The sequence below is a fragment of the Sciurus carolinensis genome, chromosome 3, assembly GCF_902686445.1.
Source record: "Sciurus carolinensis chromosome 3, mSciCar1.2, whole genome shotgun sequence".
NCBI classification, from domain to species: Eukaryota; Metazoa; Chordata; class Mammalia; order Rodentia; family Sciuridae; genus Sciurus; species Sciurus carolinensis.
In genome coordinates, this window is record NC_062215.1 from 860,554 (window position 1) to 984,598 (window position 124,045).

At 56.0% G+C, this 124,045-nt stretch overlaps 2 protein-coding genes across 10 annotated transcripts; both read left to right on the forward strand.

Moving 5' to 3' along the window:
- Positions 1-5,746: 5,746 nt before the first annotated feature.
- On the forward strand, positions 5,747-94,347 carry Ccdc57 (coiled-coil domain containing 57). 8 transcript variants are annotated; one of them, XM_047546596.1, is made up of 19 exons: positions 5,747-5,865; positions 17,201-17,615; positions 18,918-19,026; positions 21,918-22,019; positions 23,612-23,769; positions 23,897-23,971; positions 27,356-27,577; positions 30,466-30,624; positions 32,526-32,688; positions 33,054-33,194; positions 44,685-44,904; positions 45,493-45,642; positions 46,932-47,035; positions 48,961-49,137; positions 54,273-54,486; positions 60,548-60,669; positions 65,236-65,376; positions 65,804-66,014; positions 92,820-94,347. In XM_047546596.1, exons 2-19 carry the CDS (start codon positions 17,209-17,211, stop codon positions 93,020-93,022), a joined length of 3,078 nt encoding a protein of 1,025 aa, XP_047402552.1. In that variant the 5' UTR covers positions 5,747-5,865; positions 17,201-17,208; the 3' UTR covers positions 93,023-94,347. The 8 variants fall into 8 exon arrangements, 5 of the variants coding, with proteins under 5 accessions (XP_047402552.1, XP_047402555.1, XP_047402553.1 ...); XM_047546599.1 differs by having other exon boundaries at positions 45,517-45,642; XM_047546597.1 differs by having other exon boundaries at positions 33,066-33,194.
- Positions 94,348-95,997: 1,650 nt separating this feature from the next.
- Fasn (fatty acid synthase) lies at positions 95,998-113,579 on the forward strand. 2 transcript variants are annotated; one of them, XM_047544226.1, is made up of 44 exons: positions 95,998-96,349; positions 97,623-97,758; positions 98,247-98,399; positions 99,586-99,759; positions 99,905-100,105; positions 100,297-100,419; positions 100,635-100,750; positions 100,825-100,959; positions 102,012-102,474; positions 102,570-102,757; positions 103,075-103,264; positions 103,600-103,694; positions 103,920-104,054; positions 104,125-104,328; positions 104,436-104,551; positions 104,771-104,943; positions 105,020-105,211; positions 105,279-105,359; positions 105,438-105,614; positions 105,718-105,897; positions 105,973-106,176; positions 106,452-106,747; positions 107,124-107,510; positions 107,593-107,757; positions 107,839-107,957; positions 108,051-108,205; positions 108,303-108,506; positions 108,620-108,770; positions 108,855-109,033; positions 109,107-109,226; positions 109,310-109,432; positions 109,512-109,735; positions 109,813-110,014; positions 110,103-110,254; positions 110,332-110,423; positions 110,503-110,654; positions 110,734-110,979; positions 111,206-111,394; positions 111,511-111,741; positions 111,843-112,057; positions 112,155-112,253; positions 112,335-112,586; positions 112,655-112,771; positions 112,900-113,579. In XM_047544226.1, the coding sequence occupies exons 2-44, from the start codon at positions 97,632-97,634 to the stop codon at positions 112,903-112,905; spliced, it is 7,503 nt and encodes a 2,500-aa protein (XP_047400182.1). In that variant the 5' UTR covers positions 95,998-96,349; positions 97,623-97,631; the 3' UTR covers positions 112,906-113,579. The 2 variants fall into 2 exon arrangements, with proteins under 2 accessions (XP_047400182.1, XP_047400181.1); XM_047544225.1 differs by having other exon boundaries at positions 96,003-96,349; positions 112,655-113,579.
- Positions 113,580-124,045: the final 10,466 nt, after the last annotated feature.

Below are 124,045 nucleotides of genomic sequence, written 5' to 3' on the forward strand. Positions count from 1 at the left end.
TGAACTGGGTTGGGCAGGTGGGCCAGTAGGTGGAGGCTGGATGGGAGTTTCCCTGAGTCTGGGCTCCCCAACCCGCACTTGCTGTGGGTGGCAGCCCCTCTGGCTCCTTAGGTCCAGGACCTGGTGCTGTCCTGCTTGCTGCACTGAGATGGGAATGATGCTCGGGGTGGTCAGGCTTCCTCTGCCCTTCCTTGGAGCCATCTGGGCCGCAGGTCACCCTGGGGTGGGCCAGATGTGGGAGGAGATGAGTCAGGTTGAAACTGTGGTGGCTGGACAGCGAGAGGACCCTTCCCTGCTGGCGGCTTTCCTGGCCTCTGCCATCCATGTCTCCCTCCCCTTTGCTGCTGCCTGCCAGCCTGTCCCTCCTCCACATGCCACTGTTAGGGGTACACACCGGATCTCCTGCACCTCCACCCTCACCTGGGACATGTGAATCATGACAGGCCACTGCAGAGAGCTGCAGGTGATGCTCTGCTGTCCCAGGCCTGGCCTTCGAGATGGCCCAGGAAGCCACGGGGCAGCCTGGGCAGGGCTGAGCAGAGGCCTGGTTCTGGGGCCAGAGGACGAAGCCTCCAGCTGCATGGCCTCTGTTGGCATCGACCTGCACGCCCTGTGGTGGGGACAGCTGCTGAATTCAGTGGTCCATCACTGCAGGGGGCCTCGCTCAGTCCCCCAGCACAGGGGCACCTACTGGTCTAGGCCTCCAGCCCCGGCCCCAGTGCCCCCACTGCCCTGCCTGTTCTCCTCCCCTTCGGCAGCGGTGAGGGCTCCCCACATCTCCTGAGCCCCCACTGGGGGCCTGGTCCGCCACGGTCCTCAAGAGCACTCTCGCCGCGGTGACTGCAGTGCTGGGGCTTCCTCAATCCTCCATGGCCCAAGCGAGACTGTTACCCGCCTGGAGCAACCTTCCGGCTCTCCTGGCTTCCACCCCCTTCCAAGCCAGTGGCTGGCCCTGTGGCTGTGTCCCAGCCAGGCCGCAGGCAGAGAGGGTCTCTGCTGCCCTGGTGTGCTGGGGCCCGACGGTGCAGGTAAGTGCCCCACCTGCAGGAAATGTCCTGTCCCCTAGTTCCCCGCCTGGTCCCTCCCCTGGCCCCTGCAGCCCTTCTCCAGTGGCATCTCTGGTCCTGTTCGCGTCCAGCCTAGTCAGGTCTCTCTCCCTTCTTCCTTGGTCTGGAACTGGCTCAGTGTCCTCTGGTGGGTGTCCACCTGATCTAGCCCTACCGTGAGCTCTCTCCACACCTCAGGGCTCTGGGCGCCTTCTGACCTCTGACCCTAGAACCTGACACTCCTCCTTCCCGATTTCTCCCCCTCCAGTGACCGAGGCCAACTTGGTCCACCCCCAGTGTACCTGGAGCTGTCACACTTGCATTATAGACCCCAGAACTCAGCCCAGGGTGTCCCAGAGCCAAATGACACAGGTCATGACCTTCCTGCCTCTGCCAGGGAAGGTTCTTTTGAAGCGCCACAGCCTCAGCCAGGCCAGAACCAAGGGTGCAAGGACGTTGGTGGCCAGGCCCTGGCCTTGGGGCTGTGAGGCCTGGGGACAGGCTGTGTGCCATCCTCAGCTGGAGGGAGGGGTCAGGCCTTGCTCAACCTTCTGCAACCTGGAACCACAGCTCGCTCCCCGTGACTCAGCACCAAGAGCTCAGAGGAGGCTGCTGGGGAACACAGGCAGGGTGGTGGGCCAGGGGGCTACGGGCTTCTGATAGTAACCCAGCTGTTGGGCTGGGTTCCCAGCTGGGGTGGGGGTCCAAGGTCCAGCCCTGGCTCTGCAAGGGGCCATGTTGAGCCCCCCAGACCAGTTTCCTCATTTTTACCTGAAGAAGGTGGACTTCACAGTCCCCAGCAATTTGGTTACATGTGAGAATGCCACGTGTCCTTCAGGATGCCCCTCACCTTAAGTCACCTGCTGCTGAGGCTGCTCTTTGTGTGGTGGACAGGACAGCAGAGGAAGGTGAATGCCAGCACCACAGTCGTCCTCTTTCTAAAGCAAGATGGCCATCTTGTCAGAGGACATTGCTGTCCTGCCCATCTGCACTGGGCACCCTGGCTCTACCTCCAGGTCCTGACTTCTGGGAAGTAGCTCACCGCCCATGGCTCCTGTTGAGCTCCCCAGTGCCCTCTGCATGAGACCAGTCATCCTTGTCCCTTTCTGGGGGGGATGTCCTTTCCGGAGCCTCTTCCTGAGGCCTCAGCATCCAGGCAACAGGACCCATGCTGGTGGCCCTGTTCACGGGCAGCCCCAGCTCTTAGGATGCAAGGGACCATTTGGCTGGCCCTCTGGAGCCTGGCACTTGTTGAGGGTACATGGTAGACATCTTCCCCGACCCCTCACCTAATCTACATCTTCATCCCCATCTGTGAAGTCCAGGTGACACTATGTACCAGAATGAGATTATGGCCCTTCCATCTAAGTCCCCTCTTGCCCTGGGACTCAGCAGGGAATTTGCCCAAGTGTCTGTGCCCACTCCTTGCTCCCACTGTATGGCCTCAGATGCAGAGGCCCCAGGGAACGGGTGACAGCCTGACCACTCTTCCCCTCTCCTTTCTCAGCTCACCTCTGCCCCCAGGCCCTGGGAGGCCAACAGATGGAGCATTTGCCCAGCATGCCTGACTCGACTCAGGTGTTTCCCAAATGCTTGCAGGTCAGTGCCCAGGAAGGGCCCCCCCCCCTGCAAACTTCTGACCAGATCGCTATGCTTTTTGGACCTCAGGCGAGGTCTGGAGGCTTGCAGCTAACAACCTTAGGGGGAGGCCAGCCCTATAGCCAAAATCAGAGGAAGGGTGCTTAGTCCTGTTGGTTAGGATCAGGCCTCCTGGGCAACCCGTGGTACAGTCGTACCTTTGGTGTTCTCCTGGGAGGTGTCCACCTACTAGGCTGGGCTGCAGTGGCCAGTAAGCAGCTTGTATGCTGGGATCTGAGCACCACGGCCCATGCCTGGCTCCTGGGCCTGCCTCTTGCCCTCCTTTGTTTATGCCACCCTGCAACTGAGGCCTGGCACTCATGTGCTGCCTCTGTGCTGGGCTGGACGAGGCCCTGGAGCCAGGGATGTTGCCAGGAGCAGGAGAGCCGCCTCTCTGGGCCCCACCCCACACACTGTGCACAGGGGCACAAGGAGGGGCAGGACCAGCCGTGCCGCTCCCTGGGCAGGCAACATGCCTCAGTTCCAACCACTCTGCTTTCGCTTCTGTGATGAGGGCAGCACAGGGTGGCCTGCAGCCCAGCATCAGCTCAGTGGAAGCAATGGCAAGTCAGGCTCAAGTCCTCGAATGTGGCCTTGCTTGGAAATAGTGTTATTGTAGATGCAATTAGTTAAGATGGGGTCATCCTGACGTAGGGCAGAACCCGATCCAGTGTAACTGGGGTCATGAGCAGAGCAGCATGTGAACAGGGACATGGGAGGCCACAAAGTGGCCATGGCAGAGGTCAGAGTGATGCGGCTGCAGCCAAGGACACAAGGATAGCCATGACCCAGGAGCTGGAGGAGGCAGAGGACCCTCTCCTGAACCCCTTGGAGGGAGCCTGGCCTGCCAGCATCTTGATGTCTGCAAAAAAAAATTCCTGTTAAAAATGCTTCAAGGGACTTTGTTATGGCGGCCCCAGGACCCTGATGCATGCCCCATCTTTCATCAGGCTGTGGGCACCACAGCTTCAGGACCTGACCAGCATCCTGTGCTCCCTGCTCCTGACCCTGGAAGAACTGTGATCACAATGATGATGGGGTTGCCCATCACACAGTTCCACGAATGGTTGCCCATGATGTATTGTCTCGACTGGGGCTGCCATAGCTACATGCTGCAGGGTGACAGACACTTCTCTGGCCTGCAACTGGACCTCTGAGAGGAGGGTGTGGGCAGTGCTGCTTTCTCCTGAGGCCTCTCTGCTCTGCTTGCAGATGGCACCTTCTCCCTGTGCTCACCTGGCCTCCCGTGTGCACTCCTGTGGTCTCTTCCTCTTGTAAGGACGCCCGTTCGATCCTCCTGGGGTCAGGTCCCTCCCTGTGACCTCACTGAGCTGTGAGCACCTCCTGAAAGGCCCCCTGGGGTGAGGGCTTCAACATGTAACTTTTTAAAAAATTTTACTTGTAGAAGGACACAATTCCTGTATTTTATTTATTTATTTTTATATGGTGCTGAGGATTGAACCCAGGGCCTCACACATGCTAGGCAAGTGCTCAACCACTGAGTTACAATCCCAGCCCCTTCAACATATAACTTTTGGGGGGACACAATTTGGTTCATGACAATTTGGTCCATGGATTCTTGTGAATCCCCACTTTACAGGAGAGGAAACCAAGACATGCAGACTCCTGGGTGGTGCAGCCCCACCTCAGGCAGGCTCTCCTTAACCTTTCCTGGCCACTTTCATGGACATGGAGGCCCAAACTTGACCTGCCCACCCTCAGTGGAAGCACCAAGGAGCAGGACTGAGGCAGTGGGTGTGGGCATCTTTGTGGATTCATCTAGTCCTGGAGCTGACCCCTGAGCCACACAACCCCTGTAGGGCCCTGCCTCCTAATAGAACGTGCTCTAGCCCAGCCAGAGTCAGACACTGGGAGAAGCAGAGAATAAGGGCTGGACTGGAGGAGCTGGGGAGGGGTCCTGGTTAGGGCCTGGTGTATAAGCCCAGGGAGTGGGGACAGCGAGTGAGGGAAAGCACCTAGCAGAGATTGGGGGAAGGACTACCGGATGCAGGCACAATGTGGTGATGACCCCCACACTGACCTATGCAGAAGTGCTGGCTTCTGTCCCAGGGCCGCGACTCAGTTTACCCATCTGTAGATGGGATAAGAACAGGTGCCTCTTTTGAGGATTCGGATGATTGGGGAAGATGAAAACATGGAGTGACAGGATTCACATATGATAGGCAGGAGCCTGCCATTAATCCTGGGCCCAGGCTCTTCCCATTAATCCAACCCCCACCCCATCCCCCAGTTCTCTAATCCAGTCCACAAGCACCAAGAACCTGGGGGACATTCTCCCAATACCTGGGGCATCTGGCTGAGCCCATGGCATTGAGGGAACCCATGGCAGCTCTTAGGGGAGGACTTCATGTGGCTCCTCCTCCCAGCGGCAGCCCGGATGAACACTGCCCTAACCTGCCCTCTTTCTGCAGGTTCCCAAGTGCAGCCCAGGGCTCCCCACCGCTCTCCCACACGCAGCCTTCCACACCCCTCCAGGTGCAGCCCGGGGCTCCGGACTGCTCTCTCCTGTGCTGCCCCCACTGGCCCTCCACGGGAAGCCCAAGGCTCCCTACCCCACTACGTGCAGCCCGGGGCTCCCCGCCCCCGCCATCCCCCGGGTCGTGCAACCCCGGCTGTACAGCCCGAGGCTCCCCACCTTGCGTCCACACACAGCGCCCCCTGTGCAGCTCGCGGCTCCCTGCCGCCACGCCACGTGCAACCCCGGCCGCCCGAGCTCCCCATCACCCTGTGGGAGCCACCCGAGCAGCGAAAATCAATGCTGCGGGACCCTGGACCCAGCTGGTGTCGGGAGGGGCGGCCCGCGCGGTCCTCAGACGCCTCCACTGATGGGTGAGAACCCGGGACTACGCCTGGGGGCTCCGGCGCACTCATCCCGCCACCGGGTCGGGTCCGCGGTCGCCCCCTTGGCTCCGCTCCTCTCAGCACCTGCGCGCAGGGCCAGGCGAGCGGAGACTGGAACCCGGCGCCGCGGCTCCCGTTTCCGGTCGGCGCGACTCGAGCGCCGCACCCAGCGCGCCCGGACCGTGGCTGACGGACTCGGGTCGCCATGGCGACGCAGCCCGCCCGGAAGCCGCCGAGAGGGAGATCAAGAGCGCGGGGCTGTGGGTGCGGCGGAGCGAGGCGGCCTGGACGAGGCGCGGCAAGGGCCGTGGTGGCCGGCGTAAGTTCCGGCGGGCCGGGAGGAGAGCGGCGCGGGGCCCGCTGGCGTTTTCTGCTTGTGCAGGCGGACCGCGAGCTCGGGCGGGAGAACCCCGGAGGTGGGGCGTCCCCACAGGGGTGGTGCCACACCTTGGGGGTGGTAGGGTCCCCGGGGGTGGTTGCGCCCCGCAGGGTTGGGAGGTCACCCCAGGGACGGTGCGTCCCGCAGGGTTGGGAGGTCACCCCAGGGGTGGTTGCGCCCCGCAGGGTTGGGAGGTCACCCCAGGGGTGGTTGCGCCCCGCAGGGTTGGGAGGTCACCCCCAGGGCTGGTGCGCCCCGCAGGGTTGGGAGGTCACCCCAGGGGTGGTTGTGCCCCGCAGGATTGGGAGTTCACCCCCAGGGCTGGTGCGCCCCGCAGGGTTGGGAGGTCACCCCAGGGCTGGTGCGCCCCACAGGGTTGGGAGTTCACCCCCAGGGCTGGTGCGCCCCGCAGAGTTGGGAGGTCACACCCAGGGGCGGTGCGCCCCGCAGGGTTGGGAGGTCACCCCCAGGGGCGGTGCGCCCCGCAGGGTTGGGAGGTAACCCCAGGGACGGTGCACCCCGCAGGGTTGGGAGGTTACCCCAGGGACGGTGCACCCCGCCCCCGTGCCCGCTGGGCACTCCACGCCCGTGGTCAGTGTGCGCTGCCAGGGTTAGCCACGTGCTGTGGGGGCTGCCCTGGTTCTTCCTGCAGTGGCTTCCCCTCTTGTAATGAGTGCGCCAGTGCTTCCTGTGGAGGTGCCGAGCTGTGGGTGTCTTGCCTCTTACTGTATCACTGGTTTTCATCCTGAGTGTTTCCTGAAGTAACTTTTTCATTTACTGTCACTTTTCGTCTTGTTACATTGGGCAGGGAAAGCAGCAAATCAGGAGTTACAGAATCATAATTGCTCTGTTGTCTTTTCGGGCTGAATTGGGAGACAGGTGCCAGTTGTCTTTATTTAGGATCTGGATCAGAATGAGAAGAGTTGATCACTGCTGCCAGTGTTGGGGCACCTGGACTTGCCTCATGCTCCTCCAGAGTTCGTGTGGGTACTTGAGGGTCCTCTGTAGGTCCTCCAAGGGACTTCAGTGGCAGGCCTGGGACTGGTCCTGCGGAGGTGGGAGGTCAGAGGCATCTGCACAGGAAGGACCTGAATTCATCCTTTCATCTGTATCCCAGGATCTTGGGGTGCTTGATCCCTGGCCCCCTGATGGCTTTTTGAGCAGTCCAGTGTACATCCTGCAGATTTGTCAGCCTCATGGAACTTTTTGGCCACTCTTCTTATGTGCCTTGGTTTGAGATGCTGGGACTGTATGAATCATCTTTTTTACCCTGAGGTACACTTCACATCCAGGGAATTTCTCTTCTATTCCTCAGGAAACTCTGGATTTCCTGGTCATTCCATGGCTTAATTAACCAACCTGGTGACTTGGTGGATTTCTTTTACACTCCTGAGCGTGTCTGGTAATTTTGGTCTGAAGAGCCACCTTTTCCATTGTTATTCCAGAGTTTTCTCTTGGGATTGTTTTCACTACAGCCACAGGAGGCCTGTTCCAAGAGGGCAGAGAACTAGCTCCTGCACTCGTTGCCCTCAGGGGGCCCTGGAGAGTCAGGAGCTGCCTGAGTGTAGAAATGTGTTTGCTCCCCTGCTCTTGCAGCCTCACACCTGAAATAATAATTATTATTATTACTTTATGGTATATTTTTTAGTTGATGAATCTTTATTTTTTATTCATTTCTTTATATCTGGTGCTGAGAATTGAACTCAATGCCTCACACATGTAAGGCAAGTGCTCTACCATTGGGCCACAACCCCAGCCCTGAAATAATTATTAATGTGGCGTTTGACAAATAATTTTATTTCCATTGCTTCTACACTTATCAGTTGAAATTCTATAAGAAAGAACCTTCCATTTTTGTATTTTTTCTGTTTATTCAATTATTTTTGATGTTGGGATGGTTGTTGTTGTTCTCATTTTGTTTTTGTTTCATGGATTATAATCTATTGCTGGCATGTATTCTAGATTGAGGCCTTAGAAATCCCTTCTATGGCTTCTGTTTCCTTAGAACGTGTCCTCAAATCTTGGAGCACTTCCTTACTTTCCGGCATCACGGGATATCTCAGGTCACCCTGTGTCCTTGAGTTGGCTCAGAGTCCATGATTTCTGTGAGGACCCTGGCCCATGTGGGTCTGTGTGCACGAAGAACTAAGCTGACCCCAGTGCTGGTCCTGTGAGGACCCTGGCTCCATGTAGTGTACACGTGGGTCTGTGTGTACAAAGAACCCAATGACCCCAGTGCTGGTCCTGTGAGGACCCTGGCTCCATGTAGTGTACACGTGGGTCTGTGTGCACGAAGAACCGAGCTGACCCCAGTGCTGGTCCTGTGAGGACCCTGGCTCCATGTAGTGTACACATGGGTCTGTGTGCACGAAGAACCCAGCTGACCCCAGTGCTGGTCCTGTGAGGACCCTGGCTCCATGTAGTGTACACGTGGGTCTGTGTGCATGAAGAACCGAGCTGACCCCAGTGCTGGTCCTGTGAGGACCCTGGCTCCATGTAGTGTACACGTGGGTCTGTGTGTAAAGAACCCAGCTGATCCCGGTGCTGGTCCTGTGAGGACCCTGGCTCCATGTAGTGTACATGTGGGTCTGTGTGTACAAAGAACCCAGCTGACCCCAGTGCTGGTCCTGTGAGGACCTGGCTCCATGTAGTGTACACGTGGGTCTGTGTGCACGAAGAACCCAGCTGACCCCAGTGCTGGTCCTGTGAGGACCCTGGCTCCTTGTAGTGTACATGTGGGTCTGTGTGCACGAAGAACTGATCTGACCCCAGTGCTGGTCCTGTGAGGACCCTGGCTCCATGTAGTGTACACATGGGTCTGTGTGCACGAAGAACCAAGCTGACCCCGGTGCTGGTCCTGTGAGGACCCTGGCTCCATGTAGTGTACACGTGGGTCTGTGCACACGAAGAACCGAGCTGACCCCAGTGCTGGTCCTGTGAGGACCCTGGCTCCATGTAGTGTACACCTGGGTCTGTGTGCACGAAGAACTGAGCTGACCCCAGTGCTGGTCCTGTGAGGACCCTGGCTCCATGTAGTGTACACGTGGGTCTGTGTGTACAAAGAACCCAGCTGACCCCAGTGCTGGGCCTGTGAGGACCCTGGCTCCATGTAGTGTACACGTGGGTCTGTGCACACGAAGAACCGAGCTGACCCCAGTGCTGGTCCTGTGAGGACCCTGGCTCCATGTAGTGTACACATGGGTCTGTGTGTACAAAGAACCCAGCTGACCCCAGTGCTGGTCCTGTGAGGACCCTGGCTCCATGTAGTGTACACATGGGTCTGTGTGCATGAAGAACCGAGCTGACCCCAGTGCTGGTCCTGTGAGGACCCTGGCTCCATGTAGTGTACACGTGGGTCTGTGTGTACAAAGAACCGAGCTGACCCCAGTGCTGGTCCTGTGAGGACCCTGGCTCCATGTAGTGTACACGTGGGTCTGTGTGTACAAAGAACCCAGCTGACCCCAGTGCTGGTCTGCACCGTAGAGTTCATTCTGCTTCTCCCTGACCTCTTCCAGTTTTGTTCCCATTTTCTTTCTTTCTTTATATATATATTTAGATGTTGATTTGTTTATTTTGATGTTTATTTGTTTATTTTATGTGGTGCCGAGAATCAAACCCAGTGCCTCACACATGCTAGGCAAGTGCTCTACCACTGAGCCACAACCCCAGCCCTTGGGTCCCATTTTCTTAATACACTTACTGATTTACTCAATCCTGGAATATACATAAAGTAGTTTCAAAATTGATAATCCATATTCCTGTAAAACCAGAGCTACTTACTGTAGAGTATAACATTTGTGTGCAGTTTTCAATTTTATGAAATGTATAATCAAAATATAGAATATATAACAAAATATTGTTTTCCAAAGTTGTTTTAGTGTTTGTGTTATTTATTTTTAATAATGTTAGATTTACTTGTTTCTATTTCATTTTAAATCTATACAGATTTTAAGTTTTATAGGTTTTTTGTTACGTGAAGTATTTATGTGGTTCTAAAAATAGTCTAAGCACTTAACTCCAAGATTTCAACTTCTTTTTTTTTTTTTACAGCATTCCTTTATTTTGTTTATTTATTTTTATGTGGTGCTAAGGATTGAACTCAGTGCCTCACATGTGCTTGGAAAGCACTTTGCCATTGAGCTACAGCCCCAGCCCCTTCAACTTCCTTTTCATTTCATTTCTCATTTACTCTTTCTTTTTGGCAAATACACATTCAAAGAAAACAGTGCAGCATGCCCCTCAGTGGTGGTACCCCCTCGTGCAGCAGGTGTGATGATTGAATGAAGATTCATTTACTGCTAGTCCCTTATTTCAAGTTTTTAAAAGGGTGGAGGCTACACATTGGCAAAAAAGGTTGGGGGTTACAGGTTCATGATTTTTATTCTGCATACCCAGTTAAACAGTAGCTGCACTGAGCTAGCTCATGCAGCCCATGTTGGATTCCTAGTGCCAGTCTTGAGTCCCCTGTCCCCAGCAGAGAGAGCAAGCCACACCTCACTGCCTTCAAGTCCCATAAGATGTTTATTAATAAAGGTCATTGGGTGTATTTGTAGGACAACAAGTCAACAACATTCCTTACTTGAAGTAAATTTGGGTCCTCCTGCATTGGAGGTGGGCAGCTTTTCTTGTCGATGTCTGGGTGGAGAGCCAAGTGTGTCTGGTCTGCAGTTCTTCAGAGGCAGGATGCAGAAGGAGACCACTGCTCTGGGTTGCTGACCCAGTCGTCTTATTCATAAGCATCTAGTGACTCACTTTAACCTTGCAAATTATCCTCTTGTCTAAATTTTAGAATCTCCAACTGCATGTGTTTTGTTGGGGTCATTCAATGCTTTTTTCATTGAAGCACTGATCAGAATGTTTATCCTAAGAAAGTTGCTACATATTCTCAGCCAGCTGAATAGAAGGTGAATGTGCAGTTCAGGCAGTCCAGGGCATCTCTGAATGATGGTCTGCGAAAGGACTAGAGAATTGGAGGTTCCTCCCTCGAACCAGGTGCTGTAGCTGCAGTGAGTTTGCTGGAGAATAGGGACAGCACTGGGCAAGGCAGGTCCTGCCAAGCACATTGTACTGGGAATGGTCTTTGTCTCCTAGGTAGCTCCTTTTTCAGATAACCCTGGGACTCACTTTTTGTCTTGAACCCTTTCCTCTCAAGAATCGTGTTAGCTTTCCATCATTGTGACAGAATACCTGAGAGAAATCAACTTAAAGGGTGAAATGTTAGCATTGGCTCATGGTGTCAGAGTGCTGGCTGACTGGCTCCATTGTGAGACAGAACCCCATGGAAGGGAGCATGTGGTGGAGCAGAGCTGCTCACCTGGTTTCTGGAAAGCAGAGAGGGACAGGAAGGGGCTGGGAACCAAGTATACTCCTGAAGGGCACATCCCCAGCCGTGGGGACCTACTTCCTCCAGCTGGACTCCACTTCTCCACCAGTCAGCCCGTCCAGCTATGACTTCATCAATGGACTAATCCTCTGGTCAGAGCCTTGTGGTCCAGTCGCCTCCTAACGCCCTGCCTCTGAACACTTGTACTGGGGACCAAGCCACAGCATAGCAGCCTTTGGGGTATTCCAGGTCCCACCATAATGACTACGGTGCCAACTGTCAAGAAGAACTTGGTAGCCGGTGTCTTGTCCACACCTACAATCCCAGCAGCTTGGGGGGCAGAGGCAGGAGGAGCATGAGTTCAAGGCCAGCCTTGGTAACTTAGCAACATCTTATCTCCAAATAAAGTTCTAAGAAAGGCTGGGGATGTAGCTTATTGGTAGAGCAAATGTAATGCCCTGAATTCCATCTCTAGTGCTGCAAAAATAAACGGAAGAGATGCTTGGCCCTGGGTCCCCTTCCCAGGCCCTGTGATCACTTATGCGGTGATGTCCAGTAGTGGAGGTGCTGACCACCAAGCCTCTTCCTGTGCTGTGTTGGCTCCCCTTGCCTCTCATGGAGGTCTCCAGGCTCAGGGACAGCCACCCAGCCCTGTGCTGGCCTCACTGGGCTTAGAGTTCTGGGGCTGTCGCACGTGCCGCTCCACTATCAGTAGCGTCATCTCAGCACTAGGGTGTGTGTCAGCCGTATGGATGACTGGACTGAGGTTTTCTTTGCTGTATTTGTTAAGGAGGCTTATCTTGCTGGGCATGGTGGCACATGCCTGTGATTCCAGTGGCTTGGGAGGCTGAGGCAGGATCAAGAGTTCAAAGCCAGCTTCAGCAAAAGTGAGGTGCTAAGCAATTCAGTGAGACCCTGTCTCTAAATAAACTACAAAATAGGGCTGGGGAGGTGGCTCAGTCTCAGTGGTTGAGTGTGGTTAGTTCAATCTCTAGTACCAAAAAAAAAAAAAAAAAGAGGCTTTTATTTCATACGGGGCCTCTGCCATCTAGACATCCTTTTGGGGCCTGCAGATTTTCCATATGTGCAAAGTCATGATTTTCTTTCTTTATATATATGTGTGTGTGTATAATTTTTGAAATAATAATAAAATGATTTTTAATATATATATTTTTAGTTGTAGATGGACACAATATCTTTTATTTTTTTTTTTATGTGGTGCTGAGTATTGAACCCAGTGCCTCACAGTTTCAAGGCAAGCACTCTACCACTGAGCTACAACCCCAGCCCTGAGAAGTCATGGTTTTCACAAAGAATTATTTCCATCTTCTGGGTTCTTTCAACCCAGAAATTTCCAAGTGCCTTTCAGACTCAACAGGAATACTTAATGACATTCCCATTAGATTTAGAAGGGTTCAGAAACTCATTGTTTTAGACTGGCACTATGGTGCGCTGCATAATCCCAGTGACTCAGGAGACTGAGGCAGGAGAATCACAAGTTCCAGGCCATCCTCAGCAACTTAGTGAGGCCCTGTCTCAAAGTGTAATAACATTTAAAAAGGACTGGGGATATAGCTCAGTGGTAGAGCACACTGGGTTCAATCTCAGTATAAAAAGAAAAAGACTTAGTGTTTTAAAAATGAGAAAATTAAAGTGATGAGAAGCAGGTGCTGTGTGTCTGCCCTGACCCCACTGGTTCTGAAGACCATGTGCACCACTGGTAAAGCCCAGTTGACAATGGGTCCCCCTGCCTCTGGACGTTTCTTCTTTAGCTCCCCAGAAACTTTGTGTGGTCCCTATTGAAACCAAGTACTTTCTGGGGACATCTGCTGGTTGATTGACAGATTGGGTCCAGACTGAATGGGTGATGTTTAAAAGCCAATTAATCTCAGCGTCTGGGCTGGGGACTCATCCTTTGGTGAGGTCTGCACGGAAACAGGGCAGGCTGGTAGGTCAGGAGGGAAGAAGCACACTGGCTCCTAGCACTTGGGCCTGAGCTCAGGGGGTCGGGGCAGCTGCCTAGGTGATGAGGCTGTTGGACCTGGCTTCTCACAGTTTCTTGCTCTCTGCTATGGCCTGCACACAGCCAGTGTTGAGACAGTGCCGCTGGCAATACTTAATCAAGCTGCTCCTCTGTGTGGGTCACAGACCTGGAGACAACACAGGGCAGAGGGAAGGACAGGAGCCCGTGCTGCCTGCTTGGCCTGGCTGCAGTGAGTCCAGGAGACCTTGTGGGAAGGAGTCTCCCCAGTAAGAGGACCCAGGGCCTTTTAGGCAGAGCAGCCTGTATACAGGATAAAAATGTAAGACCCGGGCTTGCTAGAAGCAGGGCTGACCAGGCAGGCCTGCACTACAGGCCTGTGTGTGTTGTCTGGAGATTGGACTTGGTTAGAAAATAACCAGGAGCCGTGGGCTGATGCCCAATAGAACCGTATCACATGACCTAGTTTCCATATTGGAGGAGTGGCTCCCATGGGTGGTCACTTGCTGTTGAATCGAGGAGCCCGACAAGGAGTCTGGCCTGACACAGGGTTCCGCAGGCGGTCCTCAGGAGGTGAGTGAGGCCTCAGCGAGTTGCCGGAGATTGCGGTGCTGTGGCCTCCTGTTGTCTATGCTGCTGGGACTCCCATGCTCTCCCTGTGCACATGCTGGGCAGAACCTGTCACCAGGCAGAGTTGGGCGGACTGACCAGCTAGGGCCTCTGCGCTACACTGGTTTGGGGTGGAAGGCCAAGATTCCAGTGACCGGGGGCAACTGTAGCTCAGATGCAGTGGGGGCTTTCCTGACTTTTCCCAGGCTTCGAGGGAGTGTGATAGTGAAGGCAGAGCCTCGGTGTGGGCGGGAAACCCTGAGCAGGTGAGTTTTTAAAAGGTCCCTTTGGCGGCTACAAAAGGGTGAATGACCCCTTCAGGTCTGTGCAGGAAGAGAGGTGGCTGGAGTGTGGGTGTGGCCAGTTCAGCAGGATGACAGATGGAGCCCCTGGACAGGCCAGGGAACTGGGAAGCAGAGGAAGGCGCAGGGTAGGTGGTGCTCAGGCAGTTGGTAGGGACCCAGGAGCTACAGTGAAGGGTGCTTGTCTGGCAGCTGGGAGTCCAGGGGGCTGCTGTGGGGCCACAGCCGTGGGCTGTGCCTCCTAGTGGGAGCTGCCCCACTCCACAGCCTGGTTGAAGAAGTGCCTCTCCAGACTCTCGAGGAGCTCTGGTACTGCTAGTGATTGTGGCCTGCTGACCAGTGCCTTCTGGTGGGGCCTGTGGATCTCTGCAGCACCCTCCACCCTCCTGCTTTGGTTCATCTTTGCCAGCACTCAGCCTTGCTGTGCCCTGTGTCCTTTCCCTCTGCACAGCTGGCTCTCTATCCTGCAGAAGCACCCCAGATGGGCTGGGCCCTCATTCTGCTCCCACAGCAGCACCCTGTCCATGTCCCACCAGGCCAGAAGTGCCCATGCCTATCCTCCTATTGGACTGGAAGCTCTTGGAGGCCCTTGTTTGCACACCAGAGAAGAGTGCAGCTAGGTGTTTGTGTCCAGACAGAGTTATGCTTGGGACCCCCAAAGGTTTGGGGGCCACCTAGAGCCAGTCATAAGAAACTCTGTCCTGTCTGTCACATGGGTGCCAGTGAGCCTCCTTCCAGGACAGTGAGGATGCTGTTCAGCCCTGCATGTCTCTGTCCACTCCACCGCTTCCACCCAGGGTTGAGCTGTTGCAGCAGGGACTCTGGGCTCAAAGCCCTAAATAGTCACTTACGGGCCCTCTACAGGGAACTCTGCCAAGTCCTGCCCTCTGTGGTCCATGCTTACCAGGGAGACCTCCACAAGAAAGGCTCTCAGGTCTGAACTCTGCCTGAAGAATTGCCATTCTTTTTCCTCATGACAATACGGGTGTGACTTCTTCTTGTGTCTCTGTGTGGCTCCCAGCAGCCTCAGAGGTGTGTTGTTCAGCAGTTCATATCATGTGACCTTCTTAGTTCCTGGGGTCTTCCATGTGGTGCTCCCTTTCTGACTTACTGTTCTAAACTCTGTTGTGCTAAGCTTGGAGAAGCCCAGGTGTCCCCCCTGCCCACGGGGGCACCCACATTTTCTCCTGTAAAGTGCACTCTTGTTTTATCAGTCCTGATGATGAGGGTTTGGGGTTCTCCAAACACTGGACCAGACCATTTATAGTTTCTTTTTATTTTTTCTCATTTTGTCACCAAGACTTTGTAGTAATATTTTTGACTATGTAGCTGATTTTTGTTGTTTGTTCTTGTTATCTGTAGTTTCAGGAGTGAAATTAACTTCATGTCCCTAAAAAGTAGATCAGAAATTTGCTGATTTCCAGGTCACGTCTGGCCTAAGAGTTGGAGTCCATGTGTACACACACAGCCCCTGAGGTTCTCTGGTTGCTGTTTTGGGTTTGTGTCTGCATGTTAGCTCTGTGGCCTGGCAGAGGGAGGCTGTGGCTGGGTTAGCTGGGCTCTCACTCTGCTTCCCTGGAGCACTGAGAAGGCCTCCTGTAAATGTGTACTGAGCTGCTGAGTCAAGGTGCCCAGAGGCAGTATTTTTAAGAAGTCTGCTCATAAAAGAATCAAACGTGCCCCATTCTTTGAGGTGACCTGACACACAAGTGCCACTGCCAGCCGTCTTCCTCAGGTCTCGGCTGGACTTGGAGTGAGAGGCCCGTCATGGGAAAGGGCTTTGTCCAGGCACCACCAGCTCCATGTGAACCAATAGCTCTGTACCCGGCCTTCACACCCTGGCCGAGGCACCTGGCTGGTGTGCTGAGGACTGGTAGCCTGTGTCCTTTACTATGAGTGGCCTCAGGCCAGCTCTGTGAGTCAAGCCAGGAAGTCCCAAGCTAAGCGGGTTTGTGTGTCAGGAGCCACTCCTTTCTGCTGGGTGCTGGCAAGTCTCCAGTGTGTCCTGCCAAGGAGTAGGCCCTTGGGGTACATGTGGTGGCAAGTCCTTGGCAGGTACAGAGAGGGTTTTAGAGACTTGGTGACAGTTTGGCAAAATAGTTTTATGTAGTTATGTTGTTGAATCTAATATTTTAAAAATTAGACTTTAACCAGACATGGTGGCCAGCCTAGGTAACCTAGCAAGACCTCGTCTCAAAAGCAAAATGAACTTCTGTATCATGTATCTTTTTTTTTGGTATCAGGGATTGAACCTAGGGGTACTAAACTACTGAGCCACATCCCCAACCCTTTTTAATTTTTTTACTTAGAAATAGGGTCTCACTACACTTGACTATCATGTATACCTAAAAAGAACAAAAGAAATATGACAAAATGATATACTCTGCATATATGTAAAAGAAAAAACAAGTAGAGCCTCGCTGAGTTGCTGAGGCTGACTTGGAACTTGTGCTCCTCCAGCTTCAGCCTCTGGAGCCACTGGGATCACAGGTGCGTGCCACCACACCTGGCTCCTTTTTTCCAGCACTTTATTTCTATTGTTTTACCAAAATATCAGGCCATGGTGGATTGGGAGTAAAAAACAGAGATTCACTACCACATAGCTCAGGCTTCCAGCAGCAAGTCCTGCTCCACCAGCAGAGCACAGATCGGGCAGGGAGCTGGTGCTGAGTCGCTGCAGCCCGTTTTCTCCACAGCCGAATGAAGTACATGCTTCACGAAGCTCCTGAAGAACCTAGCTCTCGGGAGTGTGCAAACCATGATTCCTGACTTTCCTGGCTCTGCCTGCTCTGGGCTTACTGCCTCCTCCCTGCTGTAGGAGGGGAGGGTAGAAGCCCAGGCTGCAGGACACAGCAGCCCTTGAGGTCTGGGCCCAGTGCTGATTCATGACCCTGGGACTCACTCGCTCCAGAACCTGTGCGTGACTGGACAGCTGGTCCCTGGCCCAGAGCTGCATCCTGTGATTGTGCCACCATGGCGAGGGGAACTAAGTCAGCCCTGGGAAAAGGAAGGCTAGAGTCCCTAATGGTGTACCCCCTTGCTGCCTTCCCTTTGCTGCAGCTGCCGCCATGCTGCCCCAGTGCTCAGAGCAGACCCTGAGCGAGCTGCTGACCCGCAAGGAGGAAGAATGGCGAGTGCTGCAGGCCCATCACACCCAGATGCAGGAGGCAGCTCTGCAGGATGCACAGAGGCGGCTGGAAGAGGCTCAGGAGAAGCTGCGGCACCTGCAGGAGGACTTCCTCTACAACTTGCGGGTGCTGGAGGAGCGGGACATGGAACTAGAGCGTTATGATGCTGCATTTGCCCAGGCCAGGGGGCAGGAGGAGGCCAGGCAGGCGGAGGTGAGCGAGCTGAAGATAGAGGTGGCCAAGCTGAAGCAGGCGCTTGCCAGAGAGGCCAGGCGCATGGAGGAGCTGCAGCAGCAGCAGCAGCGGCGGGTGCAGGAGCACCGCCAGGAGCTGGAGCGTGTCCACAGGTGAGCCCTGCAGATGCTCCCCACCCCCACCCCACCCCAGGCTCCTGGTGAGCCGCCTGGCACCGCCCACTCACGGTGCCCTCATCCTGAGCTGCAGACTCCAGGCCTCAGGGCTGGGCGGTCTTGGTGGCCAGTGCGTGATGGGTGAATGCAGGTAGGGCAGGGCCTCTTTCTGGGTTTCTACATGGCTCTGAAGTTATACAGGATTTGGTTTTAATATTTAGAATTTGTTTCACTAATTATAAATCAATATTATTTTAATAAAACATCTTTTTAGTTTATATTCAATTTAAAATATGTATTAATTTCAATACTAAATGAGCTGCTGGGAATGATGGCACATGCCTGTAATCCTGGCGACTTGGGAGGCTGAGGCAGGAGGATCACAAGTTGAAGCCAGGTTGGGCAGCTTAGTGAGACCCTGTCTTAGAATAAAAGTAGAAAACAGAGCTGGGGTGCTGGGTCAGTGGTGAGTCCTTGCCTGGCGTGTGAGGCTCCGGGCTCCATCTCAGCACCATACATAAATAAGTGAACAAAATCAAAGGTATCGTGTCCATCTCCAACTAAAAAAAGACTTTTTAAAAAGAACTAGGGCTGTAGCTCAGTGGTAAAGTGCCCCTGGTTCAATCCTCAGCATCAAAAATAAATCAAATCAATAAATAGAAGTGCTTCATGTGGTTTTGTGACATGTCCCCTCAAGGGTTCTGCCCATCTTCACTCCAGATCTGGGACTCACAGCCACGTGCAGATGCTCTCCAGTCCCACCCTTCCCTTCCCATGCTGGTACCCTGCCAGCAAGGGTGCTGGGTCTTCTGTTATTGCCCTACAGGTCCCTGGGGCCCTATTTGTTTTGCTTTTTTAAGTTTTCTCTCCTTTGTTTAGATCTGTATCAAGTTCACTGATTCTGTCCTCTGTCTTGTTCATTCTGCTGTTGAACTCATCCAGTAAATCTCTTATTTTGGTTATTGTACTTTTTGGTTCTCAGATTTCCACTCAGTTGTTTTGTTGTATCTGTTTCTTTGCTGAGATTTTTCTGTTTTTGAAATTGCTTGTTCACATCCCTGTCATCTTGGTGTTGGCTGCTGCTGATGCAGAGCTTTGCCTGAATCCTGGTAGTCAGATGGCTTGGGTTTCTGTGTTGTGTTTCCTCTCTTGCTGGCGGTCACCTGTCCAGGTGGAGCAGAGGTCCTGCTACCTGCACCAACTGTCGCCCCCTGCAAGTGTGAAGCACCAGCTCCACGTGCAGGGACACGGTGAGCATTTGCAGTGTGGCTTCCTCAGTGCTGTGTCTGGTTACCACAGTGACAAGGATGGTGAGATCGGCCGCCAGCGGGAGCAGTATGAGAACCTGAAGTGGAAGCTGGAGAGGAAGCTGCAGGAACTGGATGGCGAGCTTGCTCTGCAGAAACAGGTAGCACCGACCATTCCCGATGCCCCTGCGAGACTGGGTCATGGGCATTCCTGTTCTGCCCACTGGAGGTTCCCTTCAGGGACATTCCAGAGAGACCCTTGTGCTGTAGCTGTCCACTCAGGCCATGCAGACCATCTGCTGACCAGGACCTAGTCATCTCTTCCTTAGGTGCTGATAGATATGCCCCCAAGCCATAGGTGCAGGCTGGGAGGGAGAAGCAAGGTCTCAGAGGTGACAACCGTGGCCATTTGGGCCACTCCTTCACATAGCTGTCCTGTGTCTTCAGGACCTGCTGAGGCCTGACCATATAGATGCCATTTCTGTTGGATGATGGTATGCCATGCATATGGCTCAGCTGGTCAGTGACACCCAACCCAGTTCACATGCTCAGTTCTCTAAGGCCCAGTAGCAAGCCAAGAGCTGTCTCTCAAAAGGAGAGCAGTTGTTTGTGAATGGCAGCAAGGCCTTACCCCAGCCCTCAAGGCCTGTGTGGTGACTGTCCTGCAGAGGCCTTTCAAAGCTCCAGGCAGCATCCTTGCCTGCTGCTTACACCTCAGGTACCGCGGATGGGCTTGACACTATGACCCGAGTGGCAGAGACATCTCCTTTCTGGGTCTCACTTAAAATGGTGACTTCAGGTTGCTCAGTGAGTGGGCCAGAGTAACACTGGAGTAGGTAGCCTTAAAGTCTGAGGAGGTGCCCGGGTGTTCTGCCTCTTCCTTGCATGTGGGAGAAGCCAGATGCAGTGGCACACCCTGTGTCGCTGTGAGAGGTCATCTCAGCATGCCCACACCACCGGGCCCCCACCAGTTCAGAGGTAGAAGGCCCTGGAACTTAGGTCAGATCTGTTTCCCAGCCTCTGCCATGTAAATGCCTTACCATTGAGTCTAAAGCAGCTGCTGCCTCTCACTGAGTCTCACCTGCCTCTCACATGATGCCCTCAGGGTGATTGGCCAGCATGTGTCTTCACAGAGGGGAAAGTGACCGAGAGCTCTGGACAGCCCACATGCCTGGTAGGAGGCCTGGAACATGTGGTCAGGAGAAGACCCATTGTGATTTGCAAGTCACAAGGTCTCCTCAGTGGTGCCATGGTTTCCTCCAAAGAAGGTGTCTCAGCCAAACTCTGGCCAAGGGGTGGTTCCCACCCAACTGACAAGTAGGCCAGTGGGCAGGTAGGCACTGCTCCTTGGCACATGGCTTCCCAGGGTGTCCCCAAGCAGAATCAATGCATAGGCCTAGCAGGGCACATTCTGGTGGCCTTTCGCCTTGAGATGGCAGCCCTGTCCCTGGAAGCAGGAAAAGGTGGCATGCAGACAGTCCTGCTTTGGCTGCTGCCAGAAACTTGGGTAGCATCAGCACAGTATTGGTTCTGGACAGCCTGTGGCTGGCCTCAGGCTGCTCCCCCATCAGTCTCCACTATCAAGTGAGGGTCTCATATGCTAGCCGGCCTTGTGGTGCCGTCTCTGACTTCAGAACATCTTGGTGTGGTTATCAGTGTGTCAGGATAAAATCCATCCAGTTAGGATAACGCGTTGTTCTTCTCTTGAACTCTGAGTTGATGGCAGCTGGGGAAGTCTGTGTTAGCTTGATCACACACGCAAGCTGTGTAGTCTGTGGAGGAAGGAAATCTTTTCCCTGTTGGCCAGTCACAGGCGAGGAGCCATTGGAGGAGGCACCCAATGATTACTGATTTATTCATTCATTTAACAAGTTTTTTTTAAAACACAAGCTACATGCCAGGAGGTCTCCCAGGTTCTGGATTTGTGTGTAAACACCTGGACGTGTCTGGACACGTCTGTTTCCACAGAGTAGGCCAACACTGAGGGTGCAGGTGATCACTTGAGCCTCTGCAAAGTCTGTGGCCCTTGACCTGGCCCACCGGTGTGTGGGCACTTGGATACGCACTGTTACGGGATTTCGCAGCGTGAGAACAAGTGGGTCCGAGATTTTCATGTTCTGATTTTATTAAGCGTTGCTCTTGTAACGCCTCACACTGCATTTTGCCTTTCAGAGGATTAAAAAAAGTAAAAAGTAATTTTGAATTGTCCTTCTTACCGTTTCCCAGGCTCCTGCCCGGTGTTCAGCACCCAGGGTGTACAGCTGCTGGTGCCTGCCAGGGCAGAGGGTACTTAGCAGGGTGGGAGCAGATGGGCCAGCTTTCTTCAGAGCCCTCCCTCCAGGTCACTGTTGGTAGGAGTGGGTGGTCCTGGGGAGGGGCTCAGGTGGACAGGGTCTTGAGGGTCACCCTGCCCTCATTCTAAGTCCTTGAGCAGCTAGTTCTCCAACTACACCAAGGTCCTTCCCTCTGCGCTCAGCAAAGTCCAACAGAAGGGAAAGCAACCAAGTCATGGTGTCTTACTCTCTGTTCTGATGCTCTAATAGGACACCTGGTGCTGGGTACTGTATGAAGAAATAAGGTTCATTTGTTTCATAATTCTGGTGGCTAGAGAGTCCACTTCCTGGCACTGGTATCTGGAGGAGACCCCCTGGCTGATCACAGCATGTCAGAGAAATGAAAATGGGACATGTGCAGCAGGGGTATGTGGGTGAACCTGGAAGCAGGAGGCCAGGGCAGGCCAGGCTTGTCCTACACGAAGGACCTGCAGGAGCAAGCCCAAGCCTGCCAGAGATGTGGCAGCCTCCTGAGGACGCCCGCCCGCGCTGATCGTTCAGAGGCCTGCCCCCAGTGCTGCTGCAGCAGGCACACGGACGAGCAGGGGCAGACACGTCAGGCCAGACCCTCCTGGTGCTGGGGCAGGCGGTCAGAGACCACGCAGGTGCTGCCTCACGGGCCCTGGCTGCCCAGTGGCACGTGACCACTCTGACCACCCACCTGTACCTAGATGTTTTGGACCCCGCTCTGCTTTCACTGTGATCCCTTTTTGTTCCAGGAACTGCTTCAAGAATTTGAATCTGAAATGCAGAAGAGGGAGCATGAGTTCCGACTGCATGCCGATGGCATGAGTAGCGTGGTCTTGTCCCATGAGCTCAAGGTACTGCACCTCTGCAGGGCAAGCTGTCCTCCTCAGCAGGGAGCACCTCTTCTTGAGGGGCAGGCCACTTCCGCACTGCAAGTCACTCAAAGACTGCTCTGGGTGCTCGCCTTGGCCAGTCTCTCCATCTGGGTCAGGCTGCCTGAGGCCTTGAGAGGGTGCCTGCCCTCCACTATAAACTCTTGGCCTTTGCAGCCTGCCTCTGCTATTGGCCCTCTCAAAATGGGCTGGTGGGTGTCTCCCTACTTTGCAGCAGAGGAGGCCAAGACTCAGGGGCTCAGGGCCTGCCTGGAGCTAGCAAATGATGCATGGTAGAGCTGGAACCATAGTCTTGCTTATGGGCAGGGTGCTTATTGTTGCTGCATACACTCAGACCAAGCACCCAGACAGGGCCAGGACACAAGAGGTGTGTACACAACTCATCTTGAGTGTTTTTTAATTTTTTTTTTCTTTTTTTTGCGGTGCTGGGGATCAAACCCAGGGTCTTGTGCTTGTGAGGCGAGCACTCTACCAACTGAGCTATCTCCCCAGCCCCATCTTGAGTGTTTTAAACAAGGCCAGCCTTGAGTGGGTTGAACTATCCCTGCCTGGGGGAGGAGCAGGTGACTCTGGTCCCTGCTGCTCCCTGCTAGGCCTGTATCCTCCATGGCACAGCGCCTATCCCCAAGTCTCTTAGCACCCTGCCCCCGCCAGTGCCCCAGAATTGAGTGCTAGGTTTTCAGCCAGAGCCCAGAACTGTCTGGGGCTCAAGGCCAGGGCTGCCCCACTGGGGCCCTCACAAGACTCCTTGGAATCTTCAAGCCCCAAAGCGGGAGAGAATAGGTAGGCTGTGTGGATGCCCTGTGTGCCATGGTGGGGCGGCACTCCTGGCAAAGGTGGGGACCCCTGAGGTGTCTGCCTGCTGTCAGCTCTGTCTGCTGCATAGGGCCTCAAGCACCTGCTGCACAAGAGTTTGTTACTAAAGGTAAGAGCCATGCTTTGCCGCCTGCCCTGTGTGGGTGCTCCCTGGACACTCTGCTCTGGCCCAGCAGCTGCCCTCAGAGGAGACCAGGGCTCATCTGAGCTGCATCCAGCAGGGCTCAGAGGGTGACTGTGAGCTGCACTGACTTCTCCTTGCTCTGTGTGTTCAATTTCTGTATTTGAATAATAATCAAGTTTTGTGTTGAGAAATGAGTGGCTTTAGTTGATCAGTTGGAAGTGGGCAGGGTCCTGGGTTAGCTGTGTTCTCACTAGAACGGCATGAGGACTTTCTCCCTGTTTACTGCTTGAAAGCTAATTTGTCTTCTTCCTCCCAGTCTTGATGAAGTAGCAGTTTACCTCTGGGGTCTTGGTTTATTCCGGTTGTGTCCTCTTTTTGAGTGTTCTAAAGGTTTAACTGACACATGGTGCAGCATGACCTTTCAGTATATGTGCAGTGTGTGGTGTTGAGGCGGGGAGATTGGCATGTCACCAGTTGGGCGTCTGATGCCTCCCAATGCCGGGGACCTTCACTGCTCTGAAATACTAGTTAGTAGTTATCAGCACAGTTATGCTGCACTGGAGGACATGGAAGTGCTTCCTCCTGTCCTCTGAACTTTTCAATTCTTTCTCAGGTTAAACTTCTGAGCAAAGAGCTGGAGGCTCTGAAAGAAGCTGGAGCCCAGGCAGCAGAGTGTCTGCAGAGAGCAGAGACAGCAAACGCCGAGCTGGAAAAGAGACTGCAGGGCCGTGCCTGGGAGCTTCGGAACCTGGAAGCCCTGAAGGACGCCCGGTGTGTGGTCCTCTTCCTCCCAGGCAGCACTTGCTGCTCGGCACTGGGTGGGTCTGCCTTTGCAGCTGTTTGCAGGCCAGGCTTTGTTTAGTCCCTTATCTGTTCTTCTGATATTACCTCTGTTTAGGATAAAGGACTTGGAGGATAAGCTTCACTCTGTGCAACTGACCAGGAAAAGAGAAGAGGAGACATTTAAGAGAAAGTGAGCCTTTCTGCCCATGTCTGGCACCCCAGGAGTGGGGGCGCAGCTGGAGCCCAGCTCCATCCTGGTGCGAGGCCCACAGGGACACATTGCCTCCTCAGTGGCGCGGGCTGCCAGGGGCCTGGCACTTAACACTCTCAGGTGTGTGCAGCTGTGGGGACCACCACTCACCGTAAGAGTAGTAACTGCTAAGTGGGATGCACAGCGCCCTGGGCCACCCTCCCGAGGCGTGCGCGCCTGGCTGAGGCCTTGTCCCGTGGGAGCAGCAGAGCTGGGTAGGTTCCGCCTCCTTCCTTTTTATTTACGTATGAGTGTGTTGGAGGTCCAGAACTTGATCCCCAGCACCAAGAATACTGCAAAGCTTTGAAAGCCTGAGTTAACTTTTGAAACTTGGAAACTTTATTAATCAGTTTATCAGTTTTAGTTTGCAGCTACAAATGAACTTTTTCAAAAGAATTTTTTTTAAGTTGTTGATGGACCTTTAACTTATTAATTATTTATATATGGTGCTGAGAATTGAACCCAGTGCCTCACACATACCAGGCAGGTGCTCCACCACTGAGCCATAACCTCAGCCCCTGCAAATGAGCTTTTACTTACCTTTTATGTTTTGTTTTTTACATTTCACTTTTTATTTATTTGTTTTCTGTACTTGGATTGAACCCAGGGGCGCTTTACCCCTAGCCCTTTTTATTTTTTATTTGTGGCAGGGTCTCACTAAGTTGCTAAGGCTGATCTAGAACTCTCCATCCTCCTGCCTCTGCTGCTGAGTACTAGGATTGCAGGTGTGTACTACCATGCCCAGCTTGCTTTTATTTTTTAAGTTATTTCTGCAAAATAGCAAAATAGTTTTGTTCTCATGGGTCTAAAGCTCTGAAGAGCTTCTTGACATGGTGTCAGTGGGGGACATGTGACCTGGCAGGCAGTAGCAGGTCCCTGGTGTGCCTGGTGTTGCCAGGTGCTGGGACACTCAGGAAGTAGATGGCACGGTGACCCAAGTCAGTGGCCCTCCTGGCGCAGTTGGAGGATCTTCCCCACAGGCTGAGACAGGAGGGCAGGAGGGATGGAGCAGAGGAGACCTTCCAATCAGGGAGAGGAGGTGGGGTGAGCTGAAGCTGCAGGGTAGGCAGGTGAGCAGGGTCCACTGGAGAGCCCAAAGGGGTCATTCAGCTGCCCCCACAGAGGTCCTTTCCTGTTTCTTCTTGGAGATCCACTGCAGTGACTAAATGAACAATGTGGGATTCCTTTGAAGACTGCTCAGGAGGGAGCTGGGAGTGACCACAGCTGGCGTCTCGTCTTCTCTTGCGGTTTTGCTGCCGTGGCGTCTGTACATGCTGAGAGCTGTGAGGAGGTCACTTGCTGCTTCACCTGCAGTGGAGCTGCAGTTGGAAACCGCTCTGGCCTTCCACGCAGGCCCTTCCCCTCCCCCATGAGGGTGCAGAGGCAGGGGGCTCAGCCGGGCACAGCAGAGCCAGCAGTGCTGGAGCCAATTGCACAGCCTCGGTGTAAGGCCAGGAGGAGGCTGGGAAACAGTTTCTTCCTTGTGTGTTTGAAGTCTAATCTAGAGCCTGCAAATTATAAATTGAAATCCTTAAAACATTACAGAGTAAACTGCTGGGTGTGGTTGCATACCCCTTTAATCCTAGCTACTCAGGAGGCTGAGGCAGGATCACAGGTTCAAGGCCAGCCTGAACAACTTAATGATACCATTTATTGATTTATATTTATTTATTATTTATATTTGTGGTACTGGGGATTGAACCTGGGGTTTCATGCATGCTAGGCAGGTACTCTACCACAGAGCTATATCCCCAGCCCCAAAATAAAAATTTTTTTTTAAAAGGACTGGGGTGTAGCTCAGTGGTAGAGCACTTGCCTAGCATGGGTGAGGTCCTGGTTTCAGTCCCCAGTACCACAAAAAAAGAAAAATAGCACTGTCAGGTACTCTTCTAAATGCATCGAGTACCATCTAAATACACAGCGACTTAACACCTGCTCTGATTCAGAAGGTACCCACAGCTTTGCCCTTGACTCTGCATCAGGCCCTGTGTCCTTGATCCCCCGCTTTTCCTCAGAGGGGTTCCTTGAATATATATATATTTTCCTTTTCAAATATTTTTTAGTTGTCCATGGACCTTTATTTTTTATTTATGTATTTATTTATATACGATGCTGAGAATCAAACCCAGTGCCTCACACATGCTAGGCAAACACTATACTACTGAGCCACAACCCCAGCCCTTGAATATATTTTTTATTCTTGTAAAAATTTGGAATCGATCACCTGTAACAGCAATATTCATATAAACTTTAACTGAAATTGCTGGGGTCACAAGCTGCTAAGTGTTAGGAAGGATTTCTAAATTAAGATACAATTATCAGTGTGCAGTCTACAAGACCACCACTCACCGTAAGATTAGTAACTGCTAAGCGGGATGCACAGCGCCCTGGGCCACCCTCCCGAGGCATGCACGCCTGGCTGAGGCCTTGTCCCGTGGGAGAAGCAGAGCTGGGTAGGTTCCGCCTCCTTCCAGCTCGGGCACCGGACACCTAGTGACCTCCAGAGCGAGAACGGTGCAGGTGACCTGTCTGCCAATGAGCTGAGGGGCTCCTCACCTTGGTGACACAGAGAGCAGCTGAGGACTGGCTCACCAAGTGGTCAGCAGGGCTCTTCACTGACCAGTTAGGAGGGTTGCAAGAAGCCCCAGGCAGACTGTGCCCGCTGCTGCTCTGCTGGGAGCCACCTGGAGCGCGCAGGTGCTGGGAGGGTGTGAGGGCACCAGCCGAGTACTGTGAGGAGGGAGTGCCTTTGCCTCGTCAGGAGCTGTACAGCCCCCAACTGAGACTGGCAGACTGGGTCTCCACATAGGGAAACTGTCCCCGATCGCCAAACTGGCAAAGCACATCTTGCTGGGAAAACTGGATCCCTCAGACCTGCACTGCACATCGCCCTTCACCGGCGCCTTCGCAGCCTCCTGGGGATTGCCGAGGAGGCAGTCACGGGGGTACCTTGCAACCTGAGTTGTGAAAGCAGAGCAGACGAGCATTCAGTACTGAGTGCTCAGTGTCCACTCAACCTCGCAGGCACTGCTGCCCTGGCAGCTAGCACTGCGCTCTTCCTTCAGGGATCCCCTCCCCGGGAGCCAGGGTGGTGGAGCCAAGTCTGTGCCTTATGCACCTGCTTTTGGCCTCTGTCCTGTGGGCAGTCAGGAATTTGAGTGTCCACACCATGTGGGAGGAGTGGTAGGTGAATGTCCCCACAAAGGAGAGGGCAGTGCTGCCTGCAGCAGCAGTCACCACCTCGGGGACAAACTTGCAGCTGTGACTGGTCTGAAGAAGGGGACTGAATGTGCTGACGTTCCTGGCGCTCTGGGTGACCTGCAGAGGCCCCACCCTGTGTTTCAGGCATGAAGAACTTGACCATCTGGCCAGGGAGAGGGACGCGATGCTGGTGGCTGTGAAGGGCGCCCATGCAGAGCAGCTGCGGGCTCTGGAGGCCAGGGTGCTGGACCTGCAGGCCCACAGTGAAGCCCTGCAGGTGCAGCTGCGCAGGGCCGAGTGGACGCAGGCCGACGCTGCCAGGGAGAAGGACGCCCTCATCAACAAGTGAGCCTGCAGCCCATTGCTGCCTCCACCCGCAGGGATCTGTGGCCCTGGGGTCTGTGCTCCCAGGTGGCTGGTGCCCCCTGGTCCCAAGGGAAGTGGGAGTGCAGGGGTGGGTGGCTCCTGCAGCTGCCTGGTCATTTTCCTTAATGTTTGTTCTGTCATTTTCCTTTTGTTTTTTATTTGATTGATTGATTGATTGTAATACTGGGGATTGAACCCAGGAAAGTGCTACTGCAGAGCTCCAGCCCAGCACCCCCTTGTTCTTAGTGGTAGATGGACACAATACCTTTATTTTATTTATTTATTTTTATGTGGTGCTGAGAATTGAACCCAGTGCCTCACATGTGCTAGGTAAGCACTCTCCCACAACCCAGCCCCATCCCATCCCTTTTTTATTTAGAGACAGGGCCTCACTGAGTTGTTTAGGGCTCTTCCAAGTTGCTGAGACTGTCCTTGGACTTGCAATCCTCCTGCCTCAGCCTCCTGTGCTGCTGGCATGTGACAGGCATGTGCCACTCTGTGGGGCTTATTTTTTTCCTGTGTTAGTTTGTGTGTGCACATGTATTTATTTATTATTTGTGGTAAAGTATGCACAATAAATTTACCATTTTTTAAAAATGTACTATTTTAAGCCAGGTGCGGCAGTGCATGCCTATAATCCCAGCTACTCAGAAGGCTGAGGAGAGAAGGAGGATCAAGTGTTCGAGATTAGCCTGGGCAACTTAGTGAGACCCTGACTCAAAATATAAAGGGCTGGAATGTGGCTCAGTGGTCATGTGTTCCTGGGTTCAATCCCTGGCACCAAAATAAAAATAATAATAATAATAATTTAAAAACTAAAAAATAAAAAGGGCTGGGGATATGGCTCAGTGGTAGAGCCCCCCTGGGTTCAATCCCCAGTGCCAAAAAGAAGAAAAAGACACAACATAAACCGTCCTGATCATTTAGACGTGCAGCTCAGTGGTCAGTGAGCCAGACTCCTTCCCTATTGCAGACCATATTTCGTTCATCTGTTGATCAGCATGTGGGTCCGTCCTTTCCACCTTTGCTCTTGTCAGCACGTTGCTGTGCAGGATGTGGCCTGCCTTCAGCCCTGTGGGTGCCCAGGTGTGGCTGCCAGCTCCTGTGAGTGCACTCACCTTCGGTCCTCCACACTGGTTCTTCCCAGCAGCATACACGTTTTTCCACTGAGCCTGGTTCCTTTCTGATGCGCAAGCCAAGCCGTGGCAGGTTAGCAGCTCTGTGCAGTTGTGCCCAGTGTCCAGGGAAAGGTGTCTTCAAGGAAGCCCTTGTAGTGCCCCTTGGAGCACCATGTTCACAGAGGCATCGGGACAGATGAAGTCTTTGCTGGTGCTCAGAACCCCTTTGGGACTTGCTCTGTCTGTTTTGCAGAGCACCCTCTGCTTAGTTATTTCTGGTTGAGAGGAAAATGACTGTGGAACACAGGGGTGGAGGCTTGTTCAGGAGAGCCCTCCTGGACTTGGTGTGCACGATCGTTGGTCTTCAGTGAAGTTCGGGCAGCAGTCCTGGGGACACCTGGCACTGACCGCAACCTGGGACTGTGCTCTGTGCTCCCAGACACAGGCTGGCTGGTTGCTGCAGGCCCTTCCAGCAGTGCAGAGTGTCAGCCTCCCCGAGAGGCCTCAGAAGGGTTTTTGTCTCTTAGCTTGTTATCGAGGGTCACTGCTACAGATGGGTTCTGGCAGAGTCACAAGTGCTGAACTTGTATCTTCCCCTTTTTCTCTTGGGAGTTCAGTTCTCACTTCAGACTCATTTTCATGAGTGTAAGTTAGCATCAAGCAGTGACTTGGTTCTTAGGAGTTTCCCTATTTCAGCAGTTTCTGCTGGTTTGAATTTAGATTACAGCATGCTGGGATTAAGGTGGACGCACATGATTTGGTGGTGAGCTCTTTGCTTCATGGTGCCTGTTGGGGTCCTCCTGTGACTCCTGCTGCCTGAGCTGGAGGCAGGTGGGCATGCTCAGGGGAGTCCCCTGGCAGACACAGTTCCCTGGCCCAGATGTTCCTGTGCTAATGCTGGAAACAAGCCATCGCCTAGAGGTGGAGCATGGTTCCAGCACAGAGTGGTCAGCACCCAGGTGCCTGAGTCAGGCCACATCACCCATCACCCTAGTGGCCAGAGACGTCGATGCCTTCAGTTTTCCTCTTCCCAGTATTCCTAAAATCTGTGTCCCAAGTTGTCCTGGGGGCTGTTTTTGTCCTATACAAGAGCAAGTTTGAAACATACCTCCCGTGCCAGGTTTTAGCTACCCCTGGTGACCAGCGGTGGCTTCTGTGCTTGTAACTGCAGCAGTGAGCAGCTCCTCAGCGCAGGCATCCCAGAGGTCTGCTCCAGGGGGAGGTGATTGCCACTGTGCAACTCAGTGGCTCATGAGGCAGTCTGACAGGAGGGGCTACAACCAAGCAAGGGACAGTGTTGTCTTGCTAGGGTCAGTACCATGGCTACCCAGTTAGTATCTCCAGGTGTCTTCTCTTAGTGTTTTTATTGGGAAATTTATCCAAATTTGGTGCTTCCTGCAGAAGCATCCTGCTGTTATGCTCATTCAAGGTTTTCTGCAGAGCCTCATTTTGATTTCAGTTTGAAATTGTGTGTTGCATGTGCTCGTGTGTGAGGTGCCGTGCTGGGCACAGCACAGTTAGGGCTGCAGAGGTTCAGTGGTTTGACAGGGTCCCCTCCAGCAGGAGGCCCTGCAGGACACCCCTGTCTGCCTGTGTTCAGCAATACCTGGTGGCTGGGCTGTCTGGGCACTCCTGGGTAGAACCTTCGCCTGGATCCAAGTGGGGATGTGGGCTCTCTGATGTGCAGGAGTGCATGGGGCAGGGTGGGGGCGTGAGTCAAGCACACTGATCCCCCGACCTTCCGTCCAGGCTCCGGGAAGATGCAACTGCTCTCAAAGCCAGCTGGGACGCCCAGGTCACTCAGATGTCCAAGGAGGCCATCGCCAGAGACCTTCAGGTTCAGACACTGCAGGAGGAGGAAGTGAAGCTCAAAGCACAGTTGGCCAGACGCCAGCAGGATGTGGCCAGGTAATGTCCCCAGGGCAGCCATTTTTGTTGAGCGCCTGCTGCAGGCAGGAACCATTCCAGGTCCCCAGGAGCCCAACTGCACAGACTAGTCCTGGTATCACCTTCTTTAAGAAAGAAGAAAACAGCATGGTGGTGAGGAGGGCAGCAGGGTATGCCAGGAGTCCATGCAGGGGTCTGTCTCCTCTGCAGCAGAGCCGGGCAGGGCTGGAGCCCCAGGGTCCCGCTGGGCACCCTTCATGTCCTTGGTGTGGTGTTCAGTGTCCTGGTGGCCTCCCTCCAGTGTCACTGTCTCTGTAGCGTGTTAAGGTCAGCTTCGCTGAGAATACTTAGATGCGGTAAAAGTGCCCATTCTAACTGCACAGCTGCGTGGCCTGTCACCAACACAGCACCCAGGCCCCTCAGCCCCGTAGCTGTCTGCGGCCCCTGTGGTCAGCTTTCTGTCTGCACAGGAACAGCTCTGTTGGCATTCCGGGTCCTGGAGTCCACAGCACTGGGTTTGCATCTGACTTCTTTGGCTTAGCATCCTCTCCTGAGATAAGAGGGTGTTGCAGACGTAGCGATGGCTCTGCCAGCTTGGGAGGTGTCAGGCCCAGGGGTGCTCTGCCAGCGTGGGAGGTGTCTGTTGAGCGTGCAGCTGCTCACCTCACCTTCCTCCTGTGTTTCCCGTCCCTGGCAACTTGTGTCTGCCTGCTCCGTCCAGGCCAGGACTACTCACTGTAGCCCTTGTCATGCTTCTGATACTCAGGAGGGTGAGCGTCGGTCCTGCTCCTCTGGACACGGAGGCTTCCATTTTCTCTTGATCAGCCTGGCTTGAGGGTTGTTGGTTTTATCCATCTTTGCTTTGGGGTTTTCATGTTCTCACTAGTTTTCTGTTTCCAGATTCATGACGTTTGCTCTCTGTGTTTTCTTGTGTTTACTGGGCTTTGCTGTGTTCTCTATGGATGCTAAGGGAGCAGTCCCTGCTGCAGGTTCCTCTGGAGCACAGCCGGCTGCACCCGCAGGTTCTGTTCTGTCCCTGTGGTTGGGGAACGTGTTGCCTCTATTTCCATGACTGGATTTCCAAGCGCCATTTTTTTCCTTCTTCTGGTTTGATTTTGGTGCGGATGAAGAACGTGCCCCGTGATTTACTTCCTCTATGCTCTGCCTTGTGGCTTTGGAACACGTTCTGTCCCAGCAGCTGGCCTCTTGGAGAATGCCCTGTCCTTGTAGGCTCAGGCTGAGAACTGCACAGAGGCCACGTGGGGTCGGCGTTCTGGTCTTCATGTCCTTGTGGCCTCTGCTGGCCAGTGCTGAGAGAGGCTTGGAAATCTTCAGCTGTGACTGGATCCCCTTTCAGCTATGGCCTCAGCCATTTTCTTGAAGTTCTTGGTCAAGTGCGTGCACTTAGCGTCGTCCTGGCTTCTCGACAGCTGGCCTTTCGCTGCTAGAACCAACCTGTGCATCCTAGTGGTGGTCTCTGCCCATCGCACTCTGCCTGGCACCCAGGCTGTGAGTCTGCTGCAGCGTCGCAGGGGCGGCAGGGCTCTGCCATGCTGCTCCTTCTCCTGCCTGCTCTCCCAGGACCTGGGCAACTGAGTTTTGGGGTCTGTTGGAGTCACCCTTCTCTTCCTGTATGTGGTGCTTGTTTCCTGAGCGTGACCACCCCTCAGTGTTGACTTTTCTCAGTGTCAGGTGATCTTCGACATCTGTTCATCATGTCGGCAGTCCACCAATGCCGTTTCTCCTGCCTCTCCTGATGCTCCCCTGTGCCTGCAGGCCTGTGCCTGCCCCATCAGTGCATGCTGCCTGGAGACAGGAAGCACGGGCAGGGTGCCGCAGAGCCCCTCCCGCAGCACCCGCCTTTGCTCTTCATGTGGAAGGGGCCTCGGGAAATGTCAGTGTGGACACTGGATGTGCCACAGGTACAAGCAGGAACTGTCCCTGGCAGTGGAGAGGGAGAGGAGCCTGGAGCGTGAACAGGTGCAGCTGGACCTGGACTGGCAGCGCCGCTGCGACAGCATCGAGAGGGACCAGATCCAGAAGTCAGAGGCCTTGATCCAGGGTTTGACCGATGCCCGAGGCCAGGTATGTGTGGGTGCTGCGCAGCACAGGCCTTCTCAGCAGGGTGGCTTCTCAGGATCACACACGTTGCTTGCAGGACGGGTTTGGCTCTTTAAATTAAAAAACCTCACTGAGCAGTAATGAAACGTGGTCTGTGCTGCCAGCAGCCCCCTGAGCGTGCTGCTGTGTGCACTGGCCCAGCGTGGGTCTGGTGGTACAGGGGTGGTCCTGCCTCCTGTGCAGCCTGCCTGGCAGGAAGTCTGCTGCCCACTTCTGCAGATGTGCGCTGGCCCTCAGGGCTTTTCTCACCTGCACCTGCTGTCTGCCTCTTAAGTGGAAGAGGGAGGCCGGTCTCAGGAACTTGGGCCAGCACTGCCCAACATCCACAGATGTCTTCCCAGGTTGCTGCCAGACTCCAGGAGACGGAGCGGGCCCTGCGTGAGCAGGAGGCAGTGCTGAAGGCTGTAACCCTGGAGCGGGACCAGGCTGTGGAGGCGCTGCGGACACACGGGCTCCCCGCTGCACAGGAGGTGCGGTGAGCACACTTCCTCCCTGAGCCTCCTGCTCAACAGATAGGGCGGAACGGCTCCCAGTGGCCCAGAACCACCTTAGGCCTTTCAGTCCTATCCCTTCAGTGACCAGCTGCGCAAAATCAACTGAGTCTGGAACCTTGGAGAGCTAAAGTGGAGCCCGCATGTGGCAGAGGTGGGTGGGTCACAAGCTGCTCTGCAATTCAGCCAGACCCTGTCTCAGAGTACAGTACAGCATTTGCTGGTATGTACGAGCTGCTAGACCAATTCCCAGCGCTGAAAAAAGGACTTAAAATAGATAATACAATATTCAGACTCTTCTTTGTATCTTTAGCTTTTTTTTTTCGGTGCTGGGATTGGACCCAGGGGTACTCTACCACCGAGTGACACCCCCAGCCCCCTTTTTCTTTTAATTTTAAGACAGAGTCTTGCCAAGTTGCTGAGGTTGGTCTTAAACTTGCCATTCTCCTGCCTCAGCCCCCTGGTCACTGGGATCACAGGTGTGGCCAGCTCTGTATCTTTAGCATTTGAAAGCACTAAAAGCCCCAAATGCAAATGCAACTTGAGGCTGGAGATAAAACTCAGTAATAGATCACAGACTTAGCATGAGGAAAACCCTGGGTTCCATCCCCAGTGCTGAACAAGAACAAAATCACAAATATGACTTGACATGGATGTTGATGGAGAATTATTATTATTATGGTCTTTTCCTCAAAAACCATATAGTGGTTCATTTCATGACGTGTTGTCCTTGAAGCTTCTGGTTTTGATGGACGGTGATGATAGTGATCAGTAGCTGTTAAGTACTGAGCCTGTGCCACTGTGGTCAGCCTTCTGTGTGCCATCTGCTTCATCCTGCTCGGCAGGTGGCCTGAGGAACCTGCCTGAGCTGCCACAGCTCTTTGGCAAGCTGGGTCCTGTGGCTGTGAGCGAGGGGCTGCAAGTGAGGAGTGGCCAGTGGCCTGCAGAATGGCTGCGATGGCTCCCCACTGTCTTTGTCAGTGTGGTGTGTTCGCAGGTGACGAAATAGTAGGGAGCCTGCCAGGCGAGTACCCTTCCCCCTCCACTTAGCAAGACGTAGAGCATCGCCATCAGCCAGAGCCCCCTGCCCTTCTGCAACCCCTCCACATCCCCTGGAGCTTGCCTTCACCCTCAGGCTCTTGCCCCCGCACCCTGAGCAGCCCGTAGAGCAGGGCTGCTTCCTGCCTGAGTGCTGGAGCCCCGTGCAGGAGGCCGGAATGCCTGCTGGGACCCGCCCCCTCTTGCGTGGGAGTTGTCTGGACACAGGAGAGTGACCTTTGTGTGGATGCTTGACTAGGAGCTGCCATAGGGATGAGCACCTGGCCGGGGGAGCCCAAGGCCCCAGAGGGGATGGCCGCCAGGGCCCATAGGACCGGGGGTGCCAGGCCCCCCACCACACCAGCACTGGCCCCGGACCCCTCTGAACCCATCTTTAAGATCTGCAGTGACGCGCCCTGTCCAGCTGGTTCCAGTGGCTCATGCTTCTGATCTTGGAACGTGCAGTGTGTGGTCCTCTGAGTACAACCTGAGCCAAGAGAACAGCGTTTTCTCTTGCAGGGACCTCCTTGGTAGTCTGCAGCCACCTGCAGCCCAAAGCTAATCCTGGGCTGCCTGCTAGCAAAGCTGTGTCTCCCAAAACACAGGTCCAGTCTCCACCCAGAACCCAGTACAGCCTCATCGAAGAGCTGGTGCTGTAGATGCACTTAGATAAGATGAGGGCGGGCCTGAGCCAGCACCTGCCATCCACATAAGAAGAGAGGATACAGATGCAGTGGCCAGAGATTAGATGCCCTCTGCACAAGGTCCAGCCTGGGCCTGCTCTCATGGTGGGAACTGGTTTGGGAACAAGGCTCAGCAGCCATCTTAACCTGTGTCCACTAGAGGGCGAGGCTGCGCTTAGCCTGACCCTTCTCAGAATATGTTGAGGCACTAATGTCCCTTGAGGGACAGCTGCCTAGGGTAACAGAGGCACTGAAGCCTTTGGAGGACTTTGCTGGGTGGGGCCTAGGCCTACCTCCTGGGCCTGCCCACTGCTGCCCACTGTCAGCCAGGGAAAGCCGAGTGCAGGCAGGAGCCCTGCACTGGTCCTCCGGCAAGGCAACCCTGTGGGCCCTGGCCTCCTGCCTCTCGGCTGGTGCTTGCCTGGGCTGGCAAGGTGGTGGCCACAGTTTTACCAGGTGAGGTAGGGCCAGACTGGCCTCTTTCCTCCCTGCGAGCAGATGCAGTCCCCCGACTCGGCCCGTCAGGTTCCCAGGAGAGCGTGTGGAACACATGCCTGGGCTCCTGGGACCTCCTGGGCAGGAGCCGGGGTGAGCTCGCCAGACCTGACGGCACAGTCAGGCTCAGCCCAGGCGCAGATGTGGGGGACGCCTGGCCAGTATCGCCCAAGGTCCTCTCACCCCACGGGCCTGGGGGCTGGTGGCAGCAGCTTGCGCCTCGCTGCCGTGGGGAGGCTTTAGTTTTTGTGTGTTCTCCGTTCCAGGCTGACAGACAAAGGAACTGGTGCCCTAGTGCTAGCTGGGCTGGTCGGGAAACCTGTCCATGGCTGGGTTTTAGTTGAATGAGCTGAGACCTGGAAGTGGACTGGGATTCAGAAACAGTCCACACCGTCCACCTGTGAAGTGCACCCTCATCCTCGGACCAAGGGCCCAGCTGAGGTCCCACAGCTGCACTGTGTAGGCTCCTGCTGAGCCTGAGCTGCCTTGGGGCACCATGATCCCCGGAAGCCCTCTGCAGACCTGTCCAGCCTTTGAGGGAGACCCTGGCTTCAGGGCCAGGACTCAGTGGGGAGAAGCCGAGGCAACTTCTAGCTGAGAGCGTGAAGTTCTAAGCGTGAAGTTCTGAGTTGAGCTCTGCAGGTGACGCAGAGGGCGGGCAGGTGTGCCTCACCTGGTAAAACTGCACGGCAGGGGCAGTGGCTGCTGCCAGCTGCTGAGGAGCTCGGTCCTCCTGCAGAACCCACCCTGAGCAGCAGGGCGCTGCCCCAAGCTGCGGTCAGGAGAGTGGAGAGGTGGGTGGCTGGGCAGCCATGAACTTCTGCCCTGTCTGACACTGGCTTGCAACACAGAGTTTGGGGATGAGGTGCACTGTCCACCTTTACTTACCATCCAGGGCAGGCTTCTGGTTCAGAGGCATCACCAAGGGCTCCTAGGAGGGAGGGGATGTCACCAGCCTGAGACCAGAGTAGGTTTCCAGTTACTGGAGTCATGGCCACAGTTGGGGACCTGGGAGGTCCCAACAGATGAGGCCCAGCCACTGGCCACAAAGGAACCAAGCAGAAAGCTGGGGGCGGAGGACGGAGTCTGTTCTGTGTGGCCGCACGGGGAGGACAGGTCTGAGTCTGTCCTCTGGCTGCCAGCTTGGCTTCAGGGCTCTACAGGGAAGGCACCGGAGAGAGTCGGGGGCATGACAGGCAGTCTTGGTCGAGGACCTGGCTGGTGGTCACCTGGGGCTGGCCATGCAGAGTCATGGTGCGAGGACATTGCTGCTGCTGCTTCTGAGGGGGGGGGTGTGTGTGCTGATTTCCATGGCAAGACCTGTGGTCCTGGAATTCAGGAGGAACTCAGCAGGTCAGTGAGGCAAGGGGCTTGGAAGGGCAGCGAGGGTCCTGCTACACTCCCAGCTGACTTGACATGGATCCTCATAAGTTCCCAGGCTGGTCTTGATCCTCCCGCCTCAGCTTCCAAGCTGCTGGGAGTTTAGGGCGCACCATCATTCCTGGTTATTCCCCACCCCTTGTTAAATTTTTACTTTAAGACAGGATCTTGCTAAGTTGCTGAGGCCAGCCTCAAACGCGTTATCCTGCTGCCTCAGCCTCCCAAGCAGCCATGATCACAGGCCACTGTGCCGCTTCACTTGGCAGGTTTGGAACAGTTTTGACCCTTTTGTGAGACATTTGTTCTGGTCTCCCTTGTATTTTGGGCCTCTGGCCTCAGGCTGCTTCATGTCACCCACAGGCCTCTGGAAGCTCTGCTTCCTCTTTGCTTTTGTGCTTTCTTCCCCTTTGACTTGACTTTGGATGCCTTCTCCTGCTATGCATTCATGATAATTTCTCCCCTGTGCTTTCAAATCTGCTCTTCACTCCACATCATCCAGAGAATTGTTTATTGTGCTGAAGTGTACAGAAAACCCACGTTTTCGCCATTCCTCAGAGCACGGCTCTGTGGCACAGAGCACAGGCACAGAGTGGTGCAGCTGCCGCAGGGCCATCCCAGGACTGGCGTTCCGGTCCTTGGGACACTGACTCGGCCCCTCAGCCCTCCGCACCCACCCTCTACTGCCCTCTCTGTGATCCGACTGCCTGAGGGACCCAACCATTGCATAGATTCTCAACTTAGGGAGGGTCCTTGAAGCCTAGAGGAGAGGTGGGGGGCCCATAGGGAGCGGAGAACCATGGTCTCTCCCTCTCTCCCTTCCAGCCCTTCTCTCTACTGGGGACCCAACCCAGGACCTTGTGCAGGCTAGGCCAGCGCTTCACCACAGAGCCACACCCCGTACTGGGGTTCAACCAGGACACTTGCCTCTGAGCTGTGTCCCCAACCCTCCTTGGTGGTTATTTACCGCTATCTCATCATTTTAATGTTCTGTCGGTGCATTGCCGTCATGCATACGCAGGGTTCGTGTTGGCTCACTCAGACTTTGCCCCTTTCAGGCCCCGGGGCTTCTGCTTCCCCTCTGGCTCTCTACCCTGCGAACCTCCCTTCTGTTTTCATGAGACCCCTTTTTAAATTTCCTTATCTCTCTCTAGCTTCCCCATATGAGAGAAAACATTCAACCTATGCCATTCTGAGTCTGCTTATTTCCTTTAGCTCTCCAGTTCCATCCACTTACCAACAAATGCCACTGTCACCCTCTCTATGACTGAGCAGACTCCGGTGTGTGTACACACCATACTTCTTTATCCATTCTTCTGTTGGTGAGCACTGGGGCTGGTCCATAACTTGGCTGTTGTGGATGGTGCTGCCCTTGACATTGTGCTGGACACTATAGCATGCTGATTTTGGTTCTTTTGGATGATATCAAGGAGTGGGATAGCTGGTGGTTCCGCTCCTAGTATTTTGAGGATTTTCCGCAATACTTTCCAAAGGTATACAAATTTGGAGTCCCACCAACAACGTAAGACTGTACCTTTTCCCCCACATCCTTGCCAGCATTTTTATTTTTATTTATTTATTGGTACCAGGGATTGAACTCAGGAGTGCTTCACCACTGAGATATATCCCCAGCCCTTATTAAATTATTTTTTAAAAAACCTTCTTAGTTGTAGTTGGACACAATACCTGTATTTCTGTGTGGTGCTGAGGATTGAACTCTCTGCCTTATCCATATGAGGCAAGTGCTACACCCACTGAGCTACAACCCCAGCCCTAAATTTATTTTTTTATTTTGAGACAGTGTCTCACTAAGTTGCTTAGGGCCTCACAAAGTTGCTGAGGCTGGACTTGAACTTGCAATCCTCCTGCCTCAGCCTCCCAATTCACTGGGATTACAGGAGTGCCCTACCGCCAAGCCAACATTTATTATTATTTGTATTCTTGATGGCTGCCATTCTAATTGGGATGAGTTGAAATCTCAGTGTAGTTTCAATTTGCATCACTGTTTGCTAGGGATGTTAAATATTTTTTAATGTATTTGTTGGCCAATTGTATTTCTTCTTTTGAGGAATGTCTCTTTAGTTCTTTTGTCCATTTATTGATTGGTTTTTGTTGTTGTTAAGTTTTTTGAGTTCTTTATGTATTCTGGATATGAATCCTCTGTCAGAGTAGATTCCCATTCTATAGTCCCTCTCTTCACAGTCTTAATTATTTCTTTTGCTGTGTAGGGGCTCTTTAACTTGATGTCATCCCACCTATTGATTCTTGGTTTTGTGTCTTGAGTTTGGGGTCTTCTTGTAAGGAAGTCAGTGCCTGTGCCAAGATGTTGGCATGTTGACCCTATATTTTCTTCTAACTGTTGCAAAGTTTTTGATTTAATTCCTAGGCCTTTGATCCACTTCGAATTGATGTTTGTGCAGCGTGAAAAATAGGCCTCTAGTTTCATTCTTCTACATATGTATATCCACTTTTCCAAGCACCATTTGTTAGAAAAGACTATCTTTTTTCTCCAATAAGTTTTTTTAAATATTGTTTTAGTTGTCAATGAATCTTTTACTTTATTTATTTATATGTGGTGCTGAGTGTGGAACGGAGGTCCTCATACCTGCCAGGCAAGTGCTCTACCCCTGAGCCCTGGCTCCAGCCCCTCTCCAACATTTTTTTTTTTTTTTAATACTGGGTATTGAACCCAGGGGCACTTAACCACTGAGCCACCTCCCCAGCCTTTTTTGTATTTTATTTAGAGACAGGATCTCACTGAGTTGCTCAGGGCCTAAATTGCTACGGCTGGCTTTGAACTCGTGATCCTCCTGCCTCAGCCTCCCAGGCCTCTGGGATTACAGGCATGCGCCATTGCACCTGACTCTCCAACATGTTTTCGGCAACCTTTTCAAGTATCAGATGACTGTACACATGTGGATCCATCTCTGTGTCTCCTGTTCCTCTGGTCTTCCTGTCTGTTTTTTTTTTTTTTGCCAGTACCAAGCTGTTTTTGCTACTGAAGCTCCGTGTGTAATTGGAGATTGGGTGTTGTGATGCCTCCAGCATTGCTCTTCTTGCTCACTGTTGCTTCGGCTGTTCTCAGTCTGTTGTCTTCCATGTGAATTGTAGGACTATTGTTTCACGTTCTATGAAGAGCGTCTTTGGTGTTTTGGTGGGGACTGCATTGAATCTGTGTAACATTTTTGGTAGTGTGGCCATTTTAACAACAGTAATTCTGCCTGTCCGGGAACATGGGAGATCTTTCCATCTTCTAGAATCTTCTTCAATTACTTTCTTCAGTGTTCTATAGTTTTCATTGTAAAGATCTTTTACCTCCTTAGTGAGATTTATTCCCAAATATTTTATTTTATTTTTATTTTATTTGAGGTTATAGTGAACAGGATAGTTTTTTTTTAAATTTCTTTCTCAGCAGATTCATTATTGGAGTATAGAAAATGGATTGATTTATGAGTGTTGATCTTATGTCCTGCTACTTTGCTAAATTTGTTCATCAGCTCTAGAAGTCTTCTGGTAGAGTTTTTTGGACCTTCTAGATATAGGATCATGTCATCAGCAAACAGATAATTTAACTTCTTTTCCTATTTGTATCCCTTTAATTTCCTTCTCTTGCCTGATTGCTCTGGCTAGAGTTTCAAGAACTATATTGAGTAGGAGTGGTGAGAGTGGTTGTCCTCGTCTTGTTTTAGAGAAAACACTTCTAGTTTCTCCCCATTCACTAGGATGTTGGTTTGGGGTTTGTCAGATGTAGCCTTTATAATGTGAGGTGAGTTCTTTCTGTCCCTAGTTTCTCCAGGGTGTTTTTGTTTGTTTGTTTGTTTATTTTTGCGTTGCTGGGGATTAAACCCAGGGCCTCATACTTGTAAGGCAAGCACTCTACCATCTGAGCTAGATCCACAACCCCTTCTCCAGTGTTTTTTAATGTGAACGTGTGCTACATTTTGTTGAATGCGTTGTCTGCATCTATTGAGATAATCATGGTTCTTATTCTTAATTCTATTTGTGTGGTGAATTACACTTATTGATAGGCATATGTTGAACCAACCTTGCATCCCTGGGATGAAACCTACTTGATTATGGTGTACTATCTTCTTACTGTGTTTTTGAATGCAGTTTACTAATATTTTATTAAGGATTTTTGTATCTGTGTTTATCAGGAATGGTCATCTGAAGTTTTCTGTCCTTGATGTGTCTTTGTCTGGTTTTGGTATCGGGGTGATGATACTGGCTTCATGGAATGTATTTGGGAGTATTCCCTCTCTTTCTATTTCATGGAATAATCTGAGGTTAGCTCCTCTTTAAATATCTGGCAGAATTCCGCAGAGAATCCGTCTGTCTTAGGCTTTTCGATGTTGGAAGGCTTTTGATACTGTTTCACTCTCATTGCTTGATACTGTTCTCTTCAGGTTTTCTGTAGCTTTCTGGTTCAGTCTGGGCAGATAATGTGTCCAGAAATCTGCAGTGTCTTCTGGCTTTTCCTGTTTGTTGAAGTATGAGTTTTCAGAATGATTTCTACGGTCCTCTGTATTTCAGAAGTATCTGTGGTGATGTAGCATTTTTCATCTCTAGTTTTGTTGATTTGTGTCTTCTTTGTCTTTCTTTTATTCAGTTTGGTTAAAGGTTTATAGATCTTATGTATCTTTTCAAAGAACCAACTCTTTGTTGCATCAATCCTTTGTGGTTTTTTTTATTCCTAGTTTCATTCATTTCAGCTCTGATCTTAATTGTTTTCTGTCTTCTACAGATTTTGGGGTCAGTTTGTTCTTGCTTTCTGGAGGCTTTGAGGGATAACGTTAGATTATTTCTTTTTTTATGTAGGCACTCAATACTATAAATTTTCCTCTTATAACCGCCTTCATACTATCTCAGATTTTGATATGTTGTTTCTCTGTTCTCATTTGTTTCTAAGAAATTTTTTATTTCTCCCCCTATGACCCATTTCTCATTCGAAAGCATATTATTCAGTTTCCACATTAAAGTGGTTTCTGATTTTATCTTATTATTGATTTCTGACTTCATCCCATTATGACCTGAGAGGTCATAAGAAATTATCTCTATTTTTTTTATATTTGCTTATACTTGCTTTGTGTCCTAAAATATGGTTTATTTTTGAGAAAGTTCCATGTGCAGCTGCGAAGAAAGTGAATTTGATTGTTGATGGATGAACTATTCCATACATGTCTCTTAGGTACATTTGATTAATAGTATTTTTTATTTCTGAAGAACCTTTACTTAGTTTGTGTCTGGATCACCTATCTGTTGGTAAAAGAGTTGTGTTCAATCACCCAGTATTGTTCTGTTATGGTCTATTTGATTCTTTATATTGAGTAGAGTTTGTGGTATATACATAGATTCACCGATGATTGTGGAATAAAGATTTACAGTCATTATATCTTGTTGTTGAATGATTTCCATAACAGCATGAGTGACCTTTGTCTCTTCTGATTAACTTTGGCTTGAAGTCTACTTTCTGATATAAGAGTAGCTACCCTGGTCTCCATTTGCATGCTATATATCTTTTTCCATCCTTCCACATTTGGCTTGTGGATATCTTTGCCTGTAAGGTGAGTCTCTTATTAACAACATGTGATTGGGTCTTGTTTTTTAATCCAGTGTGCCAATATATGTCTTTTAGTTGGAGAGTTTAGACCTTTTAAATTCTGTGTTACTATAGAGAGATGATTTTTATTTCCTGTCATTTCAATTTATTTCTAATGCTTAATTCAGAGAGCATTCTCCTTTAATTGATTATTATTCTAGCTGGATTCATTCATTCATTGACTCTGGTATTTATTTTTCATTTCTTCTGTGTGAAATACTTTATTGAACATGTTTTATAGTGCGGGTTTAGTAGTTATGAATTCTTAATTTCTGTTTATCACGGAAGATTTTTATTTCAACTTCAGCTCTGAAGGGTAGCTTTGATGGATATTGCAATCTTGGTTGGCACCTGTTATTTTTCAGGGCTTGGTATACTTTATTCTAAACCCTCCTGGATTTTACAGTCTGGACTGAGAAAACAAGTAGCAAGTCTAATTGGCTCACCTATAAACGTGACCTTTCATTTCTCTTGCAGCATTTAGAATTCTATCCTTGTTCTGTATATTAGGTACTTTCATTATAATGTGTGTTGGAGAGGATCATTTTTGATCTTGTCTAGTTGAGGTTCTGAATGCCTCCTATTTTTAGATTTCTTTTCTTTTTTTTTTTTCTTTTTTTTTTTTTTTTGCAGTGCTGGGGATTGAACTCAGGGCCTTAGTGCTTGTGAGGCGAGCACTCTACCAACTGAGCTATCTCCCCAGCCCTGATTTTTAGATTTCTATCTCGTTCCTAAGGTTGGAAATTTTTCTGATATTATTTCATTGAAAAGGTTTCAGTTTCTTCTTCTACATCAATGAGTCTTAGATTTGACCTCTTAATGTTATTCCAGATTTCTTGAATATTCTGGTCATGGTCTCTTAACATCTTATCTTTATTGTTGACTTTATTATCAAGTTTATATACTTTGTCTTTGAGGCCTGAGAATCTGTTTTCTTTTCTTTTTTTTTTTAAGTTACTCTTTTTTTAAAAGATTTTTTAGTTGTCAGTGAAACTTTTATTTATTTATATGCAGTGCTGAGATGAACCTAGTGCCTCACACATGCTGGGCAAGTGCTCTACCACTGAGCTACAACCCCAGCCCTGAGAATCTGTTTTCAAAGTGGTCTAATCTCTGGGTGACGCTTTCAGCTGAATTTTAAATTTGATTTATTGAGCCTTTCATTTCCAGGATTTCTCTGTTCTTTTCCAGAATCTTGGTCTCTTTATTGAAGTGGTCTTCCGTTTCCTGTATTTCTCTCCAATTTCACGTCTCACGTCTTCGTTTAGCTCATGGACATTCTGGCTGTGCACTTTCTGACCTCTCTGACGGCTCCTTCACGTGGTGGCCATGGAGGCCGCAGTGGAAGTGTCATGGGCAGTTTGGGGGGTTGGTGCCCTTGTTTCATCATATTGTTTGTGTGCCTCCCATCTGTGGGGATGATCACCTCTTCTGAGGCAAGGGAATATCTAGGGAGTCTCTTTCTACTAACCCGAGGCTGGGTGAACTCGAAGTCTTAACACTTCCCCGAGCACGTGCCGTCTGTTACACCCCATTCAGCACCACTGTGGGAGAAGATGCTGACCCCTGTCAACTGCAGCCATTTCGGAGCAGAGCCACGTACCAGTTAACCTTAGGGGAAAGAGTTGCCGAAAATGTTCCCCTCAGTTCCTCCAGTCCAAGAATAAAATTATGTTTTTGAATAGGTTGAGAAGGTAGTTATTAAAGAGAATAAAAATACTATTTAACTACATAGGAGTTCAAAGATGGAAAAGAGAAAAATAGACAAAGAAAAAAATAATACAAACTAAGTAGAAAAGAAGAAAACTGGGGGGTGATTTAAGACAGGAGCAGGTAATGCAAGAAGGAAAAGCGATCAAACCTGCTCTGGGAAAGCAGAGAGGTGGAATGATTCCAGTTACTAGTTTCTATTTTGAGACAAGGGCTTGCTAAGCTGCCCAAGCTGACCTTGAACTTGCGGCCCTCCTGCCTCAGCCTCCTGAGTCACTGGGATCACAGGCGTGCACCACTGCACCCAGCTATTCCCAGACCTTTTTGAATTTCTATTTTGATTTTTTTCCTCTGTTTTTGTTTGTTCTGTGATACTGAGGGTTCAGCCCAGGGTGCTCCACCACAGAGCTGCACACCAGCCCTTTTTATTCCTTATTCTGAGGTAGGGTCTTGCCAGGGTTCCCAGTCTGGCCTTGAACCTGTGCTCCTCCTGCTTCGGCCTCCTGAGCCTCTGGATCATAGGTGTGGCCAGCATGGCCCCATCACTGTCCTTGGTCTGTTTGACAGAATCTCCCAAGGCAGCGCGAAGGAGAAACCGGGAAAGCTTTTCCATCCAGTGAGATCCAGCGGCTGCAAGAGCAGAACGCGAGCTTGCGGAACGCTGTCGCCCAGATGAGGAGGGAGATGGAGGCACTGAGTGGGGAGACACTTCCTTCTGCACCGGCTGGAGAGACCACAGGCACACACCAGCCCGAGGCAGAGGCTGCCGGGGACACCGCCCCTCCTCGTGAGTGGAGGTGGGGAGGGTCAGACACCTTTCATGGGTTCGCTTCCCAGTCGCAGTTGAGTGTGCCTGCCCTTGAGCAGGTGGCGCCCCAGCATGGCGTGCTGTGGGGTTCTGTATTCAAGTCTCTTTCCCATGAAGAGGAGGGAAATGTGCAGGTGCAAGCCTGATGGCTTGGAGCCCAGCAGGCGGGCAGGGCGGGTGCTGTGCTGTCCCAGACGCTGCAGAGCAGCCTCCAGCCAGGCGAGCACCCTGTGCTGACTGAGATGACAGCCCAGGAGCCGCTGGCACCTGCTGCAGGCACTGGTCACACAGCTGAGTGGGGGGCCAGGGACAGCCATGCGACCAGTGCCTGAGGTGGAAGTTGTTCCTGTTTGCACAGAGCTATGGGAGAAGGCAGGTGGAAGTCTGTCCCATCTCTGGTCCTTCCTCAGAGGACATGGAGCTGGGCTGGTCTCAGTGAGCACTCTGGGGAAGGCGGGCAGAGAAGACTGAGGACAGGGACGGGGAGGCAGGAGAACGGAGAGTGCTCCTCCTGGGCGTGGGAGTGTCGGTGTGGGTGGCTGTGCTATTTGCTGGTGTTTCTGACAGATTACATTCTGGTCCTGGAAGCAGAAGTGCAGAACCTGAAGCATAAGTTCAGAGCCCTGGAAGGAGAGCTTGTGGGCATGCCGGAGCCCCCAAAGACATCCTGGGGCGACGCGGAGCCGCACCCCAGGGCCCCCGCCTCCACAGAGACAGGTAAGGTCCTGTGCTCCCCCACAGCGACAGGAACAGAGCCCCACGGGAAGTCCTCCAGACGCAGGTGCTTTCAGCAGGTCCAGATCCAGGAGCCTCGTCCTGTCAGCTGCCGTGCTGACCCCTCACCCTTCCAGATATGGAGCTGCTTGGTGCACCTGCTCCTGCAGGGCTGCTTTTGGCTTCACCATGTAGTTGACACAACCAGGTTGCTTCCCAGGACCTTCCCTCCAGGAGAGCCCACCAGCTCGCAGGCTGTTGCTGTGAAGAGGCCACAGCTGACCCTAACAGACGTTGCTGCCAGCATGGGCCTCGAGGGGCTGCCCCAGTCCCATCAGTGCCCCCTGGGTGGGGGACGTGGAGGGTTGCTGTCTTGGCTCTAGCCGGCCTTCTTCATGGATACCCATACTTGCTCCTGGTACAGAGCAGGAGGTGGCCGACTGGGAGGAGTGGCAGAGGCCAGGGGCTCCGCTGGACCTATGGCTCTGGGAGCAGGCCTCCCTGGAGCCTGCTTTTCCTTGATCATAGCTCACTGGTGCTTCTTGGGGGGGCTCCCGACACCTGAGCCAGGAGCACAGGGAGACGAGGACAGGAGCTCAGGAGAGTCCCCCTGGGAGGTAGTTCTTTCCCCCCATGTCCTCCCCCTCCCCGTGGCTCTCGTGTCCTGGCCCAGCTGTCAGCTGGGCTCGGGTGGAGCACGCTGCTCCTCCTCACACCAGCCTGCACCCGCACAGCCCTGGAGTAGCCCAGGTGCTCCGTGCAGTCCTTCCTTGCGTGGGTTGCTGGCCTGGGTTTGCCGATGTGCTGTCCAGGGGTGTTCTGCCATTGGGGTACATCCCCAGTCCTTTATTTTTTATTCTTTGTTTTGAGTCAGGGTCTCACCAAGTTGCCCAGGCTGGCCTCAAACTTGCAGTCCTCCTACCTCAGCCTCCTGAGTAACATAGTTGCAGGCTGCACCACCATGCCCAGCGTCATATCTTCTTCGACCGTGTGTCACGTGGACATCTTTTTGCTTAATTTCCGAACTGTGATATCTGTGTGTAGAGGCTGGAGTCACTGGTTTCTCTCAGAGGCTGCATGGAAGGTTGTCTTGTCCTGCAGAGGCTCCTGCGCTCTGCATAAGGACAGTCCTTCACGTACAGCGCACCTTAGGTCCTTGTAGGAACCCAGACCCCTGACTCCAGTGAAGGGCCTTCTCTCCTAAGTCCTACCAGCAGCCTCCTGGCCTCTGTTGGAGGTGGTGTTCTCCGTTTTCCAGATCTGAGCCTGACAGAGGTTGCTACTCTCTGCAGGAGAACCTGCCGCAGCTGGTCAGGCATCCACTGGATTGGCACTCAGGAAGCTCAGAGACAGAGTGCATCTCTTGAACTTGCTGGTGATACAGCTCAGAAAGAAGGTGAGCTGGGATTTCAAATGCAAGGCTGTGCGGGTCTGCCTACCAGAGAGCCCTTCTGGGGGAGCAGGCCTGCAGCCTGAGCAGTGCTGGTGCAGTGCTGCTGACCCTGGAGGGTAGGTGTACCCTCTCTGTGCCTGTCTCCTTCTCAGCAAAGGGCTGTTGTGAACAGTAGCTGGCTTGTCTCATGTATGGCCGTAGAAGGTGCACAGGGAAGCCGGGCATGGTGGCTTCCATGCTACTTGGGAGCCTGAGGCAGGAGGATTGCAAGTTCCAGGCCAGCCTCAGTCACCTGGTGACACCCTGTCTCAAAAAAAAAAGGGCTGAGGACCCAGTTCAGTTGTAAAGCAGCCCTGGGCTCCATCCCTGTACCAAAGAAAAGGAAGAGGATGGAGAAGGGAGGGGAGAAGAGATCTCGGCAGTGTCGGGCCCAGGGGACACACAGACCCTAGGGGTGAGGGCACTCTGGGTCCCCCTTTGGGCACTCGGCACAGGGTCCTTGAGGCCACCTGCCCTGAGACAGGGCCAGGGCCTCCTTCCTTCCCCCGGCTGAGCCTGCTCCGTGGTGTGGCGCACCACGTCCTGTCCGCCTCCTCCCCTGCGTGGCCTGAATGGTCCTGCCGTGCACGTTCCTGCATGGGTGTCTCTGGGGACAGCGTTTTTGGTTGGAAGCATGTGCCTGAGTGGAACTGCCGAGGCCTGAGTTGCTCTGTTCAGCTCTTGGAGGAGCAGCCAGACTTTCCCACACAGTGGCGCACTGTCCACCCTCCAGCAGGCTGCAGCTCCTGACTCCGGCACGTCCAGCGTGGCTGCTCTCTTTTCATCCCTGACATCCTGGTGGGTGTGAAGTGGCATCTCGTGTGTGGGTTTTTTTTTTTTTTTTTTCTTTTGTGGTGCTGGGATTGAACCCAGGGCCTTGTGCATGTGAGGCAAGCACCCTACCAACTGAGCTGTATCCCCAGCCCTTTGTGTGGTTTTAACTCACATTTTCCTGGTGACAGATAATGCTGACCACCTGTTCATCTGGTTCCTAGCAATTTGTGCACCTTCTGTGGAGAAATGTCAGTTTAGACCTTTGGCCATTTTAACTGGGTTGTTCTTCATCTTCACTGTTGAGTGGCCAGAGTCCCTCACAGATGCAGCTCTCTCCCATGTGTCTCTTCACCTCCCAATGGTGTCCAAAGCAGCAGTGACTTTGTTTTGACCAAGTCCAGGAGACCAGCCTGTGCTACCTGCAGCTCATGCTGTGGCCTGTGACTTACACTTGAACCTTCCGCCCACCTCTGCAGCTTTGACTGATGGGTGGGGCAGCCCACTCCTCTCTGCTGCTTGCTGTTTTCTAGAGGTGTGTGTTTCTCCCTGGGGTCCAGGGCTCAGGAGGAACATTCTAATACATGACCATGCACGGACTCTCCCTGGCCAACACTGGGGTCCAGTGCAGGGGTAGGTTTGCTGGTGATCGTGTCCATCAGAGAGAAACTGGCCACTCCTCTCTGCTCCCAGATGCGTTTTTAAAAAATTTTTTATTTGTTCTTTTTAGTAGTTCATGACAGTAGAGTACATTTTGACTATCCTTCGCACACGGAGTATAACTTCCCATCCTTGTGGTTGTACGTGATGTGGAGTTACACTGGTCATGAGTCCGTGGGAAGGTGATGTCCATTCATTCCACTGTCTCCCATTCCCATCTCCTCCCTCCCCTTCCTTCCCCTTTGTCTGTCCTCTGTCCACTGTTCCCACTTCCTCATTGAGAGTCAGCGTCTGCATGCCAGAGAGAACCTCCGGCCTTTGGAGTTTGGGGAGGGCTTATTTCACTTACATAAGGTCCCCAGTTTTTTCAGGTGCCTCCAAGTGCCACTCTTCCTGTCCTCCAGCCCTGGCCACCCCCTGCCTCGCTCCTGACACTACCCTGTGGAACTGCCTTCTAGGTGCAGCAGAGGCCCCTGGAGCTGGACCCCATCCAGCGAGAGCTTCCCCGTGAGGTGGACCAGGTGCACCTGGAGGTGCTAGAGCTGCAGAAGCAGGTGGCTGAGCTGGAGGAACATTTTGGGACAGCCCAGCAGGAAGGACAGCAGCTGGAAGCCAGGAAGCAGCTCAGGAAAGAGGTGGGTCCCTTGCACCAGCTGTCCCCCGCTTCTGCACTACCTGTTGGGCCTGCCCAGGGAGCCCTTCCCTGCTGGTGCTCGGCCCACCTTGCTGCTCTGCCTGGCCTACAGTGCTGGCCACCCTGTCCTTCCTCCTCTCCCTCCTCCTCCTTCCTCTCAGGCCTGGGCTGTTTGCTAAGAGGGCGTGTGTTGGGCACTGGCCTGACCCTGCCACAGGAAGGGAACTGTGTGGCACTTACCGTAGCATCCAGGGCCTTGGTGGCAGTCAGCCTCTGCTCAAAGTGCCTGCCACACCTGTGACGGGGCAGCCTTAGAGAGGACCTTGGTCCCCGACTCTGGCTTACCAGTGGTGGCAGGCCCTTTCTTCCTACCTAAAGCCGTGAGGGACCAGTGGGAAAGGCCCTGCCAGTGGCCTGCAGTGCAGCCCCACAGTGGCCTGCAGAGACTTATGACCTTCAGTGACCAGGCACATCAACACACACCTGTGATCCCAACTACTTGGGAGGCTGAGGCAGAAGGATTGAGTTTGAGGCCACCCTGGGCAAGACCCTGTCTCAAAATTTAAAAAAAAATTTTAAAGGACTGGGGATGTGACTCAATGGTAGAGCACCTCTGAGTTCAGTCCGCAATACTGCCCCTCAAAAATCCGGTCAGTTACCTGCGGTGACTGTTGTGGTGACTTGTGGTCACCTTCTGTGATCTGGATGGCCTGTGGTCATCAGGGTGATTGTCAGTCAACAGAAGGTCTCAGGGACATGAGTGTTGTCTGGAAGGCACTCGGAGTCCTCTGGTAGGAGCAGCGGGGGTGAGGACAGTGGAGGTGCCCCTTGGCACCAGGGCCCCGAGGGGACGAGCAGCCCAGGGCCGAGGAACAGCCTGGAGAAGCAGCAGCAGGGTGTGGGCACGAGCACCTGGGCCCCAGCCTTGCTCCAGGCAGCACCACAGCTCCTTCCAGGACAGCACCTGCGGCCAGGCGTAAGCAGCCTTCCTACTGCTCCTCCCCTCCACATGCTCCCGCAGAGGGGCAGGGAATGCGTGGAGGCTGAACTGGAAGCCAAGGCACTAATCCACGGCAGGATTAGTAGGCCCATTGGTAATGGAGGCCCTGCTCCCTTCTCCCATTGCAGGCAGCGGGCAGCCCAGGCCTCAGTGTTATGCTTGTAGCCACAGTGGGCAGACTCTGTGTGACAAGCAGAAGGCTCAGGAAGCACAGTGGCCAGCAGCCCCCGGGGCAGCCGCTTGCTGCCTCAGCACGTCTGAGAGCCAGACTCCCGTCTCCAGGAGAGGGGAGGCAGGAAGGCAGCTCCCGGTGCCCCACGGGACCGGAGCCATCCCCAGTGCACAGAGGAGCAGCTGGAGGGCTTGCGCTCCCAGCACAGACAATGCTAGGAGGCTGCAGGTGCCCACTGGAAGGCGAGAGGGTCCAGCCCACTGACCTAGCAGCAGATCACAGGGCCACACTAGGGCAGGCGAACAGGTACATAAAGGAAAGAGGAAGTGACTTCTCGTATCACCAGCAAACATAAAGGACGATGCTCAGGCAGTCAGGAGTGAACTGGCTAGAGGCAAGAGCTGGCTGGGAACAAGGAACTCCTTGTCTCCATCCCTGCACATCTCCTGGCCAGAGGCAGGACACGTCTCCAGTGAGAAGCCTCTGGGGCCCAGCTTGACAGAGCCCCCCTGGGTCAGCACACCAACACCTCCCACCTCCGGCTAGAATGCCCTGGGACTCATTGCCAGGGCTTCTGCCAAGAACACAGCCAGAGCCTAAGCACAGGGTGTCCTGGGCAGACTCAGGGAGGGAGGGACATGCCACAGAGCCGCTGGCCTGCAACTCAGGTGTCAGCGTCACCAGAGACCAGCATTCAGCACTGCGTATGTCCTGGGTCCCGGAGAGGAAAATCAGGCTAGGAAGGGCCTGGTCGGGACACCAGGTGGAGTCAGGTGTCCCAGTCGGGCGGAGGGGCTGAAGGCCTAGGCATGATGAGGCCCAAGGGCCGTGTGCTCTCAAGATCTCCAGGAGGAGGGTTACGCGGGGGGTGGGCAGCATGTAGCAGGCCACCTGTCCCCAGGGTGAGGTGTCTTTGCAGCTCCTCTGTCCAAGGCTGGTTTCCTCCGACCAGGGCATGAGGGGTCTCAAGCTGGCCACACTTTCCCACCCCTAGAGCCTGAGACCCCGCTTTCCACCATGGCCCCTGCACAGAGACTGAGGTGTGGGTGGGTTTCTGCTCTCCAGCCAGCACTAGGACTCACACTGGCTTTCTTCCTGCCGCAGGCTGCCCTGCCCCATTCCCAGCTTCCAGGGCAGCTCCAGGGGCTTTCCGAGGGTCTGCTGTGGGGTAGTGGCCTGCGGGACTTCCCTAGTCCGGGAGGGTCCCCGGCTCTGACTACAACCTCCGAGGACGGCTTTGGTTGGTGGCATTAAGTCATCTCAGTGGGCCAGATTCTCCTGTTTCCTCCCAAGATGCTGATATTGGCACCCAGGCAGGGCAGTACCCCACCCTGGAGTGAGTGCTGGTGGGGCTGCCACTATACTTGCTGAGGGTGCATTTGTTAAAAAGACACCCCTGAATGTGTCTCAGGTTGTGCAATCTTTATTTGGGAAAAAGACTTCAGAGAATCGTCAAAGTACACTTTTCTTTTTGGTACCAGGAATTGAACCCAGGGGTGCTTAACCATGGAGCCACATCCCCAGCCCTTTTTATTTATATATTTATTTAGAAACAGGGTCTTGATAAGTTGCTTAGGGCCTCACTAAATTGCTGAGGTTGGCCTTGAACTTGTAATCATCTTGCCTCAGCCTCCCAAGCCACTGGGATTCAGGTGTGTGCCACCACGCCTGGCCAAAATAAACACATCAGATAAAATTTTACCAGAAACTGACCCAGGGAGGTTCACTCCACATCCCCCATGTCAGCGATGGGTCTGGAACAGGGACTCAGGCTGGGGCCGTTCCTCCCCACTGGGCTCTTATTACAAGGGAAGGGCCAGGGCACCACCAGGCTACTGGGTCAGGTGGGAGCCACCTCTGGTCAGGGGCCTAGGTTTGGAGAGCAGATCTTCCCTCATACTACGGATGTCTGAAGCCAGGCACATTGGGGCACATCTATATTCCAGCACTTCAGGAGGCTGAGGCAGGAAGAGCCCAGTGAGCTCAAGTTCAAGGTCAATTTAGTGAGCTCCTGTCTCAAAAATAAAAATGAAAAGGACTGGGGTGAGCTCAGTGGCAGAGTGCTTACCTAGCGTGTGCAAGGCCCGGAGTTCAGTCCCGGCCACCCTCTGGGTATCTGAGGTCTGCTAAGGCTCTGCTTCAGGGCTCTTCCTTCCTCATGAGAGCAGCTGGAGAACAGCCAAGCCTTTAAGCAGCCCAAGTGAATTCCCACTTGCCCAGCTGGGGGCGTATGGAGCCCCAGGCCTGCCTTCTTCCAGGGCCACCCACCTCTCCCAGCCTGAGAGCCTCAAGTCCTTTGTCCTTGGAAGGCCATACCTGCAGAGGGGACAGCAGCCCCAGTCACACACACTGGAGAAGATGCATGGGGTCTGGGATGTTCATGCCTGCAGCAAGGCCTCCCTGACACTGCCCTCACCTGGCCTGGCCTCAGGCCTGTGGAACCATAGACCTCTCCTAGCCCAAGAAAGGGGCAGACATTGCTCTTCACTGTGTCCTTCCATGACCCCCTAGGTCCCTTGTGGCCTGCAGCACATGCAGGAGGTACTGGTGCACCTGGGGAACAGCAGTACCTAGAGGGCATGGGTACCTTCCAATCCTGGGAAACTGGCCAGGACAGGCCCTCAGGTCTGTTCCAGGGACTCGGGACTCCTGTGGCCAGGATAAGGGAGTGACTGGCTTCTCTTGCAGGTGTTGGGAGCGGCTAGGCTGTGCCAGGTCCAGGTGTCCCTGCGCCCTGCTCAGCCCTTGATGCCCTCCTGTGCTGCATCTGCACTTGTACATGGCTGTGCTTGCTGTGGGCCCCTAGTCCAGGCCTGGCCCAGACTCCAGCTCCCTGTGGCAGCCTCCTCCCCTCAGACACCTTAGCTTTCTCCTCCCACCTTCTCCAGCTCAGCAGGGAACCACAGCTGGTCTGCCGTGTCCAGGCAGGTGGAGGAAGGTGAACCCAGGGGAAGGAGAGGCAGCTGCCAGCCAGCTGTTCACAGGAGGCAGCTATCGCAGGCCTAGGGCAAGGACTGGGGTGAGACAGGAGGGTGAGGAGCAGCCTGATACTAGAGCCGTAGGCCAGAGGCCAACTCTGGGGCCACTTGTCCCAGAACCAAAGGGAGGAAGAGGTGGTAAGAAGCAGGAGAGGCACTCCAGTGGGTGCAACTGCCCTGGAAAGGCCAGGGACCAGCCTCCACCCTGTCTCCTGGTGCTGACCGAGCTGCCCTGCTGTGTCGACAGCAGCCAGGCTTGTGCGTCATCAGACTGTCCTGGTCAGCTGTGGTCTGGTGATCATTATCTCAAGGTCTGTCAGGTGGGGCCTTGTCCATCAGAAACTTGCTGTTGTCTCAGATAGTCAAGCTCATCACAGGGTGTCTGTGAATCTGAGGTGACTCAGCAAGGGAGGCAGATAAAAGGGAGGTTTTTAGTTGCCCATTGGACATTTGCAGGCCCAAGCGAGGAGTCTGAAGTCCTTGTTACAGATGCAGAAGCAGCACCCACACAGGGTGCAGTCCTCTTGGGTCTGGGGGCATGCTGGAGCTGGGGGTGGGTAGGCCATCTCCGTTCCCAGGAGCAGGACCCGGTGCATGCCCTGGGGCACTGTGCCAGTTGGGTGCCTGAGTTCTCCTTGTCTCCTCTTGATAGACACAGGCCAACACACCCAGCAGGGCTGTGGGGAGGAACACTCAGAGGTTTTGAGTTGGGGGTTGCCAGGGCCTGTGGCCAGCAGGAAAAGGGCTGAGGACCTGAGGTCAGGCTGCAGCCTGGAGAACAGGGCCTAGGATGACCCAATTTGTAGAGGAGCCCCTGGGAGCATTCGCACTCTCCTGGACCCAGGCCAAGGCACAGGGCAGGCAGCAGTGCCCATTCTGGGAGGGCAGGCTCGGGGTGGGAGCACTACCTGCTGGGCCCTCCACCACGCAGGCCTCCACCAGGCCCGTGGTCTCACAGGGCGTTGCTGTATGGGTTTTGTTTACAGGGCCTTGCAGATGAGAGACCTGTGGGGACGAAGGACCCAGGGGAGCTCCCCAGGCACCCACAGCTGGGGCCACAGCCTCCACAGTCTGTATCCGTCCCCCACCTGCAGAGGAAACTTAAGGAAGCCGCCAAAAAAATCCTGCGTCTCCGCCTGGAGAAGGAGCAGCTCATGGAGATGGGGAACCGGCTTCGAGCAGAGCAGGGACACCCCAAGGGTGAGTCCCTGGGAACAGGACTGCCGCGTGAGAACTGGGGCAGCAGGGAGCGAGGGGCGCACCACAGGACTGCCAGGACCACTTCCCTACCCGCCTGCGAGGAGCCTGGGCCAGCAGGGGCCCTGGCCTGGACTTCTCAGGAAGGTGAGGGGACGCTCCTCAGCATGGAGCAGCCGGATGCCGCTGGCACGGCAGGACCTCCTCCTAGTGCTGGTGCTCCCTGCCAGCTTCGCAGGAGTAGTACAGCAGCAGCATCCCCGGGGGAGGTGGAGGCAGGGAGGCTAGAACTACAAGACTGAAAAATGACACAGGTTTGTGGCATGCAAGGCAGTCTGCACCCAGAGGGGCCAGAGGGGCGTGAAGAAGCAGAGCTCCAGCCCAGGGTCTCCCAGGAAGCCCAGAGCTCCAGACACATGCACACAGCCTGAGTGGGTGTCTGGCCCAGTGCAGGCCTCACTGCGGTCTCAGTGGGGCTGGCCGACAGCAGGTGCAGCCGGTGCTCACTGCAGCTGCTCCTCACTCACCTGCCTTCTGCCTTTGTTCGCCTTTCAGCAAGATGTCAGTTACCAAACTTTAAGTTTCTGTGATGGCCCCAAAGGCTAGCTCTGGGGAGTCTGCCGTCTGGCTGTGCCTTCCTGTCCTTTGCCTAAACACTATGAGCAGACGGGGACCTGGGACTAGGTTCATAGCAAACATGCTGCAGGCATGAAGCTCCAGTCTGTGTGCCCCTAAGAGCTGGGAGCAGCTGGGCATGGTGGCCACATCTGTCATTGTAGCGACTCAGAAGACTGAGGCAGAAGGATCCTAAGTTCTAGGCCAGTCTCAGCAATTTAGTGAGGCACTGTCTCAGAATAATAAAAAGGGCTGGGTACGTGGCTCAGTGGTTAAGTGCCCCTGGATTCAGTCCCTAGTACCAAAAAAAGAAAACAAAAGAACCCAAAACCTGGGAGCCAAGAGCACTGGAAGGGCCAGCAGGAGTAGCACTTCGTCTGCCCCAACCATGAGAGCTCTTGAGAAGGCCGCCATCAGGGGCTGGGATGTAGCCGAGAGGTAGAGAACTTCCCTAGTGTCCACGCCCTGGGTTCAGTCTCCAACCCCACGATGGAGGGAAGGTAGGCAGGCAGGTAGGTCACCATCAAAGGGAAGAGGGAGGTCAGGGTGCCGTGCCTCCTCCCCAGGCTCCACCTGGGGCTGACCGCAGGGGTGACCGCTGTGGCTTTAGCATGTCCTTCGGTGACTTCTGAAGAAACCTGGCAGAGGGGAAGGAGAAGCAGCCTCAGGCGCTGGGCAGCAGAGCTCCAGGGAGCACTGGTCCCCATGAAGAGGTGACGCTGGGGGAGGTCTGAGCAGGAGCAGAGGGGCTGTCCACACCGCCACGCTAGAGCACTGTGTGAGAGCCGAGAGCTGGAGGCCAGCCAGGCCTTACTGCGAAGTCACCAGCGGAAGGCCAGCCTTTTCACTTGGTGTGTGGAAAGAGACTGTCTTAGTGGCGTTGTCCTGAGAACCCAGCCCCTGAAAGAGGAGCAGTAAACAGCTCTTTGGCAGGTGTTTGTAGGTGTTGGTGTGAGAACTGGTGGACATGGACCATTGTCCAGCCCCATTGCCCCCTCGGGGCACCCACGAGTGCAGGGAGTGTGGGCAGAAGCTGCTCTCCCTGACACCTGTCCACTTCACAGCTCAAGGGGGAAGAGGTGCTTTCTGCAAGTTCATACAGGACCTTGCTTCTGTTTTGCCCTGCTGGGAGTGGGGCAGTGGGGCCCGGACCTCACCCAGGCCAGACAAGCACTCTACTCCTGAGGCACATCCCAGCCCTTTTACTTTATCTTGAGAGAGGGTTTTGCTAAGTTTCCAGCCTGGCCTCAAACTTGCCATCCTGCCTCAGCCTCCTGAGCCACTGGGACTGCAGGGCTGCACCATGCCTAGCTCAGAACCTTGCTGCTGCGACTGCTGCTGCTTAGACACTGAGCCACAGCCACAGACTTTTTAATGTTTTATTTTAAGGCAGTCTCACTAAGTTGCTGAGGCCGGTCTTGAACTTGAGATCCTCCTGTCTCAGCCTTCTGAGCTGCTGAGATTGCAGGCATGGGTACCACCCTGGCTGTTCCTGTCTGTTACTGTTGGCAAGCAGTGGTTTTAGCAGTTTGAGCTCTATTCCCTCTCTCTCAATTCGATTCTATGTCATCACTTTCTAAACTGACAGTGCCCTCCCCTCTGAGCCATGACACCCCTCTCCTTGGCCTCTGTGCCATGCTCTGCCACCTCAGCCATGTTGTCTTTGATGATAGGCACGCCCCCTTCCTCTTGTGACTTTCTACAGCCAGCTGAGCCTGTGTTTGAGCAGGTGCCCGTCCTACCCTCCGTCCGTCCACCCACCCTGTCCACACCCCCATGGCAAAGGCCCCGTGTGGTGCCACAGTCTGTGTTACAGGCCATGGGCTTGCCCACTGCAGAGCCACGGGTACCAGCGCCTACCCTTGCAGTCTCCTCCAAAGGCTGGTGGCTTCTGCCCCTCCTTAGTTCAGTGTTGGCCATTTGCACATGGCAGGAAGACCACCCTCACCCCAGCACTTGGAGAACTGTGCAGGCAGAGCCCACAGCCCCGTGCTCCTTCCCTTTCTTTGGGCTGTGACTTCCTCCCTCATCATGAGACTCTCCCAGAGTGAGACTCTGGGCGTGCCTCTTCTGGTGTCTAATTAGCTGGGATTTACTTCAGTGTGTGCTGTGAGGGCACTGGGCTCAAACTCTGCTTCCCCCATGGACCGTGAGCACGTTAACTGGTTTCTTTGCAGCGAGAGAAGCTCCTCATTAACGCTTGAGAACTAACATGGTGTGGGGAAGCCAGTGGTCCCTCAGGCCAGGTGCCACTTCATCTGAGTCTCTGAGGAAAAGGCATCCAAGGGCTGGGGAGATAGCTCAGTGGGTAGAGTGCTTGCCTTGCAAGCACAAGGCCCTGGGTTCAATCCCCAGCACCGCAAAAAAAAAAAAAAAAGAAAAGAAAAGGCATCCAAGATAAAGATAAAGATCCCAGACGGGGCACATTCGCACACCTGACCTGAAAAGACCCCATGCCTGCTGGGGCCACTGGAGGCCTGGCCGAGGGCCAGGAGGGGCTGAGAAGTCCACAGGTCTGAGGAGGAGCCACTCTGCTGCGGGAGTCCAGGAGTGCCAGTTAGGCCACCGCTTTGGCAGTTCCTTCTCAGAGCAGAGTGGAGGGCTGGCATGCGAGGCCTGGGTCCATCCCCAGCACCGCACAGCCTCCCCTGGGCTTGGAGAAAGGCGGGCATGGGAGGGATCCAACTGCAGAGGCCTTTCCAGAGGACAGCTTACAACCCCGGCAGGCTCCTGTCTGAGCCCATGATTCTTCTGGAGTGCTACTTAGAAGGCCTCAGGCCAGGGTGGGCACAGAGCATTTGCCTGGCATGTGCCAGGCCCGAGCTCCCTCCTGACACTGCAGAGTAGGGGAGGGAGGGGGCCGCACGTTCACAGGAACCCCTGCCTCAGGTGTCGTGCATGCCCTGCGAGGCCCCTTCCTGTGAGGCCCAGGCTGCTGCGGGCTGATGCTTTTGCTAGACATACAGGTGTCATGGTGGTTCCAAGTGGCGATGCCCCCAAGGCTCCTCCTCGTCTCCTGGCTGGTGTCCCATGGCAGCAAGTGCCTCTGCACAGACTGACCTGGCGTGTCCGAACCACGGGACAGACTGTTGGGGTCCACGGCATGGCTGGACAGGAGCAGAGGAAGACAGTGGGCAGAGGACAGGGGACACTTGTCTCTGCCCGTCCCACGCACCCTTGCTGACTGACAGAGGCCCCACAGCCTAGCGCCCGGTCCTGGCAGCAAGAGTGGGTGAGGCTGGTCTCTGTATCTCCACTGGTTCCTATGCCATGTGACCACAGCCATTAAATAGTAGAGTGACCAACTGTGACAAACACTGGGTCATCGTTCATAGCATTCAGAACGAGACCTTCCAGCCCAGGGCTGGACACACCTGCTATTGGCAGCTGTCCACAGGCACCCCAGCCACCTCCACGCAGCCACTGTGTGTGTCCTGGAGCCGCTGCCTCGGAGCGTGTCCCCACCTGTCTGCCCCTCAGGAGTGGGCCGACCACCTCCTCCTGGCCAGCAGTACACCTCAATCTTAGAGCACCGCCTGCCCAGTGCACCCCCTGTCAGGCCGTGGAGCCCATTCCAGCTCTAGGCAATGACCCCTCTGCTCTGAGACAAGTAGCACCCCTCCTGCTGCAAGCTCATACCAAGAAGGAGGAGAAGCACGTGCAGCACAGAGGGTCCTGCCAGAGTAACACCCTGGCTCACCTGCCTCCTTCCCTGCCTTCCCTCCCGCCACGCCTGCCTCTCCCAGAGACCAGAGTCCCAGGGACAGACCTCCACCTCAGAAAGCTGGAATTCCATGAACTGTCGTTTGGCAGTCTTACTGATACTAGCATTTTTCAAAAGACTTTAGTTTTCTCATCAAAAAAGTTTGCTCATTGTAAAAACAGTGCTGCTGGGTATGATGGTGCACACTTATGATCCCAGTGACTCAGGAGGCCAAGGCAGGAGAATCACAAATTTAAGCCCAGCCTGGGCAACAACTTAGCAAGACTCTGTCTCAAAATAAAAAGGGCTAGGGCTGTGGCTCAGTGGTGGAGAGCTAACCTTGCATGTGTGGGACACTGGACTGGACCCTCAGCACCACATGAATAAATAAAATAAAGATACTGTGTCCATCTACAACTAAAAATTTTTTAAAAATAAAAAGGACTAGGGGTGTGGCTCAGTGGTAGAGCACTGCAGGTTTAATCCCCAGTACCACAGAAATATTTCTTTAAACAGTGCTGAAAAGTACACAGGAAAACAAAAATGCTAACTCGAGCTAGTTCACACTTTTGTGAAAATGCCAGCACTTCTCTGTCCTTTGTTCACTAGCGTGCAAGCCCCGGCCCCTGTGCCCTGTGGGTACGAGCCCACCCACACTCACACCCCACAGCTGCACACAGCCTCCCTCTCAGGCCTGGCTGTCAGAGGTGGGTGCCATGCACCTGGGAGCCCTGCTGGGCCTGCAGGCACGGTCCCTGGGGGCCCCAGTCCTCGCGGCACCCGTGCCAAGTGTCCAGAGATGCTCATAGCAGTATATAAAATGCCTCTGATCGCAGCCGCACAGTAACTAAATGTTCATGGAAAAGGTTATTTTTGCCCAATCAAAACAAGTACAAAGCCTGGACACAGTAGTGCCCACACTTGTAATCCCAGGGAGGCTGAGGCAGTTGGATCTCATGTTCCAGGTCAGGCTTAGCAACTTAGCTCAGTGGTGGAACATCCCTGGTTTGATCCCCAGTATTGTAAAAAATTTTTAAAAATCATTCTGCTTCAGTTTCTAATATGATAAATAGCTCTAGTCATAACCCTCCCCCCAAAAAACAAGAACAAGAACTTCTTGGGTCCTGAATTGATTCCTTACTCTGGAAATACTATTTCAGTAGTAATTATGCAGTATGTCAGCTTAAAGAAAACTCGAAGATATGCAGGTAACTTAACACAAATTAGTCCATGAAAGGATGGTCATTTGATGCCAAGATCATTTCCAAGTAAGGTGGAATGCTCACGTGTTTATCACAGCTGTAGTTTTTAAGCATGTAGTTTAAACTTTTGCTTCTTCCCTTTTATTTTTTTTTTTCCGGATGAAGTTGTGCTGTGTTGCCCAAACTGGCCATCAACTCGGGGGCTCAACTAGCCTCTGGCCTCAGCCTCCTGAGCGGCTGGAACCCCAGGCGCACAGTGGGCCACTGCTGCACTCTGTGCATGCTGCGGAGCAGGTCCGTCTTTGGTCCTGTGAGTAGGCACAGTCCGCTCTGCCTGTAGGAAGCCCTGTGGGGGTGGGAGGCTGCCCCCTGGGTGCTGGTGTGTGGCTCCTTCACACCTGGCCCCTGCCCAGGTTCTGTGGTGTAGAAGTGACTTTGGCTTTGGAAAGGAACATGCTGTTCTCGAGTGTTTGTGTTCAGCAGGAGAGAAACCCAGGAGTGACTGAAGCACAAAGAACAGACCCTTTCCTGGTCTCGTTTCCAGGGAGACTGCCCTGTCCTCCCCTGCCTCCCACCCCCGGGGCCCAGGACCAGGGTGAGGTGCCCGAGGCTCTTTGGGACCACAGCCTACCTTTGGGACAGGTGAAGACCCACACCACAGCTCAGGTAACTCTTCTAGCTCTGCTGTCTTCTTGAGTATTAAATAGAATATGAAAAGCCTCTGATGCTCAGATCCAAACATGGCTACCAATAACATTTCAATGTGTTTTCTGCTGCTTTTTTAAAAATTACTATTTATATTGTATATATGTTTTCCTATAACTTTGCCCACCTGGGTGTTATCTTTAAAATCTTTATCAAAATGATAGGTTGAAAAACATTTATCTCTTTAATCAAAATGTTCTTATGTCTTCAGTGGCATTAAATGTCTTACATTTACTGGCCTTTCAGTTTCCTCTTTCTGGGTTATTTATGCATGTTCTAATTTTTCTACTGGTGTGTTTGTACTTGTTGGTTTGTAAGACTTCTTTACATATTAAGGCAATTGCTGCTTGTCTGTTACAGCTCTTTCCAAATTTGTCATTTACTTTTTAATTTCCTTTTTTAAAAAGTCTTCAGATAAGCCGGCCACTGTGGTGCATGCCTGTAATCCCAGTGACTTTGGCAGCTGAGGCAAGAGAATCAAAAGTTCAAGACCAGGCTGGGGTCATGACTGTGTGGTAGAGCGCTCGCGTAGCATGCATGAGGCCCTGGGTTTGATCCTCAGCATCACATAAAAATAAAATAAAGGTATTGTGTCATGTACAACTAAAACAAAATATTTTTTTTTAAAAAAGAAGTTCAAGACCAGCCTGGGCCACTCAGCAAAACCCTGTCTCAAAACTGAAAAGTAGAAAAGACTGGGGTGTAGCTCAGTGTAAAGCACCCTGGGTTCAGTTCCCAGTTAGAACCTAAACCCTTAGATAACCTGAAGACTTTTAATCTGATGAATTCACAGGCTAATGTTGTACGTAACTGTTTTTCAACTTGGAAGGTCTGTTTCTATTTGGTTGAGGCAGCAGGCACTGTTGCTTCCAGGCATTTATTTCATTAGCGATCCTCCTGCCCTGTAAGCAGTTACCCTCCTTTTTGTCTTTTTGCAGAACCGTGGACTGAGCGCAGGTGCTCCACTGCTGAGTCACATCCTCAGTCCTTCATTATTTTCTATTCTGAGATAGGCTCTTGCTGAGTGGCCCAGGCTGGCCTTGAACTTGGGATCCTCCTGCCTCAGCCTCCCAAGCCACTGGGATTGCAGGTGTGGCCACCGCGCCCGGCTCATTTTTCGTCTTCCTTAGGCAATGCCAAATGACAGTCTGGAGCTGCTGTGCCAGCTTACACCCCCGTGTAGCACAGGGGACCCTTCAGTGTGTTACATACAGGTCATCTTGAAGGTCAACAGAATAACATCTGTATTTCCTGCTATTTAAAATATTATTATTTAAATACTAAATGTTTTAAAGAATTGATAGACTGTTTCTCAGCGCTGTTTCAGACTTACAGAGAAACTGCCCTGGCCCTCCTTTTCCTGGTGGGCTTGCTTTGGCCTGGGTGCCTGTCTGAGCCCAGGAGCATGGTGTCTTTTTTTTTTTTTTTTGGTACCAGGGATTGAGCTCAGGGACACTCCAACACTAAGCCCCCTCCCCAGCCCTATTTTGTGTTTTATTTAGAGACAGGGTCTCACTGAGTTGCTTAGTGCCTCACCATTGCTGAGGCTGGCTTTGAACTTGTGATCCTCCTGCCTCAGCCTCCCAGCTGCTGGAATCACAGGCGTGGCCACGGCACCTGGCTGGAGTGGTATCTTCTGTGGGTTTGGGCAAGTGTGTGGTGACAGTGCTGCCTCTGCAGTGTCCTCCCTCCTCCCTTCCCTGGCCGTGCTAGCCCTCCCATCTCCCTGCTGTTGCCTTCCCACCAGGGTAGCTGGAGCCGCACAGCCTGCAGCCTTTTCACAGGGCTTCTGCGGCTCAGGTGTCTGGACGTCTGTCCGTGGTGACGCTCCTTGCCTTTTAGTGTTGAATAATATTCCATTTGATGGACGCAACACAGCCTGTTCGTCTTTTTTTCAGTGTATTTTTAGTTGTGGATGGACACAATACCTTTATCTTATTTATTTTTATGTGGTGCTGAGTCTCGAACCCAGTGCCGCACATGTGTCAGACAAGGGCTCTACCACTGAGCCATGACCCCAGCAGCCTGTTCATCGTGAAGATCTTTTCAAAGTTACATTACGTCTGGCCACTTCTGCTGAGTTCATTTGGTGAGGAGGTCTGTGGCAGTCTCTGGTTCCTTTGGGGGCCTGACGCCGTGGTGGGGCGGTGCCTCCTCATCTCCTGCCTGCCACTCTTCCTCTTGCCCTGCAGTCCTGACCCAGACCCTCAGTTCATCACCAAGGGGGCGACTGGTGTCCACACCTTCCACAGGTTAGAGACAGTGTGCCTCTCATCGAGTTATTGCGCAGAGTGGGGCAGGTACCATCTATATCAAACCATACAGAGTTGCCATTTCTATTGTTTAAAATGGTCGATGAGCCAACCATGGGGTGCACACCTGCAATTCCAGCCACTCAGGAGCCTGAGGCGGGAGGGTCACGAGTTCAAAGCCAACCTCAGCCAGCTAGTGAGACCTTGTCTCAAAAGAAAAGGTCTAGGGGTCAGCTCAGTGGTAGAGCCCCTGGGTTCAATTCCCAGCACCACGTGTCGGTGACTAGGTGTGGCTCGGTGGTAGAGCCCCTGTGTAGCTTGGATGAAGCCACAGGAAAGGCCTAGTAGCAGTTACATCATCCGCCCTAACTCAGGCCTCGCCTGGCTTCTAGGCCTTCCTTCTGGCAGGGCTCTTACCAGGGTGGTGGAATTCTGCCCTGCCTCGCGGCCTCCGGGGTCCTTCCCCTCTGGAGTTGCAGCTGTGGCTTTGGGGCCTGCAGGGCAGCGCTGCTTGCTCAGACCTCAGGTGGAGGCTGTGCAGCTGGGTCGCCGTGAGCGTGGCCCATGCGCTCCTGCCCCGGGCAGCCTTCTCCCGCCTCGGTGTGCACTGAGACAGGACCAGCAGTTTCCACCTCGATGGCTGATGAGACAGTCCACACGGCACCTCGGAGTTGTGTGTGTGTGTTAAACTGCTCAAAACCAGGTCCTGGGGATGTAGCTCAGTGGACAGCACTTGCCTACCACATGTGAGGCCCTGCGTTCTATCCCCAGCATTGCTAAATGATCACACTGCTAACAGTAAGCTTCTTTAAAGAATATCCTTGAGGCTGCGCATGGTGGCCACACCCGTGATCCCAGCAACTCAGGAGCAGAGGCAAGAGGATCATGAGTTCCAGCCCAGCCCGGGCAGCTTAGTGAGACCCTGTCTTAAAATAAAAATAAAAAGGACTGGGTGTGCAGCTCAGTTTTAGAGCACCCCTGGGTTCAATCCTAATTTCTGCAGAAGAGAGAGAAAGACCAAAAAAAAAAAAAAAAATCAGAATTTTATACAGTCTTGATACAGATCCATGATCCTTGTTTGCTGGACGTGCTGTAAATATATTCTCCCAGAGCATATTTGCCTTTTCAATTTATTTAAAGTAAGAGAGCTCGGTAGAGACGGACAAGTTTTTCTGCCCTGAGGTGACGTCCCCTGAGTTTGCCCCAGCCAGGAGGAAGCAAGGGCTCTGGCCTGGGTATCTGAGAGCTTGTTGGTGGCCCGCAGAGCCTGCAGGGGATGGGGGTGGGGAAACTGGAGGGCAGAGACAGGGGCTCTGGAATATGAGAGGAGGACATCCAGGCTGCAGCCCAGGCAGCTGGAGAGCAGGAGGGGACCTGTGGGCAGTCCATCCAAGGTGTTCCTTCTGCATCTGTGGTCAGCGTCCAGCCCAAGGCCACACACGCGACACAGTCCAGGGGCAACCTGAGTTTCAGTAAAGGGCAGGGATCTGGACTGAGGGATGGTGCAGGCTCACCCAGGAAGCTTGCCCCTGGGAAGAAACAGGGGGGTCAGCACGAAAGAAAGCCCTTGGCCATTGGGACCCAGGGAGTTATGAATTAGTGATAGGTGAATAGACGTGGCCAACGAGGCCACAGAGCTCCTGCGCTTCTGTGCACTGGTGTCCTGCCACTGTGCCTGGGAGAGAGTGGGGGTCCAGGTCCCTGCGGCTGGTCACTGCCCTCAGCTCCATGCGGCTACCTCTGCTTGCGAGGCTTCCTCCTGAGTGCGAGGAACCTGCTTTCCAGGTTCTCGGGTATTTCCCATCATGCTTCCTGGGCTGCTCTTCCTGACTCTCCTCTGCCTGCTTTTCTGCAGCCTCCCCCAGCAGCAGGGTGTAATCAAGCCCTCAGACAGGAGTGGGCAAAGCGGCCTGGTTGGCAACCTGCCCAAGAGGTCCTGGGGCTGCTTTTGTCCATTGCCAAGGCCAGCACCTTTGGGGGGTCCCACTCCACCCCAGGCCAAGGCCAGTGCCTGCTGGCTGCCTTGCCCTTGCAGAAGAGGCTTCTGCTTGGTGTCCAGGGCACAGCACTTGCCATCCCTTCCCCAGAAGATAGGTGGGCACAGAACTGGATTGAGCAGCCCTCTGCCTCGTGACGTGGAGCAAGCACACCCCACTCTCTGAACCTGTCACCACGTGGAGAGAGCCCCGCGTACCAGAGCTCTGGGGATGGGTGTCGGCAGTGCCATTGAAGAGCTTGTGGGCATGATCTGAACCCTCTTTATCCTTTGCCACAGTGGGACCCTCAGCACACCAAGGAAGAACATCATTCTGAATGTGCAGGGAACGGCCAGCCCTGCTTGGCACACCCAGTGGGCAGAAGCCATGTCCGGCGAGCCTGGAGGGCAGGCGCAGCAGGGCCCACTCAGGAGCAGCAGGTGGGGGTGAACAGGCAGAGGGTACCCCACACACTGGGCCCACCTGCACCTCTGCAGGGCTGTGGGGACCCACCCTCGGGCCCTTGCTGTGAGCAAGTGCTACTGGGATCCCAGGCGCCTCATTCAGAGTGGAGCCTGTGGCCGGGAGGGCATGGGAGCTGGTGGGAGGACACAGGCACCCGGAGTGGCCTGCGGCCTCCCACTGTGCTGGAGGGCCACCTTCTCCCTTCTGGAGGATTGCTTTTACCTGCGAGTGCTCAGCAGCCTGGCGTCAGTACTGCCAGTGCTGGTGTAGCAGAGCACTCTCCTCCCTCCTGCACATCGTCCTCGTCCCCAGCTGCCTCTCCCGTCTCAGAGCCATGGCTGAGGGGATCAGGACAGAGGAAGAGGGCGTTCAAGACAACTCTGTCTTTCCCAACTTCTACAGAAGCAACTCGAAACCCCCTGGGTGACTTGCAGACCACCTCAGAAAGAAAACGGGCCCAGGAGGCCTCTGCAGGCTGCAGTCCCTGAGGAAAAGGGCCGTCACACCCACGAGTCGTCCTCACTGGCCAGCAACTCCCTCCAGGACACCTGGCGGTTACTAGACCTGGGATCCAGCCCTTCAGGCCACCCCTCCCAGGACGACTCAGCTCCAGGTAGGAGAGAGACGCCTGCCCCGCTGCTGCCCTGCAGGGCGGGCTGTGGCTCGGGACAGCGTGGCCTCCACTCCCTGAGGCCGACGTGGAGTGGGCACTGCCTTCCTCATGTCTGAACCTCCTGAGCTCTGGTTGAGTGATCCACAGACGCCACAGGCCCTCACCCCTGCCCTGCAGCCCATTTCCCACATCATGCTGTGCAGGACCCTGTAGGACAGGAGCCACCACCAGCACAGCCTCCCTCGGGTGCTCGGTATCGCTCAGTCTCCTGCCGAGGAGGTCACAGAGACCATGGCCTTGTGAGCCATGGCCTCCCAGCCCGGGGTTCCTGCCTGTCCCTCTACTCCTGGACACTCCACGGGCTACAGCTCTGGAGCACACTTCTGGGCATTATGAAGTTTTCAGGAAAATCTATTTGAAGGGTTCGCTTTTGGGGACTGTAGGAGACAGCTCGTAGCAGGAAGGGTGGAGGGAGGAAGATCCTGTTCAGAGCAGCAGGAGGGAGCTGGACGCCCCCTTCTGGTATCACAGCTGAGCACATGGCGCCCACCTGTCAGCCCAGTCACTTGGGAGGCTGAGGCAAGAGAATGGCAAGTTCCAGGGCAGCCTCAGCAATTTAGCGAGACCTTGTTTCAGAATAAAAAATAAAAAGGGCTTGGGATATGGCTCAGGTAGAATGCTTCTGGGTTCCATCCCCAGGCCAAGGGGGAAAAGGGCATTGCTGGGGGTGTACCTCAGTGTGGAGCCCCTGCCCAGCACGCTCAGCCCTGGATTTCACAAGCAAAAGGTACTGTGTCTCTGATCGGCGGGTGGCGTCAGATTGTCCTCCACCCACGCATGCCAGGCCACACTGCCAGTGTCCAGGCTGGCTTCCTGCACACTGTCACCTGCTTTTGACCTTTTTTTTTTTTTTTTTTTTTTTTTGGTACTAGGGATTGAACCCAGGGGCACTCTATCCCTGAGCCATATCCCCAGTCCTTTTTATTCTTTTTTAGTGTGGGATAGGGTCTTGCTAAGGTGCCCAAGCTGGCCTTGAACTTGGGATCCTCCTACCTCAGCTTCCTGAGTCCCAGGAGTGGCCACCATGCCCAGCTTTTCATTCTTCTTGTGGTGCTTTTTCTTATGCACATATTTTTCACTTCTGTGTAGCTGATGTCCTTGTTTTTTATACTTTGGGCTTTTGGTACCCACGTAGGCCACTCCGGCCTCATTGTCCCATGTTTTCAGAAAAGCTCTTTGTTGCCTTAGTGTGACTCCATGGCCCACTGTCACATACTGTGGTGTGTGTTGTGAGGTGGGCTTCTTTTACCCCGAGGGCTGCTGAGGTGTGCTGGTGGCAGGGGCTGTTCCCGATTGGCGAGGCCCTTCCCTGGCACGCTGTTCCTGGACCCCTGCCCTGGTCCCGCCTGCTTGCAGGCAGTGCAGTGGTGTTGCAAGGGCCTGTCCGGGTCTTCCCTTTGCACTGCTCCCTGGGAGTCTTCCTGGCTGTTCCTGTTCATGCTCCGTGCGGCCTTCAGGCTCGTTTCTGAGGATTCATTAAATTTAGGCTCTTCAGTTTAAAGATCTCGACTGGCTTTATTTCCAGTCCTGGAAGGGGGCCGTGCTTTTTCAATAAAATAGAGTGTCCACAGGCTGAGTAAGGGTGGGCTTCACAGAAAGAGAAGGATTGGGGACAGCAGGACAGAAGATCCAAAATGACTGGCTTCGAGGCTGCGGCCCTGCACGGAGGAGCTTCGGGCTCTGGGGCACTCCTGTGGACGAGTCAGCGAGGGAGCGCCAGGCGCTTCACATCGGGCCGTGTGGGTGTGGCTGTTCCCTCCCACGCTGGGTCCTGGAAGGTGGGGTCGGCAGCTGAGCTCCAGGCTGGAGGGGAGAGCGTGGCCTGGTCCACTGGGCCCAGTGGCCTGCAGCAGAATTGCTGCCTGCTACCTGCAGAGGCAGCACCTCCCTGGTGCTCCCGGTCACCACGTCCGGCTATGTCCTTCTGCCCCTGACCCAGGATGCGGCCCTGCTCCTGCTCCAGCCCTCTGCCCCCTCCCCAGCACATGTTCCTGGGGTGCCGTATCTGCAGAACTCGCATCTGCCACCCTGGGAGTTCTTGGGTGAACTTGTTTGGTTTGCGCCTTTCTTTGGAGACAGGGTGGCTGAGTTGCCCAGGCTGGCCTTGATCTTGGGATCTTCCTGCCTTGAGCTCTGGAGTTGCCGGGTGACAGGTCCGGCCACTGTGCCAGCTCTGCACTTAGTCTTCTGCTTGCCGCTCTCTTGCTGGGGAGTGACTCACAGAGGGACAGGAGAAATGTAGCTTTGCAGGGGCTTCTTTAAGTCAGAAGCGTGTCTGACACACGTGGCCAAGGACTTGTGCTGCCCACCCTCGTGGCCCCGCCAGGGCCGCACAGAGGCTGCCTTGTCATTCCCTGTGGCGCTATTTTGAACTCACGTTTGCTTTTCCACTTAGATGGAATTGTTTCCCTGGGGCTGGGGACTGAACCCAGAGGTGCTCTACCACTGAGCTGCACCACTAGCCCTTTTTATTTTTATTTTGTAACAGGGCCTCACTAAGTTGCTTGGGCTCCGACTTGTGATCCTCCTGCCTCAGCCCCTAGGTCTCTGGGATCACAGGTGTAAATAAATATATAAAGTAAATATGATCAAGTTCTTTGTTATTTATCCTTTTTTACTTTCTGAATCTTTCATGATAACCTCTTGGATAGGTTTTTTCTTCTTCCTGTCAAATGTCAACAGAAATTGATGGGAAACCTTTTGAGGCCTCAGTCGCCTGACATCTAAGTGCACGTAGGTAGAAGTCCACTCTGGTCTTCAGCTTCTGGTACTGTCAGCCCGAGTGCTCAGACGGGTGGTTCCACTGAATGCAGCTCCCACGGGAGTGGGATGCCAGGAGCCAGGGGCCCACCTGAGCAGAGGACTAAAGCTGGCTGCAACCGCCTCCTCTGTCAAACTGGGCAAACTTGAAATTTGGTGTCCCAGAGTTCGGACAGCAGGTGAGGAACGCCAGGGCCCAGCAGGGTGGGAGCCCGATGTGACTCCCTCCCCGTAAGGCTGGAGCTCCAGAGCACTGCAGCCCCAGCTACAAAGGCCACCCAGAAACGGCCCCACTGCCAGCCCTCAGAGCCCCAGCTTCCCGGCCCTGTCCAGGGCTGCGAGGACACTTGAACTGCTGCCCCCTGGGCACTGACTAGAGGAGACTATCCTCAACATTGTCACCCAAGTCCGTCCTTGCACAGATTCACACCAGCTGGGGCCCCACAGGTTAGAGCAACTGTGAACTAGGCGAGAGCTAATGCAAGTCGTCTCCACAGCCAGAGCCCCAAGGGACCCCCTGCACCACAGGAGTGAGGCAGCAGGCTGAGAGGCTGGGAGCAACACCGTTGACTGTGTGACCCAGCAGCCGGGAGGCCACGGCAGGAGGAGCGCACGCTCAGGCCAGACCCTGCCTCAAAGCGTGCAGAGGGCCCAGCTCAGTGTGCACCCGCCCAGTGTGTGCCAGGCCCTGGTCCAAAGCCTTACACCACAAAAAAATGAATTATTTGCTTAAAGAAAGAAAATAGCAGCAAGAAAGTATATCCAGAAACAAGGAGCCATGAGGAAAGCCCAGGCGGGCTGGAGGAAGAACCCAGTAGGCCTGCACAGTGCGGTTCAGTGGTAGAGCAGTGCTCAGTGTGCCTCCAGGACCAAAAGCAAAGGAAGCGGGGCAGCGGGAAGGGGACAGTTGAAGACACGGGGCCGAGGATATCCTAGAGATGTCAGTTAATCCAGGAAGCCTAACAAGTCCCAAACAGAACAGAACTCTTAAAAAGAAATCCAGGCCAGATGCGGTGATGCACACCTGTAATGCCAGCTACCTAGGAGGCTAAGGCAGGAGGATCACAAGTTTGAGGCCATCCCAGGCAACTGAGCCAGACCCTGCCTCAATAAATAAATAAAAAGGGCTGGGTTTTAGCTCAGGGGTAGATTGCTTGCCTAGCATGCCTGAGGTCATGGGTTCAGTCCCCAACACCAAAAAATAAAACTCACAGCCGGATAAGGTATAACAAAGCTCAGGCCACCAAAGGTGAGATGATGGTTCCAAAAGCTGTCTGAGAGAACGTGGCAGTGAGGCTGAACTCGTCAGCACAGAAAAGGGAGACCATGCAGTGAGACCACCACCTGCTGAGAGCCAGTGGTGTCCACTGAGCGGCTTCCAGAGGGGCAAGCCACAGCCACTGTGGCTGAGTCCTCTCAGAGCGGTCGGCAGACTTCTGTGGAGGCCAGAGAGAGGCTTGGACTTGGCGGCCGCCCGGTCTCCTCTGCCATTGCTAGTCTCTGCATCACGGCACAGCAGCGACTCAGGCAGAATGCAAAGGCACAGGCACAGCTGGGACCTATAAACTTGACTCAGCCGGCGTGCTGGCACCCACCTGTAACCCCAGGGACTCGGGAAGCCACGGCAGAAGGAGCCCAACTTAGAGTCCAGCTTGAGCAGCTTAGGGAGACCCTGTCTCAAAAGCAGGACTGGGGGTGTAGCTGAGAGGTCGTGTACCCCTGGGTTCAACTCCCAGTCCCCAAAACAATGAACCACGCATGTGTTGCATGTTTGATGTGGTATGGGTATATTTTATAATAAAAACTTCAGAGCCAGGGAGTGGTCAACTGTGGAATGCTGCAGGGAGATCAGTAAGGTCAGGATAAAGTGAGACCCCTGGCTTCTCAAGGTGAAGGACACTGGTGGGCTAAGGGTGATCTCAGTGAGCTTGTCTCTCCAGCATCCCTGGCTGAGTGACTTGAGCAGACAGTGGGGGGACAGTGTGCTCAGGAAACTTTGCTTGAAAAAACAGCAGCAGGAGACAGTACTTGAGGGAGCCCTGAGCAGAGGAGGAAGCTGGAGGAAGTGGGAATCCCATCGTATGCAGCTGGCATAGATTGGGCAGCAGAGGAGGGGCCAGCATCCTACGGGCAATAGTCAGTCTCTGGTGCAGAAGCAGGTGGCAGACTCCTGGGTCAGAGATGCAGGATGTGTTGCAGGAGCCCTGCAGGCAAGGCCACGTCACGAGCCCTGGGAGCCTCAGGAGGAGCACACAGGAACCTGTGTCTCACTGGCTTTCACGTGTGTGTACATGTGCACCCAGTGCAGGCACTGAGCCCAGGTGCTCTGCCACTGAGTGACAGCCCGGCCCTTATTTTTTTTTTTTAATTTTTGAGATATCTTCCTAAATGGCTCAGGCTGGCCTCACACGTCTGACCCTCCTGCCCTGGCCTCCTGAGTTGCTGGGGGCCAGGTGTGCCACCTGCCTGGCACTTCTTCAGTAGTCCCTGTCCTTAGACGTGGCTGCCACGTCAACTGTCCACATCTGTGTGACATGTGAGTGCACTGCTCACAAGACTCCAGGCGTGAGGGCAGCGGGGGAGACCCGGTGTCGGGGCGCAGCGGGGGAGACCCGGTGTCGGGGGCACAGCGGGGGAGACCCGGTGTCAGGGCGCAGCGGGGGAGACCCGGTGTCGGGGCGCAGCGGGGGAGACCCGGTGTCGGGGGCACAGCGGGGGAGACCCGGTGTCGGGGCGCAGCGGGGGAGACCCGGTGTCGGGGCACAGCGGGGGAGACCCGGTGTCGGGGGCACAGCGGGGGAGACCCGGTGTCGGGGGCACAGCGGGGGAGACCCGGTGTCGGGGGCACAGCGGGGGAGACCCGGTGTGGGGGACGCAGCGGGGGAGAACCGGTGTCGGGGGCCGCAGGGGAGGAGACCCGGTGTCGGCGGCCGCAGCCGGGGAGACCCGGTGTCGGCGGCCGCAGGGGAGGAGACCCGGTGTTGGGGGCACAGCCGGGGAGACCTGGTGTCGGGGGCCGCAGGGGAGGAGACCCGGTGTCGGGGCACAGGGGAGGAGACCCGGTGTTGGGGGCGCAGCGGGGGAGACCCGGTGTTGGGGGCGCAGGGGAGGAGACCCGGTGTTGGGGCACAGCGGGGGAGACCCGGTGTTGGGGGCGCAGGGGAGGAGACCCGGTGTTGGGGCCGCAGCGGGGGAGACCCGGTGTTGGGGGCGCAGGGGAGGAGACCCGGTGTCGGGGGCCGCAGCGGGGGAGACCCTTTGTCGGGGCGCAGGGGAGGAGACCCGGTGTCGGGGGCGCAGCGGGGGAGACCCGGTGTTGGGGGCGCAGGGGAGGAGACCCGGTGTCGGGGCGCAGGGGAGGAGACCCGGTGTCGGGGCGCAGGGGAGGAGACCCGGTGTCGGGGCGCAGGGGAGGAGACCCGGTGTCGGGGGCGCAGGGGGGGGGACCCGGTGTCAGGGGCGCAGGGGAGGGGACCCAGTGTTAGGGCACAGGGGAGGAGACCCGGTGTCGGGGGCGCAGGGGAGGAGACCCGGTGTCGGGGCGCAAGGGAGGAGACCCGGTGTTGGGGGCACAGCGGGGGAGACCCGGCGTCAGGGGCCACAGGGGAGGAGACCCGGTGTTGGGGCGCAGCGGGGAGACCCGGTGTCGGGGGCACAGCGGGGGAGACCCGGTGTCGGGGGCGCAGGGGAGGAGACCCCGTGTCGGGCCGCAGAGTGCTCAGTGGTGTGTGGCAGGCATTGATGAAGAAGGCCGCGCCCAGCCAGGGTTCTCAGGCTGCCTGCTGGACAGCTTCGCTCCTCCTGCCACTGAGTTGGAACCAAAACCACTGTCGGGGCCTGCTCACGCGCTTTCTCTGCAAGCCTGTCCCAGCCTGTCTGATGCAGGGAGGGCCGCACAGCCTCCTGAGGTCGGGATCCAGCACCCGGATGCAGCTGCCCTGGGGGACAACCCGTGGGTCGCCACTGCCCCCTCTGCCCTCCAGGACCGCCTCTGGCCAGGCATCTTCTTTCAGCTTCCTTCCTGCACAGCCCCCATGGGTCTCTGCATGGCAACCAGAGGTGGAGGCTGCTGGCCCAGCACCTGACCAACCTCCCTCGCCTGCCTGGGGCACTGCCTCCCCAGCACCTGCCTTCCTCCGGGGAGCTCCCCCTGGCCTGTCCAGCAGTCCGCCCCACCCCACTTTCTTCTTCTTAGCCCTAGCCCCCAGGCCTCCTTGTTTTTTAGTTTTTCTTAGTTACCTTGTTTCCTTCTGTCTGCTTCAAGAATGTCCCTGTGGGTGGGGACCTCTGACAGGCTTTGTCCTAAATCCCTGACCTCTCTGCCAGAAGCAGTCAATCTGTGTAGAGATAAGGTGAGAATGGGAATCTGCATCCTGGGGGATCTAAACAGACTCAAGAAAAGTGTGCATCTGATTAGAGATACTACTAAGCATTGTTTTAAAAATGTGAGCTTGAAAAGGAGGCATGTCTCAGATAAAGTATCAAATACGAGAAACTGAAAACACCAACCTTGATTCTAATCAAAATATAGACAGAATTTCTCTGGGAGCCGAGCAGGTGGATTTTCAAGTTCTGCAGCAATAAAATGCATGAAAAGAAGTAATCAACAAGCTCCAGATACCTCACACACCATCACAAGATGCGAGTGCCAGGCGCATACTGTGGCCCCAGCCTGGGGCTCAGGGCCAACCTAGTGAGGCCCCGGCTCCAGATAAAAAATAAAAGGGCTGGGGAGGTAGCTCTCCTAGGTTAGATCCCCAGCACCAACAAAAAAAAATGTAATGCTGACACAAGCACACCGATGAAAAGGTCGGGAAGAACGGAGCCCCACCCGCGCCTGGTGGAGCCTGTCAGGTAAGACGTTCTCCAAGAGCCTGGGAGAGAACGATTCAGCAACCTCTCACTCAGCCACAGGCCCAGCTGACGGCTCAGCCCAGCCGCAAAGATGCACAGAGTCTGGGGAGTCTGGAGGTGCGCCTTGGGCGTGAGGAAGGATGCGCCAGTTTCTAAGACGCTCGTTGCAGATGAAGAGCAAGCGGGGCCGGAGGAGCTCAGCATCAGCGCCCTTGCTGGCCTGCGGCAGGCCAGGGCTCACCGGAGGGGTGTTCTTCTGCATCACAGGAAGGCCAGCCAGAGGCACCTGAGGACCAGAGTCCTCCACCCCTTGTGGGGTGCAGCTCAGGACCCAGGAGTGGGAAATGAGCACCCCGAGAGTCTGTCGCAGTGCGGCAGACAGCAGGACCTTGGGAGCAAGGGGCTCCATTCCACGCCGCAGCTGGTGGCCCTCTCCTCCCCATTCGGGTGCTGCACCAGCCTGGCTGGAGGCACCTCTTGGCACTGGGCGGGTCTCCCACGCCTGGGCCTCTCCTCTCAGCTGCTGGGGGGTGGGTAGGCTTTCTGCTTTTGTTCCCCGGGCTTTTCCTCACTGGCACACTTGGGTGAGGGGGTGCTGCCCGTCCATAAGCAGGGTGGCTCATTTGGTAGGGCGCATGTGGATTGTCATCTTTAGCTTTTTTTTTTTCCTTCATGGGACTGGGGAGGAAACCCAGGACCTTCCGCATGGAAACGCACCACCACCCACCACATCCCAGCCCTTGTTTTTAGCGCCAGGCAGGTGCGAGGCGAGCACCCTGTGGATGTGCCGTGGCACCCTGGGAAGCCCCTAGAAGGGATGTGGCTCAGAGACTGCCAGACGGTCTGCTGCCGGCTCTGCCGGCTCCCCTCACTCCTCCACTGGCAGATTTCACAAATGGTTTTGGATTTTGTTTTGTTTTTTTTCCAATGCTGATATTTCAGCAATGGTTTTGATTCACAGTTCTTAAGTTTCAAAAGCGGCTGGCCCCTGTCCCTAGCCATTCCAGGTCTGGCTCTGTGCATCACAGGGACCAGGAAGGCTGAGCACACTGGGTGGTCGGTGCTCTGCAAAGGCAGCTCTCCCCAGGGGACGGAAGCCTGCCCAGGAGGGCTGCAGGCGCCCACTACTCCCAGAGCCCTGCAGGTGGGGAACTCCCAAGGGCACTGAGTGACCTCCCAGGCTCCCAGGCCCCACCCGCAGGCCGCTGCCTGCCCTTCCAGCAGAAGGGTGGAGGAGAGGGTGTAGCCCGAGGGCAAAGGTCTCCCTGGGAAATGTGGCTCCTGGCGAGCGGCAGGCAGGAGGGCCAGGGCCTCTCCCCCCAGGCACCCCACGCTCTGACCCAGTGCTGCCCAGTGGCCTGGGTCAGAGGTGGAGGCTTCCACTCTCCAGCCCACCCTCCAGCAGAGGCCAGGCTGGGAAGAAATGCTGATGTCGGTTTTGTTTTTGTTTTTTTCTTTAAAGTTTTGTTCTTTTGAAAATTACATTAACTGAGCAGCAGGGGCACATGCCTGCTATCCCAGTGTTTAGAGAGGCTGAAGCAAAAGAATCGAAAATTCAAGACCAGCCTTGGCAATTTAGTGAGACCCTGTCTTGTCTCAAACATAAAAAGCGCTGGGGTGTAGCTAAGTGGTGGAGCACCCCAGGTCCAGTCTCCAGTACAAAAGAAAGAGGAGAAAAGCATTAGCTTTTCCCTGAACAAAATTCTTCAAAACGGTTGCACAAGCTGGGTGTGGAAAACAGGCCTAAAATCCCAGCAATTTGGGAAGAAGACACAGGAGGACAGCAGGCTTCAAGGCCAGCCCTCTCTGGGGATGTGGCTCAGTGGTGGAGCACCCTGGGGTCAGGCTCAGTACTGAGAGAAAGCGAGAGGAGTAAAGACAGACTGCCGTCCAGGAGAGCAGTGTGTGACTGTGAACTCACCCAGGGCGTGGTGCCGTGCCGGCCTGGTCCTCCCACTTGTGTGCTGACCAGAGGACTCCCTCGGCTCAGAGCCAGCAAGGCCCTCCCCAGCCGTCCTCACTGCCCTGCCCCTCAGCATCACCTCCACCTCTTCTCTGCCCCACAGCTGAAGGCGAGAGGGCCAGTCATGCTGTGACCTCCAGAGCTGTGTGCACAGCTGACCGCAGCCGAAGACATGCAAGAGCCAGCGTGGTGGTCAGGGTCCTGCTGGGGTGGGCAAGCCTGTCTGCCAGTGCCATGCTGACTCGGCATCTTTCCTCTTTGCCGCTGGGGCTGAACCAGGCCTTGCACGTGCCAGGCCAGAGCTCTGCCACTGAGCAGAACCTCAGTCCTTTTAATTTTCTATTTTCTTTTTCAGTTTATTTTTATTGTAAACAAATGGGATGCATGTTGTTTCTTGTTGTACATGGAGTAACAGCATACCATTTGTGTAATCATAAATTTACATAGGTAATGATGTTTGATTCATTCTGTTATATTTTCCTTCCCCACCACCCCTCCCACCCCTCTTTTCCCTCTATTCAGTCCCTCCTTCCTCCATTCTTGCCCCCCTCCCACCCCCCATTATGTGTCATCATCCGCTTATCAGTGAGATCATTTGCCTTTTGGATTTTTGAGATTGGCTTATCTCACTTAGCATGATATTCTCCATTTTCATCCATTTGCCTGCAAATGCCATAATTTTATTATTCTTTATAGCTGAGTAATATTCCATTATATATATACATCACAGTTTCTCTGTCCATTCATCAATTGAAGGACATCTAGGTTGGTTCCACATTCTGACTATTGTGAATTGAGCAGCTATGAACATTGTTGTGGCAGTATCTCTGTAGTATGCTGATTTTAAGTCCTTTGGGTATAGGCCGAGGAGTGGGATAGCTGGGTCAAATAGTGGGTCCATTCCAAGTTTTCTAAGGAATCTCCACACTGCTTTCCAGAGTGGCTGCACTAATTTGCAGCCCCACCAGCAATGTATGAGTGTACCTTTCTCCCCACATCCTCTCCAACACCTATTGTTGCTTGTATTCTTGATAATCGCCATTCTAATTGGGGTGAGATGGAACCTTAGTGTAGTTTTGATTTGCATTTCTCTTATTACTAAAGATGGTGAACATTTTTTCATATGTTTGTTGATTGCTTGTAGATCTTCTTCTGTGAAGCATCTGTTCATATCCTTAGCCCATTTGTTGATTGGGTTATTTGTATTCTTGGTGTAGAGTTTTTTGAGTTCTTTATATATTCTGGAAATTAGTGCTCTATCTGAAGTATGAGTGGCAAAGATTGTCTCCCACTTTGTAGGCTCTCTCTTCGCATTGCTGATAGTTTCCTTTGCTGAGAGAAAGCTATTTAGTTTGACTCTATCCCAGTTGTTGATTCTTGCTTTTATTTCTTGTGCTATGGGAGTCATGTTAAGGAAGTCTGATCCTAAGCCGACAAGGTGAAGATTTGGACCTACTTTTTCTTCTATAAGATGCAGGGTCTCTGGTCCGATTTCAAGGTCCTTGATCCATTGTGAGTTGATTTTTGTGTAGGGTGAGAGATAGGGGTTTATTTTCATTCTGTTGCATATGGATTTCCAGTTTTCCCAGCACCATTTGTTGAAGAGGCTATCTTTTCTCCATTGCATATTTTTGGCACCTTTGTCTAGTATGAGAAAATTGTATTTATTTGAGTTTGTGTCCGTGTCCTCTATTCTGTACCATTGATCTACCTGTCTATTTTGGTGCCAATACCATGCCGTTTTTGTTACTATTGCTTTGTAGTAGAGTTGAAGATCTGGTATTGCAATACCCCCTGCTTCACTCTTCCTGCTGAGGATTGCTTTAGCTATTCTGGGTTTCTTATTCTTCCAGATGAATTTCACGATTGCTTGCTCTATTTCTGTGAGGTACGTCATTGGGATTTTAATTGGAATTGCATTGAATCTGTATAGCACTTTAGGTAGTATGGCCATTTTGACAATATTAATTCTGCCTATCCAAGAACATGGGAGATCTTTCCATCTTCTAAGGTCTTCCTCAATTTCTTTCTTCAGTGTTTTGTAGTTTTCATTGTAGAGATCTTTTACCCTTTGGTTAGATTGATTCCCAAGTATTTTTTTTTTTTTGAGGCTTTTGCAAATGGAGTTGCTTTCCTCATTTCCCTTTCAGCTGTTTCGTCGCTCACGTATAAAAATGCTTTAGACTTATGCGTGTTGATTTTATAACCTGCCATTTTGCTGAATTCATTGATGAGGTCTAGAAGTTTTCTGGAGGAGGTTTTTGGATCCTCTAAATATAGAATCATGTCATCAGCAAATATTAATTTTCTATTTTGAGACAGGGTCTTGCCAAGTTGCTGAGTCTGGCCTCAAACTCAGGATGCTCCTGCCTCAGCTCCCTGAGTCGCTGGGTACAGGTGTGGCCACCGAGTTGGTCTGAGTCTTCTTAACAAGTGCAGAGGACCCTTTAAGCTTTGAGAAACCCATGCCCAAGTAGGTCTTTTGAAATTGTTACTTCCACTCAGGAAAGTAAGTAACCAACATTGAAGTCACTTTTAAAGCAAAGTAAATACGTGAAGAAATAATCCGGCCGGCCTGCTCTTTAGTGGTATTTGTTCTGGGTACACAGACAGGCTGGCATGCACTTCTCTTCTGCAAGACTGTAGTTATGAAGACCAGTCTTTAAGGTTCCCCCATAAGCAACTAAAGAACTGGACACAGGTAGCACAGGCCTGTGGGCCTCTGGAGGAGGAGAGGCAGGGTGGACTGCAGGATGTCTGGTCTTCCCCTGGGAGGCCCATTCTGGGCTGCAGAAACAGCGAGGGGAGCAGGTGCCCACCAGCATCCGAATCCCAGAAGATGCGAAGGGGCAGGAAGTGCAGTCTTGAAAGGCAAGAGATGATAGGACTAGTGATAGAAACTTAGAAAGAACTACATATTCATGTATTTAAAGAAAAATGTACATAATGAGAAGAGCAGTTGAAAATGTTTTCAAAGAACCAATTGAGGTCAGCATGGTGGTGCACTCCTATATATTCCAGCAGATTGGGAGTCTGAGGCAGGAGGATCACAAGTTTGAGGCCAGCCTCAACAACTTAGTGAGACCCTGTCTCAAAAAAAAAAAAAGACTGAGGATGCAGCTCAGCAGCAGAGCACCCTATAAGCAGCACCCAGTACCGCCAGAACACACACACACACACACACACACACACACACACACACACACATTCTAGAGATTTAAAAAAATGCAATATTTGATAAGAAAAACTCATTGGGTGGGATTAACAAAAGAAAAGTACAGAATTAAAAACAGAAAACTTAGGCGGTGAGGAGGGGGAGCCCAAGACAGGGCCTAGTGGGGTGGTGCTGGTGTGTGGTGAGCTCTCATGTCTTCGCAGGAGAGGGTCCAGGCTCCATGGGAGACCCAGAGTCCCTCAGAAGGGACGGAAGGGAGCCCCTCAGAAGGAGGACCAAGCTTCGTGTGAGGGGAGCCTGTCAGGAGGCCCCGACAGTGTCACCTCCAGGCTGGGGCTGGAGGACTGTCCACGGCAGCTGACCACCTGAGGGCAGCTGGTGGCATCTTGGCTGGCAGCAGGTCCTCTCTGGAACTGCCTCTACGGCAGGTTTATGGTGGTGGGCTCTGGCCTCAGTCCTCCTGCCTCCAGGTCTGGGGGTCTCTGATCTGGCTGGTTGTGCGGGGTCTTGAGTGAGACAGCATGGCATCGGGCCCTCCTGAGCAACACGTTCTCGGCCTCCCTCGAATGCATCTGTCTTCTTCCTGCTCTGAGAGGAGCCATCTACGGGCCGAGAACAGGCAGGCAGGGTCCCAGAGTCGCTGTCTTGTCAGCTGCTTCTGTGGGCGCCACTGAGGCGGGCTGCTCTTCACTGATGAGCCTGGACTGCGTGTTTTCTTGAACCCATGCCTAACTGCCACCTGGTGTTTAGGACAGCAGAAGGACCTGGTCAGTGGTCCTGCAGATACAGCTCAGAGCAGAGTGCCTTCATGTCATCCCCGCAGCTTGCACGACTGAGGCAGGGGGATCCTAAGTCCAGCCTGGGCAATTTACCAGACCGTCTCAGAAGAAAAAACAGCTGGCCAGGCGCAGCGGTGCTCACCCGTGATCCCAGCACTCGAAGGCGGAGGCAGCCTCCGCAGCTTAGGGAGGCCCTGTCTGAAAATAAAAAAATAAGGAGGACTGGGGGTGTGGCTCAGTGGTCATGTGTTCCTGGGTCAATCCCTGGTACCAAAACAAAAATAATAATAATAATTAACTTAAAACTAAAAAATAGAAAGGACTGGGGGTGTGGCTCAGTGGTGGAGCACCCTGGGTTCAATCCCCAGTGCTCTAGGTAAATAAGTAAATAAATGAGTCCATTAAGCTGAATGACCCAAACACTGCACTAGCAGACGGGAAGAAAAGGGTCAGACTCACCGTGCCTCGTCCTAGGAGCCCTCTTGGTGGAGCCAGAGGTGGAGCTGGCCCAGCACGCACTGAGCCCTGGCTCCGTCCACAGCACTGTGCCCAGCAGCCCCTGCAGGGATGAGGAGGACTTGTGGCACATGCCTTGTTCAGGGCCGGAGGCTGAGGCAGGAGGGAGGCCCGCACCCAGGAGCTGGAGGCCAGGGCAGCACAGCCAGTCCTGAGCGTGCACGTTCCTGAGGTGCCAGAAGCAGACACTCGGGAGGAAGGAGGTGGAAATTCGGGTCCCATCCATCAGCAAGTGACAAGCAGGCAAGATCTGCGGAGACTTGGGCACAGCTGGGCAGTGCGTTCTGCACTGGGCCCACTAGAACAGGCCAGGCATCAAAATGGAGTCGCTTGTGCTGAAGTTCCAAGTCCAACCTGAACCTAAGCAAGAGGCTGGCCTGACGTTCACACAGAACCACAGTTAGCGCCATAACGGCCCAGTTTCCCACACCGGCAGCTTGGATTGACATGATCCTTTCACATACGTCAACTCAAAGTAACCTGATGTTGATAATCAGTTATCTTCTTTTTCTTTTTTTGCGGGGCACAAGCGTGGTACCGGGGATTGAGCTCAGGGGCACTCGACCACTGAGCCACATCCCCCAGTTTGGTATTTTATTTAGAGACAGGCTCTCACTGAGTTGCTTAGCACCTTGCCATTGCTGAGGCTGGCCTTGAACTTGCAGTCCTCCTGCCTCTGCCTCCCAAGCCGCTGGGATTACAGGCATCCACCACTGGGCCCCACCAACCATCAGTTACTTTCTGTTGTGGAGGCTCCTCGTTCAACCTCACAAAGAAAGTAACTGTGAAACGCTCTTTGTCTCCACTTTCCTTGACCCTTTCCTGGCTGCAGAACCAACCTCTGCTGTGTTCCGTGAAACACTTACCATATTTTATGGAGTGACGCATGGCCTGAAAGTAAACCTGATTGGAATCTTAAAATGGATAAGCTCAGTGATTTTGTCCCTGACACTTTCAGCCACCTCCTGACTGATGAGCACTGAACCGCTTGTCAAGCAACAGCACACAGCACACGTTCTTCCCAAGTGCAGATAGGGTGTTGGGCCACAAAACCGCCCTCAAAGAATTCAAAAGAACTGAAATTGCAGTGTTCCCCGACCACAGAGGCATGTAACTGGAAAACAATAACTAACGAAGATACCGAGAAAAACCTCCAAATAGTTTGAAAGTAGACAAAACACTTCTAAATAACCTGTGGGTCAAAGAATCTCACAGCCTCATCGAGTAATGTATACCATTAAACCCAGGGCAGTTCCAGGTCAGCCTGGGCCACTTAGCAAGACTGCATCTCAACTTAAAAGAAAGGCTGGGCGTGAAGCTCAGTGGTAGGTGCCACTGGGTTCAGCCCCAACCAGAGCTCTTGAGTGGAAGAGGCCGTGAACCTGAGGAGCAAAGGGCGGTCGCCACAGGTCCTGTGTGTGGAAGCCATGAAAGGCGCGGACAGGCTGGCTCCCACAGCCTGACAACATGACCTGAACCCCAAACCACCAAGCCTGGCTCGCGAAGAACCCTGGCTGTGAAGGCAGTGGTGTTGAAGTTTGAGCACTAGAGAAGCACACCGCGGCACGCGTACTAAGCAGGTTTTATTTAAAGGTGACAGTTCAGACTTCTCCAGGGAGGGAGAAGGGAAGGGAGGGAGAAGGGGGCCTGTGGCTGATGTTCTAAAGTCCCAAGAAGTGAGCGCACCCTACATCTTTATAGCTGAGGTCTCTCTTGTTCCCCAGTTCTCTCCCCCTTATCTCTCTGTCCTGCCTATGTGACTAGGCCTCCTTTTGCAGGTGAGAAGTGGATGGGGCAGGGGGAGGGCCAAAGAGATTTAGCCAGGCAAGGGCCCAGGGGGCATTAATTAGCAGCTCCTTGCTTGCAGTCCTTGATAAAGGCAGGTAAATTTGGTAATCAATGGGCTCCGGAGATCCTTGACATTCCATTCTCCCAGGGGCAGTCTCCAACTTCCAAAGGCAGATGGCGTTTATGGCCTCCATTTCCTCGATTCAACCCCGATCCCTATTTCTACACTAACTGCCTGTCCCCAATTCTGGCTTCACAACTTGTAACTTAAAGCCTTTCCCCAAAGAAGGCTCCTGCCCCGTGAGTCTGTGAAAACATTGAGAGAGAGATGGGCCAAGCACAGTAGCACACACCTGTGATCCCAGAGGCTCCAGAGGCTGAGGCAGGAGGATTGCAAGTTCAAGGCCAGCCTCAGCAACTTAGCGAGGCCCTGTCTCTAAATTAAAAATAAATGAATGAATGAAAAAGAGCTGGGGATGTGGCTCAGTGGCAGAGCAGCACCCTGGGGGTTCAGTCCTGGTCCCCCACCAAAAAAATAATGAGATGACATTAATCCCCCAGAGATTCGTTTTCAAAAAACTGCAGGGTGGCAAGATTTTTTAACTCATTTAATGAGTCTGTCATGACCCTGACCAGGACCAAACACAACATCACAAGAAAATTATAGACCAGCATCCCTGGTGAGAGGACCGTAGGCCGGTGTCCCTGGTGAGAGGACCGTAGGCCGGTGTCCCTGGTGAGAGGACCGTAGGCCGGTGTCCCTGGTGAGAGGACCGTAGGCCGGTGTCCCTGGTGAGAGGACCGTAGGCCGGTATCCCTGGTGAGCACAGACAGAAAAAAGAAAAGAAGATTCCATAAAGCGCTGGATCTAATGGCTGGGTGTGCTGGTGGCAGACTTGCCTCACAGGTACTCGGCCTGGGGCTCACCCCAGCACCACGGAAGCACCAGTGGGCGGGCCAGCGCGCCTGGCCTACCTGCGCCCACACGGCCGCGCGGGGAGCCTTGCCCTCGGCTTCAGCAACCACACTTCCCCCTCCTTCTTCTAAGTGTGTGGGGTTCGTTTTGGCTTTTTTGGTGCTAGGGATGGAACCCCGGCCTCAGACATGCCAGGCAAGCGCTGCACCCTGAGCTGCCCCCCGGGCCACCTGAGGGCACTTCCCACCCCAAGCAGTCCTTGAATTCTCTAAGGACACAGCCACGTGTCCCACAGTTCAACTTCATCTGGACTCCAGCTTCCTGTAGAAGGCGCCAGGCCCCATAGGCTGAGGGTCCTTACCAAGTCCCAGCCACTGGCCACAAAGGAACCAAGCAGAAAGCTGGGGACGGAGGACGGAGTCTGTTCTGTGTGGCCGCACGGGGAGGACAGGTCTGAGGCTGTCCTCTGGCTGCCAGCTTGGCTTCAGGGCTCTACAGGGAAGGCACCGGAGAGAGTCGGGGGCATGACAGGCAGTCTTGGTCGAGGACCTGGCTGGTGGTCACCTGGGGCTGGCCATGCAGAGTCATGGTGCGAGGACATTGCTGCTGCTGCTTCTGGAGGGTGGTGCTGATTTCCATGGCAAGACCTGTGGTCCTGGAATTCAGGAGGAACTCGGAGCAGGACAGAGAGGCAAGGGGCTTGGAAGGACAGCGAGGGTCCTGCTGCAGACTGTCCAGAGATGCCCACTCAGATGCCATTTCCAGTTTAGCTCCACTCTGACACTAGGTCAGAGAGTGTCAGGCCCCACAGGCCGAGGGCTCAGTCCACCTCAGACACCATCCCAAGTCCAGGTGGTCACTGTGCTGCTGACCACCTGCCCTGACTCAACAGAGGCTCCCAGGACCCCCTTCCGAGTTCAGTCATTGCTCGATTGGCTCACAGAACCCAGGAAAAGCCCTTACCTTACTTACTGCCAGTTTATCACAGAAGGACACAACTCAGGAGCACCAGGGGGAAGGAGGCCCAGGTCCAGGTGTGAGGGTCTGGCAGATTCCCTGCCCCCAGCCCACTGGAGTTCAGGCCCCTTCTTTCCTCCTGGGTTGCCTTGGAGGCTCCATTAGGGCCATTGTTGACCAGGGCCACCCCCAGGGCTTTGCAACATCTGACATGCGCAGGTGTGGTTAAAAAGGGGCTCCTTCCCGTCCATGGCACTCAGGAAATCCCCCCCACCCTTTCCTGAGTTCTGAATTAGCCACCTGGGGATTAGAAATGTATTCCTGATGGCATCTGTGTACTGGATGTGTAGGGACGTTCCCCCCCAGCAGTGCCACAGAACTACCTATGGACACAGCACTCACATTGTATGGGCACTGTACCAACCCAGAAGGATTCACGGTCTGCAGAGAGGATCTTGCAAATCATGTGCAACTCTGCACTATTTTATGTAAGGACTTGCAGCTCGTTTGGCCTGAGGAAGCAGGGGTGTCCTGAAACTGACCCCTGTGGACACTGAGGGACAGCTGCAAGGGCCTAAGCAATTATATGCCAGGAAATAGGGACAAAAACCAAAATATATATTTATCATATATCACAAGCATTCATGATTAAGAAAAGCTCCCAGAAAATTAGGATTCGAAGGGAGCTTTTTAAAAAATATATATATATACTTAAATATTTACACATTTATATTTCATATAGACATACATATATGTTTTTACATGGTGCTGAGGATTGAGCCCAGTGCCTCACAAATGCTGGGCACATGCTTTGGCACTGAGCCACAACCCCAGCCCTAGAAGGGAGCTTTCACCTGGCAAAGGGCACCCATGGGACCTGCAGCCGGCGTCCTGGTGGTGAAGGCTGGTGGCTCCTGCACAGCTTCCAGCCCACCTTCTCCATCCCACTTCCACAAAGCAAGGCCAAAAAGGGAGCCGGTGGGTGGCCACGCCTGTTACCCCAGCTGGGGGGGCGCAAGGGGCCGCAGGTTCAGGCCAGCGGCAGCAACTCAGGGAGGGCTGGGGGTGTGGCTGGGGGTGTGGCCTAGTGACCACGCCCCTGGTTCAAAAGTCAAAAGTGCCACTGTGGAGGAGATGGGAAGACCACCGTCTGAGTGGAAGTATCCGAATACATGTCAGGGACCTGTATCCAGACATAAGAAGAAACCTATAGCTCAAAAGTGGAGACACACCCAGGAAAAGTGGCCAAAAATCTGAATGGGCACTCTCCAGAACCAGGCGAAGGGACCACCAGCAAGCCGGCGAGGACGGTTTCTGTGCCCAGGGAAGGCGCGGCTCTGTGCTGCCTCTGAAGGAGCCGGTGCTTGGTGGCACCCAGACACTTGCCAAGCAGCACGCTCCACGCGAGGCTCCACCCCAGTGGCCCCAGGCTCACCCACTCGAGTTCCTGGTGAGAGGTCTGGGTCCACCTCAGATGAGGAGCCAGCACAGGAAAGGCTGCAGGCAGGTCTCCTCCCTGGGAAGCTCCTAGTTCCCTTCAGGTCCCCAAAGGCCTCTTAATGACTCTGCCCTGCGGCCCTGAGGGAAGCCTAAGGGAAGTCATTACTGTAGAGGGCTTCTCTCCAGGGCCCAGGAGTACTTGTGCGGCCCCAGGGACAGGTGCGGGACGCAGTGCCACCTCCCAGACTCACAGGTTCTGAAAGAAGAAATAGGAGCAGATCTAGTGGCCCACACCTGCAATCCCGGTGACTCTGCAGGCCAAGGCAGGAGAGTCCCAGGTTCAAGGCCAACCTAGGCAACTCGGCACTTGCCTAGCACGTGAGAAGCCCTGAGTTCATCCTCCTGCACCAGGTAGGAAAAGAGACAAAGAGAGAAATAGTACATCAGATTTTTAAATCAGTGTGTGGGACAAGCCCACTTCCTTTTCCTCCTGAGAGGCTGCTGGTCTCTGGAGGCCTACTGCCCAAGGAAGCATGGCCCACAAATGTCTGGTGGCTGAGCCTCCCTTGAAACCAGGTGTCTCCGTCCAGGCCCAGGCACCACAGTACCCAGGGGGTGGCTTTCGTCCCACACTGGGCTGGTGTGGAGTTTTCCTGCTGTTTCTGGTGTTTTGGGTGTTTGCTAGAGACGCTCTGGAGTCAGTGGACTGACAGCCCACCCTGCTGAGCTCCTGTACCCCTGTTTCCAGTCTGTCCTTGTGTCTTTCTCAGCTTGAGTAGGTGGTTGTTATCTGCCATGTGTCTCTTCTTCCAGGCCTTACGCTCATTTCTTCTTCTTTCCTTTTGGAGTGACCTGGACCCTAGAACCGTAGTGACAGGAGTGGTCACACTGGCCATCGACAAGGCTGAAATCTCTTCACTAAATGTGATGAGCCTGTGTGCTTTCCCAGTGGCAGCGGGCATTTGTCCAGGGGCTGGGGCTCGGGGGTGTGCTTGTGCTTAGCATGCACAAGGCCCTCGGTGAAAACAAAAATTCTTTTATATCCCTGAATTACCAAGAAGTTTCATTATAGATATGTGTTAGACCTTCTCTAGTATTTTTCTACATTGAAACAATAATATGATTTTTTTTCTTCTTGTTTATTGACATGGTGAATCCTGGTGACAGATCTTGTTGAACCAACTTTGCATTATTGAGATCAAGTTTACTTGCTAATGGTATATTTTTAAAATACCATTTTGATTTGATTTGCTAATGCTTTATACACGATTTCAGCAGCTATATCTGTAAGTTAGGTAGGCCTGTAATTCTCTCGTCTTGGGTCCTTGTCTGGTTTGGGAAGCAAGATTGTTTCATGAAGCCAACTAACCAGCTTTCATTCTACCTTCCTGGATAACAGGAACAGAGAGGAATGGACAGTCCGTGAAAACTCCTGTACTAGCCTCAGGACTTCCTGCCTAGTATTCCTGGAGTGGCCCTGAAACCCAACCAGAGTTTCCATCCTGGTTTAAGAAACTGTGCCCAATGCCTGCAGGTACCAGGAGGCCCACGTTCAACAAGCTCAGTGTGAAGGTGTAGACAGGTTGTGTTGAGACCACTGTCCACCCTGAGGGAGGCGAGTGCCAACGGGTGTGGACATACCTACTTCACCCACCCCTGGCACCCCTGCTGTTCAGGGTGGAGCCTCCCAGCCCTCTGTCTCTGCAGTCAGGAAGCAGGAGCCCCCGACTCAGGGCTGCTCCTGGACACGCTGCAGCAGTTCTTCAGTGAGAGCCATCCTCTTTTGGTTATAGGATTGGGAAATTTCAACTGTCCCAACTGAGTTTCAGAGCTAGTTGGTCCTGTGGGCTCTCATTGCGTTCGCAGAGTTGTGGCCCCTGTCAGAACTGACACTGGGGCTGAAGCGACAGGCGTGTTTCTGGAACCTGGAAGGACGTGGGAAAGATATTTCTGGACCTGTGTTTGGCCCTGTGGATAGAAGGTTCTACCCATGCAGGTCGGGACGCTGTCAACTCTGGTCTAAACAGAAAGTCAGCAACGATCTGAGGTTCCGTATTAACACAAATGGGCGATCTCACGTCCTGGGATTCGCACTACTGCCCTAAGCTCCCTGCTGTAACCTGCAGAGTCCGTGCTCCATCCTGGACCAGGGCTGAACCTCCTCACTGAGCAGCAGAGACCTTCAGAAGAGGAAGAACCGCCCAACAGCCCACTGTAGGATGCCCGTGTTGGTGGGTGGGGCCAGGTCAGAAGGCTGGCAGATGTGGTCCTTCAGCCGTGCCCCAGGGACTGACCAAGAGGCCCTTACCACCTGCCAAAGGGGCTGCAGCTGTTCCTCTTTGTCCCGCACTCCTAATGTCCCCAAATCAAGGAATTTAGCTAGGAAAGCTCTGACTCAGAACATGGAAATGGCCCCCAGCAGTCCCATCCTGTGCCCCAAACCAATAAAGACAGAAGCCAGGACGCTCGTGGAGGAGGGTGAGAGGTGGGACCCAGCCTTCCCCAGGAACAGCTGGACTCCCCAGGGGATGCAGATGCTTTTTCTGATGTGACCCTTCATCCATGAAATGCAGGCACAAACCCTTCCCAGATCTTCAGAAGCCTGTGTGTCCCTGCAGTGACTCAGGCCCCACAGCCAGCTCCTGCTCTGTAGGACAGCCTTGGGAAGCACCCGTCCTGAGCACCGCCTGGTGTAGCAGGAGATCCGAGGGCCAACCTCCAGCCCAGGCCTGGCTCCAGACAGACATGCGTGCTGACATAAAACCCAAGAGTTGGTTCCCGTGTCTTCTCCAAGCCACGGGAGGGTGGTATCAAACGACGTCCGCCTCCACTGAGAACTTGGCCTCCCAGCAGGGCCCATTTGCTTTGGAACTTGCAGAACAATTCCATCCACCCCTTCCTATGGGCTGCACTGCATGCTAAGCACCAGGCTGAGTCAGTGCCGGCTTTCCAGCCACATCTGCACATCCACCCTACTCGCCCTCACTTGTGTTCGTGGGGGTCTCTGCCCTCACAGCAAGCCTGTGTGCTAAGGCTGCAGAGAGCCGGGTGTCCGGTGTGCAGCCCTTGGTGCTGGCTGCAGGTCTGGCCTTGCCGTCACCCCGCACGTGCCTCCAGTGTGCCACCCTGACCTCCCCTTCCAGAGAGTCAGAAGCAGCCTGTTGGGTCCAAAGGGCCCTCAGCCACATCCCCAGAGCACTCCAGGGGAGGCCTTGGCCCGGTCATGGCCCACAGTGTCTTGAGCAACTGGGCAGCCTCTGCAAGCATGGCCAGTGAGCAGCTCCCCCACAGTGGCCACACGCTGGTGGAGGACTGCTGACCCCAGCCAGGAGAGCAGACCTACTCCCCCACGATGCCACAGCAGGGGAGAGGGGCAGGCAGCAGGGACTGGCTCTTCCTGTGCAGCTATCACTGAGGCCCTTGGCCCCTGGCCAGCCAACCTGCTGGTCTGTGGCCCAGGATGTCAGGGAGCTTGGCCGGAGCTGTGAGCTGGCAGGTAGACCCTGTGGAAATTCCTCTTCTGTGAGTTTAACCTAGACGCACCACCCACACCAGTTGGCTCACCAGGGTACAGGGAGCCATGTGCCATCTGAACAGAGCCCAGCACCCAGGGCCCCTGGTTCAGAGTCCTGAGTGAAGCAAGAATCACTCTAGGATCCTGAAACCAGTTCACAGGCCTCTGGAAGCAGTGTGCAGCAGTTCCACTTGCCTTGACCCGGTCCTGGCCTCTGCACCTCGCTCCCCTCCAGGACCACAGGCCTCCTTCCCTCCCGGCACCTGTGCCCTCTGTCCAGCTCTCAGGCCACCTCTTGGAGCCACTCCTCTAGGGCCAACTGTCACCATCTGCTTCCGTCCTATGGAACCCTGCCACTCCTGGGCTGAGTTAGAGCGGGGCCAGGCCGGGCTGCCCAGATCCCTGTGCCAAGGGCACAGCACAGGCTAGGGAAGTGCCACAGCACCTCCCGTGAGCTGCCTGCTCTGCTGCCTCCAGCCCGAGGTTGGAGACGTGGCCACCGCAGGTGAGGGGCAAAGCAGCCAGACAGGACAGGCCCAGGGTCCGTGCCCGGCAGAGCAGTCCCTTCTGGGGGAAGGTGGGGTCCAGCACCAGGCAGGAGCCAGCCAAGCTCCTCACTGTCCTGCGGCAGCAATGCCCAGGGGCATCTGGTGTCCAGCAGCCCAGGAGTGCAGCCCAGACCGTGGGCCACTTGAGGGCTACTGGGTGCAGAGCTCCCTAGGACTGGGGATGCCCCAGGAAGAGAGGGAGGGTAGAGTGGTGTTGAGCAGGAGCAGGGATGCCGGGCTTTGCTGCTGTGACCACCACAGCGTGGGGTGCTGTGTGCTTTCAGCTTCTGGAGACAGGGCCAGGGGTGGAGGAGCAAGGGCATGACCACCATCCACTTCCCCCATTCGGCCCACGCAGAGGCCTTGCAAGGCTTCAAGGCAGGGGTGCTGTATAACCTGACTTAGAAGAAGCACTAATGGAAAAGTGGAGACTGGGTTCAAGCTCGATGTCAGTGTTCGGCTGTGTATGTGGGCGCCCGTGGGAGCAGGAGAGTTCTCAGCATACAGACTAGCAGCTAAGCCCAGAGAGACAGGACTGGTTGGACCAGCTGAGGCTGCAGTGAGCTGGAAAGCCTGCTGTCACCTGTGCCTAGGGCCACAGCTTGGTCTGACTCTTGAGTTAGGGCCCTGCCCCAGCCCAGAGGCCAGCTCTGGAGAGCCAGACAGGAGGCACCATCCAGCCCTTCTCAGAGCCCCACAGCCAAGGAGCTTATGCCTAGACCAGGCAGGCTCGGACACAGGCTCAGTGCAGGGAAACCCACCAGGGCGAGGAGCCTGGGTGGGTGCTGCACCGGGGTGCTCAGAGTCCCCTGGTGTCCCAAGGCAACAGGAGGCAGGCCCCACATCCACTCCAGATGTGACCAACTCTCCTCCACAGGTCCCCATAGGCTCCAACCTCAAAAGCACACCCCAGAGACAAGGTCCCTCTCACTGCAGCCTCACCCTGCATGCATGAGACCCTAGAGGAGGTCAAGCCTAGGAGGCTCCAATCTCCTTTTCAGTTAAGAGCTGCAAGGCTCATGGGACTCTCCAGAAGCTGTGTGCAGGGCCCTGGGCTCAACACGGTATGCGTCCAGTTATTTCCCCAAGACCTACTTGGAGCCAGTGCAGAAAGAACCCCCAGTGTGCTGGGCAGGGTAAGGAGCAGACCAGATCAGCATCGGGGGAGGTCAGACTGAGGGTCACAGGGCACAGGCCTTAGGAAGACAGGCTTGTGCCATCTGGACGAGGAGTATCCAGGTTGGGGCTGTCCCTGCCCTGGAGCCCTGGGGGCTCTGCTCCCTGCCTTGCTCCCATAGAGTGCTTTGCAGGAAGAGGCCCAGCACAGAACCCGAGACCACGAGGAGGGCTCTTGCTGTGGGTCAGAGCCACCTGCCTGACATTGGGCTTGACTGGTGACCAGCTCCTGCTGCTGCCACTGGTTACACTCGTCCTGTCCCCTCCCTGGCACTTGCCCCTGCCTGTCCCACATGGGCAGCAAGAGTCCTCGGCAGGCAGGACAAGCTCTCTTGCTCTTCAGCATCAGTTGGGCCCCAGCAGAGGGGCTGTGGAGCAGGCTGGCGGGTCTCAAAACTCCCCCAGACGTTGTCTCACGAGGATTAACCAGGTAGAGCCCACAGAGTCCCTGGAGGACCAGTCCCTGCATCACAGGGAAGGTCAACCAAGGCCCTTGAATATGAGAAGACCCCCAGGGTCACAGTGGTGACATCAGGACCTGGTCAAAGAGGACCCCTGTGTCCAGGGTAACACTCTTCTGTGGACACCCTGCCCCTCACTGCAGGCCACTGCTTCTAGGAGACTCAACGGAGGGCAGGACAAGGCCAGAGGACAACTGGTCTGCTGCAGGACACGTAGGGATGGCAGTGTTCTGTGTGAAGAAGAGGGACCGTCCTGGGCTTGGGGGGCCACAGGTGGGCAGTAGTGTTCCAATGAGAGGCAGCAGGGGCAGTGGGAGGGTCAGCAGGTGGGCAGTGGTGTTCCGATGAGAGGCAGCAGGGGCAGTGGGAGGGTCAGCAGGTGGGCAGTGGTGTTCCGATGAGAGGCAGCAGGGGCAGTGGGAGGGTCAGCAGGTGGGCAGTGGTGTTCTGATGAGAGGCAGCAGGGGCAGTGGGAGGGTCAGCAGGTGGGCAGTGGTGTTCTGATGAGAGGCAGCAGGGACAGTGGGAGGGTCAGGCCCCCGGGGCTCCACCGGCTTCTGCGAGTGGCCAGCTGGCACACCCCCGTGAGCTGCACTGCTGAGGAGAACGGACCCTGCAGGATGCAGAGCAGACCAAGCCCAGGATAGGAAGAGGCTGGGCAGGGCAGGACAGCTCCCGTGCCTCAGCTCTGGTGGGACCGGGCTTCACATCAGTCTGCACAGGCTGGGGCTCCCGCTGCTGCTGCTCTCACCCAGTGCCCACTGGTGCCTCCCCCAGCAAGTGCCAGGTCTTCCAGACAGGGGAGTGGACTCACAGTAGACAGACCCTGTAAGTCACCCCCAAACCACTACACATGCTGAAGTGACTGAGTGGAAGCTGGTGGGCAGTAGTGACCACAGACTGCATGGTTCTGCTTTAAAATGCAGCTGTGCAGCCGGGTGAGCCGGCAGCCCCCACTTCTGGTCAGCCCTCCAAGGAGGGGAGCCCATCCTGCACTCACACCTGACCATGGGCTTTAAATAACATTGTGGTTGATGATTTACAAAAGAAAAAAGGTTTTGGTACTGGGGATTGAACCCAGGGAACTTTACCACATCTCTGGCCCTGTTTTAATTTTTTTTATTTTGAGACAGAGTCTCCCTAAGTTGCCCAGGCTAGCCTGGAACTGGGAATCCTCCTGCATCAGCCTCCCAAGTACCTGGGTTTATAGGCGACCACCACCATGCCTGCTAAAAAAATGTATTTCAATTCAAAAACTAAGAAAATACAGAAAAACTGCAAAGATAAAGATGGCCTGTAAGGGCTGGGTGGTATGTAGCTTGCCCAGTGTCACAGGGCCTGCCCCTGTCTTCACACTCACCGCAGAAGACCTCAGGAAGGGCTGCTCTGATCCTGGCCAAGGCCTGTGTGCCCGGCGAGGCTCCCAGACCTTGCCCTTTGTCTGGCCTTGTGTGTTGGGGCTGCTGGGTGGTCAAAGGTGCCCACTGAGCAGAGCCTCTCTGCAGGCCTTCCAGGGAGGCACAGGCAGGGCACGTGCCTCAGAGGGTGGTGGGGCTGAGAACCAGCATCAAACCCCAACACTTCCCATCAGGAGCCAGTCGCTATATAGGACTGACGTTTGTCAGAGCTGGACGTCCTGGTGCCCAGTGGAGCTCATGTCCACACAGACCTAAGCTTGCACCCAGCCAGGGCCCCAGGACCCTGCTACCACTTAGCACTCGGGAGGGCCACCTGGCCTGCATGGGCTCCTTTGAAGAAAGCCAGGGTGAGGGGTGGCATGTTCCTGCTGACCAGTGCAACAAGCCCTCTGCGCTCGGGAGGCCGGCCCAGAGCCTGCGCCTCCGCCCCTTGCCACATCCCTAACCTGTGCCCATCTTGCTCCCTTTACCTACCCACAGAACTGCCTGCATCACCAGTGCCCCACAGTCTCCGGGAAGCTGACGGGAGCCCCATCAAGATGCATGTGGCCTTTGCAATCAAAGGGAGGAAGATGGCAGCTCGGTCAAAGGCCAAGCCCACCAGACCCTCCAAGTTTCATCCTGCAAGACCTAAAAGTTGCCAGCAGCCCCCCAGGATCCGCAACTACAACTGGAAAGACTGACTTCCTCGGCCTCCTACAAATCGGCCCTCACAGCAGCCTCCCTGGGGCCTGCGCTTCCGCCTCCATGTGGCATGTAGCATGTGGCGGAAGGGCTGTGAGCTACAGGGCAGGCTCCCAAGGGCCAGAGTCGGCCTCTGAGCCATTAAAGCCAGGTGCCTCCCTCCACACTGCACGGCTGGCAGAGTCGTCTGTCTGTCCTGCTTGAGAAATGTGGTACTGGTGTCACAGAGTGAGCCTGGCCTGGCCTCGGTCACCTGCCTGTGCCACCACCATGCTGCCCATTGGCAGGCCGTGTGGACTTCCCCAAAGCCCAGTGGAGTGCAGAACAGAACACTCACCAGAAAAGCCAGCGTCCCTGAGGGGGCCATGCAAGGGTGCTCCCAGGAGGACCCCTCCAAAGGGGTGTGGAGAACACAGCTCCAAGCAGGCCCAAACCTGGACCCAGATGGCACCCTTTCATTCATGTTGGGGTGCTCACTGGTGCTGGTGGGTGGCGGGGGTCACCAAGCAGTGGGTCCCCCTCATCATCAGCAGCAAAGCCTCTGCAGTGGGATGTTCAGATCAGGCCTGTGCCCGGGACGAGACACGCATGTCCACTCTGTTATTCCAAGTGCCACAGGAACACACACTCCACCAAAAACCCTGTCCCAGTGTCACCCCGGTGTGACCTCAGCCTGCTGCCACGCAGACTCATCCTGTGGCCAGGCCACGGCCACAGCCATGCAGAGCACTCCCCCAGGCTCCTGGGCCTTTTCCCCAACACCCGTGCCTGGCCTTGCCCTACCCGGAGCAGAGGTGCCCTTGAGCTGCCCCTTCTGAACCAGGCAGAATGATACTATGGGAGGTCCATGGGCAAGGCTGCCCCAGCCCTCACTTGCTGTGTGACCTCGACAAGCCATGTGATCTGCGGCTTCAGTCTACACCCATGTTAAAACATGGATGGTGAGTTCTCCCTGCCTGGCACACAGTGTTTGGCCTGGACAAGGAGCTTGGGAAGCCCACAATGGCGGTGTGGCCCGAGATGCAGGCTGAGATCACAGACGAGGTCAGAATGGCAGATAACTGCCAGTCCACCCTGTGGCTCACTGTTGGCATCACTCCTTCAGGTGTACACAGCAAGGGTCCCCCTGCACACACCGGTTCCTGGGGTCACGGCAGTGCAGGCCGTCCCAGTGTTCCAAGCAGCAGCAAACTGCCAGGAGCAGTGTGCACACTGTGATCCCAGCAACTCCAGAGGCTGAGGCAGGAGGATTGCAAGTTCAAGGCCAACCTCAGCAAGTTAAATAGCCAGACCCTGTCTCGAAATGAAAACAGAAAGGGTTGGGGTGTAGCTCAGTGGTTGACCACTCCTGGGTTCATCCCCAGTACCAAATAAATAAAAATAAAAAGGGCTGGGAATGTGCCTCAGTGGTAGAGTGCTTGCCTAGTATGTGTGAGGCCCTGGGTTCAGTCTCCAGTAATGAAAAACAAAACAGCAGCAGCTCTCGCCAGGGTAGGGAAGGGTGAGTCCTGCACTCCCATGTTAAGGTCACATGGCCCTGAGGTGAGGCTTTGCCCCTGACTTGCTGTGACTGAAAAAGTGGGTGGCAATGCTGCTTTTCAGAGCCTGAGTCCCTAGTGGCCCTCGAGGACAAGCCCAGGCTCGGGTTCAGTGTAACTATACTGAGGTCATAGCCCCATCACCTGAGCACCTGCAGGCTGAGAGGCAGAGCTCTGCTGACCACTGGAGGGTCAGCACACTACCAGGGAGGCATGAGTCTGACACCCTCCAATGCACCCAGAGCCGGTGTTTGCAGGGTCCCATTTGGCACCCAAACCAGAAAAGAACGGGGGAGAGGGGTGGTGCAGGTAAAGCCCCTGGAGTGAGGACAGCAATCCAGCATGGGACCTGGGGTCCTATGCCCTCCTCTGGGTGGGAGGTGGGGGCGGTCAGAGTAGTTGGGCCCCCGGTGGACCCTGGGACATAGGGGCAGCACGGGGTGAACTCAGAGAGGCTCAGCGTGTGGATTACATGCAGCAGTCAGACCCCCGCCCCCGCCGTGTGCTGACCTCCAAGGTCCCTACGGAGCCAACTTCGGCATACAGCCCCTGAGTGCCCAGGGACGCCCATGACGAAGGCGCCAGGGATTGCCGGGGTGCACCGGCGTCGAAAGTGATTTCAGGAAAGCGATGAAGCTGTCCCGGCAAGAGCCAACACTGCCAGGGACTACCAGGGCCCAGTGGCCCGTGGGCCCCTGCTGTGTCCAGGCCGGCTGCGGTCTTCCTGGACTCCAGGAGACCCCGATCCTGGGGCCATCTCTTTTTTCGTTTTGGTTTTTTTTTTCCCGAAAGTTCCGTAACCCTTTGAGCAGAGGAGTCACTAGGTAGTGAGAGGGAGCTGGAAGCGCGCAGCCTCCAGGAAGCCAGGCAGCGCCTCCTTTGTTCCCACCACTCTGAACCCGCTGGGGTCCGGCGGGCCCCTAGCCAGCCGGCCGCGCCCCGCCCCCGCGCTGGCTCTGGGGCGGCGAGTGCGCCCGCGTCCCTGTCCCACGGGCGGCCTCCAGGGAGGACGGTGGGCGCCCCGGGGCGGCCGCGCCGCGGTGACCGGCAATAACCCCGCCCGCGGCGCCCTGGGCCGGGGTCAACGACCGCGCTAGCGCCTCGGCCCGCGCCGCGCAGCGCGGCCAGCCGCGGGTCCATCACCCTATCGCCTAGCAACGCCCACTCGCGCGCCGCTATTGGACGGACGCGAGCGGTTCCCGCGTCCGATTGGCCGTCGCGGCGGCGCAGGCCACGCCCCCAGCTCCGCGCGCGCACGGCGGCAGCGGGGTCCCGGCGGTGCGAGCCGCGGGAACGCGGGCCGGTGCCTCGGGTTGGGCTGTCTGCGCTGGCCCGGCGTGGCCCCCGTAGTGCCCGGTTAGTCCCAGTGTGAACTAAGCACGCCGTCCCGCCCGGAGCGGCGGCACATGCGGCGGGCGGAGCTGGACGCTGGGGTGGGCGCCGGCCCGACCCGCGCGCTGCGCCCCGCGCCGGGAGGGAGCCAGAGCGGAAGCGGAGGGGCGCGCGCCCGCACAAGCCGGGCGGGGGGCGGCGCGCGCGGGCATCACCCCACCGGCGGCGGCGCGCCGGGTCCCGGGGCGCAGCCCCGACGCTCATTGGCCTGGGCGGCGCAGCCAAGCTGTCAGCCCATGTGGCGTGGCCGCGCGGGGATGGCCGCGGTTTAAATAGCGCCGGCGCGGCCTAGAGGGAGCCAGAGAGACCACAGCGGCGCCCGCTCCGCTCCGCCCGCCATACTCGCTGCCCGCCGCCCGCCGCCGACGCCTCCGCCGCCGCTACCGCCCGGTCCAGGTACGCGGCGCTCCGCGGGGCTCGGGGCCGGGCGGGGGACCGCGCGGCGGCGACGGCTGCGGCCCTCTCCTCGGCCCCGGGCGGCCGGCGGGCCGGGCGCTGGCCGGGAACCTCCGCGCCCACAAAGGCTCAGCCGGGCCGGCATGCGCTCCCACCCGCCGGGGCCCGGGGCAGTCCGCCGGGTCGGGCCTCTGGGCTGGGAGGACGCGGGCCGGGCGGCGGCCGGCGGGCCCACGGGCCGGCTGGCTGCCGTCACGTGGCCCGCGGGTTGCGGGAGGTAAGGCGCCGCGGGCCTGCAGGCGGCCCGCGTGGATGCGGCGAGGGCGGGCGCCGGAGTCTTCACTCGCGCCGGGGGCCCACTGCGGGGCGCGGGCGCAGGCCGCAGGAGGCTGGGGGAGGCCCTGGGTGAGCAGGAGGCCCCGCGCCTCGGCGGAAGTTGCCGGACCAGCCCGGCGTGGCTCCTCGCCCTGTCCCCTCGCCTTCAGGGAGCAGGGACTCTCCGGGCTGGAACCCTGACTGCGGGCTTATGGGCAGGTGTTTCAGGAACTTGGATTCTAGGCAAAACCCACTGCTGCCCCGGCCTGGGCAGAGTCCTGAGGCCTCACCTGCCCAGCATCTGGCAGGAGTGGTGCTCCAGGTTGGATCCTGCTGGAAGACCCGTCCTACAGGGGCCACCTTTACCCCATTTTCTCCAGGCCTTGGCATCCACAGTGCCCAGGCCTGTCCCCCTTGGTTCCCTCCCAGTCCTGGCATCTTCTGGGCTGCCCTGGGCAGCGGCCAGCCCCCACCCCCAGCACAAGGGCAGCACCATCTTCCCAGGGGCCTGGGTGAGCATCCTCACTAGGTTGTCCAGACCCAGGTTTACTGCTGGCTCCCTGGAGGGTCACCTTTCTCTGCACTCAACTTCCCTGACTGGCCCTGCCCGGGTGGAGCTTGCAGGGCTTCTGCTGACTGCCAGGGGTGGGGAATCAGGGCAGCATAGCATGGTGGGGTCACCCCAGGTCAGGCTTCTGGACCAAGGGGTCAGGGCTTCTGAGGTGGCAGGCCAGTGCTGAGGCCCAGGAACACCCAGAATACCCAGCAGAGAGGTGAGGGCGGGGCCTGGGTCGAGGTTTCCACAATGGGGCTTTCTGAGCCCATCCTCAGGCAGGCACTGGCGGGGGTGAGGAGCAGCACAGGGCAGGACGGGTCTCACCAAGGACACATTGTGCCGCATGAGACCCTGGGGGCTGTGTGTGCTGAGGTGAGCCGACCTAGTATGGGCCCTCCACAGAAAGGAGCCATGGAGGAGGTAGTGATTGCTGGTATGTCGGGGAAGTTGCCAGAGTCAGAGAACCTGCAGGAGTTCTGGGCCAACCTCATTGGCGGTGTGGACATGGTCACAGACAACGATCGGCAGTGGAAGGCAGGTGAGTAGCTGCAGGCCCCAGCCAAAGGAGGGTGCTCCAGCCTATGCCTCAGGCTCTTCCAGACTGGGCCTGTGGACTTCGCCCTTCCTGGGTCGGCTGCTGCTGGGGTCCTGCATCCAAGGTCCCAGAGCCAGGGGACCAGGCCCTTCTGGCCACGCTGCCTCTGCCCGTGCCCTACACCAACAGCACCAGGTGCTCAGGGAGGCTGGTTCAGCTCCCTCACGCCCCGTGGGCTCTTCCACAAAGCAGCTCTACCTGATGGACGGGTGTGAGTCAGCATGGTGGGACTGGCCTGGCCAGCCTCAGGACAGGCAGACCCCCCGGGGTCAAAGGAAGCCACAAGAACGGTTCCCGCCCACCCACTGGAGTGTTCTGGAGGGTTCTTCCTTAGAGATGGGCTGGGGGCAGCAGCTCCCTGGTCCCCCTGGCTCCAGGCACCTGACAGCCACAGATGCCTCCACAGGGACGAGAGCTCTCACTGTCCACAGGGCTCTACGGCCTGCCCAGGCGGTCTGGCAAGCTGAAGGACCTGTCCAGGTTCGATGCCGCCTTCTTTGGAGTCCACCCCAAGCAGGCGCACACAATGGACCCCCAGCTTCGACTGCTGCTGGAGGTCACCTATGAGGCCATCGTGGACGGAGGTGGGTGGAGGGGTGCTGTTGGCCACTCTGGGGGTCCGCAGTAGAAGAACCTGCCTCCCAGGTCCTCGCTACCTCTGCAGTGACCAGGGCTGGGGCTGCTCAGCTGGCACTTGCCCCAGCACCACAGAAAAGGGGAGGAAAAAGCAAAGTGAGAGCCACGTCTGTCTTGGCTCTGCGCACCTGGAGTGCGGAGGAGAGCGGCACGAGCTGCCTTCTGCCCTGATTGGGGGCCAAGGACTCGGGAGGCGGGGGCCCCTGGGCAGGTCGCAGTTTCACAACCCACACCAGCAGTGGCCCAGGTGTGCCCTGTTGCCCCAGTTTCCTCACTCCTGGTGTCTGGCTGGTCTTGAGGGCGGGGCTGACAGAGCAGGTAGCTCTGGCCAAGGAGGGGCTCCGTCTCCTGCCAGGGCCTCAGCCCCGTGCCTCTGTATCCCTGCCCCTCAGTGTAGGCCCTGGGCAGCCTCAGCCTGGCCTCGACTTGGAGAGGGCGAGGGGCCCTGCCTGCTGGTGTGCAGGGTGAGCCCAGCAGCTGTCTCCAGGCCCTGGGCCTACTGCTCGTGGCATGGACTTGTCCCCAGTAGGCAGAGCTTGTAGGTTGGTTGGGGTGAGCTTTAGGCCACTAGTTGCTGGCTAGCCCCAGAGCCCAGGACAGGACCCCTCTGCATGGGCTTCAGCAGTGGTGGAGGCCCTTGCCTAGGCTTTTCCCACTGTCCAGGCCCATCTTGACGGCCTTGCACAGTTCCCTGGGGGATGTCCAGCCTCCCTTTTTCCCAGTCTGGACACTCAGCCTTTGTCTCCCTGCTGCTCCTTATCTCAGCCTGTCCCAGGGCAGACTGCCCTTGGAGCTGGGGTGCCCATTGGCCAGTGGGTTTTTCAGACCCGCCAGTGATACCAAGGGCCAAGGGAGTTGCCTGGAGACAATGCTGTCCACTGTCCTTCTTGTGGCTGCCTCTGGCTGCCGCCTGACCTAGACCTTGGGGATCCGCCTGCCCCATTTCCTCTGTGACCTGGTTCTTATTCTCACCCAACTTGGGCTGGCTGCCCGCCTCAAGCAGCCCCACCTCCTCAGTAGGACACCTCGCCCCACTTGAGTCCCAGGGAGCCCCTCATTCCGAACCTGCCAGGCCGAGGGCTGGACCTCCACCCACAGAGCTGGGAGGGCTGGTCTCACTGCTGCTTCTGACAGGCATCAACCCGGCTTCGCTGAGAGGGACGCACACTGGTGTCTGGGTGGGTGTGAGTGGCTCAGAGGCATCGGAGGCCCTCAGCCGAGATCCTGAAACACTCTTGGGCTACAGCATGGTAGGCTGCCAGCGTGCAATGATGGCCAACCGGCTCTCCTTCTTCTTTGACTTCAGAGGTGGGTTTCTGCCTGGCCCGTTAAGGGTGGTGGGTTCCCTGCCCTGGGTCTCTTGTCTCCCCCACGTGCTATTTAGAGACCCAGCGGGCCTGGGAGGCGGGCTTCTGATCTGGAACCCCACACCACCTCATGCCCCTGCCCACAGGGCCCAGCATCGCCCTGGACACGGCCTGCTCCTCCAGCCTGATGGCACTGCACTGTGCCTACCAGGCGATCCGCAGTGGGGAGTGCCCTGCTGCCCTCGTGGGTGGCATCAACGTGCTGCTGAAGCCCAACACGTCCGTGCAGTTCATGAAGCTGGGCATGCTCAGCCCAGAGGGCACATGCAAGTCCTTCGATGACTCAGGTGGGGATAGTAGGAGGGCCCAGGTAAGGGTCTCCCTGGCCTCTCTGGCCAGCAGAGCCCTTGGAGTCTAAGGGCAGGCAGGCAGTGGGACACAGTTCCCCTTCCGTGCCTCCCATGCCATCTGCCAAGCCGACGTTCCCTGTGGAGCCTGGGCTAGGCCAGGCCTCAACCCAGGTGCCACTTTGCCGCAGGAAACGGGTATTGTCGCTCGGAGGCTGTGGTAGCAATTCTGCTGACCAAGAAGTCCCTGGCCCGGCGGACATATGCCACCATCCTGAGTACTGGCACCAACACGGACGGCTACAAGGAGCAGGGTGGGTATGCTGAAGGCAGAGTGCACGCTGAGAGGGCTGGTCGCACGCACACCTGCCCTGCCTCCCGGCCGGGCAGCACAAGCCCCAGGAGCCTGAGGGCTGGTGGCATGCTGGCCCTGGGGCCTCGGGGCTTCTGGCTGGAGTTGGTGTCCAGGCCTCTAGCCCATTAGTGTAGAGGCCTGGAGGCTGCCGAGCTGACGCACATCTCCACGCAGGTGTGACCTTCCCCTCCGGAGAAGCCCAGGAGCAGCTCCTCCACTCCCTCTACCAGATGGCCGGGGTGGCCCCTGACTCCCTTGAGTACATCGAGGCCCATGGCACAGGCACCAAGGTGAAGGCCCCACCCAGCCCCACCCCCACTGGAGTGGTCCCTGGTCGCAGCCTTGACTCTTTGTGCCCCCACAGGTGGGAGACCCTCAGGAGCTGAATGGAATCGTCCGAGCCCTGTGCACTTCCCGCCGGGACCCTTTGCTGATTGGGTCCACCAAGTCCAACATGGGACACCCCGAGCCCGCCTCAGGGCTCGCAGCCCTGGCCAAGGTTCGTGGCTAGACTTCAGGAGTGGCCTCTGTTCCCTGGGCATTCATGCACTGCGGCCTCCAGACCCACATTGTGCCCCTTCCCCGAAGCTGTGCTGCACGCTGGTTGTGGCAGGAGAGGTTGGGCCTGGCCTGCTGGGGCCATGCCTGTGGTTGATGGGCTATTGGGCTGGATTGGCAGGTGGACACACTCCCCTGACCAGCTGCTTCTGCAGGGGGCCTGATTGAGGGCCAAGAGCCATCATGCCAGGACAGGTGGGTGTCTGCTCCGGGACACTCGCACCCACGCTGTGGTTCGGCACGCCAGCCTGCAGGACCCAGGGCCCTGGCTTCCAGCCTGAGGCCTGGCTACAGGTTTTGTGTCCTGGAGTCCAGCCCATCAACCTGGTGTCTCCATCAGGTGGGGTGGGGACACTGACTCAGAGGTGGAGGGTCTGGTACCTGCACTGCAGCTCAAGTGGCCACGTGGAAGTCATGGGCGCCTGTGCAGGGGCAGGTCTAGCTTAGGGGACAGTTCTACGCCTGGTTCCCTGAGTAGATAACCTGCATTTTAAAAAACATTTTGGTATAGATGCTGGGGCCGTGGCTTAGTGCCTAGCTGGTGTGAGACACTGGGTTTGGGTGTATGAATACATGAATAAAAATAAAGGTCCATCAACAACTAAAAATATTATTTTAAAAAACTTTGGTACAGGGGATTGAATGAACCAGGGGTGCTTGGTTTAAAGCCAGCCTCAGCAATTTAGTGAGGCTGTAAGTAACTTAGCAAGACCCTGTCTGTAAATAAAATGCAAACTAAGGGCTGGGATGTGGTTGAGTGCCTCTGGGTTCAATTCCCAGTACCTTCCCCCCACAAAAAAATGTGAACGCAGGGACACTTGATCTCTGAGCCACATCTCCAGCCCTTTTATCTTTTATTTTGAGACAGGGCCTCACCAAGTCGCTTAGGGCCTCCCCATGTTGCTGAGGGTGGTTTTGAACTTGCGATCCTCTTTCTTTGGCCTCCCATGTTGTTGGGATCACCTGCCTACCAACCACATGCTCTGGTTACAGGTGCTGCTGTCCCTGGAGCATGGGATTTGGGCCCCCAACCTGCATTTCCACAGCCCCAACTCAGAGATCCCAGCTCTGCAAGATGGGCGGTTACAGGTGGTGGACCGGCCCTTGCCCATCCGCGGTGGCAACGTGGGCATCAACTCCTTTGGCTTCGGAGGCGCCAACGTGCATGTCATTCTCCAGCCCAACACACAGCTGCCCCCTGGTCCTACCCGCCCTGCCCCTCTGCCCCGCCTTCTGCAGGCCAGTGGGCGCACCACAGAAGCCGTGCAGAGCCTGCTGGACCAGGGCTGCCAGCACAGCCAGGACGTGGCCTTCGTGAGCATGCTCAACAGCATCGCATCCACCCCCGTGATGGCCATGCCCTTCAGGGGCTACGCCTTGCTGGGCGTTGAGGGTGGAGGCCAGGAAGTGCAGCAGGTGCCCCCTGGGCAGCGCCCACTCTGGTTCGTCTGCTCAGGTGGGTCCAGCCCTGTACCTCCGGCAGTCTTGTGGGCCCGCCCCTTTGGAGAGGGTGGGCGTGTGGCAGCATGACCTGCTGTGCTCTCTGGACAGGCATGGGCACTCAGTGGTGCAGGATGGGGCTGAGCCTCATGCGTCTGGACAGCTTCCGCAACTCCATCCTGCGCTCCGACGAGGCAGTGAAGCCGTTTGGGCTGAAGGTGTCGGACCTGCTCCTGAGCACGGAGGAGAACACCTTCGACGACATCATCCATGCCTTCGTGAGCCTCACGGCCATCCAGGTGAGCATGGCTCCCACGCCAGGTCCCAAACCACAGAGCCTCCCAGGGAGCTGCGCCTGTCTGTGGGGTGCCCTTTACTGGGCAGAGCATTTGCCGGGCCGCGTCTGGGGGGAGAAGGTGCTTCCTGAGGCTCCTGACATCAGGCAGAGGGTACCTAGAGCTAGAGGGTACCTAGAGGGTGTGCTAGGGCTTCTGGCACCAGATGTGCTTCTCACTAGGTGACCTGGCCTGGGGGGCCAGGGAGCTGCCCTGCCCAGCCAGACTTGGATCAGCCCAGCAGCCCAGGGTGGGTATGACGTGGTCTGTCCCCACGCTAGATTGCTCTCCTGGACTTGCTGACATCCATGGGCCTGAGACCGGACGGCATCGTGGGACACTCCCTGGGGGAAGTGGCCTGTGGCTATGCTGATGGCTGCCTCTCCCAGGAGGAGGCTGTGCTCTCTGCCTACTGGAGAGGCCAGTGCATCAAGGAGGCCCACCTACCGGCGGGCTCCATGGCAGCTGTGGGTAGGTGTCAGCTGTGCCGCCTTCACAGGGGCCCAGGACTCCCTGGGAGGGCTGCTGTCCTGGCACCTCTGAAAGGGAAGACACAGCTGTCCCTGGGCGCCCGAGCCACGGGTCTGAGCTACACCTGCGTGGCAAAGAGGACACCCAGGGACAGTGTGGGCTCCGGGCAGCCCCGGCCTGAGGCCCTGGGCTCTCAGGTGTCGGCTCTGAATTGCCACCTGGTCCCGCTCCCTCCTCCTCCCCATGACAACAGTTGCAGGTGCCACGGGAGGGGTGTGGCCAGGGCTGTGGTGGGACGGCCCGTGGCTGCCATCTGAGGCCAGCTCTGCTCGCAGGCCTGTCCTGGGAGGAGTCTAGACAGCGGTGCCCTGCTGGCGTAGTGCCCGCTTGCCACAACTCTGAGGACACAGTGACCATCTCGGGACCTCAGGTGGGCTGCGTGGTTGTGGGGTAGGACTTCTGTCTCCCAAGCGTTGTGTCTATCAGGGTCACGCTGGCCTGACAGTAAAGGCCTCGGCCCCACCAGCCTCTGAAGGGCATTTTCCCCAGACTCCCTGCCTCCACCTGCTCTGAGCCCAAGCTGGGTAGACAGCATGGGGGGTGCTGCCCAGGAGAGCCAGCCCAGGGCCCCCGTGACCATCGCCCTGGCCCCCAGGCTGCGGTGAGCGAGTTTGTGGAGCGGCTGAAGCAGGAAGGTGTGTTTGCCAAGGAGGTGCGGACGGGCGGCATCGCCTTCCACTCCTACTACATGGAGGCCATCGCCCCTGCGCTGCTGCAGGCCCTCAAGCAGGTGGGTGCCGGCCACGCAGGCCCGGAGCACTGGCGGCCCCAGGCTCGTGCTGACCCCGTTCCCGTGGCAGGTGATCCGAGAGCCGAAGCCCCGCTCTGCCCGCTGGCTCAGCACCTCCATCCCAGAGGCCCAGTGGCAGGGCAGCCTGGCCCGCACGTCCTCCCCCGAGTACAGCGTCAACAACCTGGTGAGCCCCGTGCTGTTCCAGGAGGCCCTGCGGCACGTCCCCGAGAACGCCGTGGTGCTGGAGATCGCACCCCACGCCCTGCTGCAGGTGTGTGCCGGCTGCTCTGGGGAGGGCGGCCTGCTGGCCACAGCAGTCACTGCAAGGCAGGGGGCCTGGCAGTCCCAGGCGTGCCAGCCTCCTTGCCCTGCCCCCAGGCTGTGCTGAAGCGGGGCCTGAAGCCCACCTGCACCGTCCTCCCGCTGATGAAGAAGGGCCACCCCGACAACCTGCAGTTCTTCCTCACCAGCATCGGCAAGCTGCACCTGGCAGGGTGGGTCTCCCTCCTGGCCCACTCCCCAGGGGCCGGGCACCATGCTGCCCTCAGATAGCCCCTGAGATGTGGCGGGCAGGACCAGTGCTGTGGCCGTGTCCAGGCTCTGGCCCTTGCTGTGCCCAGCTTGGCCGTCTTGGAATCCTGGGGAGGTTGAAATGGGCTGCAGGCTTCTGCACCCCAAGAAGTGTGCCACCCACTCCCCTCTCCCCACGCCAGCATCGACGTCAACCCTGACGCCTTGTTCCCGCCTGTGGCCCTCCCGGCTCCCCGGGGAACCCCCCTCATCTCCCCCCTGATCAAGTGGGACCACAGCCAGGCCTGGGACGTCCCGGCCATGGAGCACTTCCCCAGCGGGTCCAGCTCCGCCTCTGCCACCGTCTACAACGTTGGTAAGCGAGGAGTGACCGGGCAGTGGGCTCCTTCCTGGGTGTGTGGGCATGTGCTGAGGCTTGTGCCCACCTGCAGACACCAGTCCCGAGTCTCCCGACCACTACCTGCTGGACCACTGCATAGATGGCCGTGCCCTCTTCCCCGCCACTGGCTACCTGTGCCTGGTCTGGAGGACGCTGGCCCACCGCCTGGGCATGCCTCTGGAGCAGGTGCCCGTGGTGTTCGAGGACGTGACGCTGCACCAGGCCACTATCCTCCCCCGGTCAGGTGAGCATGCTCCGGGTTGGGGTGCCCCGGGGAGGGTCCCAGCGGCTCTGACCCAGCTGCCCCACAGGGACTGTACCCCTGGAGGTGCGGCTGCTGGAGGCGTCCTGTGCCTTCGAGATAGCGCAGAACGGCAACCTGATCGTGACCGGTGAGTGGTGCCCGGCCAGGCCTGGGGGACCCAGCCAGCTCCACCCCGTGCTCAGGCCTGTTGCCTCCCCGTCCACAGGGAAGGCCTACCAGTGGGAGGACCCTGACCCCAAGCTCTTCGACCCCCCGGAAGACCTGGGCACTACGGAGCCCACACCCTTCCACCTGACCCAGGCAGACATCTATAAGGAGTTGCGGCTGCACGGCTACGACTACGGCCCCCACTTCCAGGGCATCCTTGAAGCCACTCTCCAAGGTGGGCAAGGGCAGCAGGGCCAACAGGAGTGGAGGGCCTGTGGGCTCAGGAGGTGGTCCCAGGGCAGACAAGGCCCAGCAGGCTGACCAGCCCCCCTATACAGGCAACTCGGGCAAGCTGCTCTGGAAGGACAACTGGGTGACCTTCCTGGACACAGCACTGCAGATGTCCATCCTGAGCTCAGGCCATCGCAGCCTGCGCCTGCCCACCCGCATCACCGCCATGCGCATCGACCCTGCCACCCACCTGCAGAAGGTCTATGCGCTGCGGGGCGAGACCCAAGGTAGCCCTGGCCAGCGGCCCTCCCCCACCCGGGGGTCCCCAGCCAGCCGCCTGTCCTCACCGCTGTGTCCCGCAGTGGCCGACGTGGTGGTGAGCCGCCCTCTGAACAGCATGGTGGCTGGCGGTGTCCACATGATGCAGCTGCACACCTCGGTGGCCCCCCGGCGCCAGCAGGAGCAGATGGTCCCCACCCTGGAGAGATTCTGCTTCACGCCCCACGTGCAGACAGGCTGCCTGTCCCAGAGCCCCCAGCTGCAGGAGGAGCTGCAGCTCTGTAAGGGTGAGGCCTGCTCCCTGCTGACCCTCCGCCTCCCAGCGGGAGCACAGCCCAGGCTGGCCCCTGCTGCTGTGCTCCAGGAGTCCACCCACTGCGATAGGCTGGGCCATGTCCTGGGCCACTGGGCCCACCCTCTGTGGACTGGCCACACCAAGCAGCCTCCCCCGCTTCCCCCAGCCAGACCCTGGTCCTCTGTCTGCTCCTCCACTGGCAGGTCAGGCAGTGGGTCCTAGGAGGTGGCCAGGGACTCAGAGAACACTGACCTGTCTTCTCCCCAGGGCTGACACAGGCACTGCAGACCAGGGCCACCCAGCCAGGGCTGAAGACGCCGGTGCCTGGGCTGGACGGGGCCCGGGAGCCCCCACAGCAGGGGCTGCCTCGGCTGCTGGCCGCTGCCTACCACTCACAGCTCAACGGGAACTTGCAGCAGGAGCTGGGCCAGGCACTGGTGCAGGAGAGGGCCCTGCTGCCCGAGGACCCCCTGCTCAGTGGCCTCCTTGACTCTGTAGCGCTCAAGGCCTGCGTGGACACAGCCCTGGAGAACTTGTCCAGCCTCAAGATGAAGGTGGTGGAGGTAGGCTCAGGGCAGGGCAGGGGACACAGGGCTACACACCCTGACATTGAGGCAGGGTCACCCCAGCTGCTAGGGTCTAGTGCTCTGCTCGGCCTGAAATGTGGGAAAACCCAACCCCACCAGAGAGCAGGAGGAAGCGGTGTTGGGAGAAGGGGCCCAATGCTCGTCTGCAAATGGCCTGTCCAGTTCCTGCAGCTGCCCTGGGAGACTGAGCTCCAGGGGCGTCACGGACAGGGACTCCGGGAAGGTCAGACAGCTGCCTGTGGGTGCCTCCTGGCTGGCACTGCCTACAAGCGGACTGGCCCCAGGACACTCCTCCCCACTGTGGCTGTGGACTGGCCCGCGTGGCTGACCCAGGAGGCCGTCCCTCCCACAGGTGCTGGCTGGCGACGGACACCTGTACTCGCGCATCCCGCCCCTGCTCAACACCCAGCCCATGCTGCAGCTGGACTACACAGCCACCGACCGCCAGGCCCAGGCGCTGGAGGCTGCCGGGTCCTTACTGCAGCAGTATGAGGTCGCGCAGGGCCAGTGGGACCCCGCGGACCCTGCCCCCAGCAGCCTGAGCATGGCCGACCTGCTGGTGTGCAACTGTGCTGTGGCCTCCCTGGGGGACCCGGCCTTGGCCCTTGGAAACATGGCAGCTGCCCTCAAGGAGGGCGGCTTCCTGCTGCTCCATGCCGTGCTCCGAGGGCACGCCCTTGGGGACACCCTGGCCTCACTCAGCTCAGAGCCGCAGCATGGGCCCAGCCTCCTGAGCCAGGTGCCACTGCTGGGTGCTTGGGGCGGGCTGGGCGGGCAGGCAGGGCACTGGGTATGCTGGGCGCTGACACCCCCCTACACAGGAGGAGTGGGAGAGTCTATTCTCCAAGACGGCCCTGCACCTCGTGGGCCTGAGGAAGTCCTTCTACGGCTCCGTGCTCTTCCTGTGCCGCCGGCCCTCCACACAGGACAGCCCGCTCTTCCTGCCTGTGGAGGACACCAGCTTCCAATGGGTGGACTCCCTGAAGGTCAGGCCTGGGACTGGCATCCTTCCCTGCATGGCAGCACACCGTGGGACCTTCCTGGAGGCTGACTCTTTTGTCCTACAGGGCATTCTGGCCGAGTCCTCCTCTCAGCCTGTGTGGCTGATGGCCACTAGCTGCCCCACCTCGGGAGTGGTGGGCTTGGTGAACTGTCTCCGCAAAGAGCCTGGCGGGCACCGGATCCGGTAGGAGAGATGCCCTCCAGCTCTGCCCCGCCCTGCCCTGCCCTGCCCCACCCGCCCGCGGTTTCCTCACTCACCACCTCTGTCCACCCACAGGTGCATCCTGCTGTCCAACCTCAGTAGCGCGTCCCCCATCCCTGCGGTGGACCCCGGGTCCACAGAGCTGCAGAAGGTGCTGCGTGGTGACCTGGTGATGAACGTGTACCGAGACGGAGCCTGGGGCGCGTTTCGCCACTTCCCACTGGAGCAGGGTGAGCCTGGCCCCACGCCCCTGTCCCTGCCCGGCCAGGCAGGAGGGGAGGACCCTGGCCGGCTGGGCCCTGCTGCAGCCCTGCTTCTGGTCCCCAGACAAGCCCGAGGAGCAGACGAGGCACGCCTTCGTGAACGTCCTCACCCGGGGGGACCTCTCCTCCATCCGCTGGGTCTGCTCCCCGCTGAGGCACGCACAGCCCAGCAGCCCCGGGATGCAGCTCTGCACCGTCTACTACGCCTCGCTCAACTTCCGAGACATCATGCTGGCCACGGGCAAGCTGTCCCCTGACTCCATCCCAGGTGCCCAGGGAGATGGCCTGGGGTGGGCTGGGCAGGCCCAGGAAGGAGAGGGCTCCTCGCAACCCTGCTGGGAGGGCAGCCCCCTGACAGGAGGTTGTGCTGTCTGCCCCCAGGGAAGTGGACCCACCAGAACTGCATGCTAGGCATGGAGTTCTCAGGCCGCGACGCCCGTGGCCAGCGCGTGATGGGGCTGGTGCCTTCTGAAGGCCTGGCCACCTCCGTCCTGGTGTCCTCCAGCTTCCTCTGGGATGTGCCCTCTGACTGGTGAGTGGGTTGGGCCGCATGTCCGAGCCCCAAGACACGGCGACTGGTGGCTGGGCCCTAGCTGACCCTCCGCCACATCCACAGGACCCTGGAGGAGGCGGCTTCCGTGCCCGTCGTCTACACCACTGCCTACTACGCGCTGGTGGTGCGCGGGCGCATTCAGCGCGGAGAGTCGGTGCTCATCCACTCAGGCTCTGGAGGCGTGGGCCAGGCTGCCATCACCATCGCCCTCAGCATGGGCTGCCGCGTCTTCACCACCGTGGGTAAGGCGCGGGCCTCGGGGGCACCCGGCCTGCCGGGACCTGGCCGTGCAGCTCACCAGCATCTCTGCCCCAGGCTCAGCCGAGAAGCGGGCCTACCTGCAGGCCAGGTTCCCGCAGCTGGGGGACGCCAGCTTCGCCAACTCCCGGGATACGTCCTTCGAGCAGCACGTGCTGCGGCACACGGACGGGAGAGGTGAGCCCCTGCCCGCACGCCCTCCTCGCCCCAGGCCAGCGAGTGCCCCACCTGCCCAGTGCCTGAGAGCTGGTCCCTCGCAGGTGTCGACCTGGTCCTGAACTCCCTGGCGGAGGAGAAGCTGCAGGCCAGCGTGCGCTGCCTGGCCAAGCATGGCCGCTTCCTGGAGATCGGCAAATTCGACCTTTCCAACAACCACCCTCTGGGTGAGGCCTGCAGCCACGGGCGGGTGGGGGCGGGGGCTCTGGACGGGCCAGGGCCGTGAACAGTGTGTCCCTGCCCCAGGCATGGCCATCTTTCTGAAGAACGTCACCTTCCACGGGATCCTGCTGGACGCGCTCTTCGATGAGGCGGGCACCAGCTGGCAGGAGGTGGCGGATCTGCTGCGGACGGGCATCCGCGAGGGGGTGGTGCAGCCCCTCAAGCGCACCGTCTTCACCAGGGCCCAGGTGGAGCACGCCTTCCGCTACATGGCGCAGGGCAAGCATATCGGCAAGGTCATCGTGCAGGTGAGGGCAGCCTGCGCCCAGCCGGGACCTGGGCCTGGACCCCGGGCGGCGGCTGAGCCGGGCTGCTTGGGTCCCAGGTGCAGGAGGAGGAGCGGGAGGCGCTGCTGCCGCGGCCACAGCCCACCCTGATGGTGGCCGTCTCCAAGACCTTCTGCCCCGCCCACAAGAGCTACGTCATCGCGGGCGGCCTGGGTGGCTTCGGCCTTGAGCTCGCCCAGTGGCTGGTGACACGGGGGGCCCAGAAGCTCGTGTTGACCTCACGCTCTGGGATCCGCACAGGTGAGGAGGCGGAGCCAGCCTCGGCAGGGAGGGCACGCGGGCAGGGGTTGGGCGTGCGCCCTGCCACCGCCCCTTGGCTGTCCCACAGGCTTCCAGGCCAAGCACGTCGGTGAGTGGCGGCGCCAGGGCGTCCAGGTGCTGGTGTCCTCCAGCGACGCCAGCTCACTGGAGGGGGCCCGAGCCCTGGTCTCGGAGGCTGCGCAGCTGGGGCCCATCGGAGGCGTCTTCAACCTGGCCATGGTGAGGGAGGGCCGCACCGGGCAGCCTGGGGGGCCGGGCCCAGGACAGCAGCAGGTGCTGAGGGCGCCTTCCCCCAGGTCTTGCGCGACGCCATGCTGGAGAACCAGACCCCGGAGCTCTTCCAGGACGTCAGCAAGCCCAAGTACAGTGGCACCCTGAACCTGGACAGGTCGGCCGGCCCTCTATCCCGAGGGGCGGGTGGGGTCCTGCACGTGAGGGCTGGCAGAGAGTGACGGGGGTGTCCACAGGGTGACCCGGGAAGCCTGCCCCGAACTGGACTACTTTGTGGCCTTTTCCTCCGTGAGCTGCGGTCGCGGCAACGCTGGCCAGAGCAACTACGGCTTCGCCAACTCCACCATGGAGCGCATCTGTGAGCAGCGCCGGCACGACGGCCTCCCAGGTGCGCCCCTGCCCGCGTCTTCCCGGGGCCCCCACCCGGCCCTTGCCCCCGGCCCCCACCCACCAGCCCCTGCCCACAGGCCTCGCCGTGCAGTGGGGCGCCATCGGAGACGTGGGCATCGTCCTGGAGGCAATGGGCACCAACGACACCGTGGTGGGCGGCACGCTGCCCCAGCGCATCACCTCCTGCATGGAGGTGCTGGACCTCTTCCTGAGCCAGCCCCACGCCGTCCTGAGCAGCTTCGTGCTGGCGGAGAAGAAGGCCCTGGCCCGCAGCAACGCCGAGGGCCAGCAGGACCTGCTGACCGCCGTGGCACACATCCTGGGTGAGCACCCCCTGCAGAGACCTGCTCTGGAGGCCCTGACCCAGTGGAGTCCGCCTAAGCCTGGTCTCCCTATCGGCGGAAGGGCGTGTCGCTGAGGGTCAGACGGCTGGAACTGCTGCGGCCATGCCTCGGGCTTGGGGGACACACTGCCCAGCTGCAAGCCTCCGCGCCCCTGGCCGGCCAGCACACACCCTTCCCAGGTCACACCCAGATGCCTCCCTCACAGGCATCCGAGATCTGGCTGGGGTCAACCTGGACAGCTCACTGGCTGACCTGGGCCTGGACTCGCTCATGGGCGTGGAGGTGCGCCAGATGCTGGAGCGGGAGCGGGACCTGGTGCTCTCCCTGCGCGAGGTGCGGCAGCTCACGCTGCGGAGGCTGCAGGCGCTGTCCTCCAGGGCCCACGCCGCCACTGGTGCGTCTGGGGCCGCGCGCTGGGACCGGGAGGGGCCCGGCACAGGGTCGGTGCAGCCCACTGGCATGCCGAGAGCCCGTGTCAGGCCAGCCCCGCATCTGCCCCTGTCCTCACAGAGGTAGCGTCCTCCAAATCCAAGGCAAATAGCCCAGCCTGGCAGAAGGCCCAGCTGGACATGAGCACCCTGCTGGTGAACCCTGAGGGCCCCACCCTGACGCGGCTCAACTCGGTGCAGAGCCCCGAGCGGCCCCTGTTCCTGGTGCACCCCATCGAGGGCTCCACCACCGTATTCCACAGCCTGGCCGCCAAGCTCAGCGTGCCCACCTACGGCCTGCAGTGCACCCGAGGTACGCCCCCTACTCCCCTGGGTCGGGCCGGGCCGGGCAGCGCTCACTGCCGCAGCCCCCACTTCCCTGCCCCTGCTGAGTGCTTGCTGCTGCCCTTCCAGCTGCCCCCCTGGACAGCATCCAGAGCCTAGCCGCCTACTACATCGACTGTATCAAGCAAGTGCAGCCCGAGGGGCCCTACCGGGTGGCCGGCTACTCCTATGGGGCCTGTGTGGCCTTCGAGATGTGCTCCCAGCTGCAGGCCCAGCAAGGCCCGGCCCCCCACAGCCTCTTCCTGTTCGACGGCTCCCACACTTACGTGGTGGCCTACACCCAGGTGAGAGCTGCCCCACCCTGAGCCCGGGCTTCCCGCGCTGTCCCCTGGTGGGTCCCGGCCACCGCAGAGCGCCCGCTGCAGCAGCCCCTCCCCACAGAGCTATCGGGCAAAGATGACCCCCGGCTGCGAGGCGGAGGCCGAGGCGGAGGCCATGTGCTTCTTCGTGCAGCAGTTCACGGACGTGGAGCACAGCAAGGTGGGTGGGCAGGCCTGGGCACCGGGAGGAGACGCCCAGGGCCTGGGCCCAGGCCGCGCCCGCTCAGCGCCCACCCCGCAGGTGCTGGAGGCCCTGCTGCGGCTGGAGGGTCTGGAAGAGCGCGTGGCCGCCGCGGTGGACCTCATTGCCAGGAGCCACCAGGGCCTGGACCTGCAGGAGCTGAGCTTCGCGGCCCGCTCCTTCTACCACAAGCTGCGCGCCGCCGAGAGCTACAGGCCGAGGGCCAAGTACCACGGCAACGTGACGCTGCTGCGGGCCAAGACGGGCGGCGCCTACGGGGAGGACCTGGGCTCCGACTACAACCTCTCCCAGGTGAGCAGCGGGCACCCGGCCCACCCGAGCTGGCGGGCAGGGCAGCCCCCTAACGGCCGCCCCCGCAGGTGTGTGACGGGAAGGTGTCGGTGCATGTCATCGAGGGTGACCACCGCACGCTGCTGGAGGGCAGCGGCCTGGAGTCCATCATCAGCATCATCCACAGCTCCCTGGCCGAGCCGCGCGTGAGTGTCCGGGAGGGCTAGCCCACCTGTCCTCGCCCCACCACACGGTGCACGGGCCGCTGGGGAGGGTCCTGCCGGTGGGACTCCGCCCGCGGCCCAGCCCCACCACCTCCCCTGGTGGCTGCTAGGAGTAGGACCATCACACGTGCCCGCCTGGCACCTCCCGGACCAGCAGGGGGACCCAGAGCCGCTGACTCGGAGACACCTGATCTGTGAAGAGCCAGCGGGCGGCAGGAGCCGGCCGAGCCTTCTGCACGTGGGGTCTGCCACGCTGGCCGGGTAGCCGTTTCTCCACTCAGAGTCCATATTTATTGTGTTGCTGGGAAAGACCCCCGGCTCGCCCCCACTCTGGAGATGGCAGGAGCCGCTCGGGCAGACTTCTGGGGTGCGCCAGACCACTCTGTCCTCTGTGCACATAGGGGGCTGCCCAGGCCTGCTGGCTGGAGACCTCACGCCAGCTTCTGCTCCTCCTGCCCAGCACAGGGCAGGGCATGGGGAGGGCAGGACCCCCAGGGAACAAGGACTCCAGCAGGTGCAGTAGCCTGTGGCCCCCAGGCCCAGGGTCCCCAGCACCCCCGGCTGCACCCATGATGCAGGGCCAGCCTCATGGCCCTGCGGACCGGACCGTGCCGGGCACCAGCGCTTTGCTTTACCGAGAGGACTCAGATGGCTGCTTGGACATTGGAGTTGTGACTGTCCGCCTACGGAACCGTGTCTGGATCTTGTTCATTTTTATACCAACTTGGTAGATGCTGCTCTTGACCTCCTGTCACCCGAGTCCCCACATTAAACTGCACATGAGCGCTGACCTGTCGGATCTCTCTGCTCCCTGACCCATACTGCAGTTCAGCCCCAGCCTGCTGAGGGCGCGCCCCAGCTCTGCGAGGTCCCCGCGCAGCCCGCACGCTGCAGCCGGCTGGGGGGCGGGGTGGGGTGCGGCCGGGCACAGCCCAGGAGCAGACCCAGGGAGGCGGGCAGAGCCCTGCAGACTCCCCGGAGCGACCGATGGCCGACACTGGCCCCTACAAAGCACGGCCAGCAGCAATGCCGGGCCAGTCACCTGAGGGGCTGCCCTGAGCAGCCACAGCCGGGTGGGGGTGGGTGGAGAGGCCCCTGGAGCCAGGGCAGTGCACCCAGGTAGAGCCAGGACGGGCGGGCCGAGACGCTGACACGGAAAGGGAGTGCTCCCCAGGCAGCAGTGCCGGCCACGTCCCGCCCCCTGGGGCCAGGCCGCGGAGAGCAGGAAGACCTGTCCGGCTTCTGTGTCGGGGCTGCCTTCAGTGCACTGTGCCACTGCGGAGCCTCCCCATCCGGCTCCAGGGCCGCTCCAGGGCCCCTCAGCTCTGCAGGGGGACAGGTCTTCCGCAGGGGAGCCTGCCACAGCAGGAGACCTCGCGAGCCGTGCCTGGTCCTCCCGCCTGGCCAGGTGGGAAGCCTCACCTCCGGGGACTGGGAGTCCCCAGCGGCCTTACAGCCAGAGGCCACTCCTGGCCTGAGACTGACAAGCTCACTACTAGTTAGCGCAGGTGCCGCCTGGAAGTGTCTCAGGACCCAGAAGACCAGGTGCTTTCTCAGCATACTGACTACATCCCAGAACAAAGCTCAGCATCCAAGTGAGGAGCTCCCACCCCTGAAACTGGGGAGAGTCAGCAGGCACACCAAGAGGAGAGAAGTCGGTCCTCAAAACTGACCCTGGGCGGCACAGGGCGGGCGCGTGCCTGTCCTCCAGAGTGGAGTGTCCACAGGGACCAAAGGCGGCTGAGAGCTCCAGAGACAGTGGCCGCGTGACCCTTTTGTCTTTGGAGGCACAGCCATAGTGAACCTGGGCTGAGCCTGAGCTGAACAGGGCTCCACAGGAGGCGAGAGCTGGCAGGCAGGGTGCAGGTGGCCAGGGGCAGGGCAGGGAGAGAGCGGGGCCTTTGATGTCCAGGCCAGGGGCAGGGGCACTCGCCCATGATCCCAGCAAATCAGGAGGCTGAGGCAGGACAGTCTGAAGCTCCAGGCCACCCTGGGCAACGTAGCAAGGCCGTCTCAAAGTGACGACTGGGGATGTGGCTCATGGTAGAGCACTCTGGCTTCAATCCCAGTACTGGGGGCGGGGGCGGGGAAGAGGAAGGAGCCTGTCAGGTGCAGCACCTGGATCGTGGACTTCCCGGCCTTCAGAATCATAGGTCTAATAAACCTGTATTGTTTATAATGTGTCCAGCCTATGGTATTCTGTTACAGCAGTAGAAAATAAGCCAAGGCAGCTCTCCATGGCCATCAGAAGATTTAGAGACAGTAACTGCTCTTCTTTTTTTTTGTCAGAAGATTTAGAGAAACAGCAACATTTTTTCCTTCCCACCCCCATTTAGAACCAGACATTTAAGAAAACCATTGTCAGGCCTCTGGCTGACTGCAGAGGTGACGAAACAGGAGCTGTTTCACACAAGGAATACACACTTTTCGAAACTCTGAAAATTTCAGTCTCATAGCTGCAGCCGTAACAAGCAGCCCTTGAGTGGTGAGACAGTTCGGTTCTCACGCACCACACTACGAGCCCAGAAATGCCATCTCACACCAAGATGTCACGAAGCACAAAGGAGTTGGGCCTGCAGGAAGGAGGGGAAAGAATCTGGTAGAAAACCATCCCTGAGAAATCCCAGACATTGAATCACACATCAAAGACACCAACTCAACACTCAGCTCAAGACTCAATGAGATGGAACTGCACCAAGAACAAAGAAAATCGGGAAAACGGTCTATGACCAAAGTGAGAATAGCAATAAATACAAATCATCAAAACAACCAAGAGGGGCTGGGGAGATAGCTCAGTTGGTAGAGTGCTTGCCTTGTAAGCACAAGGCCCTGGGTTCGATCCCCAGCACCCAAAAAAAAAAAAAAAAAAAAAAAAAACAAGAATTGTGCAGTTTAAATGTACAATCTTGAAATGAAAAATTTACCAACTTGTGGGTTCGACAACAGGCAGAAGAATCAGTATATTTGAAGATAAGGCAATTGAGATTATCCCGAGAAAAAAAAAACTGAAGAAAAATGTACAGCCTGAAGTATGTGAGAGACCCCATCAAACAGACCAGCATATGCCTCACGGAGAAAGAAGTACTTATGTTCGAAATATCTTTGTTATTTTACATAATATTAAACGTTTATTAATAAACATTCAAACAATGGTCAGAAACTTCCTAACTCCAATGAAAGACATGATTATGTAAGTACAAGAAGCTTAACAAGCTCCATGAAGATTCTGCAGTGAAACCCAAAAGACAGTTTTGAAAGTAGCAGCAAGAGAAGCGAATCATCGTGCACGAAGGGTCCCTGACAAGATCCACAGGGGGCTTCTCATCAGAAAGACCAGAAGGCAAGGAAAGGGCTCAGCCAGGAAGCCTGTGTCCCGCAGAATCCTCCCCATGATGCAGGAGAATCGCGTTTCAGATGAATAAAAGCAGGAGGAGTTCCGCACTGGTAGACCCACCCTGTGAGAAATAGTAGAAGGAACCCTTCAGCAGGAATGTGAGGACATCAGACAGTGGACGACCCCCGAGGAACTACAGAGGTAGGCGACAGCCAGCACGGCCCTGCAGCAGTGCACACCTGCGATCCAGCTGCCCGAGAGGACAAGACGAGACTGAAGCCAGCCTGACCAGCCAGGGTCACTCTGCAAAACCCTGCCTCGAAATAAAAATATAAAAAGGGCCAGGATCTGGCTCCATGGTTAAGCACTCCTGGGTCCAGTCTCCAGTACCAGAGAAAAATGACCCAAGTTAATAGGTGCACAGTGTATGAAGATGTGTGAAGGCCAGATACATGTAGGGGCAGCACTTTCATGTATCTTTCAAAACTGTTGGTAGTGCTCATGCTAGGTTGTTATAAATTTAAGATGTGAACTATAATCCCCAAGATAACCACTAAGGAGTCAACTAAAATATATATATAAAAAGAAAAGAAGAAGGGAAAAAAAGACAATACTCTATATAAAAAATCAAGTAGAAGCTGGACATGGTGGCCCACACCTGTAATTCCAGCAGCTCAGGAGGCTGAGGCAGGAGGATCACAAGTTCAAAGCCAGCGTCAGAAACAGGAAGACGCTATGCATCTCAGTGAGACCCTGTCTCTAAATAAAATACAAAACAGGGCTAGGGAGGTGGCTCAGGGGTTGATTGCCCCTGAGTTCAATCCAGGGTACCTCATGCCCCAAAAATCAAGTAGCTAAAAAGGTCTATTGAGAAATATTTAGAAACAAAATATAAGACAAGCAGGAAACAAATAGCTTAGCGTAAGAATTAAGTCTTTCCTCACCAATACTTATTCTAAGCGGAAATACATCAGACACAACCTTCTAATTAAAAATCAGAGACCAACGGAATGGATTTTAAAAGGAGCCATCTATATGCCATCTATAAAAAGTCACTTAGATAGAGACACAATAGGGTGTGAAGAGTAGAAAATTACATTCCATAAAAACAGTAACCGAGGCCGGGGTGCAGCTCAGAGACAGAGCCGCCCAGCCTGCAGGAGGCCTGGCTTGACGCACTGCAAGCCCACACACACACCCAGGGCCGCCTTACAGGGCTGGGTGGCACCTCTCACTTGTCAGACAAAATAGACATGTGTCAAAACAGTTTGCAAAAGATAAACACAGACTTCATAGTTGATAAATGTTTCCATTCATCTCAAAGATAATAGTCACACATCTAAGATCAGATCCCTCCAATTGACATCATGGTTGGGAACTTTAAAGCTGCACCTTTTTTTTTTTTTCAATGCTGGGGTTTAAACCCAGGACCTCATATGTGCTAGACAAGCACTGAGCTGCATCTCCAGCCCTTTTTACTTTTTTTTTTTTTTTTTTTTTTTTTGGTACTGAGGGTTGAACCCAGAGGCACTTAAGCACCAAGTCACGTTCCCAGCCCTTTTTATACCTTATTTTTAGAGATGGAGTCTTGTTAAGTTGCTCAGGGTCTTGTTAAAAATTGCTGAGGCTGGCTTTGAACTTACAATCCTCCTGCCTCAGCCTCCGGAGCCTCTGGGATTACAGGCATGTGCCACCGGGCCCAGCTCTTTTTACTTTTTATTTTGAGGTGGGTTCTAAATTGCTGAAGTTGGCTTTGAACTTGCCAACCTCCCGCCGCAGACTCCTGAGTCACTGGGATTGCAGGTATGTACCATCACACCCAGAGCGAAGTATCTTTTCCAATCACAGCAAAACTAGAAATCTAAAACAGAAAGAAAACTGGAAAATTCACAATTATATGGGAATTGAAAAGCATACTCTTAAACAACCAATGAGTCAAAGAAAAAAATTACAAGGAAATTAGAAAAAAACCTTGAAAAAAATGAGTGGTGTAGCTCAGTGGCAGAGTACTTGCCTGGCTTGCACAAGGCACCCACTGCCTATAAAAGGCAGCTGGCACAGTGACACCCACTTGTAATTCCAGCCACTCAGGAGGCTGAGGCAGGAGGATCACAATTCAAGGCCAGCCTCAGCAACTTAGCGAGGCCCTGAATAAGAAATAAAAAAAGGGCTGGGAACGCAGCTCAATGTCAGAGTATCCCCAGGTTCAATCCCCAGGATTAAAAAGGAAGAAAAAGAAAAAAACACCAATTCTTCTCAACTTCTTCCAGAAAGTTGAATAAAAGAGAATATTTCCTAACTAATTCTACCCACAACCAAACTACAGGAACCAAAAGAGGATGACAAGAGGAAAGGATCTGGACCAGTGTATCTCACAAATATGAATGCAAAAAACCTCCCAGATCCCTCCAGGTTGGGCACCACGTGAGAAGGACCACGCAGCGTGACTAAGTGGCGTTTGTCCCTGGAAAGCAAGACTGATAGAATAAAGGGAAAGCCACACACACCACCTCCATTAAGACAGGAAAGGTATCTGCAATAACCCAACTCCCTCTCTGACAAAACTGGCACTAAGTGAGTACCTTCTAGAAGGGGCTCCTCAGCATGATAGAGCCCCTGTGTGAAGGCTGCAGCTGAGGTCACGACCGTGGGGGGGGAGCAGAGTCCCAGAGGACCAGGCCTCTCCCATTCACAGAGCACTGGAAGTCCTTGTCGCGGTTATTAGGCAAGAAGAAAGACGTGAAAGGCAGCCTAACTGTGAAGGAGGTGGCATATCATCTCTGGATGACACGATCTTATATGAAGAAATCTAAACACCCACGAGACCCTATTGCTTCTAATAAATGAATTCAACAAACTACCAGCACACAAAGTTAGAACACCAGATTCAGTTGTGTTTCTACACCCTAGTGATGAATATTCTAGGAAGGAAGTTAAGAAAACAATTCCATCCAAAATACCATCTTGTTGTGGTTTAGACATGAGGTTCCCTCAAAAGCTCGCGTGTGAGACAGTGCAAGACAGTTCAGAGGTGGAAAGATTGGGTCACGAGAGTCTTAACCAATCTGTGCATCAGCCCCGATAGGGATCGAGGGGATGGCCGCCGACGCAGGGGGCGTGGCCGGAGGGGCGTGGCCGGAGGGGCGTGGCCGGAGGGGGCGTGGCCGGAGGGGCGTATTTGTGAGCTGAACTTAGCTCTGCTTCCTGATGACGTGCTCCGGCTGCTTTCCTCCGCCACACGCTCGGCAATGATGTCCTGCTTCACCCTAAGTGCTGAGGAATGGAGGGGCCATCTCCCGACTGAGACTTCTGAGGCCACGAGCCCCAAATGAGCTATTCTTTTTCTATCTTGTTCTTGTAGGTCCTTTGGTCACAGCAGGGAAAAAGCTGACTGAAACAGAAATTGGTACCAGAAGCAGGATCATTGCTATGGCTAACCTGACCATGTGGTTCAGAAGCTTTTTCAACTCTTTGGAATTTGTAGGAAGAATTTTTGAAATCTTCAGAGATGCAAGTTAGAAATGCTTTAGATGGTTGTAAGCAGAGCTTAGCGGGCAATTCTGGTGGGAGCTTAGAAGACCAGAAAATGCCAACCGAATGCAGACAGTGATGATGGTGCTCGTGAGGTTCTAGAGGAAAAGCAGGGACTGGGAGTGGGGGAGCCGACCAGAGGCCACTCCAGCTTAGAAGTTGTCTACATTCTGCCCGTATCCTGAGCCCGTCTGCTGCGAGGCTGGATTTGAGGGCGATGACTTCCTCATCTGGCAGAGGAAACTTCCAGGCAGCACAGCATACGGGCAGTGACATGGGTATTGCTGGCAGCTGGGAGCAGAGAACTTTGAAAAACTTGCAGTTTGGCCAGAAAACTGAGTAAAACTGGGGCTAAGAAAGGTGTGGTTACAGCCACTAAAGAAATGCTAACAACTTTGCCCAGAGACAATAAGAAGGATGGCTTGAGGGCATCTCAGGAGCTGGCAAGACCATACCCATCTCAAGCTCAAGGGAGTAAAGGTGAAAATTCTCTTGAGAAGAGAGCAGTGGGGAATCCTTCCTGCACAAGGGAGCCTAGGAAGTTTTCAACATGCTCAGCGACACAGACACTCAGAGGCTGGTGCAGCCAGGGTTCCTGGAGGCTTTCCAACTGCTCGAGATGGCAACAGACCTTGACATCAACTATGTGGTGCTGGTTCTGCAGGAATGCAGGATGCTGGATTTAGGTGGTTATGGAGGCTTCCATCAAGATTTCAAAGGAAGGCCTGGGAGGCCAGGCAAAGCACACCCGGGTCAGAGTCCCTGCGGGCAGCCCCTGAGAGGGCAAAGTGTGGAACTATGAGGAGGAAGCCGAAGCTGCAGTGGAGACCCCAAGATTTAAAATGCCAGGAACGCGGGGCATCATCCTAGGAAAGCTGCAGGAATGAAGCAGAGACAAGCTAACAGAAAGGTCCCTTGGGCTACAACCAACAAGGCCACAGAGGAGGATCCACACAAGCCCTTTGGCGAGAACATCACCACACCATGTTTCCCAGGTGCCAGACATGGAGCTGCAGGACTTGTTTGTTCAGCTGGATTTTGGTCCTGCTTTGGTCCTATCCCTTCTTTTGATGCCCCTTTTTATTCCTTGTGGGATGGAAATATTTACTCTTTTCTGGGGAGGGTACCAGGGACTGAACCCAGAGGCACTCAACCACTGAGCCACATCCCCAGGCCAGAGCGGAGAGCAATCACCTGGAGAACAGGACACCAGAGAACCAACAGAACTTAAAAGCCACTTCCTTGAGAGGATCATCGATTCGTGGCTCTTCAACCAGACTGACCCGGGAAAAGAGAAGATGCACACCACCACAGCAGCATGACAGGACAGTGAGGGCGCGTCAGGACAGCGCAGGCAGTAGGGAAGACTCGGAGGAAGCCACGCTCCTCACAAGCCAAAAGCCAAGAAGGAATGGAAACAGGGATGACCCTGCAGCGATCAAAGAAAAGGGCGCAGTTAGAACCTTCCCCCGAAGGAAGGCCGGAGGGGAGCCTCAGGTGTGCCACGCAGTCGGGGAGCATGCTGCCCAGTCCCCAGCTCTTCCAGGAGGCTGGAGAGCAGAGGCCAGGAGCCAGGCAGCTGGCACTCCAGGGCGCCCCGTGGTCTGTAGCTGAGAGCCCCAGGCAAGGCTGCAGCTGAGGAGCTGCTGGTGGGACCCTCCCGGCCTGCAGACACCACATCCCCGGGGTCAGACAGCAAAGCCTGTCCTGGGCTCCCGCATCCCCTGCCCTCAGCTGTTGCCAGTGCCGCTGTGCGTGGAGGACTGGCCCCTCCTGGAGACCCTGGTTCTGTCCCAGGGTGTCTTCACACGGCACTGCGGGTCCTGTGGCACTTGTCTGGACCTCCTGAGAGCTGCCATGCGACCTCCCGCGGCAGGGGCTCCACTTTACACTCTTGTTCTTTTGGGGGGACCAGGGATTGAACCCAGAAGGGGTCTACCACTGACCTGTGACCCCAGCCCTTTTCATCTTTTATTTTGAAAGAGAGTCTCACTAAATTGCCCAGGCTAGCCTGGGGCTTGAGGTCCTCCTGCCTCAGCCTCCCAGGTAGCTGGGACCACAGGTACCTGGCTTATTCTTCCTTGTGAGGACGCTGGCCCTTATTCTTGTGAGGACGCTGGCCCTTCCAGGTGTGGGCCACTCCACAGCCGCCTTCATCTTATCACTTCCTTACAGACCTGGTCTCCAGATACGGTCACCCTGGGAGGCAGGGCTCCAGCAGAGAAATCTGGGGAAAGGACACGATTTAGTTCACAGCAAGGAAATAATTCACGACTCTCTGAAGCTAGTGCCATGTTGATACCAAGACCTGACAAAGGCATCACAAGAAAAATATCAATATCCGTCATGATGATACACACAACAATTGTCATTGTCACCGCTATCCTCAGTGTGACCGTGTTCCACTGCTGGGCACTCTTAGACCTCCAGCGCTTTTTTTGGTGGGGGGAGGTACTGCGTTTGAACTCAGGGGCACTCGCCCACGGAGTCACATCCCCAGTCCTATTTTCTATTTTATTTAGAGACAGGGTCTCACTGAGCTGCTTAGCACCTCGCTGTTGCTGAGCCTGGCTTTGAACTCATGATTCTCCTGCCTCAGCCTCCTGAGCCGCTGGGATTACAGGCGTGCACCATAGAGCCCAGCACCTCCAACACTTTTTATTTTTTTATTATGAGACAGGGTCTTACTAAGTTTCCCAGGCTAGCCTCAAACTTGCAATCCTCCTGCCTCAGCCTCCCAAGTCACTGGAATTACAAGCATGTGCCACTGAACAGAAGTCAAGTGGAAAATGGTATTTAAACAGCAGCCTCAGCTGGAGTCTGAAGCCAGACTGGGCAACGCAGTGAGACCCATCTCAAAGGAAAAAGCAAAAGAAGCAACACTATTTATAACAACATAAAAAATTAAGAAATAGCTGGTCGCTGTGACACAGGTCTGTAATCCCAGCCACTGGGGAGGCTGAGGCAGGAGGATCACAAGCTCAAGGTCAGCCTCAGCAACCTAGACAGGCCCTGTGTCAAAATTAGACAATAAACTAAAAGGGCTGGAGATGTCGTTCAGTGGTAGCACACCCCTGGGATCCATCCCAGCCTCAGAAAAGAAAAAAAAAAAAAAAAGAGCAGAGGAGATGCTGTCCAAGTCTGTGAGCAGCATGGCCACAGTTAACACGCAGACTTCAGCCTGCCTCTAGCGCCACCCAACCGTCCCCTCCCGGCGCCCGCCCACGCGGGACGGCGTCTGCGTCTGCACGCAGGCCTGACCTCAATGTCCAGCAGCTTTTGTGGAGGCCCAGACCGGGAAGCCGCCCACGCCTGAGGACCTGTAGGGGCACCCGAGAGACTCGCGAGTGGTGAACGCACGCAGCTCCAGCGACACTCAAGACGCTCATGCGGGGGCAAAGCAGCCAGGCCCGACTGGGGCGCTGCTGGGGTCGCTGACCGCCGAAGGGGCCGGGGAGGCGGCAGGCTTGTATTTTGTGGTGACGTTTGACGGGCAAACCTAAGTGCAGCTTTCCAGTCTAATTATACCCCGGAGCTGCCTCGGAGGGGACTGCGAGCCAAATGGAAGCAAGCAGACCCGGGGCACGGCACGGGGTGCGCAGCCTCTCATTAGGAGGGGCTGGAATGACAGCCCCGCACCTTGGCGTCCGGCAGGCCCACACAGTTCCAGGCGTCCTCACCTCTGCTGGGGCTGGACTGAGGCTTTGCTGGCGGCCAGCCTGCCAGGGGCAAGCGCTGGTCGACCCGCGGCGGGGAAAGTCCAGGGCTCCCCTGGCTGAAGCGCGCCCCGGAGCCACAGCCACCGCAGAAAGCGCATGCAACCTTGTCTGCGAAACATGAGAGGTCATCGCCCTGAAAGTGCACAGCAGGGCCGCAGGGCCGACGGCTCCCGAAGACCTGCGCGCCCCTAACGCGCCCGGGTCGGCGGAGGAAGGAGTCTGTACGCACATCCACCTGCTGCCCCAGGCTGGGCGTGTGCCCAGGGCCCGTGCGTGCCAGGCGGGCAGTTCCCACCGAGCCACAGGGAAGGGACGCAGGAAGGACCAACCGAGGCCTGGTGGACAGCAGAGGAGGAACTGCTCCTGGGGTGCCCACCCCACTCGCCGGCTCCTGGAGAGGGTGCAGCGCATGCCCAGAACTCCGGCCCCAGGGCCCAGGCTTGCAAACAGGTGGCCAGTCCATGCCAGGAGAGGCACGTGGAGAAGACCACAGGCTGCTCCCATCCCAGCCTGTGCCAGCTCAGCTCAGAAGCAGTGCAGGGAAGCTCCCTATTGTCCCCAAGCGGATCCGACTGAACCGGGCCTGGGAACGTGGCTCCCAGAGTATTGTCAGAAGCAAGGACGCTGTTCTGGCTGCAGGTGAGAAGCGCAGGGAAATGAGAACATGGCCGA

What these genes read in the sequence shown, in the direction of transcription:
- Ccdc57 (XM_047546596.1), top strand. Translation starts at nt 17,209, where the DNA reads ATGCTGCCCCAGTGCTCAGAGCAGACCCTGAGCGAGCTGCTGACCCGC. An exon ending in GAGCTGGAGCGTGTCCACAG is followed by an intron (nt 17,616 to 18,917) that starts GTGAGCCCTGCA and finishes TGGTTACCACAG; the next exon opens with TGACAAGGATGGTGAGATCG. An exon ending in AGCTTGCTCTGCAGAAACAG is followed by an intron (nt 19,027 to 21,917) that starts GTAGCACCGACC and finishes TTTTTGTTCCAG; the next exon opens with GAACTGCTTCAAGAATTTGA.
- Fasn (XM_047544225.1), top strand. Translation starts at nt 97,632, where the DNA reads ATGGAGGAGGTAGTGATTGCTGGTATGTCGGGGAAGTTGCCAGAGTCA. An exon ending in GGCTCGCAGCCCTGGCCAAG is followed by an intron (nt 100,960 to 102,011) that starts GTTCGTGGCTAG and finishes CTCTGGTTACAG; the next exon opens with GTGCTGCTGTCCCTGGAGCA. An exon ending in CAGGGCCCACGCCGCCACTG is followed by an intron (nt 111,395 to 111,510) that starts GTGCGTCTGGGG and finishes CTGTCCTCACAG; the next exon opens with AGGTAGCGTCCTCCAAATCC.